Raw genomic sequence first — 144,179 nt, 5'->3', positions numbered from 1 at the left:
TGGCAGCGGTGGCCGAACGGATAGCGGCGCGGTCTAGATACCGGAAGGTTCCCAGTTCGAATCAGCCGTCCGACACGTTAAAATTACCACCGCTGAAATGCCCTTGAACAAGGCATCAACCACTACGATGAAATGTGTTCTATGAGCAGGGCCTGGCTGGAAACAAGTTCTTGAGCTTAGCCCAGATACCCTGGGTAAATATAGATTTCATTTCATGAAGCCATATGCCTCTCCCCTCCTCTCCTCTCCTCTCTTTTTGAATGAACAGACAAAACACAAAACACAACATGTTCATTAATGTTATTCTTCACAAACTAGACATTTTATTCATATTTAGAAAATGCAGAATCCAATGGCGTCGGTCTGGGCTCTCCACGCCGTTTGCAAAGGTCAATGGTCAGCAAAAAGACTGCCTCCTCTCTCCCCTCTCTCCACAGAAGTGAAAACAGACAAAACACACCTTTAAAATATGTTCCCTAACCCTATTCTTCGCAAACGAGACATTTTATTCATATTTAGAGCGTCCCAAATTCAATGGGGCCGGTCTCGACTTTCCAGGACGTTTGCAAAGGTCAATGGTCAGCAAAAAGACTGCAACGGTGACCCTTTGGGCCAAATTCTTAAAAAAACGGGGTGATATATATTTTTAAAAATATGTAAGAACCTCCAATATCCATATTCAGGACATGTCGAATCCAATGGAACCGGTCTCGAATTTCCACGACGTTTGCAAAGGTCAAAGGTCAGCCGAAAGACTGCCACGGTGACCTTTGGGCCAAATGCCTTAACAAATAAGTGATAGATATTTTTTTAAATATGTAACACCCCCGAATATCCATATTCAGGCCATGGCGAAAAAAATGGCGTTGGTCTCGATTTTGTGGGAAAAAAACTCAGACCATCACGAAGATCGGCTCGTCGCCGCGATCGCAGAGGTGTTCGGCCCATCCCGAACAGACTTACGATCGTCGTCATAGGCGCGCGTGAACGTCAAACTTTGCTTCACTGGAACGCCACGACGGTGAGGCCTTCCGGGATGATTTTCGGATATGTTATAGAGCTCCCGGAGACGCACGCATGGATCTATAGAACGTCCTCGGGCGACCTTTCTAAGAGGCACGGTCTCGTTTCACTTTTTCAGCCAGGACGCTGTTAGAGTCTATGGGTCTATGACGTGTCTGCATGCACAGAGCCAAAGTGAAGGACGTTTTGTACGACTGTCGGAGGCGTACGTCCGAGACACCTAACCGTTCGTCTCGGCTGGCTCTCCGACATATCCGAACGTCGGATCGTGATGTTTTATCGTTGGCGCGTTGTCGCGCGTCAAAGTCGGCAATTTGTAGGCGTTCGTTCAAGGCTACCGCCGCGGCCGTATGTCCGTTTGGCCCGAAACCTATACGGCTGCGATCGGGGCCGCGACCCGGCCGCGGTGATGGTCTCGGATTTGTTCTGCGACTTTCGCGTCAAAGTCGCAAATTTCGAGGCTTTCGTGCAGGGCTACTGTCGCGACCGTATGTCCGTTTGGCCCAAACCCTATACGGCTGCGATCGGGGCCGCGACCCGGTTGCAGTAATGGTCTCGGATTTGTTCTGTCGAATTTCCCGACTTTTCTCGCTAACTTACTTTGTGGGAGCAGTTTATGCTAATGAAGGGCGTGGTTCCGGCTACTTTGTGGGTGTGGGTTATGCAAATTTGATGGCCGTGGTTTCGGCTACTTTGTGGGTGTGGTATATGCAAATTAGTGGGTGTCGCTTATGTAAATTAGTGGGTGTCACCCCGCCTACTTTGTGGGAGTGGTTTATGCAAATGAAGGGGCGTGGCATGCAAATGAAGGTGCGTGGTATGCAAATGAAGGGCATGTTTCGGCTACTTTGTGGGATTTGCTTATGCAAATTAAGGTGCGTGGTATGCAAATGAAGGGGAGTGGTATGCAAATGAAGGGCATGTTTCGGCTACTTTGCGGGATTGGTTTATGCAAATGAAGGGGCGTGACATGCAAATGAAGGGGATTGGTTTATGCAAATGAAGGGACGTGGCATGCAAATGAAGGTGCGTGGTATGCAAATGAAGGGGAGTGGTATGCAAATGAAGGGGAGTGGTATGCAAATGAAGGGCATGTTTCCGCTACTTTGCGGGATTGGTTTATGCAAATGAAGGGGCGTGGCATGCAAATGAAGGGGAGTGGTATGCAAATGAGGTGCGTGGTATGCAAATGAAGGGGCGTGGCATGCAAATGAAGGGGATTGGTTTATGCAAATGAAGGGGCGTGGCATGCAAATTAAGGTGTGTGGTATGCAAATGAAGGGGAGTGGTATGCAAATGAAGGGGAGTGGTATGCAAATGAAGGGCATGTTTCCGCTACTTTGCGGGATTGGTTTATGCAAATGAAGGGACGTGGTATGCAAATGAAGGGGAGTGGTATGCAAATGAGGTGCGTGGTATGCAAATGAAGGGGAGTGGCATGCAAATGAAGGTGCGTGGTATGCAAATGAAGGGGCATGGCTCCGGCTACTTTGTGGGATTAGTTTATGCAAATTGAAGGTGCGTGGTATGCAAATGAAGGGGAGTGGTATGCAAATGAAGGGGAGTGGTATGCAAATGAAGGGCATGTTTCCGCTACTTTGCGGGATTGGTTTATGCAAATGAAGGGGCATGGCTCCGGCTACTTTGTGGGATTAGTTTATGCAAATGAAGGTGCGTGGTATGCAAATGAAGGGGAGTGGTATGCAAATGAGGTGCGTGGTATGCAAATGAAGGGGCGTGGCATGCAAATGAAGGGGATTGGTTTATGCAAATGAAGGGGCGTGGCATGCAAATGAAGGTGCGTGGTATGCAAATGAAGGGGAGTGGTATGCAAATGAAGGGCATGTTTCGGCTACTTTGTGGGATTGGTTTATGCAAATGAAGGGGCGTGGCATGCAAATGAATGGGAGTGGTATGCAAATGAAGGTGCGTGGTATGAAAATGAAGGGGAGTGGTATGCAAATGAAGGGGCGTGAATTGAACATGTACGCCATCGTGTAGGGAACATGTACGTCATCGTGGAGGGAACATGTACGTCATCGTGGAGGGAACATGCGCGTCGTCGTGAATTGAACATGTACGCCATCGTGTAGGGAACATGTACGTCATCGTGGAGGAAACATGTACGTCATCGTGGAGGGAACATGTACGTCATCGTGGAGGGAACATGTACGTCATCGTGGAGGGAACATGTACGTCATCGTGGAGGGAACATGAACGTCATCGTGGAGGGAACATGAACGTCATCGTGGAGGGAACATGTACGTCATCGTGGAGGGAACATGTACGTCATCGTGGAGGGAACATGTACGTCATCGTGGAGGGAACATGTACGTCATCGTGGAGGGAACATGTACGTCATCGTGGAGGGAACATGTACGTCATCGTGGAGGGAACATGTACGTCATCGTGGAGGGAACATGCGCGTCGTCGTGAATTGAACGTGTACGCCATCGTGTAGGGAACATGTACGTCATCGTGGAGGAAACATGTACGTCATCGTGGAGGGAACATGTACGTCATCGTGGAGGGGCCATGTACGTCATCGTGGAGGGAGCATGTACGTCATCGTGGAGGGAACATGTGCGTCATCGTGGAGGGAACATGTACGTCATCGTGGAGGGAACATGTACGTCATCGTGGAGGGAACATGTACGCCATCGTGTAGGGAACATGTACGTCATCGTGGAGGGAACATGTACGTCATCGTGGAGGGAACATGTACGCCATCGTGTAGGGAACATGTACGTCATTGTGGAGGGAACATGTATGTCATCGTGGAGGGAACATGTACGTCATCGTGTAGGGAACATGTACGCCATCGTGTAGGGAACATGTACGTCATTGTGGAGGGAACATGTATGTCATCGTGGAGGGAACATGTACGTCATCGTGAAGGGAACATGTACGTCATCGTGGAGGGAACATGTACGTCATCGTGAAGGGAACATGTACGTCATCGTGGAGGGACCATGTACGTCATCGTGGAGGGAACATGCACGTCATCGTGAAGGGAACATGCACGTCGTCGTGAAGGGAACATGCACGTCATCGTGGGGGGAACATGTACGTCATTGTGGAGGGAACATGTACGTCATCGTGGAAGGAACATGTACGTCATCGTGGAGGGAACATGTACGTCATCGTGAAGGGAACATGCACGTCATCGTGAAGGGAACATGCACGTCATCGTGAAGGGGACATGTACATCACCGTGAAGGGGACATGTACGTCATCGTGGAGGAAACATGTACGTCATCGTGGAGGGAACATGTACGTCATCGTGGAGGAAACATGTACGTCATCGTGGAGGGAACATGCACGTCGTCGTAAATTGAACATGTACGCCATCATGTAGGGAACATGTACGTCATCGTGGAGGGAACATGCGCGTCGTCGTAAATTGAACATGTACGCCATCATGTAGGGAACATGTACGTCATCGTGACGTGGACATTTACGTCATCGTGGCGTGGACATGTACGTCATCGTGAAGGGGACATGTACGTCACCGTGGAGGGAACATGTACGTCATCGTGGAGGGAACATGTACGTCATCGTGGAGGGAACATGCACGTCATCGTGGAGGGAACATGCGCGTCGTCGTAAATTGAACATGTACGCCATCATGTAGGGAACATGTACGTCATCGTGACGTAGACATGTACGTCATCGTGACGTGGACATGTACGTCGTCGTGAAGGGGACATGTACGTCATCGTGGAGGGAACATGTACGTCATCGTGGAGGGAACATGTACGTCATCGTGGAGGGAACATGCACGTCATCGTGGAGGGAACATGCACGTCATCGTGGAGGGAACATGCACGTCGTCGTAGATGGAGCATTTACGTCATCATGTAGGGAACATGTACGTCATCGTGACGGGAACATGTACGTCATCGTGGAGGGAACATGCACGTCGTCGTGAAGGGAACATGCGCGTCGTCGTGTATTGAACATGCACGCCATCGTGTAGGGAACATGTACGTCATTGTGGAGGGAACATGTATGTCATCGTGGAGGGAACATGTACGTCATCGTGTAGGGAACATGTACGCCATCGTGTAGGGAACATGTACGTCGTCGTGAAGGGAACATGCACGTCATCGTGTAGGGAACATGCACGTCATCGTGAAGGGAACATGTACGTCATCGTGGAGGGAACATGCACGTCATCGTGAAGGGAACATGCACGTCATCGTGGAGGGAACATGCACGTCATCGTGGAGGGAACATGTACGTCATCGTGGAGGAAACATGTACGTCATCGTGGAGGAAACATGTACGTCATCGTGGAGGGAACATGTACGTCATCGTGGAGGGAATATGCACGTCGTCGTAAATTGAACATGTACGCCATCATGTAGGGAACATGTACGTCATCGTGACGTGGACATGTACGTCATCGTGAAGGGGACATGTACGTCATCGTGGAGGAAACATGCACGTCATCGTTAAGGGGACATGTACGTCATCGTGAAGGGGACATGTACATCATCGTGAAGGGGACATGTACGTCATCGTGGAGGAAACATGTACGTCATCGTGGAGGGAACATGTACGTCATCGTGGAGGGAACATGTACGTCATCGTGGAGGAAACATGTACGTCATCGTGGAGGGAACATGCACGTCGTCGTAAATTGAACATGTACGCCATCATGTAGGGAACATGTACGTCATCGTGACGTGGACATGTGCGTCATCGTGAAGGGGACATGTACGTCATCGTGGAGGAAACATGTACGTCATTGTGGAGGGAACATGTACGTCATCGTGGAGGGAACATGTACGTCATCGTGGAGGGAACATGCACGTCATCGTGGAGGGAACATGCACGTCGTCGTAGATGGAGCCTTTACGTCATCATGTAGGGAACATGTACGTCATCGTGACGGGAACATGTACGTCATCGTGAAGGGGACATGTACGCCATCGTGGCGGGAACATGTACGTCATCGTGGAGGGAACATGTACGTCATCGTGGAGGGACCATGTACGTCGTCGCGAATGGAACATGTACGTCATCATGTGGGGGACATGTACGTATGTTCCCGCTACTTTGTGGGAGTGGGTTATGAAAATGTGAAGGGCGTTGTTTCGGCTACTTTGTGGGTGAGGGCTATGCAAATTAGTGGGTGTCGCGTATGCAAATTAGTGGGTGTCGCCACGCCCTTCGTTTGCATACCACTTCCTTTCATTTGCATACCACACCCCTTCATTTGCATACCACACCCCTTCATTTGCATATCCCCTTCATTTGCATACCAAGACCCTTCATTTGCATAAGCCAATCCCACAAAGTAGCAGAAACATGCCCCTTCATTTGCATACCATACCCCTTCATTTGCATATCCCCTTCATTTGCATACCAAGACCCTTCATTTGCATAAGCCAATCCCACAAAGTAGCAGAAACATGCCCCTTAATTTGCATACCACTCCCCTTCATTTGCATACCACTCCCCTTCATTTGCATACCAAGACCCTTCATTTGCATATCCCCTTCATTTGCATACCACACCCTTTCATTTGCATAAGCCAATCCCACAAAGTAGCCGAAACACGCCCTTCATTTGCATACTACTCCCCTTCATTTGCATACCACACACACCTTCATTTGCATATCCCCTTCATTTGCATACCACACCCTTTCATTTGCATAAACTAATCCCACAAAGTAGCCGAAACACGCCCTTCATTTGCATACTCCTCCCCTTCATTTGCATACCACACCTTCATTTGCATATCCCCTTAATTTGCATACCAAGACCCTTCATTTGCATATCCCCTTCATTTGCATACCACGCCCTTTCATTTGCATAAGCCAATCCCACAAAGTAGCCGAAACACGCCCTTCATTTGCATACCACGCCCTTTCATTTACATAAGATAATCCCACAAAGTAGCCGAAACACGCCCTTCATTTGCATACTACTCCCCTTAATTTGCATACCACACCCCTTCATTTGCATATCCCCTTGCATACCAAGACCCTTCATTTGCATATCCCCTTCATTTGCATACCACGCCCTTTCATTTGCATAAGCCAATCCCACAAAGTAGCCGAAACACGCCCTTCATTTGCATACTCCTCCCCTTCATTTGCATACCACACCCCTTCATTTGCATATCCCCTTCATTTGCATACCAATACCCTTCATTTGCATAAGCCAATCCCACAAAGTAGCAGAAACATGCCCCTTCATTTGCATACCATACCCCTTCATTTGCATATCCCCTTCATTTGCATACCAAGACCCTTCATTTGCATAAGCCAATCCCACAAAGTAGCAGAAACATGCCCCTTAATTTGCATACCACTCCCCTTCATTTGCATACCATGCCCCTTCATTTGCATACCATGCCCCTTCCTTTGCATACCATGCCCCTTCATTTGCATACCACGCACCTTCATTTGCATACCACGCACCTTCATTTGCATACCACTCCCCTTCATTTGCATACCACTGCCCTTCATTTGCATACCACGCACCTTCATTTGCATACCACTCCCCTTCATTTGCATACCAAGACCCTTCATTTGCATATCCCCTTCATTTGCATACCACACCCTTTCATTTGCATAAGCCAATCCCACAAAGTAGCCGAAACACGCCCTTCATTTGCATACTACTCCCCTTCATTTGCATACCACACACCTTCATTTGCATATCCCCTTCATTTGCATACCACGCCCTTTCATTTGCATAAGCTAATCCCACAAAGTAGCCGAAACACGCCCTTCATTTGCATACTCCTCCCCTTCATTTGCATACCACACCTTCATTTGCATATCCCCTTCATTTGCATACCAATACCCTTCATTTGCATATCCCCTTCATTTGCATACCACGCCCTTTCATTTGCATAAGCCAATCCCACAAAGTAGCCGAAACACGCCCTTCATTTGCATACTACTCCCCTTCATTTGCATACTACACCCCTTCATTTGCATATCCCCTTCATTTGCATACCACGCCCTTTCATTTGCATAAGCTAATCCCACAAAGTAGCCAAAACACGCCCTTCATTTGCACACTACTCCCCTTAATTTGCATACCATACCCCTTCATTTGCATATCCCCTTCATTTGCATACCAAGACCCTTCATTTGCATATCCCCTTCATTTGCATACCTTGCCCTTTCATTTGCATAAACTAATCCCACAAAGTAGCCGAAACACGCCCTTCATTTGCATACTACTCCCCTTCATTTGCATACCACACACCTTCATTTGCATATCCCCTTCATTTGCATACCACGCCCTTTCATTTGCATAAGATAATCCCACAAAGTAGCCGAAACACGCCCTTCATTTGCATACTACTCCCCTTCATTTGCATACCACACCCCTTCATTTGCATATCCCCTTCATTTGCATACCAAGACCCTTCATTTGCATATCCCCTTCATTTGCATACCACGCCCTTTCATTTGCATAAGCCAATCCCACAAAGTAGCCGAAACTACGGCCACAAAGGAGGCGGGACGACGGCCATCAATAAGGATAAACGACGCCCATGCAATTTGCATAGACCACGCCCACAAAGCAGGCGGAGTTACATAGCGAGTAGGCGTGGCCTAAGACAATGAGAGGTGTGGCCTAACATTACGAGAGGCAGAGTCATTAACGAGAGGGGGTGGAGTTTGTAAGGTGGAGTTTGTAACCAATGTGAGGTGTGTGTGTAGTAGTAGTAGTAGAAGTAGAAGTAATACATACGAGATGATGCCTGATCTTCTGACATCCATATTTGGTTGACTGGATGGCGTTGTCCTCACCTGGAGAGAAATGCCCCCGGAAATATGATTATTTATTAATGAATGAATGAATGAATGTATGTATGTATGTATGTATGTATGTATGTATGTATGTATGTATGTATGTATGTATGTATGTATGTATGTATGTATGTATTCATTCATTCATTCATTCATTCATTCATTCATTCATTCATTCATTCCCTCCCCCGGGAAATAAATAAATAAACAATGCTAATCATCCATCCATGTGTGACAATTGTTTGACACACATCATGTCATGTCATGTCATGTCATGTCATGTCTGTCTATAGACAAGAGGAGAGGTGGAGGGGGGGGGGGGGGGGGGGGGGGGCGCCAAAGCATATTTTAGACTGATTCAGTATTGACCATATTAAGCCAGGTCTCACGGCAGACAGCACTAATATAATAAACAAACGTGAACGGAGCACTGCTGCCAACATAATACACGCATAATGTGGCCATACTGGCATACTCACCATAGCCTGGTCAAGGTTTCCCCCAGGTGGACGTGTCATTTCCAACTATTGCCAGCACATGGAAACTAGGGGCTACTGATATATACTATTCTCTGCCTATCGGGACGTAACTCGGACGGCGCTGAGTCGGGTCTTAAATACATTTCAATTGTACATTTAGGTAATGTGTGATTTATTTGGATTTATCCTTATTATTGTGAAAGATGTCCCCCAAATGTAAATTATTAATGTATTATTATTATTTTAATAATTATTATAAATGTGCAAAAAATATATATATAATTTATTTTACATGATTTCCTCTGATAAGTCCTAGTAGTAAAAAGTAGTAGTAAGGTTGAAATCGTTTTTTTGCAAGTAGAAATTAATCCGGGTTTTACAGGGTTAGTCATTCATTCATTCATTCATTCCCCCCGGAAATAAATAAATAAACACGGCTAATCATCCATCCATGTGTGACAATTGTTTGACACACATCATGTCATGTCATGTCTATCTATAGCAAGAGGTGGAATTGCGTCAGATCTTCTACACAAAGCAAAACAAAAGGGAGCAGTGCACCACCCTGTGGCAACAACTGGCACTGCTGACTGTTACAAGTTGACAGAGTGGATTATCTTGGATTACGTCCGCCAACATACATTCCAATAGTACATTTACTTGACCAAAAGGTAAAGACTGATTTATTTTGATTTATTCATTCTGGATCCTTAGTCCTTGGTCCGAGGTCACGAATCTTGACTGCAGACTTGTTGACTGTCTCGAACCAGCGTCCTCTCACACCATCAGCAACTGCCAGAACCACTGAGCCATCGTGGAATACTCTTAACCATGGATTTGGGGTAATTTTTTCTTTTTTTGGAAGGGAAGACAAAAAAAGAAAAAGTCTATTTTACCAATGCAAAGGGTGAAATATTGTCATAATGTACGTTGTGTTTGTTTTGGAAAGGAAAAAGTGTTTTAATGTACTTTTTACTGACGTTAGGGTAGAGTTTGTTTTAACAGTACAGGACTCTCTCTCACACACACACCAGAGACTGGCAGCTGACTGGCTCATTCAGGGTTGCCAGGTTGGTGGCTGTCAGGTTGTCTAATGCCTGCTGCATTGTGTGTGTGTGTGTGTGTGTGTGTGTGTGTGTGTGTGTGTGTGTGTGTGTGTGTGTGTGTGTGAACCAGCTACACTGGCATTTAAACACATTCATATTGTAACTGTTGCCACTATAGGTGATATAGTTTGCTTTATTCCTAAAAGGTACAAGTTCATAATGAAGAAGTTCATAATTAAGTCACATTTAAAACATTATTTCATGTATTTGTCTCAAGTTGTTGTTGTAACTGTTGCCACTATAGGGGATATAGTTTGCTTTATTTCTCTAAGACAAAGTTCATAATAAGGTTAAAATAAGTTCATAATTGTTTATTATCTTTCTAAGTGTACAAGTGCATAATTAAGAAGTTCATAGTTAATAGTTACATTCATGTTAAAACATTATTTCATGTCAAGTTGTTTTAATGCTTTTATTTTGAAGAGTCAACGTCATATTCTGTGTCTCGTTTGGTCTGCTCTCACGTCAATTGGTACACAGGAGTTTTGTGTATGCAATCAAGCCGCAGCTAGAAGCAGCTAGAAGCAGCAGCTCTGCCAGCTCCGTTTACACTGGTCATGGTCACACAAAGACTTTAAAGTTACAAGAAGTAAAGGTCATAAGAGACTGTCTAAGAAAAGGTTATAAGAAGACTGGAGAGTATTCCCCCTTTGTTATGCACGCAGCCAACGAGGTATTTGTTGTTTGTTTTGTCTGTATTTTACTCATGTGAAATGTTTGCATCTACATGCTGTGCATGTCATTTATGTTAATTGTACGTGCTTGTTTTATTGTTTGTTTAGTTTTCACGGTGGATTGGGAGGGCAAGAAGGCACCTTCCAATAAATCAGTTTCAAGGAAACCACATTGTGTCTGTTTGTGCTCGGAGGGAGTTACAGTTGTAATGGATGGACTTTGAACATATGAAACTGTTTTGGCCAGCTGTCCCAAATGCCAAGAAACGCATGACGGAACGACGAGAACCAAAAAGTGGCTGGCGTCAGTTTCGCCTCATAAAAGAGAAGATGCGCTCAGGTTGGTAGTTGCATCTATTATGTGCACTTTGTCTTCATTAACGTGCCAACTTGTGCATATGTTATGCATTGACAACCATTGCCTTGCCTCTGTTTGATTGATAGATGACTTCCAAGCATGTGAAGATTACGATCTCACCAGTGCTGCAGAAGCTGGTGGTGAAGAACCTTCTGGAAAAAGACAGAAGAAAAAAAGGCTTTATCCAGAATATGGTATGTTCTTTAACTTGGCAGTAGTCAATCTTCTCTGAATTGTAACGCTTACATGATTGATTGTCACTCGAATAACTGAATAACAAGGTCATTGTTTTTTGGCATTGAACATTTGGAATCTAAAAGCATAATTTGTTTGGCTTTTAGGTTTTGTAAAAAAAAAGCACATGACAAAATATTAAATGAAAAACGAAACATTGCTTTAAGTTTTATATACAAAATGGCTGATCTACAAGCTCTTGATGACTGTGGGCTTGTAGAGCTGTTTTGGCAACTCTTCCTCTTTTTATTTTTTGGGAACATTTTGAATATTTTTCTTACGTGGAAGCGAGTAAGGCGTTTCACCCACAACTGCAATCAGGCAATAATTGCGACAGGGCTACTATAACGTCTGTACGCCAACACAATAATAATTCAACAAAGCTATTTGCAACTGAAGTTTTTGCCAACATTTCTGTCTCAATTAGTTGAGGATGAAGAGGAACACGGTGGGCAATCTGAAGAAGAGGAAGATCAAGGTTTGTTCCCCCCACCGCTGGACGTTGGCAGTCCCATTTGATTATGATTGAGTGTGTAGGCTACAAATGCCAGTGACGGGAGCAATATTGACGTGGAATATAGTATCTTTTCTGTTTCATATACAATACAGCTGAAGGCAGGTAATGAGTCTATACAGTAAAAAAATCCGGTTTTAATCACAGTTTTCTTTAGGTCGCTTCAGTCCAGAGCTGCCACTTGTGCCACAGAAGGTGGTGCTGCAAAGTGTTCGACCAAAAGGTTAGTATGAAGTCTGCTTTTATTAGCATTTGCCCCATACTCATAGTGGTATGCTAGTCATACACAACAATGTAATAGAGACACACACTGAATCCCAAAACTATGTCTCATCAAACAGAAAAGTCGCAAGGGACGACCTCCACTCCATCCTCTGACCAAAATGCCCAGAAACACCAAGGAAGTAATTGTGACACACACACACACACACCCCAAAACTAGGTTGTGCTTCCTTAAACATTTTTCAACTTTAGATTGTTGGTTTGTTAAAGTCATCATTGTTTGCATTTATTTCATTTTGGAGCTGCCACTCTGTCATATATGGAGGATATATTAAATGCAATGGTAGTTCATATTGAATAAAAGTAAAGTAGATCACCTTCTCATGGATGCCTGTCTCATCAAACAGAAAAAACCAAGTCGCCTGGACCCAGCTCCACTCAATTGCCTGAGCCAATGCAACCAAGTAAGCGACGCACGCACACTTAAGTTGTTGTGGTATGGTTTTGCACTCTAATTAATTGTAGTCATTTGTTTCTATGCATTAGAATTTCAGAAGGTGTTAATCACTGTTTTCTTTAGGGCACTTCAGTTCAGAGCCAGAACTGCAAGAGCCAGAACTGCAAGATTATCAGACTGATGACAGCATGGGATCTGCACAGAGTTTCCCACCAGTTACCCCTACGAAAAGTTCGTATGAAGTCAGAATTTTTTAATAAACATTTGACCTATACCGGTATATGCTAGTCTTACAATACTTACAATTGATTAATTACTGTGTGGAGAGGGGGGGCTGCTGTTCTTCATTTCGGAAGAACACTAGCTGCCACTACTAGGTTACATTTGTAGGATTTGAACTTGTACTTAATGCAATGGTTTATACTAAAGAAAAGTGGCAAATAAATAACCTTATGGATGCCTGTCTCATCAAACAGGAAAAAAGTCACGCAACCCCACCTCCACCTCCACCCCCAGACTACAACGAGCATCACCGTACCCAATGCAGCAAGCAAGTAAGCGACACACACACACACACACACACACACACACACACACACACACACACACACACACACACACACACACACACACACACACACACACACACACAGACACACACACATTGTGCTGTTGGTATGGTTGTGCTCTTTCTATTTGTGGTGATCATTCGTTTCTATGCTTTAGAATTTCAGAGGAAGGTTCTGGAGCTGCTCGTTTCTATCCGGGACGGGTTGCAGGACTTGAAGCTGTCAAGCAGTCAAGATGAGAGTGCTCCCCTTCCGGCCAAGGCGACCACAGTAGAGGGACTAACCGTCCTTGACGAGTCCCTCACCTCGGCTACTGAAAGACAGCATCTGGTAGGTTTCACAACTGTAGCATAACTGTTTCAAAACTGTAGCAATTTGACACTGTATCAAAGCATGTGTCAAAATGTAATTTAATCATTTCAAAATGGGGAAGTATACAGTTGGAGGGGTACGGCATTGTGTAAACTGTTGTATCACATTGCGTCATTATACATGCTTTACAGTATAGCCTACAGTGTATTAAAGCTTATTGAAACAAATGGCAGCAATCTTTTGCAGTCACTTTTGGACAAATGGCAGCAATTGTCCTTAAAAATATTTAAATGGTATACAATAAAAGCATCCGATTTAAAATACATAAAGGTAGCAGCTGTTTATATGTGCAGTAGGTCGAGAGGTACACTCAATGGTTAGTAGACCTTAGTTTGGTTGTATTCCATTAGCTAACCTTCTTTTATCACAACAGGTCACACATCTTGCTGCTGTGGTATGGTAGTTTTCAAACTCACATAGGGTGTATGTAATCTGTGGGAAGTATGTCTGTCTTTGTATAGTGGGCAGGTGCTTAAAAAGTATTGCTCAGTTTCCACCACATTGTGTGTGCAGTGGGTGGGTGCAATGGTGCATAGTCATCCCTTGGGAGCGGGGTCTTTCTGTGGCGGCCTTTCTCTATTGAAGGCTGTGTCCACTGACTCTGTACCTAGTAAAGACTTAAGTTTTGGGTTGTTCACGATGCTCAGGTATTCTGACATATATATTATCTGTTTAGTGCTAGGTAGCATTCCATTTTGCTTTGGTTTAGGGTTGTCTGTTTCCAGTATGTACTACACCCTCTGCGTTAAACCAATCCTGATACCATCCAAATATGAAAGACTTTGCAATGCAGGTTTTAATTCGCAAAAGACTTTCCACACAGTTGTAGCCCCTACATTGAATTTAGATATCCCCAAATGCACTCGTCTGAGACATGACTGGCTACTCAAGACTACTAGTAGTAAATATAGCTGTTTATATTTGTTGATGACATGTATTAAGGTGTAATATGTGATGCTCTGTTGACTTGAATACACAGGATCACAATGGGGAAAAAGTCCTCACGTGTAAATGGGTTGATGCTAAAAGGAAAAACAAACATCCTGAAAACAGATTCTACAAATGTCTTCTAAATCCTGACAGTTTTCTGAAAACCCCATGTTTCTATGCCAGTGGTTCTCAACCTTTTTCATGTCAAGGACCCCAGACATATCTGTATTTGGGACCCCCCCAGAAGCAAAGATTTGAGTTAAACGTTCGCTCTGAAAGAATCTGTATTCAAAGATGTGTGCCACATTTTCACGATATTTCAAAAATAGCAGCTCAAGCTACAAGCTCATAGTGTGACACTTGTGCCGCGCTATGAGCTTGAAAATGTGCTATTTTTTAATTAACTTCTACTGCATGTACCCTCAACAGGTACTCTTCTAGGGGTGCCCTCTACTAGTCTACAAGTTAATGGAATTGCATCACTTTTAAATACCTTTTGTATCCACAGGTTGATGTCAAATGACCTCATGGCAAAATTCAATATGAAGGGAAAGCTGGGAACCAAAGAAAGAAAGCTGTCTTTCATCAAGCTCCACCTCTACTCTGTGGTCATAGGTAAACGGCATATATCCAGTACCCATGTTTTGACACAGTGGCCACTTGTGAATAACCAGGCAACTACCCACAATGTTTTCAAGTGTATACATTCTGGATGGTTCTTATGTTCTTTGACACCTTTAAAACGGATATCTCTTTTTGCTTTCATTTTGTAATGATGTAGCCAGTGTCCAAACTTGAAATCCCTTTAACTTTGAGCATTAGATTAAATGTTTGACCCCTTCGAATTTCTGCCGCTTAATGGTTTTACTGCTTACTGTAGCCCATCTTGTCTGTCTTGCAGAGAGTGTCCAGAGGAGCACCAAAGAAACGGAGGCTAACATCTCTGACCAAATTGCTTACTGCTTGAAATATGCTCCAGACAGGCTGGGTGGAGGTGGCAGGACCAAGACGGACTAGGCTGGAGACAACAGTATTTTATTTTGCACAAGGTCTAGACTGGAGACAACAGTACTTTATTTTACTTTGCACAAGGAAGCTGTTTTGCACAAGGAAGCTGTTTTATGCACAAATACAAAGAAAACCTCATTGATGCACGTGTTTCGGGTCTCTGGGGCTTCGTACACACATAAAGAACTGTTCTGTGCTCTGCCTGTGTTTCATGGCCGCCTCAATGCTTTTCCAATGGAAGTCATGTGATTTGACCAAACACTTGTGTTTGATTGCCCCCCTCCCCCGCATCGAGGACACGAATCTTGACTTGTCTCGAACCAGCGTCCTCTCACACCATCGGCAACTGCCAGAACCACTGAGCCACCGTGGAATACTCTGAGCCAAGGATTGAGGGTATATTTATCGTCTTGTTTTTTTGCAGGCTAGTACATTTGTATTCGTAAGTAGTAACAAGTGTATTTTACCAATGCACACATTGAAATATTGTCATAATGTACGTCTGTATATTACTATGTGTTTGTTTTGCAAAGGTTCAAGTGTTTTAATGTACTTTTTAGTGACGTTGTGGTAGAGTTTTTTTAACAGTACTTGTGAGGACTCTGCACTCTCTCTCACACACACACACACACACACACACACACACACACACACACACACACACACACACACACACACACACACACACACACACACACACACCAGGACTGGCAGCTGATTGGCAATTTGCCACTTGTCCCTCATTCAGGGTTGCCAGGTTGTTGTGCTGTGTGTCTAATGTAGGCTTACCATACGTCCTCTTGTGGCTGTCCGGCTGGCTGTCCGGGGGGGGGTTTATAAATTCCTTCAAATGTCCGGGGTTTTACACGTATATGTACGCTCACAGACCATTCAGACCGACCAATGTGTATTACAATGCACGTTCAATGGTTCGTAGTGGAAAAACACTGTGGGAGGCGGACTTTCAGCCCGAACCCCGGAATGTGTATTATTCATAACTGCATGTGCGCTGACAGCACTGGTCCTCACAGCAGGTCAGAGAAAGGCTCGCTGCTGCTCCGCTGTCTGCAGATAGACTGTGTTGTCTGCTCTCCGTGAGGGAAAACTTGAATTGCAAAATAACTATCCTAATCCTATCAATGACATGCAGAAAAAGTAGGCTACTGTTTTCTTAGCTTTGTGACTGACCAATGAGATGCAGATTGTATTGTCTGCAAAGGAACTATGTGTCTGTCACAAATAAAAGTTCTGTCCTGCAAGTCCATGTCAACAACACAGACAAGGCAGCTGTGCGCGAGGTGAGTCCTTCTGCAAATTAAATTGACCGAATATTATTTTGTACAACCAAGCAAAGCATAGGATATGATGGTTTGGGCTGGTCTCTCTCTTTTTACAAGAGATAAGCCATTGCATACAGGTTCTCAAACGTTTTAATTTCAAGGACCCCCATAACTCTGAGAGTAAAACCAAATGGACCCATTTGGAGTCCCATTTGATTCCATCTGTACAGTATCAGAGTTAAAAGTTATAAAACGGTCCATTTGGTTCCATTTGTACACTCAGAGTTACAGACCTGTAAGGGTCCATTTGGGTCCATGTGTTACACTCTCATATAATATGACAGCATACACACCACACACACAGGCAGGCATTGCCTAAAACACATTAAAACACTCAAACATTCCAGGTGACTAAAATGTGACTAAATTAAAACTATTCAAGGGACTGAAATGAGTTTGCTGCCAAAAACACAACACTGCATGATGTCACCTCCGTTCTTTATTTCCCCAGAGAGCAGACACGGTCCCCACAGGACAGGTCAGGTCAAAGGTCATTCGGTGCCGACTGACAGACAGACAGACAGACAGACAGTCGGTCAGACACTCAGCGAGTCACTTGATTGATTCATTTACAAACACACAAGTTGTGTGTTTGTAAAAAATCAGACCCACCGTTTCATTAGAGGATGTTCAGGTGGGGGTGAAGAGGCCGGAGGTCAACACAATTATACTGTCAGTCTTTTGGGTTTTATTAACCCATTCTGGACGGGAACCCTTTTTGGTGCATTATGTTATACTTTAGAAAAATAGCAGACCCGCAAGCGGTGGCGCGCTACGAGCTTGTAGGTCTGCTATTTTTGAAAAATCGTGAAAATGCGGCGTGTGTGTGTGTGTGTGTGTGTGTGTGTGTGTGTGTGTGTGTGTGTGTGTGTGTGTGTGTGTGTGTGTGTGTGTGTGTGTGTGTGTGTGTGTGTGTGTGTGTGTGTGTGTGTGTGTGTGTGTGTGTGTGTGTGTGTGTGTGTGTGTGTGTGTGTGAGAGAGTGAGAGTGAGAGTGAGAGAGAGATCATATGTTTTTCAAAAACCTTGAACAATTTATAAACAGTGGTTCTCAAACACAAATCTTCTCTTCTGAGGATGGGTGGGGCTGCCCTGGCACACAAGGGCGGGGGGGTCAAATACAGATAGAAATTGGGTTAAAATGTGATTGTTCTTGTCACTAGGTGCTGGCGCAAGGTGTGACTGCGGTGTTGATCATTGTGTCAGTCCTGCAGCTGTGTGTCAATGTCACCTCTTCTGTGTTGGATGAGGTCAGTGTTGTGATCTTCATATATGGATATGGCCATATATGGTGGCGTGACGTGGCACGAGGCGTGATATATTGGAGATCTAAGTCTTTCCATGATGTCACGTGATGTCACGAGGCGTGACCATATATGGAGACGTGATGTCACGAGGCGTGACCATATATGGAGGCGTGGGTGACTAACGGTATGGTGTAGGCTACCAATGAAAACCTGCATCTCCCTTCCGTCCGTCTGTCCATCCGTTAGTCACCCCATGCCTCCATATATGGTCACGCCTCGTGACATCCCGCCTCCATATATGGTCACGCCTCGTGACACATCACACCATATGACCATCTCCATATATGAAGATCAAGACACTGTTCTGACATTCCAACTGTTGATCCCTCCCCACCCGTCCTTCCTGTTCTGACATTCCATATGTTGATCTGACCTCATCAAACCCTGTACACTCAAGACACGCTCCAGTACAGAATTAATTCCATATGTTGATCTGACCCTAACCTCGCGTCACCAGGCTTCCCACCTCTTAGGAAAGCCTGGTCTGTGTTACAAAAATGCCCTGTAAACCAAAAGCCAAAGCTGCTCTCCCAGCAGTCTGCCGTCAGCCAGGCGGATGCGTGCACGCGACCTCGCCCTAAAGGGCTTCTCGCCCTCAGGGCGTCTTGCTGGTAGTAAATACGGTCGCAATTATTTACTATAGTCCTACTAGACCCCAGGGAGATACATCTGGCCACAACAAATCAATCAATTCCCAACAGATATCCAAACCTGTTGTTTTGGGGAGTGCTGGTTTCAGTTCATTCAACCTCCTCTTGTGTGTTGGCTAGTGAGGGGCACCTATAGGAGCCATTTATACTTCAAAGCGCAACAGTATTGCATGCAGAGAACAGCTGATATACAAGCTCACATCGCATCGCGGATGCGACTGTTGTGAGCGTAGAGGTCTGCGTGCGCTCGCGGGATGAAGCAAAGCAAAGCAAAGTTCTTTGTTTACCCAGGGTGAATGGACTAAGCTCGAGACTTGTTTACAGCCAGACCCTGCTCATAGAACATTTCATGGTAGGGGTTCAATGCCTTGCTCAAGGGCACTTCAGCGGTGGTAATTTTAACGTGCCGGTCCGGGGATTCGAACTGGCGACCTTCCGATAACAAGACCGCTCCGCAAACCGTTCGGCCACCGCTGCCTCAAAGCATTAATTATACTTGATGGGCTGCAGCCGTGCGTGCACCCATGCACAAACAGGCTCTGCTGCCGTGATCATGAGTGCACCTCCCGTTCTTATGACAGCGAATGTAGGTGTGGTTTTGAGGACAACTGCTTTGAATTGCTATTATTGTTCACACACAACAGAAACCAATGGATTATTTCACAATAAAAATCCTAATCATTCTTCCTCCACACTGGGAGAAAACAGCATCTGGAAGTATGATGGTGCATTTTTACATGTGAGTGCAGTTAGAACTTTTCCATTGCATCTTATGAGAGTTTGTCACCTCCCCCTTCACATTCAATTGATGATCTTTTGTGGCCAGATGTAATTGACTGGGGTCAGTAGGACTATAGTAAATAATAATAAAGAAATTGCCGTAAAATTGTGTAAAAAAGACGTATAGTTTCTGACCGAGGCTAAGTCATTGATTTTTGAGGGGAGCTAGCCCCTCCTATATCCAGCTTTTGGTGTTTGTCCACACTGTGTCCTACACAAACATTAAATTCCCATTGACAATGAATGGAGAATGTTACGTCTGAGCAAATAGACAGTCAATTTTACGTCATGATGATGTACGATGATAAGAGCGCCCCTTTTTTAAATTTTCGTTTTTTCATGTCGTATGAGAGCAGGGAATCATAGCTTCAAATGGACATATTGTTTGTTCAGTTTGACCCACCAGTTTTGGAGATATGGCTTATAGTAGAGTAATGTCTTGCAGAAAACAGCAAGTTGAGAAAACAGGCATGAAAGATTCACTTCTGTGGACTCTAACATTACATCTAGCTACATGTTTAAGCATTTATTTTATATTTACAGCTCTGATATTTATTTCGGACATGCTCTAGTAGTAGGCTATGTGAAGAGTCTGCCTGTGCTATTAACTCATTTTGGATACAAAATGTATGAATTCAGTTTTCCTCCTCTGAAAAGCTGGAGGCTGCACGATAGCAGCCCCTCAGTCAAATATGGTCACATATTTAGCCACTTCAAATGCCCCCGCTATCAAAAATAGCTAAAAATCGCAAAAACGAAAGAAAGCAGCAAATTAAAAATAAATAAATAGGCCTAATAATAATAAAAAATAACACTCATCTTTTACTTTCTCTAATAACAACCTAAAACATGAACCTTGGTTTTAAAAAAACCAAACAAAGTTTTAGTTTTCCAGGGTTTAATTTGTTAAGTATGTTATTTACTTCATACAACAATAACAATAAGACGTGAGCGTTCTGGTTGCAACATGGGTTGTTTATTCACCTGGTCTGTCACATAACTGAGATGCCTTGGCTCGCATCGCCCTCTAGTGGTTATGCAGATTAGCACATGTTTAAGTGCTACCGATTTGGTAGTAATATTTTTACAATTTACAATTTACAATTTAGGCATTTAGCAGACGCTCTTAATCCAGAGCGATTTACATTAAGCAATAACAAAAGCATGGCATACATCACATAAAAAAGTAATTTATTATACATGTGTACTATAAAGTGCTATGACTACATAAAATGCAATTCTAGAGCTGTCTACGTAACAAGCTATAAGTCTGTTTAAAATACAATCTAAGTCTACATACATACAGACATCATATTCACAACTCGAAGTGGCCGCGGTCCCCTTCGTTATTCCAGCCTGACTTGACCGTTAAAAGCATCACATGTGACGCACAAAAGTTTGCACACACACACACACACACACACACACACACACACACACACACACACACACACACACACACACACACACACACACACACACAGGGTTCCTGAGGGTAAAATACACAGAGCAGAATGTTTACAACCACCTGAAGCATGTACTGTCTGTACAGTAGATCATTGACTTGAATCTAACTATTTATACAATATGTGTTTTTTGACCCTCAGGAAGATCCTGAACATGCCACGTGAATCACCATGAATCATGTGAATCATGAAACCAGACGACCCCAATGACCTGAGTGATCTCACTTCCTGTCTCAATGACATTGGATGTGTAATAACTTGTTAAAACTCAATGAAGGAAAAACTGAGATCCTTCTCACTGGTCCCCAGTCTGAGAGAGAAAAAAAAGTAGGCTACAGCTAATGCTTGGATCCCTGGCTAGACATGTCAAAACAGAGGTCACAGACCTGGGTGTGACTTTAGACTCAGACCTATTCATTCTCATTTTAGTAAGGTCACAAGAACAGCTTTTTTCCATTTAAGAAACATGGTAAATGGTGCATTTATATATATAGCGCCTTTTATCCAAGGCACTTTACATAGATTGTGCATTACATTCACCCATTCACACACACATTCATACACCGATTGCGGCGGAAGCCATGCAAGGTACCAACCAGCACATCGGGAGCAATTTGGGGTTCAGTGTCTTGCCCAAGGACACTTCGACATGTAGACAGGAGGAGCCGGGATTCGAACCGCCGACCCATGGATCATTGGACGACCTGCTCTACCTCTTGAGCCACAGTCGCCCACATGGCTAAAGTAAGACCTTTTTTTAAATCAGAGAGATGCAGAAGTACTTCTACATGCTTTTATCACAAGCCGACTAGATTATTGCATCCCTTTTTACAGGACTACCCAAAGAAATCTATAAAAGAATTACAGATAATCCAGAATGCGGCAGCTAGAATATTAACAAATACCAGAAGAAGAGATCACATTAGTCCAGTCCTGTCAACACTACATTGGTTACCAGTATTGTTTAGAATAGATTTCAAAGCGCTTTTATTTGTTTATAAAGCACTAAATAACTTGGCACCTTCATATATTAAGGATTCCATAAATTTTTATGTTCCAACTAGAACACTCAGGTCTTCATCCGCTCTCCTACTAAAATTACCCAAAGCTCAACATAAGAACACCGGTGAGGCCGCCTTCTGGGTCTATGGCCCCAAGTTGTGGAACACACTACCACTGCACCTTAAAAGGGTGACCTCCCTTGCTGGTTTTAAGAGCGAGTTGAAAACTTATTTTTTCAACTTGGCATTTGTTTAGACTGATCTTGTGTTCACACTCAATGTTCTGTTACAATTTTCCTTACCATTTCTTTTTTTATTTTTGTATTGCTATTTTTATTTTCTAATTTGTATATATTTGTATATACTTTTTTTTATCTATTGACCTGCTTTTGTCTTCTGGCATTCCGCTGCTTGTTATTTGTTATATGTGAAGCACTTTGGGTTGCATTTTATGTATGAAAGGTGCTATATAAATAAAGTGTATTATTATTATGTAATAAAACCTCGATTCACACATGCGTCTCCTGTTTCTTATGACACACACACACACACACACACACCACACACACACACACACACACACACACACACACACACACACACACACACACACACACACATTGAAGAGATTGCAAATATTGTTCGTGTTGCAACACAAGGTTTATTCAGAGCAAGAGATGCCAACACCAGCATGATTAAAAATTGTACAAACTTCACAATGGAACTGAAATATCACTTACAGCAAAAATATTCATCATCAACAAAAACAAAAAAAAAACATGCCATGTATGTAACAAAACTTGAAAATCATTTTGCAAGAAAGAGAGAGAGAGAGAGAGAGAAAAAAAGAAAAACAGGTTTAGGCCTATAATGGGGAGAATAAAATGAATGTATAAAAAGAATCAACCCCTTTATCAATGCAGTACTCCAAAAGAAACCGATATAGTTGTTTTAACTTTTTTATGGTAACAAAAGGAAATTGCTTCACATATATTCATAGGTTTCTTTTCGCATTCTAGCATGTCACATGCTAGTGCTGAGAGCTTACGTAAATACATTACAGGTTTAGTTTTTAACATCGGTACAATATGGGAGTCTATGCTGACCATTGGAAGGTGGCAGATTTGTGCTTTTAATTCCCGTTTCCTTTCGTATATTTCAGTACAAGAACAAGTGAATAAAAAGTAGAGGGTCGGTCCCAAAGGATCCTCGGGGGTTCCTTGAGGGGGTTTCCAAGTGGACGGTTACAGGTCTGTAACTCTGGGAGTGTACAGATGGAACCAAATGGACCCTAGCTTACCCTAACCTCTCAGGGTTATGGGGGCCATTGAAATTAAAAAGGTTCTACAACCAATGCTTTATCTATATATGCAGAATTCTACAGGGCATAGCAGTGTCGGACATTTTCTGTTTCCGTTCCAGACCCCATTTATTTGTATAGATACAAATTAAATATATACATTTAAGGCTATATAGATTCAAGCCACCCTGGTGAATCATGACCGTAAAACGTTTGATTTTGTTAAAGAAAGAAAAAAGAAAAATAACTGAAAATTCACAGAATCAAATGGTCAATCAAAATGGATTATGGCCGGATGGCTGGATTCTAGCCTTAGATTATATAGATTTTTTGGGAAAAAAATGTATGGGGTCTGCAACAAGCCCCCAGTAAGGCTGTCCAATGTTGAAGCTGCCACTACCTACTGGCGAAATGTGGAATTGCAGCACTTGCATGGAGGTGGACGGACGTTCATGACGTCACGTGCGTATTGAGGTCCGCTCGCTCGAGCCATTGAGTTATAATTATACTTCCGGAAGTCTTCCGCGTGCTTCAAAACGCCACGGAGCAACTTCTACTGAAATGAATAGCAGGGGGGGGGGGGGGGGGGGGGGGGGGGGGGGGGCTAACGCTCCGGTTCGGTCTCTATCCTTTTATTACTCTATGGTCTGGAACGATGGACCCAGAAAATGGCCGCCGCTGCTACGTCATATTGGCAGAAGCTACACTCTAGACAAAGTCTAGACATGAAGTCATGGAACGTGTGCCTTGAATAGATCCCGCTGGACTCATTCAACACTTAATACACCATGTGTAGGCCTACTGTGCACGCGCTGACCGGGGTCTTCCAAGGGTGTGTCTCTGGCACCCTCATTGTCTCCCTCTGTACAATCAAAATCTTTTTGTCGCAAAATAGCCGACCTACATGCCTGCTTGATTTTCGCCAAATCTTAGCCTATTTTCTGCAAATGTTTGCATCTTCCAGAATACCAGAATATGTACACTAAAGGGTTAATGCGTTTGCTTAGTAAATCAATTTAGGATGAACTTATAATTGATATTATACGATTTTTGTGTTTTCACTTTGTATTTTCTGTACAGATCCCTAGTGTCCCTATCATAGAAAGCGAACATTAAAACGGAAATAGGCAAACATTCGATGAAAAGGGCTGTTCTACAAGCTGTGGCGTGTTTTAAATTTGTAGATTGGGTATTTTTGGCCAAGAAATGTGTTAAAGGGGGAGAAAAGGAGGGGGCCGTGTACTGTATAGGTTCCTGGGGACCCCGGCCAAATAAGAATATATATAGGCCTTAAGTGATGACATTAAAATCACCAGCATACTGGGGTTGTTTGTGTGCAAAATCAGTTTCCACTCTGTACAAATCTTATATTGTTCATTGGATCGTATATATTAACTGTCTACTATGACATAATCAGCCAGATTTTTTAAATCCCTTCATTAAAAAAAAAGTTTATTATTGAAGAGGAATTGTCAACATTATATATTATTTATATAAGTTCTGAAATCACAGTTTCAATAAGTTGTAACAAGTGAAACAACAAGTGACACTTTTTAACCGAATACTTTGACATGTCGTTCCAATGAAGCACGTGCATGTTAATGATGATTTTACACCACAAGATTCTACCTGCACCGTGATTTCAGACAACCTTGTAACACATGAAAGTTGGGCCAATTTGGATCAAACCTTGCAAAAGCACGTTTAATTAATTAACGATTGTTGTGTGTGTTACGTCGAGTGGAATACATCACACTTCATTGTTAATATTCTACTCGGTGGAAGTACACTCTTTATATTTCCCCACAGTCTACAAAAAAGGCAGTCAAATATATATATATATATATATATATATATATATATATATATATATATATATATATATATATAAATCATCTCATGTCATTTCATGGTCATATTGTGGCTCAGATAATTATGCCTGCTTAATTAACACATTCTTACAGCCAGGTCGCACCACTACGATGGCGAGTTAGGCAACATCTGACCAAACGTATACGTCGGCATCAGACGTGTGACGTTGGACAAGAACAAACATGATTTAGGATTCTAACATTGGGTGGCGACATCGCACCGTTCGGCACGGGCGCCTGTTTTTAGTTATATATTTAATTTCCCCCCCCGCCACAACAAGAGTCAACCTATTAGGAGTTGGGAGGGAGGATGTCTGTATTTCGTTCTCACTAAGTATACGGCGCTGACTCTGCAGAAGTGAGTCGCGTGAATCGGGACTATACCAGGAATGTTGAAAAGGTGAAGCCCATCGTGTGTCACACGATAGTATAGATTTCCCCCAACTCGTCATCAGCATATTACGATCTGGGTAGTGAGAATGTGTTGGATTGAAACTATGTATACTGTATGACTGCAGGCTTTATTATATAGATGCATGGTTGTGGAAAGACAATTGTACTGAACAGGTTGCAATATACACGTACTACTGTTGTTGTTGTTGTGATGTAAACCCTGTATGTCCTGTGGATTCAGCAGCTGTCAAAAAGAAAGCATTTATCTACAAAAGGTCGTCTGCCCCTCTTTTTCCGGTGTCGCTTACCGCAATAGTTCACAACAAACATCATCAGAGCACGGAACCGAGTTGTTCCGATGTGCAAGATCGTCCAACACAAGAAAGACCCCCCCCCCAAAAAAACAAAAACAAAAAAACAATAAACGAGTCATTCGCCCCTCTTTCATTTTGGGAACCAATCACCCACATTGGATTCCTTGAAACATGATTGTATTAAAAGGTTTATACAAAAACGCAATACATTTATATTTAGTAAAAAGATCTATCAGCTCTTTGCTAGATCTAATTCATAAGAAATTGCATATACCCAAACATTTTTTTTATATAGATTGCATCCCATATCTAAACAAGTGATTTAATATTACCGTACCAATATTGCTGATAAGTCATCCTAGTAGCTAGTAGTGATACATTAATTCATAATGACAGATTGTCTACCTACATTTTTAATAGTCGATCTGAGCTTCATTCTCTGAATGAAAAGCAGAAATATTCTCTCGAAAGTGCAGAATAGTATGTTTTAAACTACAGGAGTCTAGATCTATTTGGGGATAAGGGGAATTTTCACCAGTTGAGTTTCCTATATGTTTGAGATTCTTTGTGTTTGTAGTAAAACATCTTGTCTCGTCATTTTTTTTAACTCAATCATAGACAGTAGTATTTAATGTCTACACTGAAGACAGAGCTGTCAAACATCGTTTCCGAAAACAAAAAAACAAAACTTTAACTTTACAATCCAATCTTTATAGTCTCTCAAGCCAGACATTCTGTTCCACAATATGCAAATTCTACCGAGACTCTGCCAGGCACAATGTAAAATCATGAAATTATAGTTACGGTAAGAATGGGAAAAATATATATTACATTTTTCTTTTCTGCTAAGCAGCTACCTAGCAATTGGCTTCGACTGAAGCCTGCAGCTCACTTCAAACAAAGTCGGATGTTTTGGGCTTCGGGCCGAAGTTCAGACCGAAACAGCTACACCAGAGTTCTGAACTTAACTCTGCTGTTTGTTTAACTCAAACTCCAACACGCTTTAACATTTTGTGTCAGATATTTCACCATTTCTGGCGACAGAGGCCGTGTGCTATCTCTGTCCATTGTTTAATTGTCATCAGGTTTGTAGTATACACTGGGAGAGGGGTTCTAGAGGTTTGACAACCTTTCTACTAATCTAAACTATGGTACGTTTTGCTGGAAGATTGTGGTTGTGGAAATAAAAGATCTCAGGACGGAGATTAATCACAGGACGGAACATTAATGATATCATAACCGAGCGCACCGCTCTACAGGCTGGGAGCGCCTGTTGGGCAACATTCGATGTCATTTCCGGTTGGGACGTCATCCAAAGTTGTCCCCCTCCATTTTAGTGGATGAGAGGAAAAGTCTTCAAACGTGAATAACTCTTGATCTAAATCAATCCGTCCAATTCTAACCAAAGATTAGGTTTTGCGGTCCCGTCGCTTGTCGCGTTAGAAGTAATCATACTTCCCGTTGTTGTCGATCGCCTCGGGGGTGTTTTGGCTACATCTAGCTACTTCAGCTACATCCAAGATGGCGCCTTGTGCACCTTGAAATGGGCCCTGAAGAAACAAATCGCTGGGCGTCCTGATTTTATGGTTACAAATACCTCCGGGCATTCTAGGTGATTCACCCGTGCTGCGGGTTAAAAATCACCCGTGGCTTCCTGTGAGGTTATAGGTTAGGGTTTGGGATAAAGTTAGTTTGGAATTATGAGAGGTCGGAATATTGTCAGAATAAGTCAGAATAATGACATGGCACCGCCATTTTGGTCCCATTGACCTTTGTTTATTTGCGTAACATTATTTTGTTGGCGCAAGGAGTTATTCATGCGCATCTATTGCGAAAGCAAACAAATAGGGAGGCCAGTTCCAAATGCATGTATATGGTTGCAGAAAGAGTGTCTAATAGGTGTCGATCTAAAATCCAAATAACATGCATAAACAATTATGAAAAAACAGTGAAGGACTTTTGAGGTTAAAAATGTGAAAGCTGGCCCAGACGGTTAGCTCAACCGTCTGGGCACCTAGGCTGCCGAGCCAGCCGGACTGTGTGCCGCGGGTTCGACTCCCGAGCCCGACGGCCTTTGCCGTGTGTCACTCCCCATCTCTCTCTCCTCCTTCCCTGTCTGTCTACTGTTCACTATCAATAAAGGCACAAAAGTGACAAAACGACAGCCTTGTTTGGAAACTGGGGCCAGCCGACGGTCTGTCTTGACTTGAGAGACTACGTGTTCTGTTCTGAATCCACGGAGAACAAAGCTGAACTCTCGGACGCATGATTGCTCTTCACATCGCCGTCCACCTCTCTGACACCACCGCGCACCCGTTTGCCTGGAAGTGTATTTTTTTTGTTGTTTTTTTTTTAAACTAAACGAATGATTCAAGCTTTACACTTCGTAAATATTACATGGTACACCAGAATGTGCTACATTAGCAGCTATATAAACAGTACGTCACATTATATTAGGTCGTTATGAAAATGTACAAAAAAATGCCGTCGAGTGTTCATTTTTAAAACCCTTTGCCCCGTTGTTGGCGATTCTTTTCTTTTTTTTCAAAGCAAGGCAAATATGTCAGCAAAGAGAGAGAGAGAGAGAGAGAGAGAGAGAGAGAGAGAGAGAGAGAGAGAGAGAGAGAGAGAGAGAGAGAGAGAGAGAGAGAGAGAGAGCTACACATGGAGTTGAGTGTTCAGCATTGATAGACTTGATAAATAAATAAATAAATAAATAAATAAATTACAGCAGCAAAAAAGTAATAATTAAATCCACTCCCTCTATTAGACCCCCCCCCCCCCCCCCCTCCTTATAAAGGAGCATGAAGCCCTATATAGGCTGAGTTTGGAGTTTAAACCACAACAGATTAAAAACATGGCCGGCTGATTTAAATGGAGTCCCCCAGAATAATCACATTGTAACTAGGGGCCCCCCAGAATAATCAAATTTGAACTGGGGACCCCCATAATAATCAACTTTGAACTGGGACCCCTCAGAATAATCAAATTTGAACTGGGGACCCCTATAATAATCAAATTTGAACTGCGAACCTCCAGAATAATCAAATTTGAACTGGGGACCCTAATCAAATTTGAACTGGGACCCCCCAGAACAATCATATTTGAACTGGGAACCCCCATCCTGACAAGCACTTGGAATTGCAGGAGGCATTACATTTTTTGGTTCCATAAATATTGTGAAAGTAGCAGATCTACAGTTGTATAGAGCTTCTATATATTTTCACAAATTTTGCCTCTTCCTTGACCTTAGCCTATATGTTTTGCCTATTTGGCCAATGTTTGACCAGCTTTTATAGTTTAGTTTGTTCATTACTTTTATACCGTAAATTGAGGTATTTAAAAGCTCTGAAAAAAATCCTTAAATTGTCGCTTCGCTGGTCCATGCCTCATTGCCTGCACCTGGGGAGCACCCATGGTTCTGGAGACATTCCAAAATCTAAACACACCCATCATTAATTTCATTAGCTGCAGCTGTGTTGCTTAGCCTGCCATTGTTATTTTACCTGCTGGGGGTGGGAAAAAAACAAAGAAACTATAAAATCAACCTACAGTATAGGGTATCACTCCCTTTCAAGCATATGGCATCCCCTATTTAAAAATAAAGAAGAAATAGCGAACTTTCGGATGCCATTTCCACCGCTTAACACCGTCGTGCGACAAAGTATAAAAAAGAGGGCTTACGTTGGTTAATGCAAATGTGATTGATTCTGGGTTTTTTTCCTTTTTTTTGCATCATCTACACCTGGATGCCCTGAACCGCCTGCTTGATGTTCTCCAGCAGAGCCTTGTTCTCCGGGCTCTGGTAGTGGTCCTGGTGGGTGTACATGTCCGTCAACGTGCTCACGTACGAGTCAAAGTTCTGCTCATTCATTGGTTCCTGAGGAGGAGGAGGGGGAGGGGGAAAATCAAAGTTCTGCTCATTCATTGGTTCCAGAGGAGGAGGGGGAGGGGGAAAATCAAAGTTCTGCTCATTCATTGGTTCCTGAGGAGGAGGGGGGAAATCAAAGTTCTGCTCATTCATTGGTTCCTGAGGAGGAGGAGGAGGAGGGGGGGGGGGCATGGCCACCAATTAGACCAGTGGTTTTCAAACCTTTTCATAAGAACACGGACCATTTTTGCATTCAGCATTTGAGACACGGAACCACCGTTTGATGACATTTAGCCTCTCACACCCAAAACGAACGAATATTTTTTTTATCGTTGGATACGATTTTGTCTACAATTCCATGCGGCGTCAATGCGGCGCCATATGAGATAACAGGCAAACGCAGATCAAAAATAACAATTCTTCCACATTCTCTAATTGTGTAGAACGATTTAACTCTTGAGAGCGTAAAATGAAACCATTTGGACCCGTAATTGCAAAGAAGAAAAACACCAAAGAAAAAGTGCCTGTTTTCTTGATTTGTTCGGCCCGAAAAATTGTGTTGTCATGATTTGTCACAACTCTAGTTGGCTTTGTATGAGGCTTAAAAGGTCTTTAAATAAATACTTTTTGAAATGTCTATGAGGAAAATGAACGGGGAATCATTTCCTGGGCCCTGGTAGGAGGCGGGACTGCGGCGCTCTATAAGGGTCCATTTGGTTAACAACTCTCCATCATTTAGCTGATGGGGACCACCTGGAATCCCTTCAAGGGCCACTGGTGGTCCCCGGACCACTGGCTGAAAACCTCTGAATTAAACGACCAAACGCCAAAGCGACCTATCCATTGTTGATTGGTTGTTCACATGCACAGCACACCAATCACGCCGACAGTCACATCGCATGAACTGATTGATTAATTAAAGGAGAATTTCGGACTATAGTCGTGTTCTAATTGCCTTTAATCTAGTCTCACGTTACCAGACTGTTGCCTCCGTGATTTCCAAACGCTTCATCATACAGTCTGGATCATACAACGGAAGAGCTATCATGCGTAAGCGATAAAGCGGAAGTGGAGCCTCGACCTCGCCACTTCTGTTTCGTCTTTACAGTCGCGCACATTTATCCTAATATAAATAGAAAACAGCTAAGCATATATAGCTTGTTGCTTAGCAGAAAAGGAAATTAAAAAAATAAGCCCTAAAGATATTTTAAAATATATTTCCGTGAACGGAAATGGCAGCTTCCTTACTCAGCTCATGCGGGGCTATAGTTCCAGACTCTATATAGCATTCCGTTACTCAGCTCATGGGGCTATAGTTCCAGACTCTATATAGCATTCCGTTACTCAGCTCATGGGGCTATAGTTCCAGACTCTATATAGCATTCCGTTACTCAGCTCATGGGGCTATAGTTCCAGACTCTATATAGCATTCCTTACTCAGCTCATGCGGGGCTATAGTTCCAGACTCTATATAGCATTCCGTTACTCAGCTCATGGGGCTATAGTTCCAGACTCTATATAGCATTCCGTTACTCAGCTCATGGGGCTATAGTTCCAGACTCTATATAGCATTCCGTTACTCAGCTCATGGGGCTATAGTTCCAGACTCTATATAGCATTCCGTTACTCAGCTCATGGGGCTATAGTTCCAGACTCTATATAGCATTCCTTACTCAGCTCATGTGGGGGCTATAGTTCCAGACTCTATATAGCATTCCGTTACTCAGCTCATGGGGCTATAATTCCAGACTCTATATAGCATTCCGTTACTCAGCTCATGGGGCTATAGTTCCAGACTCTATATAGCATTCCGTTACTCAGCTCATGGGGCTATAATTCCAGACTCTATATAGCATTCCGTTACTCAGCTCATGGGGCTATAGTTCCAGACTCTATAGCATTCCGTTACTCAGCTCATGCGGGGGCTATAGTTCCAGACTCTATATAGCATTTGGAGATTGTGGAATAGTTGTCTGGCTACCACAGAACCTTTCTCACTGGCCGAAGTTCAGGCGTACGGATCATACCGGTGCACGCAACAGGATAAGAAGCCGATCAGTGGATGGAAGCCCAGTGGATGGAAATAAAACAACTCACTTATTAACTCGTATACCAAAATCCGTTGTAATAGAAACAAATAATCCTTCTCAGGTCAAATATTAAAATGCTATTAATTTTAATTACTTCATTACAATGCCTCAAATGAATTAGATCAATGTTTTTATTAATCAAGTCCCAGCCCTATAGTCTAGTAGCCAGAATGTGAACCCGGACATGGTGAGTACACCAACGTTTTATGTTAGAAATGTTTAGTATGGGTCCCCAGCATGTAGAAACTGCTGGATGCTAACTTGCATATGTTGAGCAATTTTCATATTGGCATAATATCTGACCATACCATTAACAACCTATGAGGAAAAAAATAAATAAAAAAAATACATAAAGCATGATGAAATTTGGATTATTTTTTTGCCTTCTATAGGTTGTTAATGGTATGGTCACATATTATGCCAATTATGAAAATTGCTCAACATATGCAAGTTAGCATCAGGCAGTTTCTACATGCTGGGGACCCATACTCAACATTTCTAACATAAAACTTTGGTGTACTCAACATGTCTGGGTTCACAATGGGGCTCTATGGGCTGGCTACTAGACTACTAGTTCATATAGCTCCATCCCGAGCCCCCCGCAGCTCCGAGTGTGCAGGCAGGGTGGGGTTTTGCGGTAAATCTCTTATTCTAATCGCTGGGAAATTCATTTGTATTTATTTATTTTCTTAGATAGCCGTAGTGGGTTAGGACAGCCCAAAGGAGACTTTGGATGACATCACAGGAGAAATCTTGTTTTCCAAGACTCGCGGAGGTACAAACTCTGTGGACAGAATCTATATAGTCATAAAATAAAGGGTGTTCAATAGCACTGATTTATGCAAAGAAAAATCACACCCGTGTGAACTGAGTCGTGTAAAGTATTATATAGCCTGATCAGCTGTGGTCTGACGTAATGTCTGATGTAATGAAATCAGCATCAACCGTGCTCATTTTTTGAGCACAGACAGACAGACTAACAAAGCCAGTTGTAGGAGTGGTTTACACCACTCAAAAAATAATAATAATCAAAAACCTCAAAAAATGGAGTTAGGAGGTTTCCTCCCGACATCAACGAGATAATATACCATCTGATTATGGTAAGAATTAAAGGAATTCTCCTTTAACCCATTTAGGCCTGACTTTGAAAAAAAGAAATGTCTTCTAAATCCTGACAGTTTTCTGAAATACCTACAGTATGTTTCTATATTAGTGGTGCTCAATATTTCATGTCAAGGACCCAAAAATGATATGTAATTGGGCCACCGACCCCCATCTGAAAATGTGCTGTTCCAGGAACCCCACAGAAGCAAAGATTTGAGTTAAAAACGTTCGCTCTGAAAGAATATATATTCAAAGATATGTGCCGCATTTTAAATAGCAGACCTACATATATAACCTGACTCCGCCAGATGGGGCAGCAGAGAGTACACTGGGTTCCCCCCTCCTGCTCCCATCTGGGAACTCTCAGGCAGACTTGATGGCAGACTTGATGGCCAATCAGCTGCAGCTAGAGGTGGGATCAAGGCATACACAGTGCTGCCTTGATCCCGCCTCTAGCTGCCGCTGATTGGCCAGGCCGTTTTGTGGCTGGGCATCAAGTCTGCCTGAGAGTTCCCAGATGGGAGCAGGAGGGGGGAACCCAGTGTACTCTCTGCTGCCCCATCTGGCGGAGTCAGGTTACTACATATAAGCAGACCTATATACTCGTATAAGCGAGCTTATACGAGCTTGTAGATCTGTTATTTTTCAATAGCTAAAGTAGAACATAAAGGTTTGTAAAAGAGAGGAGGGTCGGAGGAAGGACACAGACAGTAAACAGACATAGGTCATAATGGGGTGAATGGATTAGCCAATGGAGACAGAGGCAGAGCATGGATGAACCAATGGAAAGGAGAAGGAACAATTAAATAAAAAATACTCTATGAATAAAACAAAACATAAATAGCATGATGTGTTGTGAGCTGGTACATTAGCTTTTCTTCTTAAAAAAATAAAATAAAATAAGAAACTATCCGTGGCTATTTGGTCGACCTTTTCCATCGATATGTGAACGTGGCTGTTATATGATTTGCTGATTGAATTTCAATTTCATTTGAGCTTTTGAATTATTCTTCTCTAATTACACTATTGTGTTTTATAAATGGTCCCTGTTATGATTGGTGTCTGCTTGGTGTCTGCTGAACAATACACACTTAACATTATTGATTTCAGTGTTTTGCATCGTATTCTTTTTTCATCTTGTGAGGTTCTGCCGCTATTCATTTCAACGGTGTGACATGACACCACGTTACCTTTCTGGATAGAATAATCGTCAATTGAATGTGAAAGTCGGAAGTGGCTTGTAGTCGGTATCAGCCTGTAACACGCGGGAGTCTAGACGGATGCCACGCCTAGTATCAGCTCCCAGAACTTTCCGCACAACTTGCCGCACCCAAGCCGCGCTATACTCATACGCTGAGTTGGCGGTGGCCCGGGATCGAACCCATGACCTTGTGGTCCAAAGGCGAGAGCTCTACCGACTAAGCTACCCCGGATACAATGTATCGCTCCGTGATTTAACGTGTATAGTTGTGATGTCATGACAGCATATAGTGGGAGGAGGGAAAGGAGGAGGGGGGGGTGCAGAAAAGAAGGGTAATTGAGATAAAAGGACAAAAGGGATAATAAAGGATTGAGGCTTGTTTCTTACTCTGTGGGTCATCTGTACACCACGGCCGATATATGCTTTACAGGGGGCGCGTTTCTGAGCCGGGGGTCTCTATACAGAGAGAGAGGGGTGTACAGAGGATCTATTAGTCTGATATACTACACACACACACACACTGACACAGGAGTCTAGTGTTAGTGCGTGCGTGCGTGCGTGCGTGCGTGCGTGCGTGCATGCGTGCGTGCGTGCGTGCGTGCGTGCGTGTGTGGCAAACTAATTATACATTCTCTCCAGTGTCACTAGACCACTGGGCCCTTTTTTAACCTATAGCTCCTCGCCACTCGCCCTACACACTTCCACTTGGTTTGAGCATAGATATATAAATAATAGAGACAGCCCCGGGATTCCCCTCCCATCCAGTGCCGTCTCTATTGTTCATATATATATATCTATGCTCAAAACAAGTGGAAGTGTGTGTAGGGCGAGTGGCGAGGAGCTATAGGTTCAAAAAGGGGTCTGGAGAATCTATTAAGTCTGTTACACACACACCCACACACACACATAAGGCCTCATTCACACATAAAGAACATATGTTCTGCATGTGCTCTGCCTGTGTTTGATGGCCGCCTCAATGCTTTTCCAAATGGGAGTCACATGGGTTTGACCAAACATTTGTGTTTGATGGAGGGGAGGCGGGGGACCAGAACACAGCCCTCAAACACAAATGTTTGGTCGAGCCATGTGACTCCCATTGGAAAAGCATTGAGGTGGCCATTAAACACAGGCAGAGCACAGAACATATGTTCTTTATGTGTGAATGAGGCCTAGATTGGGCCTGTGTTACCATGCAGGTAACAGGGCTGTTCTCACAGGCCGGGGTCACCAACATGTCCATACAAGACTTGTCTTTGTCTGTGGGCATTTATGTATTTTTTTACCATAATATTGTTGGGTTTTTATTTTGATTACGAGTCCCGAGTGCAGGTTCTCAAATGTTTTATTTTCAAGGACCCCCTATAACCCTGAGATTGTACACATGGAAGCAAATGGACCCATAGTAGCCCTGGAAACCCAGACGTTTTTTTATTTCCAGGGAGAGAAAAAAAAAAGTCTGGGACCGAGTCCACTTCAATTCGGCATAGAGTAGCGCAAACGTCGCTCACTCTCGGCTGATTTCTGATCGTCTGCACCTTTGTTAAATTGAGGCACACACGTACACACACGCGCACACACTCCTCTCTCTCTCCGTCGCTCTAATTAATTAGCCTCATGTCGTGCAGCTGCGTCTAGATTCTCCCGGCGGATCCTGCCGGGAGCTGCTTATGCCATAGAAAGTAGAGGTGGACCCCAGGCTAGACCCATAGGGACCCGTAGGGTCCATTTGGTTCCATTTGTACACACTCAGAGTTACAGAAGCTGTAATGGTTCATTTGGACCACCTTCAAAGGAACCTCGAAGGTCCCTCAACCCACTTTGAGCACACATTAATTAATGGAAAGACTGGATATTTGTAACTTATCAATGTATTGGCTAATAGATCAATGATTTATTATCCAATTTAGGCCCAGCTGTCTTCTCTCTACACAACGGAACCATATGGACACAGTCACACACACATGTAGCAGCAGCATGTTTGTCAAACTGAAAAAAAAAGCCAAAGCAGTTGGTTGAGGCGTTGATGTGCATGGTTCGTGGTCAATGTGTGTGAGGCGTCAAAACACGCACGCACGCACGCACGCACACTCACACGCACACACACAGCCAACGGAGGAAACAAACAGATGAGCGTTACATTTATTACATTCACTACAATTCACTCAAAACGAGCTTGTAGCTTGAGCTTGTAGATCAGCAATTTTTGCTATTATTTTAAGTGAAATCCTGAATAATGTTTTGCTATTTTTGAATTGGAATCCATTTTTATTTCATTTCAAATGCCTTAGTCATGTTAACTTTATGAACTAAGTTGGACATTGGGCGTAAAAAAAGACAATAACTACTCGTTAAGCTACTAATTTAGACTGAAGTAATTAAAGCGGGGTCATGTTTGACCATGAACCTGAGGGCCACATTAACCCATTTAGACCTGAGGACGATTCTACAAATGTCTTCTAAACCCTGACAGTTTTCTGAAAAACCTACGTTTCTATGTCAGTGGTGCTCAAACTATTTCATGTCAAGGACCCCCAAACATTATATGTATTTGGCCTCCGACTCCCATCTCAAAATATGTTGTTCCAGGGACCCCCACCAGAAGCAAAGATTTGAGTTCAAAAAACGTTCGCTCTGAGAGAATTATATATTCAAAGATTTGCGCTACATTTTCACGTTTTTTTTCAAAAATAGCAGACCTACCAGCTCGTAGCGCGCCACTCGGTGGCGCGCTATGAGCTTGTAGATCTGCTGTTTTTCAATAGCTAAACTATAACATAATGCTTAAAGCACCAAAAGGGGTCCCCGCCCCAAATGGGTTAAGTGAAGGTGGCGGCGCCCACGTGTCCTGCAATGCCCTACCGTACCATGTGCGGGAGCTGGATGTTGGCCAGGCTGTTGATGAGCGTCTGGCTCAGGTTGGCGAGCTCGTGGAGCAGCGAGTCGTTCTGCTGCTCCATGGCCTTGTTCTCCTCCTCGATGGACTTCAGGCTGCTCTCCAATGGTGGTGATCTGACGCACACAACGCAACGCACGCACGCACGCACGCAAACACACACACAAACAGGAGGACACGGACGTAGACAGACAGACAGTCAGACAGACAGAGAGTCGTGTGACAGTTCTCCATAGCGGAGTGACACCCCCCAGGGCCACAGCAGAGTGATCGAGCACCCATGATCTGGTACCATCAAACCTCAGATCAGTGGTCCCCAAACTTTCTCACGTCAAGGACCCCCAAATTGACACTAATTAGCCCCGCGGACCCCCCATTTGAAAAAGATATGCCAGGGACTGAGTGATTCTCAACCCGTTTAATTTCAAGGACCCCCCAGTTTGACATGCATATTAGTCTACGGACCCTCATTTGATGGCATTTCTATCTCCCGGACCCCCAATTTATATTGTAAAATCAATGTTAATTTAACTCACAAACAAAGAGATCAAGGCAGGGGGGAAAAAAAGAAAGTTTGAGCGCTTTTACCACAAAAAAAGGACAGGTAAAGTGTTTCTCCTGCGTGCTAGATAATTACAAGCTTTTGCTACAAAACTGTACTAAACTAATGAATGCCACACCACAGACGAAAAACAGTCTAAGTCCACACTATTTATCCATAATGTATAAATGATAGATAAGGGGTCAGGACAACGAGGCCTTTTCGTGGAGGGGTCAGTCTGAAATTTGGACTTAGACTGTTTTTCGTCTGTGGTACTCAGTGATGTGTAAAAACTGGTTTCTTTCAAACCTGACCTGAAAAAGAAAGTATAGGAAAGGTTGAGAGACAGATCGACAGTATAGGAGTGATAGACGGTAGATAAGCTGAGAGAGAGAGAGACAGCGTATAGGAGAGACAGGAAGGACAGTTGAGACGGAGACAGCGTAGGAGAGACCAGAGCCATCTAATAGAAAAGTTACGATATTGAGGGGGCAGAAACCGAGCGCTCGAGCGCTGTTCATGGAGCCTGGAGAGGGACAAGTTGGAGTTTGAAATACATTGTTTTCGACGAGGGCGGCGCAAATAAGAGCAATTTTAGGCATGTGTGCCAACATGCCAACTGTTTTAAAGTATTGTACAGTAACAACTAAAGTCTCTGTAATGTTTATGTTGTACGATTACTACAAAACAATCTAAAATAAAGGGATTTAAGATCATTAAAGCTGGGCTGTTGCCCTGAGTCCAATGCATTTCTGCCTTCTTCCGGTCCAGGACTTGTCCCAGTTGGTTGTCCCCATTCTCAATAGAAATCTATGTACGTAGGAGAGCCGCCATTGGACTGAAGCCCCATGAAGTGAACGGAGTTTGCGTAACTCTGTCTCACTCTATGGCTCTGGGAGAGACTTACTTGAGTCCTAAGCTTGATCATGTCCGATTCCACTTGATTGTTCGACTCGTTTAAATCTTTGATTTCTTCATCCAGCTGTTTGATTTCCTCGTCGTTTTCTATGCCTGGAAGGAGAGTTTAATTGAACAGTGCATGAACAGTGCATGTCGTTTTATAATACTACGAGAGGGACAGATTGGAACACGTCCGTCCATTGAGGTCAGAGTGTTGATTTCGTCGACTAAAACTAAGACGAAAAATGTTCGTCGACTACCTTTTTCCACTGACGAAATGGAAACTAAATTGAAACTAAGCTACAGTTGGAGGCCATCGATATTGTCCTTTTCTTTTTGCTGACCGAGTGGTCACCGAGTGGCGCGCTACGAGTGGCGCGCTACGAGCTTGTAGGTCTGCTATTTTTGAAAAATCGTGAAAATATTTATTTCAGAAAACTGGAGGATTTTTTTAAATGTTGAGGTCAGGCCTAAATGGGTCAAATGATAAGGGACAATATCGGTGGCACCCAACTGTATGATGACTAAAACTAAGACTAAACAATTTCGTCAATAAATTAAAACTAGACTAGTTAGGAAGGGACTAGTGGACAAGAGATCCAGTATAAGTCATTTTACAATTAGTTGCATGCTGAAAATAGCAGATCTACAAGCTCACAAGCTTGTAGATCTGCTACTTAAAACCTTTGCTTCTGTAGAACGCCACAACGGTAAGGCCTTCCGGTCTGATTTAGGGATATGTTATAGAGCTCCACGAGACGCACGCGTGGAACTGTAGTACGTCCTCGGGCGACCTTTCTAGTCGACATGGCGCGCGCGAACGTTCCACTACACCGAGTGGCGCGCTACGAGCTTGTAGATCTGCTACTTAAAACCTTTGCTTCTGTAGAACGCCACAACGGTAAGGCCTTCCGGTCTGATTTAGGGATATGTTATAGAGCTCCACGAGACGCACGCGTGGAACTGTAGTACGTCCTCGGGCGACCTTTCTAGTCGACATGGCGCGCGCGAACGTTCCACTACACCGAGTGGCGCGCTACGAGCTTGTAGATCTGCTACTTAAAACCTTTGCTTCTGTAGAACGCCACAACGGTAAGGCCTTCCGGTCTGATTTAGGGATATGTTATAGAGCTCCACGAGACGCACGCGTGGAACTGTAGTACGTCCTCGGGCGACCTTTCTAGTCGACATGGCGCGCGCGAACGTTCCACTACACCGAGTGGCGCGCTACGAGCTTGTAGATCTGCTACTTAAAACCTTTGCTTCTGTAGAACGCCACAACGGTAAGGCCTTCCGGTCTGATTTACGGATATGTTATAGAGCTCCACGAGACGAACGCGTGGAACTGTAGTACGTCCTCGGGCGACCTTTCTAGTCGACATGGCGCGCGCGAACGTTCCACTACACCGAGTGGCGCGCTACGAGCTTGTAGATCTGCTACTTAAAACCTTTGCTTCTGTAGAACGCCACAACGGTAAGGCCTTCCGGTCTGATTTAGGGATATGTTATAGAGCTCCACGAGACGCACGCGTGGAACGGTAGTACGTCCTCGGGCGACCTTTCTAGTCGACATGGCGCGCGCGAACGTTCCACTACACCGAGTGGCGCGCTACGAGCTTGTAGATCTGCTACTTAAAACCTTTGCTTCTGTAGAACGCCACAACGGTAAGGCCTTCCGGTCTGATTTAGGGATATGTTATAGAGCTCCACGAGACGCACGCGTGGAACTGTAGTACGTCCTCGGGCGACCTTTCTAGTCGACATGGCGCGCGCGAACGTTCCACTACACCGAGTGGCGCGCTACGAGCTTGTAGATCTGCTACTTAAAACCTTTGCTTCTGTAGAACGCCACAACGGTAAGGCCTTCCGGTCTGATTTACGGATATGTTATAGAGCTCCACGAGACGCACGCGTGGAACTGTAGTACGTCCTCGGGCGACCTTTCTAGTCGACATGGCGCGCGCGAACGTTCCACTACACCGAGTGGCGCGCTACGAGCTTGTAGATCTGCTACTTAAAACCTTTGCTTCTGTAGAACGCCACAACGGTAAGGCCTTCCGGTCTGATTTAGGGATATGTTATAGAGCTCCATGAGACGCACGCGTGGAACTGTAGTACGTCCTCGGGCGACCTTTCTAGTCGACATGGCGCGCGCGAACGTTCCACTACACCGAGTGGCGCGCTACGAGCTTGTAGATCTGCTACTTAAAACCTTTGCTTCTGTAGAACGCCACAACGGTAAGGCCTTCCGGTCTGATTTACGGATATGTTATAGAGCTCCACGAGACGCACGCGTGGAACTGTAGTACGTCCTCGGGCGACCTTTCTAGTCGACATGGCGCGCGCGAACGTTCCACTACACCGAGTGGCGCGCTACGAGCTTGTAGATCTGCTACTTAAAACCTTTGCTTCTGTAGAACGCCACAACGGTAAGGCCTTCCGGTCTGATTTAGGGATATGTTATAGAGCTCCATGAGACGCACGCGTGGAACTGTAGTACGTCCTCGGGCGACCTTTCTAGTCGACATGGCGCGCGCGAACGTTCCACTACACCGAGTGGCGCGCTACGAGCTTGTAGATCTGCTACTTAAAACCTTTGCTTCTGTAGAACGCCACAACGGTAAGGCCTTCCGGTCTGATTTACGGATATGTTATAGAGCTCCACGAGACGCACGCGTGGAACTGTAGTACGTCCTCGGGCGACCTTTCTAGTCGACATGGCGCGCGCGAACGTTCCACTACACCGAGTGGCGCGCTACGAGCTTGTAGATCTGCTACTTAAAACCTTTGCTTCTGTAGAACGCCACAACGGTAAGGCCTTCCGGTCTGATTTAGGGATATGTTATAGAGCTCCACGAGACGCACGCGTGGAACTGTAGTACGTCCTCGGGCGACCTTTCTAGTCGACATGGCGCGCGCGAACGTTCCACTACACCGAGTGGCGCGCTACGAGCTTGTAGATCTGCTACTTAAAACCTTTGCTTCTGTAGAACGCCACAACGGTAAGGCCTTCCGGTCTGATTTAGGGATATGTTATAGAGCTCCATGAGACGCACGCGTGGAACTGTAGTACGTCCTCGGGCGACCTTTCTAGTCGACATGGCGCGCGCGAACGTTCCACTACACCGAGTGGCGCGCTACGAGCTTGTAGATCTGCTACTTAAAACCTTTGCTTCTGTAGAACGCCACAACGGTAAGGCCTTCCGGTCTGATTTACGGATATGTTATAGAGCTCCACGAGACGCACGCGTGGAACTGTAGTACGTCCTCGGGCGACCTTTCTAGTCGACATGGCGCGCGCGAACGTTCCACTACACCGAGTGGCGCGCTACGAGCTTGTAGATCTGCTACTTAAAACCTTTGCTTCTGTAGAACGCCACAACGGTAAGGCCTTCCGGTCTGATTTAGGGATATGTTATAGAGCTCCACGAGACGCACGCGTGGAACTGTAGTACGTCCTCGGGCGACCTTTCTAGTCGACATGGCGCGCGCGAACGTTCCACTACACCGAGTGGCGCGCTACGAGCTTGTAGATCTGCTACTTAAAACCTTTGCTTCTGTAGAACGCCACAACGGTAAGGCCTTCCGGTCTGATTTAGGGATATGTTATAGAGCTCCATGAGACGCACGCGTGGAACTGTAGTACGTCCTCGGGCGACCTTTCTAGTCGACATGGCGCGCGCGAACGTTCCACTACACCGAGTGGCGCGCTACGAGCTTGTAGATCTGCTACTTAAAACCTTTGCTTCTGTAGAACGCCACAACGGTAAGGCCTTCCGGTCTGATTTACGGATATGTTATAGAGCTCCACGAGACGCACGCGTGGAACTGTAGTACGTCCTCGGGCGACCTTTCTAGTCGACATGGCGCGCGCGAACGTTCCACTACACCGAGTGGCGCGCTACGAGCTTGTAGATCTGCTACTTAAAACCTTTGCTTCTGTAGAACGCCACAACGGTAAGGCCTTCCGGTCTGATTTAGGGATATGTTATAGAGCTCCACGAGACGCACGCGTGGAACTGTAGTACGTCCTCGGGCGACCTTTCTAGTCGACATGGCGCGCGCGAACGTTCCACTACACCGAGTGGCGCGCTACGAGCTTGTAGATCTGCTACTTAAAACCTTTGCTTCTGTAGAACGCCACAACGGTAAGGCCTTCCGGTCTGATTTAGGGATATGTTATAGAGCTCCATGAGACGCACGCGTGGAACTGTAGTACGTCCTCGGGCGACCTTTCTAGTCGACATGGCGCGCGCGAACGTTCCACTACACCGAGTGGCGCGCTACGAGCTTGTAGATCTGCTACTTAAAACCTTTGCTTCTGTAGAACGCCACAACGGTAAGGCCTTCCGGTCTGATTTACGGATATGTTATAGAGCTCCACGAGACGCACGCGTGGAACTGTAGTACGTCCTCGGGCGACCTTTCTAGTCGACATGGCGCGCGCGAACGTTCCACTACACCGAGTGGCGCGCTACGAGCTTGTAGATCTGCTACTTAAAACCTTTGCTTCTGTAGAACGCCACAACGGTAAGGCCTTCCGGTCTGATTTAGGGATATGTTATAGAGCTCCACGAGACGCACGCGTGGAACTGTAGTACGTCCTCGGGCGACCTTTCTAGTCGACATGGCGCGCGCGAACGTTCCACTACACCGAGTGGCGCGCTACGAGCTTGTAGATCTGCTACTTAAAACCTTTGCTTCTGTAGAACGCCACAACGGTAAGGCCTTCCGGTCTGATTTAGGGATATGTTATAGAGCTCCATGAGACGCACGCGTGGAACTGTAGTACGTCCTCGGGCGACCTTTCTAGTCGACATGGCGCGCGCGAACGTTCCACTACACCGAGTGGCGCGCTACGAGCTTGTAGATCTGCTACTTAAAACCTTTGCTTCTGTAGAACGCCACAACGGTAAGGCCTTCCGGTCTGATTTACGGATATGTTATAGAGCTCCACGAGACGCACGCGTGGAACTGTAGTACGTCCTCGGGCGACCTTTCTAGTCGACATGGCGCGCGCGAACGTTCCACTACACCGAGTGGCGCGCTACGAGCTTGTAGATCTGCTACTTAAAACCTTTGCTTCTGTAGAACGCCACAACGGTAAGGCCTTCCGGTCTGATTTAGGGATATGTTATAGAGCTCCACGAGACGCACGCGTGGAACTGTAGTACGTCCTCGGGCGACCTTTCTAGTCGACATGGCGCGCGCGAACGTTCCACTACACCGAGTGGCGCGCTACGAGCTTGTAGATCTGCTACTTAAAACCTTTGCTTCTGTAGAACGCCACAACGGTAAGGCCTTCCGGTCTGATTTAGGGATATGTTATAGAGCTCCACGAGACGCACGCGTGGAACTGTAGTACGTCCTCGGGCGACCTTTCTAGTCGACATGGCGCGCGCGAACGTTCCACTACACCGAGTGGCGCGCTACGAGCTTGTAGATCTGCTACTTAAAACCTTTGCTTCTGTAGAACGCCACAACGGTAAGGCCTTCCGGTCTGATTTAGGGATATGTTATAGAGCTCCATGAGACGCACGCGTGGAACTGTAGTACGTCCTCGGGCGACCTTTCTAGTCGACATGGCGCGCGCGAACGTTCCACTACACCGAGTGGCGCGCTACGAGCTTGTAGATCTGCTACTTAAAACCTTTGCTTCTGTAGAACGCCACAACGGTAAGGCCTTCCGGTCTGATTTACGGATATGTTATAGAGCTCCACGAGACGCACGCGTGGAACTGTAGTACGTCCTCGGGCGACCTTTCTAGTCGACATGGCGCGCGCGAACGTTCCACTACACCGAGTGGCGCGCTACGAGCTTGTAGATCTGCTACTTAAAACCTTTGCTTCTGTAGAACGCCACAACGGTAAGGCCTTCCGGTCTGATTTAGGGATATGTTATAGAGCTCCATGAGACGCACGCGTGGAACTGTAGTACGTCCTCGGGCGACCTTTCTAGTCGACATGGCGCGCGCGAACGTTCCACTACACCGAGTGGCGCGCTACGAGCTTGTAGATCTGCTACTTAAAACCTTTGCTTCTGTAGAACGCCACAACGGTAAGGCCTTCCGGTCTGATTTACGGATATGTTATAGAGCTCCACGAGACGCACGCGTGGAACTGTAGTACGTCCTCGGGCGACCTTTCTAGTCGACATGGCGCGCGCGAACGTTCCACTACACCGAGTGGCGCGCTACGAGCTTGTAGATCTGCTACTTAAAACCTTTGCTTCTGTAGAACGCCACAACGGTAAGGCCTTCCGGTCTGATTTAGGGATATGTTATAGAGCTCCACGAGACGCACGCGTGGAACTGTAGTACGTCCTCGGGCGACCTTTCTAGTCGACATGGCGCGCGCGAACGTTCCACTACACCGAGTGGCGCGCTACGAGCTTGTAGATCTGCTACTTAAAACCTTTGCTTCTGTAGAACGCCACAACGGTAAGGCCTTCCGGTCTGATTTAGGGATATGTTATAGAGCTCCATGAGACGCACGCGTGGAACTGTAGTACGTCCTCGGGCGACCTTTCTAGTCGACATGGCGCGCGCGAACGTTCCACTACACCGAGTGGCGCGCTACGAGCTTGTAGATCTGCTACTTAAAACCTTTGCTTCTGTAGAACGCCACAACGGTAAGGCCTTCCGGTCTGATTTACGGATATGTTATAGAGCTCCACGAGACGCACGCGTGGAACTGTAGTACGTCCTCGGGCGACCTTTCTAGTCGACATGGCGCGCGCGAACGTTCCACTACACCGAGTGGCGCGCTACGAGCTTGTAGATCTGCTACTTAAAACCTTTGCTTCTGTAGAACGCCACAACGGTAAGGCCTTCCGGTCTGATTTAGGGATATGTTATAGAGCTCCACGAGACGCACGCGTGGAACTGTAGTACGTCCTCGGGCGACCTTTCTAGTCGACATGGCGCGCGCGAACGTTCCACTACACCGAGTGGCGCGCTACGAGCTTGTAGATCTGCTACTTAAAACCTTTGCTTCTGTAGAACGCCACAACGGTAAGGCCTTCCGGTCTGATTTAGGGATATGTTATAGAGCTCCATGAGACGCACGCGTGGAACTGTAGTACGTCCTCGGGCGACCTTTCTAGTCGACATGGCGCGCGCGAACGTTCCACTACACCGAGTGGCGCGCTACGAGCTTGTAGATCTGCTACTTAAAACCTTTGCTTCTGTAGAACGCCACAACGGTAAGGCCTTCCGGTCTGATTTACGGATATGTTATAGAGCTCCACGAGACGCACGCGTGGAACTGTAGTACGTCCTCGGGCGACCTTTCTAGTCGACATGGCGCGCGCGAACGTTCCACTACACCGAGTGGCGCGCTACGAGCTTGTAGATCTGCTACTTAAAACCTTTGCTTCTGTAGAACGCCACAACGGTAAGGCCTTCCGGTCTGATTTAGGGATATGTTATAGAGCTCCACGAGACGCACGCGTGGAACTGTAGTACGTCCTCGGGCGACCTTTCTAGTCGACATGGCGCGCGCGAACGTTCCACTACACCGAGTGGCGCGCTACGAGCTTGTAGATCTGCTACTTAAAACCTTTGCTTCTGTAGAACGCCACAACGGTAAGGCCTTCCGGTCTGATTTAGGGATATGTTATAGAGCTCCATGAGACGCACGCGTGGAACTGTAGTACGTCCTCGGGCGACCTTTCTAGTCGACATGGCGCGCGCGAACGTTCCACTACACCGAGTGGCGCGCTACGAGCTTGTAGATCTGCTACTTAAAACCTTTGCTTCTGTAGAACGCCACAACGGTAAGGCCTTCCGGTCTGATTTACGGATATGTTATAGAGCTCCACGAGACGCACGCGTGGAACTGTAGTACGTCCTCGGGCGACCTTTCTAGTCGACATGGCGCGCGCGAACGTTCCACTACACCGAGTGGCGCGCTACGAGCTTGTAGATCTGCTACTTAAAACCTTTGCTTCTGTAGAACGCCACAACGGTAAGGCCTTCCGGTCTGATTTAGGGATATGTTATAGAGCTCCACGAGACGCACGCGTGGAACTGTAGTACGTCCTCGGGCGACCTTTCTAGTCGACATGGCGCGCGCGAACGTAAAAACCTTTGCTTCTTTAGAACGCCACAACGGTAAGGCCCTCCGGTCTGCTTTTCGGATAGGTTATAGAGCTCCCAGATACGCACACGTAGAACTGTAGTACGTCCTCGGGCGACCTTTCTAGTCGACATGGCGCGCGCGAACGTTCCACTACACCGAGTGGCGCGCTACGAGCTTGTAGATCTGCTATTTAAAACCTTTGCTTCTGTAGAACGCCACAACGGTAAGGCCTTCCGGTCTGATTTTCATATGTTATAGAGCCCAGCAACACCGGCCGACACCTCCAAGGCTTCCTGGGTGATGGCGAGGAGGAGGAGGAGGGCTGCCACGTCACCTCACAGTCCAACTGTCTGTGTACGCCTCTTCTGTGCCTGAGGGAGGCACGCGCGCACACACACACGCACGCGCACACACTCACCTGCCCAGGCCATTGATGCCAGACGACCCTCGGGCCAGGCACTGCAGCCTCAGCCTCTCCACGGGATCTGAACTCACACACAGACGTCTCTTGGCGTCCAGCGCCATCTCTCGGTCGTGCCTCGACGTCCTGGCCATGGCTGAACACACAGAGCACATTAATATAATGTGTAACATTATAGTGGATGCAGTTAGCTTAATGCTAATTCCGATTAGCATAGTTAGCTTCTTATCCATGCTACTGGTGACTGGTTTAGCACAATACAAACTCGGACTCATTACATAACATGCAAATCACACCACCACTCAATATAAAAATAAAACGTTGTCTTATAAAGCAGCATATACTTTGTTTACATTCAGACCCATGGCTTTGTACAACTACTGGCCAAAGTTGAAGTTCATATAGTTGTAAAACATTCACCATAAAAGCCACAATCGCGACAGAGTCAGCTATTCATTCATTACTAACTATTTCACAGACCTTGATGTGACTGTTAGCTGTGATAAAGTAAAGTAAACAAAGTGATGATGAATGACACGACACGAAACACACACACACGTAGGATGTAGCTCTTCTCACAACATTGACGACACAGGTCGGTTCTTTATAAACGGGCATTTATTGGGCATTCTTCTCATCCCTCTGCTGTTCCATGCCGTGAGAACTATGTTCACACAAAATAATAAACACATAAACAATCAACAAATTACGTCGCAATACATAATATTGATCAAACAAAGAAATACAAAACATGTAGAAATGCGCGATGCGCAGGTGAACGTGTCCGTCAAAACACCACAATACAACACAACAAAGATAACTCTCAAATAATAATACCTCGTTGGCCGCTTGTTGTGTAAAGAGGTTCTTGATGCTTCTTGAGTTTCATACAGTCCTTTGAATGTCCTTTTGACCGTGTTTAATAACTTTAAACAGTTCAAACACACTACTCTGCTGCGAGTGTGCTTCCTTGTGCAGACCAGAGTCTGAATGAGTGAGAGAAATGTGTGTACCACCTGTGTGCAATGCCAGGCAATCATGCATCAATCAGTCAATCAATCATGGTCCAGTGTTGCTACTGACAGACAGGGAACTTGGTTCTGCCTCAGAAAGTTATCATCACATCATGTTTACATTTTTAACCTCATATGAAATCAATTATGAACCACATATTTATTATTGTATCATGACATTATTATGAATTATGCTTTATGAACTTATGACCATGAATTGTTGTATTTTAGCTATTTTAGTCTTTTTAAAGTAAGCATTTTAATAGCAGCACTTACATAGGAAGTCAGAGAAACGAATCAAAGAAAAGACCGTTATCTGCCAGTGGAATTCAGAACAGCGCCACAGCCCATCCACATGTATGTGGCAGCGGTGGCCGAACGGATAGCGGCGCGGTCTAGATACCGGAAGGTTCCCAGTTCGAATCAGCCGTCCGACACGTTAAAATTACCACCGCTGAAATGCCCTTGAACAAGGCATCAACCACTACGATGAAATGTGTTCTATGAGCAGGGCCTGGCTGGAAACAAGTTCTTGAGCTTAGCCCAGATACCCTGGGTAAATATAGATTTCATTTCATGAAGCCATATGCCTCTCCCCTCCTCTCCTCTCCTCTCTTTTTGAATGAACAGACAAAACACAAAACACAACATGTTCATTAATGTTATTCTTCACAAACTAGACATTTTATTCATATTTAGAAAATGCAGAATCCAATGGCGTCGGTCTGGGCTCTCCACGCCGTTTGCAAAGGTCAATGGTCAGCAAAAAGACTGCCTCCTCTCTCCCCTCTCTCCACAGAAGTGAAAACAGACAAAACACACCTTTAAAATATGTTCCCTAACCCTATTCTTCGCAAACGAGACATTTTATTCATATTTAGAGCGTCCCAAATTCAATGGGGCCGGTCTCGACTTTCCAGGACGTTTGCAAAGGTCAATGGTCAGCAAAAAGACTGCAACGGTGACCCTTTGGGCCAAATTCTTAAAAAAACGGGGTGATATATATTTTAAAAAATATGTAAGAACCTCCAATATCCATATTCAGGACATGTCGAATCCAATGGAACCGGTCTCGAATTTCCACGACGTTTGCAAAGGTCAAAGGTCAGCCGAAAGACTGCCACGGTGACCTTTGGGCCAAATGCCTTAACAAATAAGTGATAGATATTTTTTTAAATATGTAACACCCCCGAATATCCATATTCAGGCCATGGCGAAAAAAATGGCGTTGGTCTCGATTTTGTGGGACTCTTACAAGCGTCCGATAAAGGGAACTACACTGCAATGCTAGGCCTCGGGTCAGATTTGAGGTTCCCGAGGTCGCAGAAAAAAACTCAGACCATCACGAAGATCGGCTCGTCGCCGCGATCGCAGAGGTGTTCGGCCCATCCCGAACAGACTTACGATCGTCGTCATAGGCGCGCGTGAACGTCAAACTTTGCTTCACTGGAACGCCACGACGGTGAGGCCTTCCGGGATGATTTTCGGATATGTTATAGAGCTCCCGGAGACGCACGCATGGATCTATAGAACGTCCTCGGGCGACCTTTCTAAGAGGCACGGTCTCGTTTCACTTTTTCAGCCAGGACGCTGTTAGAGTCTATGGGTCTATGACGTGTCTGCATGCACAGAGCCAAAGTGAAGGACGTTTTGTACGACTGTCGGAGGCGTACGTCCGAGACACCTAACCGTTCGTCTCGGCTGGCTCTCCGACATATCCGAACGTCGGATCGTGATGTTTTATCGTTGGCGCGTTGTCGCGCGTCAAAGTCGGCAATTTGTAGGCGTTCGTTCAAGGCTACCGCCGCGGCCGTATGTCCGTTTGGCCCGAAACCTATACGGCTGCGATCGGGGCCGCGACCCGGCCGCGGTGATGGTCTCGGATTTGTTCTGCGACTTTCGCGTCAAAGTCGCAAATTTCGAGGCTTTCGTGCAGGGCTACTGTCGCGACCGTATGTCCGTTTGGCCCAAACCCTATACGGCTGCGATCGGGGCCGCGACCCGGTTGCAGTAATGGTCTCGGATTTGTTCTGTCGAATTTCCCGACTTTTCTCGCTAACTTACTTTGTGGGAGCAGTTTATGCTAATGAAGGGCGTGGTTCCGGCTACTTTGTGGGTGTGGGTTATGCAAATTTGATGGCCGTGGTTTCGGCTACTTTGTGGGTGTGGTATATGCAAATTAGTGGGTGTCGCTTATGTAAATTAGTGGGTGTCACCCCGCCTACTTTGTGGGAGTGGTTTATGCAAATGAAGGGGCGTGGCATGCAAATGAAGGTGCGTGGTATGCAAATGAAGGGCATGTTTCGGCTACTTTGTGGGATTTGCTTATGCAAATTAAGGTGCGTGGTATGCAAATGAAGGGGAGTGGTATGCAAATGAAGGGCATGTTTCGGCTACTTTGCGGGATTGGTTTATGCAAATGAAGGGGCGTGACATGCAAATGAAGGGGATTGGTTTATGCAAATGAAGGGACGTGGCATGCAAATGAAGGTGCGTGGTATGCAAATGAAGGGGAGTGGTATGCAAATGAAGGGGAGTGGTATGCAAATGAAGGGCATGTTTCCGCTACTTTGCGGGATTGGTTTATGCAAATGAAGGGGCGTGGCATGCAAATGAAGGGGAGTGGTATGCAAATGAGGTGCGTGGTATGCAAATGAAGGGGCGTGGCATGCAAATGAAGGGGATTGGTTTATGCAAATGAAGGGGCGTGGCATGCAAATTAAGGTGTGTGGTATGCAAATGAAGGGGAGTGGTATGCAAATGAAGGGGAGTGGTATGCAAATGAAGGGCATGTTTCCGCTACTTTGCGGGATTGGTTTATGCAAATGAAGGGACGTGGTATGCAAATGAAGGGGAGTGGTATGCAAATGAGGTGCGTGGTATGCAAATGAAGGGGAGTGGCATGCAAATGAAGGTGCGTGGTATGCAAATGAAGGGGCATGGCTCCGGCTACTTTGTGGGATTAGTTTATGCAAATTGAAGGTGCGTGGTATGCAAATGAAGGGGAGTGGTATGCAAATGAAGGGGAGTGGTATGCAAATGAAGGGCATGTTTCCGCTACTTTGCGGGATTGGTTTATGCAAATGAAGGGGCATGGCTCCGGCTACTTTGTGGGATTAGTTTATGCAAATGAAGGTGCGTGGTATGCAAATGAAGGGGAGTGGTATGCAAATGAGGTGCGTGGTATGCAAATGAAGGGGCGTGGCATGCAAATGAAGGGGATTGGTTTATGCAAATGAAGGGGCGTGGCATGCAAATGAAGGTGCGTGGTATGCAAATGAAGGGGAGTGGTATGCAAATGAAGGGCATGTTTCGGCTACTTTGTGGGATTGGTTTATGCAAATGAAGGGGCGTGGCATGCAAATGAATGGGAGTGGTATGCAAATGAAGGTGCGTGGTATGAAAATGAAGGGGAGTGGTATGCAAATGAAGGGGCGTGAATTGAACATGTACGCCATCGTGTAGGGAACATGTACGTCATCGTGGAGGGAACATGTACGTCATCGTGGAGGGAACATGCGCGTCGTCGTGAATTGAACATGTACGCCATCGTGTAGGGAACATGTACGTCATCGTGGAGGAAACATGTACGTCATCGTGGAGGGAACATGTACGTCATCGTGGAGGGAACATGTACGTCATCGTGGAGGGAACATGTACGTCATCGTGGAGGGAACATGAACGTCATCGTGGAGGGAACATGAACGTCATCGTGGAGGGAACATGTACGTCATCGTGGAGGGAACATGTACGTCATCGTGGAGGGAACATGTACGTCATCGTGGAGGGAACATGTACGTCATCGTGGAGGGAACATGTACGTCATCGTGGAGGGAACATGTACGTCATCGTGGAGGGAACATGTACGTCATCGTGGAGGGAACATGCGCGTCGTCGTGAATTGAACGTGTACGCCATCGTGTAGGGAACATGTACGTCATCGTGGAGGAAACATGTACGTCATCGTGGAGGGAACATGTACGTCATCGTGGAGGGGCCATGTACGTCATCGTGGAGGGAGCATGTACGTCATCGTGGAGGGAACATGTGCGTCATCGTGGAGGGAACATGTACGTCATCGTGGAGGGAACATGTACGTCATCGTGGAGGGAACATGTACGCCATCGTGTAGGGAACATGTACGTCATCGTGGAGGGAACATGTACGTCATCGTGGAGGGAACATGTACGCCATCGTGTAGGGAACATGTACGTCATTGTGGAGGGAACATGTATGTCATCGTGGAGGGAACATGTACGTCATCGTGTAGGGAACATGTACGCCATCGTGTAGGGAACATGTACGTCATTGTGGAGGGAACATGTATGTCATCGTGGAGGGAACATGTACGTCATCGTGAAGGGAACATGTACGTCATCGTGGAGGGAACATGTACGTCATCGTGAAGGGAACATGTACGTCATCGTGGAGGGACCATGTACGTCATCGTGGAGGGAACATGCACGTCATCGTGAAGGGAACATGCACGTCGTCGTGAAGGGAACATGCACGTCATCGTGGGGGGAACATGTACGTCATTGTGGAGGGAACATGTACGTCATCGTGGAAGGAACATGTACGTCATCGTGGAGGGAACATGTACGTCATCGTGAAGGGAACATGCACGTCATCGTGAAGGGAACATGCACGTCATCGTGAAGGGGACATGTACATCATCGTGAAGGGGACATGTACGTCATCGTGGAGGAAACATGTACGTCATCGTGGAGGGAACATGTACGTCATCGTGGAGGAAACATGTACGTCATCGTGGAGGGAACATGCACGTCGTCGTAAATTGAACATGTACGCCATCATGTAGGGAACATGTACGTCATCGTGGAGGGAACATGCGCGTCGTCGTAAATTGAACATGTACGCCATCATGTAGGGAACATGTACGTCATCGTGACGTGGACATGTACGTCATCGTGGCGTGGACATGTACGTCATCGTGAAGGGGACATGTACGTCGCCGTGGAGGGAACATGTACGTCATCGTGGAGGGAACATGTACGTCATCGTGGAGGGAACATGCACGTCATCGTGGAGGGAACATGCGCGTCGTCGTAAATTGAACATGTACGCCATCATGTAGGGAACATGTACGTCATCGTGACGTAGACATGTACGTCATCGTGACGTGGACATGTACGTCGTCGTGAAGGGGACATGTACGTCATCGTGGAGGGAACATGTACGTCATCGTGGAGGGAACATGTACGTCATCGTGGAGGGAACATGCACGTCATCGTGGAGGGAACATGCACGTCATCGTGGAGGGAACATGCACGTCGTCGTAGATGGAGCATTTACGTCATCATGTAGGGAACATGTACGTCATCGTGACGGGAACATGTACGTCATCGTGGAGGGAACATGCACGTCGTCGTGAAGGGAACATGCGCGTCGTCGTGTATTGAACATGCACGCCATCGTGTAGGGAACATGTACGTCATTGTGGAGGGAACATGTATGTCATCGTGGAGGGAACATGTACGTCATCGTGTAGGGAACATGTACGCCATCGTGTAGGGAACATGTACGTCGTCGTGAAGGGAACATGCACGTCATCGTGTAGGGAACATGCACGTCATCGTGAAGGGAACATGTACGTCATCGTGGAGGGAACATGCACGTCATCGTGAAGGGAACATGCACGTCATCGTGGAGGGAACATGCACGTCATCGTGGAGGGAACATGTACGTCATCGTGGAGGAAACATGTACGTCATCGTGGAGGAAACATGTACGTCATCGTGGAGGGAACATGTACGTCATCGTGGAGGGAATATGCACGTCGTCGTAAATTGAACATGTACGCCATCATGTAGGGAACATGTACGTCATCGTGACGTGGACATGTACGTCATTGTGAAGGGGACATGTACGTCATCGTGGAGGAAACATGCACGTCATCGTTAAGGGGACATGTACGTCATCGTGAAGGGGACATGTACATCATCGTGAAGGGGACATGTACGTCATCGTGGAGGAAACATGTACGTCATCGTGGAGGGAACATGTACGTCATCGTGGAGGGAACATGTACGTCATCGTGGAGGAAACATGTACGTCATCGTGGAGGGAACATGCACGTCGTCGTAAATTGAACATGTACGCCATCATGTAGGGAACATGTACGTCATCGTGACGTGGACATGTGCGTCATCGTGAAGGGGACATGTACGTCATCGTGGAGGAAACATGTACGTCATTGTGGAGGGAACATGTACGTCATCGTGGAGGGAACATGTACGTCATCGTGGAGGGAACATGCACGTCATCGTGGAGGGAACATGCACGTCGTCGTAGATGGAGCCTTTACGTCATCATGTAGGGAACATGTACGTCATCGTGACGGGAACATGTACGTCATCGTGAAGGGGACATGTACGCCATCGTGGCGGGAACATGTACGTCATCGTGGAGGGAACATGTACGTCATCGTGGAGGGACCATGTACGTCGTCGCGAATGGAACATGTACGTCATCATGTGGGGGACATGTACGTATGTTCCCGCTACTTTGTGGGAGTGGGTTATGAAAATGTGAAGGGCGTTGTTTCGGCTACTTTGTGGGTGAGGGCTATGCAAATTAGTGGGTGTCGCGTATGCAAATTAGTGGGTGTCGCCACGCCCTTCGTTTGCATACCACTTCCCTTCATTTGCATACCACACCCCTTCATTTGCATACCACACCCCTTCATTTGCATATCCCCTTCATTTGCATACCAAGACCCTTCATTTGCATAAGCCAATCCCACAAAGTAGCAGAAACATGCCCCTTCATTTGCATACCATACCCCTTCATTTGCATATCCCCTTCATTTGCATACCAAGACCCTTCATTTGCATAAGCCAATCCCACAAAGTAGCAGAAACATGCCCCTTAATTTGCATACCACTCCCCTTCATTTGCATACCACTCCCCTTCATTTGCATACCAAGACCCTTCATTTGCATATCCCCTTCATTTGCATACCACACCCTTTCATTTGCATAAGCCAATCCCACAAAGTAGCCGAAACACGCCCTTCATTTGCATACTACTCCCCTTCATTTGCATACCACACACACCTTCATTTGCATATCCCCTTCATTTGCATACCACACCCTTTCATTTGCATAAACTAATCCCACAAAGTAGCCGAAACACGCCCTTCATTTGCATACTCCTCCCCTTCATTTGCATACCACACCTTCATTTGCATATCCCCTTAATTTGCATACCAAGACCCTTCATTTGCATATCCCCTTCATTTGCATACCACGCCCTTTCATTTGCATAAGCCAATCCCACAAAGTAGCCGAAACACGCCCTTCATTTGCATACCACGCCCTTTCATTTACATAAGATAATCCCACAAAGTAGCCGAAACACGCCCTTCATTTGCATACTACTCCCCTTAATTTGCATACCACACCCCTTCATTTGCATATCCCCTTGCATACCAAGACCCTTCATTTGCATATCCCCTTCATTTGCATACCACGCCCTTTCATTTGCATAAGCCAATCCCACAAAGTAGCCGAAACACGCCCTTCATTTGCATACTCCTCCCCTTCATTTGCATACCACACCCCTTCATTTGCATATCCCCTTCATTTGCATACCAATACCCTTCATTTGCATAAGCCAATCCCACAAAGTAGCAGAAACATGCCCCTTCATTTGCATACCATACCCCTTCATTTGCATATCCCCTTCATTTGCATACCAAGACCCTTCATTTGCATAAGCCAATCCCACAAAGTAGCAGAAACATGCCCCTTAATTTGCATACCACTCCCCTTCATTTGCATACCATGCCCCTTCATTTGCATACCATGCCCCTTCCTTTGCATACCATGCCCCTTCATTTGCATACCACGCACCTTCATTTGCATACCACGCACCTTCATTTGCATACCACTCCCCTTCATTTGCATACCACTGCCCTTCATTTGCATACCACGCACCTTCATTTGCATACCACTCCCCTTCATTTGCATACCAAGACCCTTCATTTGCATATCCCCTTCATTTGCATACCACACCCTTTCATTTGCATAAGCCAATCCCACAAAGTAGCCGAAACACGCCCTTCATTTGCATACTACTCCCCTTCATTTGCATACCACACACCTTCATTTGCATATCCCCTTCATTTGCATACCACGCCCTTTCATTTGCATAAGCTAATCCCACAAAGTAGCCGAAACACGCCCTTCATTTGCATACTCCTCCCCTTCATTTGCATACCACACCTTCATTTGCATATCCCCTTCATTTGCATACCAATACCCTTCATTTGCATATCCCCTTCATTTGCATACCACGCCCTTTCATTTGCATAAGCCAATCCCACAAAGTAGCCGAAACACGCCCTTCATTTGCATACTACTCCCCTTCATTTGCATACTACACCCCTTCATTTGCATATCCCCTTCATTTGCATACCACGCCCTTTCATTTGCATAAGCTAATCCCACAAAGTAGCCAAAACACGCCCTTCATTTGCACACTACTCCCCTTAATTTGCATACCATACCCCTTCATTTGCATATCCCCTTCATTTGCATACCAAGACCCTTCATTTGCATATCCCCTTCATTTGCATACCTTGCCCTTTCATTTGCATAAACTAATCCCACAAAGTAGCCGAAACACGCCCTTCATTTGCATACTACTCCCCTTCATTTGCATACCACACACCTTAATTTGCATATCCCCTTCATTTGCATACCACGCCCTTTCATTTGCATAAGATAATCCCACAAAGTAGCCGAAACACGCCCTTCATTTGCATACTACTCCCCTTCATTTGCATACCACACCCCTTCATTTGCATATCCCCTTCATTTGCATACCAAGACCCTTCATTTGCATATCCCCTTCATTTGCATACCACGCCCTTTCATTTGCATAAGCCAATCCCACAAAGTAGCCGAAACTACGGCCACAAAGGAGGCGGGACGACGGCCATCAATAAGGATAAACGACGCCCATGCAATTTGCATAGACCACGCCCACAAAGCAGGCGGAGTTACATAGCGAGTAGGCGTGGCCTAAGACAATGAGAGGTGTGGCCTAACATTACGAGAGGCAGAGTCATTAACGAGAGGGGGTGGAGTTTGTAAGGTGGAGTTTGTAACCAATGTGAGGTGTGTGTGTAGTAGTAGTAGTAGAAGTAGAAGTAATACATACGAGATGATGCCTGATCTTCTGACATCCATATTTGGTTGACTGGATGGCGTTGTCCTCACCTGGAGAGAAATGCCCCCGGAAATATGATTATTTATTAATGAATGAATGAATGAATGTATGTATGTATGTATGTATGTATGTATGTATGTATGTATGTATGTATGTATGTATGTATGTATGTATGTATGTATGTATTCATTCATTCATTCATTCATTCATTCATTCATTCATTCATTCCCTCCCCCGGGAAATAAATAAATAAACAATGCTAATCATCCATCCATGTGTGACAATTGTTTGACACACATCATGTCATGTCATGTCATGTCATGTCATGTCTGTCTATAGACAAGAGGAGAGGTGGAGGGGGGGGGGGGGGGGGGCGCCAAAGCATATTTTAGACTGATTCAGTATTGACCATATTAAGCCAGGTCTCACGGCAGACAGCACTAATATAATAAACAAACGTGAACGGAGCACTGCTGCCAACATAATACACGCATAATGTGGCCATACTGGCATACTCACCATAGCCTGGTCAAGGTTTCCCCCAGGTGGACGTGTCATTTCCAACTATTGCCAGCACATGGAAACTAGGGGCTACTGATATATACTATTCTCTGCCTATCGGGACGTAACTCGGACGGCGCTGAGTCGGGTCTTAAATACATTTCAATTGTACATTTAGGTAATGTGTGATTTATTTGGATTTATCCTTATTATTGTGAAAGATGTCCCCCAAATGTAAATTATTAATGTATTATTATTATTTTAATAATTATTATAAATGTGCAAAAAATATATATATAATTTATTTTACATGATTTCCTCTGATAAGTCCTAGTAGTAAAAAGTAGTAGTAAGGTTGAAATCGTTTTTTTGCAAGTAGAAATTAATCCGGGTTTTACAGGGTTAGTCATTCATTCATTCATTCATTCCCCCCGGAAATAAATAAATAAACACGGCTAATCATCCATCCATGTGTGACAATTGTTTGACACACATCATGTCATGTCATGTCTATCTATAGCAAGAGGTGGAATTGCGTCAGATCTTCTACACAAAGCAAAACAAAAGGGAGCAGTGCACCACCCTGTGGCAACAACTGGCACTGCTGACTGTTACAAGTTGACAGAGTGGATTATCTTGGATTACGTCCGCCAACATACATTCCAATAGTACATTTACTTGACCAAAAGGTAAAGACTGATTTATTTTGATTTATTCATTCTGGATCCTTAGTCCTTGGTCCGAGGTCACGAATCTTGACTGCAGACTTGTTGACTGTCTCGAACCAGCGTCCTCTCACACCATCAGCAACTGCCAGAACCACTGAGCCATCGTGGAATACTCTTAACCATGGATTTGGGGTAATTTTTTCTTTTTTTGGAAGGGAAGACAAAAAAAGAAAAAGTCTATTTTACCAATGCAAAGGGTGAAATATTGTCATAATGTACGTTGTGTTTGTTTTGGAAAGGAAAAAGTGTTTTAATGTACTTTTTACTGACGTTAGGGTAGAGTTTGTTTTAACAGTACAGGACTCTCTCTCACACACACACCAGAGACTGGCAGCTGACTGGCTCATTCAGGGTTGCCAGGTTGGTGGCTGTCAGGTTGTCTAATGCCTGCTGCATTGTGTGTGTGTGTGTGTGTGTGTGTGTGTGTGTGTGTGTGTGTGTGTGTGTGTGTGTGTGTGTGTGTGTGTGTGTGTGTGTGTGTGTGTGTGTGTGTGTGTGTGTGTGTGTGTGTGTGTGTGTGAACCAGCTACACTGGCATTTAAACACATTCATATTGTAACTGTTGCCACTATAGGTGATATAGTTTGCTTTATTCCTAAAAGGTACAAGTTCATAATGAAGAAGTTCATAATTAAGTCACATTTAAAACATTATTTCATGTATTTGTCTCAAGTTGTTGTTGTAACTGTTGCCACTATAGGGGATATAGTTTGCTTTATTTCTCTAAGACAAAGTTCATAATAAGGTTAAAATAAGTTCATAATTGTTTATTATCTTTCTAAGTGTACAAGTGCATAATTAAGAAGTTCATAGTTAATAGTTACATTCATGTTAAAACATTATTTCATGTCAAGTTGTTTTAATGCTTTTATTTTGAAGAGTCAACGTCATATTCTGTGTCTCGTTTGGTCTGCTCTCACGTCAATTGGTACACAGGAGTTTTGTGTATGCAATCAAGCCGCAGCTAGAAGCAGCTAGAAGCAGCAGCTCTGCCAGCTCCGTTTACACTGGTCATGGTCACACAAAGACTTTAAAGTTACAAGAAGTAAAGGTCATAAGAGACTGTCTAAGAAAAGGTTATAAGAAGACTGGAGAGTATTCCCCCTTTGTTATGCACGCAGCCAACGAGGTATTTGTTGTTTGTTTTGTCTGTATTTTACTCATGTGAAATGTTTGCATCTACATGCTGTGCATGTCATTTATGTTAATTGTACGTGCTTGTTTTATTGTTTGTTTAGTTTTCACGGTGGATTGGGAGGGCAAGAAGGCACCTTCCAATAAATCAGTTTCAAGGAAACCACATTGTGTCTGTTTGTGCTCGGAGGGAGTTACAGTTGTAATGGATGGACTTTGAACATATGAAACTGTTTTGGCCAGCTGTCCCAAATGCCAAGAAACGCATGACGGAACGACGAGAACCAAAAAGTGGCTGGCGTCAGTTTCGCCTCATAAAAGAGAAGATGCGCTCAGGTTGGTAGTTGCATCTATTATGTGCACTTTGTCTTCATTAACGTGCCAACTTGTGCATATGTTATGCATTGACAACCATTGCCTTGCCTCTGTTTGATTGATAGATGACTTCCAAGCATGTGAAGATTACGATCTCACCAGTGCTGCAGAAGCTGGTGGTGAAGAACCTTCTGGAAAAAGACAGAAGAAAAAAAGGCTTTATCCAGAATATGGTATGTTCTTTAACTTGGCAGTAGTCAATCTTCTCTGAATTGTAACGCTTACATGATTGATTGTCACTCGAATAACTGAATAACAAGGTCATTGTTTTTTGGCATTGAACATTTGGAATCTAAAAGCATAATTTGTTTGGCTTTTAGGTTTTGTAAAAAAAAAGCACATGACAAAATATTAAATGAAAAACGAAACATTGCTTTAAGTTTTATATACAAAATGGCTGATCTACAAGCTCTTGATGACTGTGGGCTTGTAGAGCTGTTTTGGCAACTCTTCCTCTTTTTATTTTTTGGGAACATTTTGAATATTTTTCTTACGTGGAAGCGAGTAAGGCGTTTCACCCACAACTGCAATCAGGCAATAATTGCGACAGGGCTACTATAACGTCTGTACGCCAACACAATAATAATTCAACAAAGCTATTTGCAACTGAAGTTTTTGCCAACATTTCTGTCTCAATTAGTTGAGGATGAAGAGGAACACGGTGGGCAATCTGAAGAAGAGGAAGATCAAGGTTTGTTCCCCCCACCGCTGGACGTTGGCAGTCCCATTTGATTATGATTGAGTGTGTAGGCTACAAATGCCAGTGACGGGAGCAATATTGACGTGGAATATAGTATCTTTTCTGTTTCATATACAATACAGCTGAAGGCAGGTAATGAGTCTATACAGTAAAAAAATCCGGTTTTAATCACAGTTTTCTTTAGGTCGCTTCAGTCCAGAGCTGCCACTTGTGCCACAGAAGGTGGTGCTGCAAAGTGTTCGACCAAAAGGTTAGTATGAAGTCTGCTTTTATTAGCATTTGCCCCATACTCATAGTGGTATGCTAGTCATACACAACAATGTAATAGAGACACACACTGAATCCCAAAACTATGTCTCATCAAACAGAAAAGTCGCAAGGGACGACCTCCACTCCATCCTCTGACCAAAATGCCCAGAAACACCAAGGAAGTAATTGTGACACACACACACACACACCCCAAAACTAGGTTGTGCTTCCTTAAACATTTTTCAACTTTAGATTGTTGGTTTGTTAAAGTCATCATTGTTTGCATTTATTTCATTTTGGAGCTGCCACTCTGTCATATATGGAGGATATATTAAATGCAATGGTAGTTCATATTGAATAAAAGTAAAGTAGATCACCTTCTCATGGATGCCTGTCTCATCAAACAGAAAAAACCAAGTCGCCTGGACCCAGCTCCACTCAATTGCCTGAGCCAATGCAACCAAGTAAGCGACGCACGCACACTTAAGTTGTTGTGGTATGGTTTTGCACTCTAATTAATTGTAGTCATTTGTTTCTATGCATTAGAATTTCAGAAGGTGTTAATCACTGTTTTCTTTAGGGCACTTCAGTTCAGAGCCAGAACTGCAAGAGCCAGAACTGCAAGATTATCAGACTGATGACAGCATGGGATCTGCACAGAGTTTCCCACCAGTTACCCCTACGAAAAGTTCGTATGAAGTCAGAATTTTTTAATAAACATTTGACCTATACCGGTATATGCTAGTCTTACAATACTTACAATTGATTAATTACTGTGTGGAGAGGGGGGGCTGCTGTTCTTCATTTCGGAAGAACACTAGCTGCCACTACTAGGTTACATTTGTAGGATTTGAACTTGTACTTAATGCAATGGTTTATACTAAAGAAAAGTGGCAAATAAATAACCTTATGGATGCCTGTCTCATCAAACAGGAAAAAAGTCACGCAACCCCACCTCCACCTCCACCCCCAGACTACAACGAGCATCGTACCCAATGCAGCAAGCAAGTAAGCGACACACACACACACACACACACACACACACACACACACACACACACACACACACACACACACACACACACACACACACACACACAGACACACACACATTGTGCTGTTGGTATGGTTGTGCTCTTTCTATTTGTGGTGATCATTCGTTTCTATGCTTTAGAATTTCAGAGGAAGGTTCTGGAGCTGCTCGTTTCTATCCGGGACGGGTTGCAGGACTTGAAGCTGTCAAGCAGTCAAGATGAGAGTGCTCCCCTTCCGGCCAAGGCGACCACAGTAGAGGGACTAACCGTCCTTGACGAGTCCCTCACCTCGGCTACTGAAAGACAGCATCTGGTAGGTTTCACAACTGTAGCATAACTGTTTCAAAACTGTAGCAATTTGACACTGTATCAAAGCATGTGTCAAAATGTAATTTAATCATTTCAAAATGGGGAAGTATACAGTTGGAGGGGTACGGCATTGTGTAAACTGTTGTATCACATTGCGTCATTATACATGCTTTACAGTATAGCCTACAGTGTATTAAAGCTTATTGAAACAAATGGCAGCAATCTTTTGCAGTCACTTTTGGACAAATGGCAGCAATTGTCCTTAAAAATATTTAAATGGTATACAATAAAAGCATCCGATTTAAAATACATAAAGGTAGCAGCTGTTTATATGTGCAGTAGGTCGAGAGGTACACTCAATGGTTAGTAGACCTTAGTTTGGTTGTATTCCATTAGCTAACCTTCTTTTATCACAACAGGTCACACATCTTGCTGCTGTGGTATGGTAGTTTTCAAACTCACATAGGGTGTATGTAATCTGTGGGAAGTATGTCTGTCTTTGTATAGTGGGCAGGTGCTTAAAAAGTATTGCTCAGTTTCCACCACATTGTGTGTGCAGTGGGTGGGTGCAATGGTGCATAGTCATCCCTTGGGAGCGGGGTCTTTCTGTGGCGGCCTTTCTCTATTGAAGGCTGTGTCCACTGACTCTGTACCTAGTAAAGACTTAAGTTTTGGGTTGTTCACGATGCTCAGGTATTCTGACATATATATTATCTGTTTAGTGCTAGGTAGCATTCCATTTTGCTTTGGTTTAGGGTTGTCTGTTTCCAGTATGTACTACACCCTCTGCGTTAAACCAATCCTGATACCATCCAAATATGAAAGACTTTGCAATGCAGGTTTTAATTCGCAAAAGACTTTCCACACAGTTGTAGCCCCTACATTGAATTTAGATATCCCCAAATGCACTCGTCTGAGACATGACTGGCTACTCAAGACTACTAGTAGTAAATATAGCTGTTTATATTTGTTGATGACATGTATTAAGGTGTAATATGTGATGCTCTGTTGACTTGAATACACAGGATCACAATGGGGAAAAAGTCCTCACGTGTAAATGGGTTGATGCTAAAAGGAAAAACAAACATCCTGAAAACAGATTCTACAAATGTCTTCTAAATCCTGACAGTTTTCTGAAAACCCCATGTTTCTATGCCAGTGGTTCTCAACCTTTTTCATGTCAAGGACCCCAGACATATCTGTATTTGGGACCCCCCCAGAAGCAAAGATTTGAGTTAAACGTTCGCTCTGAAAGAATCTGTATTCAAAGATGTGTGCCACATTTTCACGATATTTCAAAAATAGCAGCTCAAGCTACAAGCTCATAGTGTGACACTTGTGCCGCGCTATGAGCTTGAAAATGTGCTATTTTTTAATTAACTTCTACTGCATGTACCCTCAACAGGTACTCTTCTAGGGGTGCCCTCTACTAGTCTACAAGTTAATGGAATTGCATCACTTTTAAATACCTTTTGTATCCACAGGTTGATGTCAAATGACCTCATGGCAAAATTCAATATGAAGGGAAAGCTGGGAACCAAAGAAAGAAAGCTGTCTTTCATCAAGCTCCACCTCTACTCTGTGGTCATAGGTAAACGGCATATATCCAGTACCCATGTTTTGACACAGTGGCCACTTGTGAATAACCAGGCAACTACCCACAATGTTTTCAAGTGTATACATTCTGGATGGTTCTTATGTTCTTTGACACCTTTAAAACGGATATCTCTTTTTGCTTTCATTTTGTAATGATGTAGCCAGTGTCCAAACTTGAAATCCCTTTAACTTTGAGCATTAGATTAAATGTTTGACCCCTTCGAATTTCTGCCGCTTAATGGTTTTACTGCTTACTGTAGCCCATCTTGTCTGTCTTGCAGAGAGTGTCCAGAGGAGCACCAAAGAAACGGAGGCTAACATCTCTGACCAAATTGCTTACTGCTTGAAATATGCTCCAGACAGGCTGGGTGGAGGTGGCAGGACCAAGACGGACTAGGCTGGAGACAACAGTATTTTATTTTGCACAAGGTCTAGACTGGAGACAACAGTACTTTATTTTACTTTGCACAAGGAAGCTGTTTTGCACAAGGAAGCTGTTTTATGCACAAATACAAAGAAAACCTCATTGATGCACGTGTTTCGGGTCTCTGGGGCTTCGTACACACATAAAGAACTGTTCTGTGCTCTGCCTGTGTTTCATGGCCGCCTCAATGCTTTTCCAATGGAAGTCATGTGATTTGACCAAACACTTGTGTTTGATTGCCCCCCTCCCCCGCATCGAGGACACGAATCTTGACTTGTCTCGAACCAGCGTCCTCTCACACCATCGGCAACTGCCAGAACCACTGAGCCACCGTGGAATACTCTGAGCCAAGGATTGAGGGTATATTTATCGTCTTGTTTTTTTGCAGGCTAGTACATTTTTATTCGTAAGTAGTAACAAGTGTATTTTACCAATGCACACAGTGAAATATTGTCATAATGTACGTCTGTATATTACTATGTGTTTGTTTTGCAAAGGTTCAAGTGTTTTAATGTACTTTTTAGTGACGTTGTGGTAGAGTTTTTTTAACAGTACTTGTGAGGACTCTGCTCTCTCTCACACACACACACACACACACACACACACACACACACACACACACACACACACACACACACACACACACACACACACACCAGGACTGGCAGCTGATTGGCAATTTGCCACTTGTCCCTCATTCAGGGTTGCCAGGTTGTTGTGCTGTGTGTCTAATGTAGGCTTACCATACGTCCTCTTGTGGCTGTCCGGCTGGCTGTCCGGGGGGGGGTTTATAAATTCCTTCAAATGTCCGGGGTTTTACACGTATATGTACGCTCACAGACCATTCAGACCGACCAATGTGTATTACAATGCACGTTCAATGGTTCGTAGTGGAAAAACACTGTGGGAGGCGGACTTTCAGCCCGAACCCCGGAATGTGTATTATTCATAACTGCATGTGCGCTGACAGCACTGGTCCTCACAGCAGGTCAGAGAAAGGCTCGCTGCTGCTCCGCTGTCTGCAGATAGACTGTGTTGTCTGCTCTCCGTGAGGGAAAACTTGAATTGCAAAATAACTATCCTAATCCTATCAATGACATGCAGAAAAAGTAGGCTACTGTTTTCTTAGCTTTGTGACTGACCAATGAGATGCAGATTGTATTGTCTGCAAAGGAACTATGTGTCTGTCACAAATAAAAGTTCTGTCCTGCAAGTCCATGTCAACAACACAGACAAGGCAGCTGTGCGCGAGGTGAGTCCTTCTGCAAATTAAATTGACCGAATATTATTTTGTACAACCAAGCAAAGCATAGGATATGATGGTTTGGGCTGGTCTCTCTCTTTTTACAAGAGATAAGCCATTGCATACAGGTTCTCAAACGTTTTAATTTCAAGGACCCCCATAACTCTGAGAGTAAAACCAAATGGACCCATTTGGAGTCCCATTTGATTCCATCTGTACAGTATCAGAGTTAAAAGTTATAAAACGGTCCATTTGGTTCCATTTGTACACTCAGAGTTACAGACCTGTAAGGGTCCATTTGGGTCCATGTGTTACACTCTCATATAATATGACAGCATACACACCACACACACAGGCAGGCATTGCCTAAAACACATTAAAACACTCAAACATTCCAGGTGACTAAAATGTGACTAAATTAAAACTATTCAAGGGACTGAAATGAGTTTGCTGCCAAAAACACAACACTGCATGATGTCACCTCCGTTCTTTATTTCCCCAGAGAGCAGACACGGTCCCCACAGGACAGGTCAGGTCAAAGGTCATTCGGTGCCGACTGACAGACAGACAGACAGACAGACAGTCGGTCAGACACTCAGCGAGTCACTTGATTGATTCATTTACAAACACACAAGTTGTGTGTTTGTAAAAAATCAGACCCACCGTTTCATTAGAGGATGTTCAGGTGGGGGTGAAGAGGCCGGAGGTCAACACAATTATACTGTCAGTCTTTTGGGTTTTATTAACCCATTCTGGACGGGAACCCTTTTTGGTGCATTATGTTATACTTTAGAAAAATAGCAGACCCGCAAGCGGTGGCGCGCTACGAGCTTGTAGGTCTGCTATTTTTGAAAAATCGTGTGTGTGTGTGTGTGTGTGTGTGTGTGTGTGTGTGTGTGTGTGTGTGTGTGTGTGTGTGTGTGTGTGTGTGTGTGTGTGTGTGTGTGTGTGTGTGTGTGTGTGTGTGTGTGTGTGTGTGTGTGTGTGTGTGTGTGTGTGTGTGTGTGTGTGTGTGTGTGTGTGTGTGTGTGTGTGTGTGTGAGAGAGTGAGAGAGAGATCATATGTTTTTCAAAAACCTTGAACAATTTATAAACAGTGGTTCTCAAACACAAATCTTCTCTTCTGAGGATGGGTGGGGCTGCCCTGGCACACAAGGGCGGGGGGGTCAAATACAGATAGAAATTGGGTTAAAATGTGATTGTTCTTGTCACTAGGTGCTGGCGCAAGGTGTGACTGCGGTGTTGATCATTGTGTCAGTCCTGCAGCTGTGTGTCAATGTCACCTCTTCTGTGTTGGATGAGGTCAGTGTTGTGATCTTCATATATGGATATGGCCATATATGGTGGCGTGACGTGGCACGAGGCGTGATATATTGGAGATCTAAGTCTTTCCATGATGTCACGTGATGTCACGAGGCGTGACCATATATGGAGACGTGATGTCACGAGGCGTGACCATATATGGAGGCGTGGGTGACTAACGGTATGGTGTAGGCTACCAATGAAAACCTGCATCTCCCTTCCGTCCGTCTGTCCATCCGTTAGTCACCCCATGCCTCCATATATGGTCACGCCTCGTGACATCCCGCCTCCATATATGGTCACGCCTCGTGACACATCACACCATATGACCATCTCCATATATGAAGATCAAGACACTGTTCTGACATTCCAACTGTTGATCCCTCCCCACCCGTCCTTCCTGTTCTGACATTCCATATGTTGATCTGACCTCATCAAACCCTGTACACTCAAGACACGCTCCAGTACAGAATTAATTCCATATGTTGATCTGACCCTAACCTCGCGTCACCAGGCTTCCCACCTCTTAGGAAAGCCTGGTCTGTGTTACAAAAATGCCCTGTAAACCAAAAGCCAAAGCTGCTCTCCCAGCAGTCTGCCGTCAGCCAGGCGGATGCGTGCACGCGACCTCGCCCTAAAGGGCTTCTCGCCCTCAGGGCGTCTTGCTGGTAGTAAATACGGTCGCAATTATTTACTATAGTCCTACTAGACCCCAGGGAGATACATCTGGCCACAACAAATCAATCAATTCCCAACAGATATCCAAACCTGTTGTTTTGGGGAGTGCTGGTTTCAGTTCATTCAACCTCCTCTTGTGTGTTGGCTAGTGAGGGGCACCTATAGGAGCCATTTATACTTCAAAGCGCAACAGTATTGCATGCAGAGAACAGCTGATATACAAGCTCACATCGCATCGCGGATGCGACTGTTGTGAGCGTAGAGGTCTGCGTGCGCTCGCGGGATGAAGCAAAGCAAAGCAAAGTTCTTTGTTTACCCAGGGTGAATGGACTAAGCTCGAGACTTGTTTACAGCCAGACCCTGCTCATAGAACATTTCATGGTAGGGGTTCAATGCCTTGCTCAAGGGCACTTCAGCGGTGGTAATTTTAACGTGCCGGTCCGGGGATTCGAACTGGCGACCTTCCGATAACAAGACCGCTCCGCAAACCGTTCGGCCACCGCTGCCTCAAAGCATTAATTATACTTGATGGGCTGCAGCCGTGCGTGCACCCATGCACAAACAGGCTCTGCTGCCGTGATCATGAGTGCACCTCCCGTTCTTATGACAGCGAATGTAGGTGTGGTTTTGAGGACAACTGCTTTGAATTGCTATTATTGTTCACACACAACAGAAACCAATGGATTATTTCACAATAAAAATCCTAATCATTCTTCCTCCACACTGGGAGAAAACAGCATCTGGAAGTATGATGGTGCATTTTTACATGTGAGTGCAGTTAGAACTTTTCCATTGCATCTTATGAGAGTTTGTCACCTCCCCCTTCACATTCAATTGATGATCTTTTGTGGCCAGATGTAATTGACTGGGGTCAGTAGGACTATAGTAAATAATAATAAAGAAATTGCCGTAAAATTGTGTAAAAAAGACGTATAGTTTCTGACCGAGGCTAAGTCATTGATTTTTGAGGGGAGCTAGCCCCTCCTATATCCAGCTTTTGGTGTTTGTCCACACTGTGTCCTACACAAACATTAAATTCCCATTGACAATGAATGGAGAATGTTACGTCTGAGCAAATAGACAGTCAATTTTACGTCATGATGATGTACGATGATAAGAGCGCCCCTTTTTTAAATTTTCGTTTTTTCATGTCGTATGAGAGCAGGGAATCATAGCTTCAAATGGACATATTGTTTGTTCAGTTTGACCCACCAGTTTTGGACATATGGCTTATAGTAGAGTAATGTCTTGCAGAAAACAGCAAGTTGAGAAAACAGGCATGAAAGATTCACTTCTGTGGACTCTAACATTACATCTAGCTACATGTTTAAGCATTTATTTTATATTTACAGCTCTGATATTTATTTCGGACATGCTCTAGTAGTAGGCTATGTGAAGAGTCTGCCTGTGCTATTAACTCATTTTGGATACAAAATGTATGAATTCAGTTTTCCTCCTCTGAAAAGCTGGAGGCTGCACGATAGCAGCCCCTCAGTCAAATATGGTCACATATTTAGCCACTTCAAATGCCCCCGCTATCAAAAATAGCTAAAAATCGCAAAAACGAAAGAAAGCAGCAAATTAAAAATAAATAAATAGGCCTAATAATAATAAAAAATAACACTCATCTTTTACTTTCTCTAATAACAACCTAAAACATGAACCTTGGTTTTAAAAAAACCAAACAAAGTTTTAGTTTTCCAGGGTTTAATTTGTTAAGTATGTTATTTACTTCATACAACAATAACAATAAGACGTGAGCGTTCTGGTTGCAACATGGGTTGTTTATTCACCTGGTCTGTCACATAACTGAGATGCCTTGGCTCGCATCGCCCTCTAGTGGTTATGCAGATTAGCACATGTTTAAGTGCTACCGATTTGGTAGTAATATTTTTACAATTTACAATTTACAATTTAGGCATTTAGCAGACGCTCTTAATCCAGAGCGATTTACATTAAGCAATAACAAAAGCATGGCATACATCACATAAAAAAGTAATTTATTATACATGTGTACTATAAAGTGCTATGACTACATAAAATGCAATTCTAGAGCTGTCTACGTAACAAGCTATAAGTCTGTTTAAAATACAATCTAAGTCTACATACATACAGACATCATATTCACAACTCGAAGTGGCCGCGGTCCCCTTCGTTATTCCAGTCTGACTTGACCGTTAAAAGCATCACATGTGACGCACAAAAGTTTGCACACACACACACACACACACACACACACACACACACACACACACACACACACACACACACACACACACACACACACACACACACACACACACAGGGTTCCTGAGGGTAAAATACACAGAGCAGAATGTTTACAACCACCTGAAGCATGTACTGTCTGTACAGTAGATCATTGACTTGAATCTAACTATTTATACAATATGTGTTTTTTGACCCTCAGGAAGATCCTGAACATGCCACGTGAATCACCATGAATCATGTGAATCATGAAACCAGACGACCCCAATGACCTGAGTGATCTCACTTCCTGTCTCAATGACATTGGATGTGTAATAACTTGTTAAAACTCAATGAAGGAAAAACTGAGATCCTTCTCACTGGTCCCCAGTCTGAGAGAGAAAAAAAAGTAGGCTACAGCTAATGCTTGGATCCCTGGCTAGACATGTCAAAACAGAGGTCACAGACCTGGGTGTGACTTTAGACTCAGACCTATTCATTCTCATTTTAGTAAGGTCACAAGAACAGCTTTTTTCCATTTAAGAAACATGGTAAATGGTGCATTTATATATATAGCGCCTTTTATCCAAGGCACTTTACATAGATTGTGCATTACATTCACCCATTCACACACACATTCATACACCGATTGCGGCGGAAGCCATGCAAGGTACCAACCAGCACATCGGGAGCAATTTGGGGTTCAGTGTCTTGCCCAAGGACACTTCGACATGTAGACAGGAGGAGCCGGGATTCGAACCGCCGACCCATGGATCATTGGACGACCTGCTCTACCTCTTGAGCCACAGTCGCCCACATGGCTAAAGTAAGACCTTTTTTTAAATCAGAGAGATGCAGAAGTACTTCTACATGCTTTTATCACAAGCCGACTAGATTATTGCATCCCTTTTTACAGGACTACCCAAAGAAATCTATAAAAGAATTACAGATAATCCAGAATGCGGCAGCTAGAATATTAACAAATACCAGAAGAAGAGATCACATTAGTCCAGTCCTGTCAACACTACATTGGTTACCAGTATTGTTTAGAATAGATTTCAAAGCGCTTTTATTTGTTTATAAAGCACTAAATAACTTGGCACCTTCATATATTAAGGATTCCATAAATTTTTATGTTCCAACTAGAACACTCAGGTCTTCATCCGCTCTCCTACTAAAATTACCCAAAGCTCAACATAAGAACACCGGTGAGGCCGCCTTCTGGGTCTATGGCCCCAAGTTGTGGAACACACTACCACTGCACCTTAAAAGGGTGACCTCCCTTGCTGGTTTTAAGAGCGAGTTGAAAACTTATTTTTTCAACTTGGCATTTGTTTAGACTGATCTTGTGTTCACACTCAATGTTCTGTTACAATTTTCCTTACCATTTCTTTTTTTATTTTTGTATTGCTATTTTTATTTTCTAATTTGTATATATTTGTATATACTTTTTTTTATCTATTGACCTGCTTTTGTCTTCTGGCATTCCGCTGCTTGTTATTTGTTATATGTGAAGCACTTTGGGTTGCATTTTATGTATGAAAGGTGCTATATAAATAAAGTGTATTATTATTATGTAATAAAACCTCGATTCACACATGCGTCTCCTGTTTCTTATGACACACACACACACACACACACACACACACACACACACACACACACACACACACACACACACACACACACACACACACACACACACACACACACACACACACACATTGAAGAGATTGCAAATATTGTTCGTGTTGCAACACAAGGTTTATTCAGAGCAAGAGATGCCAACACCAGCATGATTAAAAATTGTACAAACTTCACAATGGAACTGAAATATCACTTACAGCAAAAATATTCATCATCAACAAAAACAAAAAAAAAACATGCCATGTATGTAACAAAACTTGAAAATCATTTTGCAAGAAAGAGAGAGAGAGAGAGAGAGAAAAAAACAAAACAGGTTTAGGCCTATAATGGGGAGAATTAAATGAATGTATAAAAAGAATCAACCCCTTTATCAATGCAGTACTCCAAAAGAAACCGATATAGTTGTTTTAACTTTTTTATGGTAACAAAAGGAAATTGCTTCACATATATTCATAGGTTTCTTTTCGCATTCTAGCATGTCACATGCTAGTGCTGAGAGCTTACGTAAATACATTACAGGTTTAGTTTTTAACATCGGTACAATATGGGAGTCTATGCTGACCATTGGAAGGTGGCAGATTTGTGCTTTTAATTCCCGTTTCCTTTCGTATATTTCAGTACAAGAACAAGTGAATAAAAAGTAGAGGGTCGGTCCCAAAGGATCCTCGGGGGTTCCTTGAGGGGGTTTCCAAGTGGACGGTTACAGGTCTGTAACTCTGGGAGTGTACAGATGGAACCAAATGGACCCTAGCTTACCCTAACCTCTCAGGGTTATGGGGGCCATTGAAATTAAAAAGGTTCTACAACCAATGCTTTATCTATATATGCAGAATTCTACAGGGCATAGCAGTGTCGGACATTTTCTGTTTCCGTTCCAGACCCCATTTATTTGTATAGATACAAATTAAATATATACATTTAAGGCTATATAGATTCAAGCCACCCTGGTGAATCATGACCGTAAAACGTTTGATTTTGTTAAAGAAAGAAAAAAGAAAAATAACTGAAAATTCACAGAATCAAATGGTCAATCAAAATGGTTTATGGCCGGATGGCTGGATTCTAGCCTTAGATTATATAGATTTTTTGGAAAAAAAATGTATGGGGTCTGCAACAAGCCCCCAGTAAGGCTGTCCAATGTTGAAGCTGCCACTACCTACTGGCGAAATGTGGAATTGCAGCACTTGCATGGAGGTGGACGGACGTTCATGACGTCACGTGCGTATTGAGGTCCGCTCGCTCGAGCCATTGAGTTATAATTATACTTCCGGAAGTCTTCCGCGTGCTTCAAAACGCCACGGAGCAACTTCTACTGAAATGAATAGTGGGGGGGGGGGGGGGGCTAACGCTCCGGTTCGGTCTCTATCCTTTTATTACTCTATGGTCTGGAACGATGGACCCAGAAAATGGCCGCCGCTGCTACGTCATATTGGCAGAAGCTACACTCTAGACAAAGTCTAGACATGAAGTCATGGAACGTGTGCCTTGAATAGATCCCGCTGGACTCATTCAACACTTAATACAACATGTGTAGGCCTACTGTGCACGCGCTGACCGGGGTCTTCCAAGGGTGTGTCTCTGGCACCCTCATTGTCTCCCTCTGTACAATCAAAATCTCTTTGTCGCAAAATAGCCGACCTACATGCCTGCTTGATTTTCGCCAAATCTTAGCCTATTTTCTGCAAATGTTTGCATCTTCCAGAATATGTACACTAAAGGGTTAATGCGTTTGCTTAGTAAATCAATTTAGGATGAACTTATAATTGATATTATACGATGCCAACATTTTTGTGTTTTCACTTTGTATTTTCTGTACAGATCCCTAGTGTCCCTATCATAGAAAGCGAACATTAAAACGGAAATAGGCAAACATTCGATGAAAAGGGCTGTTCTACAAGCTGTGGCGTGTTTTAAATTTGTAGATTGGGTATTTTTGGCCAAGAAATGTGTTAAAGGTGGAGAAAAGGAGGGGGCCGTGTACTGTATAGGTTCCTGGGGACCCCGGCCAAATAAGAATATATATAGGCCTTAAGTGATGACATTAAAATCACCAGCATACTGGGGTTTTTTGTGTGCAAAATCAGTTTCCACTCTGTACAAATCTTATATTGTTCATTGGATCGTATATATTAACTGTCTACTATGACATAATCAGCCAGACTTTTTAAATCCCTTCATTAAAAAAAAGTTTATTATTGAAGAGGAATTGTCAACATTATATATTATTTATATAAGTTCTGAAATCACAGTTTCAATAAGTTGTAACAAGTGAAACAACAAGTGACACTTTTTAACCGAATACTTTGACATGTCGTTCCAATGAAGCACGTGCATGTTAATGATGATTTTACACCACAAGATTCTACCTGCACCGTGATTTCAGACAACCTTGTAACACATGAAAGTTGGGCCAATTTGGATCAAACCTTGCAAAAGCACGTTTAATTAATTAACGATTGTTGTGTGTGTTACGTCGAGTGGAATACATCACACTTCATTGTTAATATTCTACTCGGTGGAAGTACACTCTTTATATTTCCCCACAGTCTACAAAAAAGGCAGTCAAATATATATATATATATATATATATATATATATATATATATATATATAAATCATCTCATGTCATTTCATGGTCATATTGTGGCTCAGATAATTATGCCTGCTTAATTAACACATTCTTACAGCCAGGTCGCACCACTACGATGGCGAGTTAGGCAACATCTGACCAAACGTATACGTCGGCATCAGACGTGTGACGTTGGACAAGAACAAACATGATTTAGGATTCTAACATTGGGTGGCGACATCGCACCGTTCGGCACGGGCGCCTGTTTTTAGTTATATATTTAATTACCCCCCCCCCCCCCCCCCCCGCCACAACAAGAGTCAACCTATTAGGAGTTGGGAGGGAGGATGTCTGTATTTCGTTCTCACTAAGTATACGGCGCTGACTCTGCAGAAGTGAGTCGCGTGAATCGGGACTATACCAGGAATGTTGAAAAGGTGAAGCCCGTCGTGTGTCACACGATAGTATAGATTTCCCCCAACTCGTCATCAGCATATTACGATCTGGGTAGTGAGAATGTGTTGGATTGAAACTATGTATACTGTATGACTGCAGGCTTTATTATATAGATGCATGGTTGTGGAAAGACAATTGTACTGAACAGGTTGCAATATACACGTACTACTGTTGTTGTTGTTGTGATGTAAACCCTGTATGTCCTGTGGATTCAGCAGCTGTCAAAAAGAAAGCATTTATCTACAAAAGGTCGTCTGCCCCTCTGCTCAGAGCTTTTTCCGGTGTTGCTTACCGCAATAGTTCACAACAAACATCATCAGAGCACGGAACCGAGTTGTTCCGATGTGCAAGATCGTCCAACACAAGAAAGACCCCCCCCCCCCCCCCCCCAAAAAAAAAACAAAAACAAAAAAACAATAAACGAGTCATTCGCCCCTCTTTCATTTTGGGAACCAATCACCCACATTGGATTCCTTGAAACATGATTGTATTAAAAGGTTTATACAAAAACGCAATACATTTATATTTAGTAAAAAGATCTATCAGCTCTTTGCTAGATCTAATTCATAAGAAATTGCATATACCCAAACATTTTTTTTATATAGATTGCATCCCATATCTAAACAAGTGATTTAATATTACCGTACCAATATTGCTGATAAGTCATCCTAGTAGCTAGTAGTGATACATTAATTCATAATGACAGATTGTCTACCTACATTTTTAATAGTCGATCTGAGCTTCATTCTCTGAATGAAAAGCAGAAATATTCTCTCGAAAGTGCAGAATAGTATGTTTTAAACTACAGGAGTCTAGATCTATTTGGGGATAAGGGGAATTTTCACCAGTTGAGTTTCCTATATGTTTGAGATTCTTTGTGTTTGTAGTAAAACATCTTGTCTCGTCATTTTTTTTAACTCAATCATAGACAGTAGTATTTAATGTCTACACTGAAGACAGAGCTGTCAAACATCGTTTCCGAAAACAAAAAAACAAAACTTTAACTTTACAATCCAATCTTTATAGTCTCTCAAGCCAGACATTCTGTTCCACAATATGCAAATTCTACCGAGACTCTGCCAGGCACAATGTAAAATCATGAAATTATAGTTACGGTAAGAATGGGAAAAATATATATTACATTTTTCTTTTCTGCTAAGCAGCTACCTAGCAATTGGCTTCGACTGAAGCCTGCAGCTCACTTCAAACAAAGTCGGATGTTTTGGGCTTCGGGCCGAAGTTCAGACCGAAACAGCTACACCAGAGTTCTGAACTTAACTCTGCTGTTTGTTTAACTCAAACTCCAACACGCTTTAACATTTTGTGTCAGATATTTCACCATTTCTGGCGACAGAGGCCGTGTGCTATCTCTGTCCATTGTTTAATTGTCATCAGGTTTGTAGACACTGGGAGAGGGGTTCTAGAGGTTTGACAACCTTTCTACTAATCTAAACTATGGTACGTTTTGCTGGAAGATTGTGGTTGTGGAAATAAAAGATCTCAGGACGGAGATTAATCACAGGACGGAACATTAATGAGGCTGGGAGCGCCTGTTGGGCAACATTCGATGTCATTTCCGGTTGGGACGTCATCCAAAGTTGTCCCCCTCCATTTTAGTGGATGAGAGGAAAAGTCTTCAAACGTGAATAACTCTTGATCTAAATCAATCCGTCCAATTCTAACCAAAGATTAGGTTTTGCGGTCCCGTCGCTTGTCGCGTTAGAAGTAATCATACCTCCCGTTGTTGTCGATCGCCTCGGGGGTGTTTTGGCTACATCTAGCTACTTCAGCTACATCCAAGATGGCGCCTTGTGCACCTTGAAATGGGCCCTGAAGAAACAAATCGCTGGTCGTCCTGATTTTATGGTTACAAATACCTCCGGGCATTCTAGGTGATTCACCCGTGCTGCGGGTTAAAAATCACCCGTGGCTTCCTGTGAGGTTATAGGTTAGGGTTTGGGATAAAGTTAGTTTGGAATTATGAGAGGTCGGAATATTGTCATAGCTGGGTCTGAATTCGTTATAATCGTGCACTTGGTGACAAGTCTTTGATTTTTGGTATGGTGGTAGGTATGGTTATAAGGTTTTCAAAAACCATCGCAAACAAGTTGGGAGCGCCCCCTAGTGGTCTGTTTGCAATGAATCTAATATTAAATGGGTCAGTCTATGGTTAAAAACCATAATAATTGATAAAAGAGATTTTTCAATGGATTCTATTAGTATTGGGTGTGCTAAATAACATACTAAAACATTTGGAAAAAATAACTTCTGGAAAGGCATCATTTTCAAGATGGCGTCCACGATGGCTGCCGGGAGCTTAAAATGCCTATAAACTGGGATTTAATACATACAAAATCATAACAATTATGCACTTGGTGACAAGTTCTTGATTTTTGGTATGGTGTTAGGGATGGGCATAAGGTTTTCAAAAACCATCGCAAACGAGTTGGGCTCGCCCCCTAGTGGTCCGTTTGCAATGACTCTAATATTAAATGGGCCAGTATATGGTTAAAAACCATAATAATGGATAAAAGAAAAAAATCAATGGATTCTATTAGTATTGGGTGTGCTAAATAACATACTAAAAATGTAGGAAAAAATAACTTCTGGAAAGGCATAATTTTCAAGATTGCGTCCACAATAGCTGCAAAATGCCTATAAAGCTTGGATTTAATATGTAAAAAATAATAATAATAATTGATAAAATAGATTTTCCAATGGATTCTATTAGTATTGGGTATGCTAAATAACATATAAACATTTTGGGTGAAAATAACTTCTGGAAAGGCATAATTTTCAAGATGGCGTCCACAGTGGCCTCAGTAAGCTTAAAATGCCTATAAACTGGGATTTAATAGATAAAAAATCATAACAATTATGCACATGGTGACAAGTTTTAGATTTTTGGCATGGTGTTAGGTATGGGCATGAGGTTTTCAAAAACCATCGCAAACGAGTTGGGCTCGCCCCCTAGTGGTCTGTTTGCAATGAATCCAATGTTAAATAGGCCAGCATTGGATTCATTGCAAACAGACCACTAGGGGGCGAGCCCAACTTGTTTGCGATGGTTTTTGAAAACATTATGCCCATACCTAACATCATGCCAAATATCTAAAACTTGTCACCAAGTGCATAATTGTTATGATTTTGTATGTATTAATCCCAATTTATAGGCATTTTAAGCTTACTGAGGCCACCGTGGACGCCATCTTGAAAATTATGCCTTTTCAGAAGTTATTTTCACCCAAAATTTTAATATGTTATTTAGCATACCCAATACTAATAGAATCAATTGGAAAATATATTTTATCAATTATTATTATTTTTTTTTACATATTAAATCCCAGCTTTATAGGCATTTTGCAGCTATTGTGGACGCAATCTTGAAAATGATGCCTTTCCAGACGTTATTTTTTCCTAATTCTTTAGTATGTTATTTAGCACACCCAATACTAATAGAATCCATTGAAAAATCTCTTTTATCAATTATTATGGTTTTTAACCATAGACTGGCCCATTTGATATTAGATTCATTGCAAACCGACCACTAGGGGGCGAGCCCGACTTGTTTGCGATGGTTTTTGAAAACCTTATACCCATACCTAACATCATGCCAAAAATCAAAAACTTGTCACCAAGAGTATAATTGTTATGATTTTTTATGTATTAAATCCCAGTTTATAGGCATTTTAAGCTCCCGGCAGCCATCGTGGACGCCATCTTGAAAATGATGCCTTTCCAGAAGTTATTTTTTCCTAATTTTTTAGTATGTTATTTAGCACACCCAATACTAATAGAATCCATTGAAAAATCTCTTTTATCAATTATTATGGTTTTTAACCATAGACTGACCCATTTAATATTAGATTCATTGCAAACAGACCACTAGGGGGCGCTCCCAACTCGTTTGCGATGGTTTTTGAAAACCTTATAACCATACCTACCACCATACCAAAAATCAAAGACTTGTCACCAAGTGCACGATTTTGTTGATTTTGAACGAATTCAGACCCAGCTATCAGAATAAGTCAGAATAATGACATGGCACCGCCATTTTGTTCCCATTGACCTTTGTTTATTTGCGTAACATTATTTTGTTGGCGCAAGGAGTTATTCATGCGCATCTATTGCGAAAGCAAACAAATAGGGAGGCCAGTTCCAAATGCATGTATATGGTTGCAGAAAGAGTGTCTAATAGGTGTCGATCTAAAATCCAAATAACATGCATAAACAATTATGAAAAAACAGTGCAGGACTTTTGAGGTTAAAAATGTGAAAGCTGGCCCAGACGGTTAGCTCAACCGTCTGGGCACCTAGGCTGCCGAGCCAGCCGGACTGTGTGCCGCGGGTTCGACTCCCGAGCCCGACGGCCTTTGCCGTGTGTCACTCCCCATCTCTCTCTCCTCCTTCCCTGTCTGTCTACTGTTCACTATCAATAAAGGCACAAAAAAGCCCCCCCCCCCCCAAAAAAAAAAGTGACAAAACGACAGCCTTGTTTGGAAACTGGGGCCAGCCGACGGTCTGTCTTGACTTGAGAGACTACGTGTTCTGTTCTGAATCCACGGAGAACAAAGCTGAACTCTCGGACGCATGATTGCTCTTCACATCGCCGTCCACCTCTCTGACACCCCCACCACCGCGCACACCGTTTGCCTGGAAGTGTATTTTTTTTGTTGTTGTTTTTTTTTTAAACTAAACGAATGATTCAAGCTTTACACTTCGTAAATATTACATGGTACACCAGAATGTGCTACATTAGCAGCTATATAAACAGTACGTCACATTATATTAGGTCGTTATGAAAATGTACAAAAAAATGCCGTCGAGTGTTCATTTTTAAAACGCTTTGCCCCATTGTTGGCGATTCTTTTCTTTTTTTTCAAAGCAAGGCAAATATGTCAGCAGAGAGAGAGAGAGAGAGAGAGAGAGAGAGAGAGAGAGAGAGAGAGAGAGCTACACATGGAGTTGAGTGTTCAGCATTGATAGACTTGATAAATAAATAAATAAATAAATAAATAAATTACAGCAGCAAAAAAGTAATAATTAAATCCACTCCCTCTATTAGACCCCCCCCCCCCCCCCCCCCCCCTCCTTATAAAGGAGCATGAAGCCCTATATAGGCTGAGTTTGGAGTTTAAACCACAACAGATTAAAAACATGGCCGGCTGATTTAAATGGAGTCCCCCAGAATAATCACATTGTAACTAGGGGCCCCCCAGAATAATCAAATTTGAACTGGGGACCCCCATAATAATCAACTTTGAACTGGGACCCCTCAGAATAATCAAATTTGAACTGGGGACCCCTATAATAATCAAATTTGAACTGCGAACCTCCAGAATAATCAAATTTGAACTGGGGACCCTAATCAAATTTGAACTGGGACCCCCCAGAACAATCATATTTGAACTGGGAACCCCCATCCTGACAAGCACTTGGAATTGCAGGAGGCATTACATTTTTTGGTTCCATAAATATTGTGAAAGTAGCAGATCTACAGTTGTATAGAGCTTCTATATATTTTCACAAATTTTGCCTCTTCCTTGACCTTAGCCTATATGTTTTGCCTATTTGGCCAATGTTTGACCAGCTTTTATAGTTTAGTTTGTTCATTACTTTTATACCGTAAATTGAGGTATTTAAAAGCTCTGAAAAAAATCCTTAAATTGTCGCTTCGCTGGTCCATGCCTCATTGCCTGCACCTGGGGAGCACCCATGGTTCTGGAGACATTCCAAAATCTAAACACACCCATCATTAATTTCATTAGCTGCAGCTGTGTTGCTTAGCCTGCCATTGTTATTTTACCTGCTGGGGGTGGGAAAAAAACAAAGAAACTATAAAATCAACCTACAGTATAGGGTATCACTCCCTTTCAAGCATATGGCATCCCCTATTTAAAAATAAAGAAGAAATAGCGAACTTTCGGATGCCATTTCCACCGCTTAACACCGTCGTGCGACAAAGTATAAAAAAGAGGGCTTACGTTGGTTAATGCAAATGTGATTGATTCTGGGTTTTTTTCCTTTTTTTTGCATCATCTACACCTGGATGCCCTGAACCGCCTGCTTGATGTTCTCCAGCAGAGCCTTGTTCTCCGGGCTCTGGTAGTGGTCCTGGTGGGTGTACATGTCCGTCAACGTGCTCACGTACGAGTCAAAGTTCTGCTCATTCATTGGTTCCTGAGGAGGAGGAGGGGGAGGGGGAAAATCAAAGTTCTGCTCATTCATTGGTTCCAGAGGAGGAGGGGGAGGGGGAAAATCAAAGTTCTGCTCATTCATTGGTTCCTGAGGAGGAGGGGGGAAATCAAAGTTCTGCTCATTCATTGGTTCCTGAGGAGGAGGAGGAGGAGGGGGGGGGGGCATGGCCACCAATTAGACCAGTGGTTTTCAAACCTTTTCATAAGAACACGGACCATTTTTGCATTCAGCATTTGAGACACGGAACCACCGTTTGATGACATTTAGCCTCTCACACCCAAAACGAACGAATATTTTTTTTATCGTTGGATACGATTTTGTCTACAATTCCATGCGGCGTCAATGCGGCGCCATATGAGATAACAGGCAAACGCAGATCAAAAATAACAATTCTTCCACATTCTCTAATTGTGTAGAACGATTTAACTCTTGAGAGCGTAAAATGAAACCATTTGGACCCGTAATTGCAAAGAAGAAAAACACCAAAGAAAAAGTGCCTGTTTTCTTGATTTGTTCGGCCCGAAAAATTGTGTTGTCATGATTTGTCACAACTCTAGTAGGCTTTGTATGAGGCTTAAAAGGTCTTTAAATAAATACTTTTTGAAATGTCTATGAGGAAAATGAACGGGGAATCATTTCCTGGGCCCTGGTAGGAGGCGGGACTGCGGCGCTCTATAAGGGTCCATTTGGTTAACAACTCTCCATCATTTAGCTGATGGGGACCACCTGGAATCCCTTCAAGGGCCACTGGTGGTCCCCGGACCACTGGCTGAAAACCTCTGAATTAAACGACCAAACGCCAAAGCGACCTATCCATTGTTGATTGGTTGTTCACATGCACAGCACACCAATCACGCCGACAGTCACATCGCATGAACTGATTGATTAATTAAAGGAGAATTTCGGACTATAGTCGTGTTCTAATTGCCTTTAATCTAGTCTCACGTTACCAGACTGTTGCCTCCGTGATTTCCAAACGCTTCATCATACAGTCTGGATCATACAACGGAAGAGCTATCATGCGTAAGCGATAAAGCGGAAGTGGAGCCTCGACCTCGCCACTTCTGTTTCGTCTTTACAGTCGCGCACATTTATCCTAATATAAATAGAAAACAGCTAAGCATATATAGCTTGTTGCTTAGCAGAAAAGGAAATTAAAAAAATAAGCCCTAAAGATATTTTAAAATATATTTCCGTGAACGGAAATGGCAGCTTCCTTACTCAGCTCATGTGGGGGCTATAGTTCCAGACTCTATATAGCATTCCGTTACTCAGCTCATGGGGCTATAGTTCCAGACTCTATATAGCATTCCGTTACTCAGCTCATGGGGCTATAGTTCCAGACTCTATATAGCATTCCTTACTCAGCTCATGGGGGCTATAGTTCCAGACTCTATATAGCATTCCTTACTCAGCTCATGCGGGGCTATAGTTCCAGACTCTATATAGCATTCCGTTACTCAGCTCATGGGGCTATAGTTCCAGACTCTATATAGCATTCCGTTACTCAGCTCATGGGGCTATAGTTCCAGACTCTATATAGCATTCCTTACTCAGCTCATGTGGGGGCTATAGTTCCAGACTCTATATAGCATTCCGTTACTCAGCTCATGGGGCTATAATTCCAGACTCTATATAGCATTCCGTTACTCAGCTCATGGGGCTATAGTTCCAGACTCTATATAGCATTCCGTTACTCAGCTCATGTGGGGGCTATAGTTCCAGACTCTATATAGCATTCCGTTACTCAGCTCATGTGGGGGCTATAGTTCCAGACTCTATATAGCATTCCGTTACTCAGCTCATGGGGCTATAATTCCAGACTCTATATAGCATTCCGTTACTCAGCTCATGGGGCTATAGTTCCAGACTCTATATAGCATTCCGTTACTCAGCTCATGGGGCTATAGTTCCAGACTCTATATAGCATTCCGTTACTCAGCTCATGGGGCTATAGTTCCAGACTCTATATAGCATTCCGTTACTCAGCTCATGGGGCTATAATTCCAGACTCTATATAGCATTCCGTTACTCAGCTCATGGGGCTATAGTTCCAGACTCTATAGCATTCCGTTACTCAGCTCATGGGGCTATAATTCCAGACTCTATATAGCATTCCGTTACTCAGCTCATGGGGCTATAATTCCAGACTCTATATAGCATTCCGTTACTCAGCTCATGCGGGGGCTATAGTTCCAGACTCTATATAGCATTCCGTTACTCAGCTCATGGGGCTATAGTTCCAGACTCTATATAGCATTTGGAGATTGTGGAATAGTTGTCTGGCTACCTTTTAATCTGATATTGTTATTATGACCTATAGAATGAGAACAAGAGAATGTTCATAGTAGGGCTGGGACTTTAACTGATTTAGAATAGATGAATAAAGTACAGATAACAATAACGCGATTAAAAAATGTAACATATTTGAATAATCGCTATAGCTTAGTTTTTGCACCACAGAACCTTTCTCACTGGCCGAAGTTCAGGCGTACGGATCATACCGGTGCACGCAACAGGATAAGAAGCCGATCAGTGGATGGAAGCCCAGTGGATGGAAATAAAACAACTCACTTATTAACTCGTATACCAAAATCCGTTGTAATAGAAACAAATAATCCTTCTCAGGTCAAATATTAAAATGCTATTAATTTTAATTACTTCATTACAATGCCTCAAATGAATTAGATCAATGTTTTTATTAATCAAGTCCCAGCCCTATAGTCTAGTAGCCAGAATGTGAACCCGGACATGGTGAGTACACCAACGTTTTATGTTAGAAATGTTTAGTATGGGTCCCCAGCATGTAGAAACTGCTGGATGCTAACTTGCATATGTTGAGCAATTTTCATATTGGCATAATATCTGACCATACCATTAACAACCTATGAGGAAAAAAATAAATAAAAAAAATACATAAAGCATGATGAAATTTGGATTATTTTTTTGCCTTCTATAGGTTGTTAATGGTATGGTCACATATTATGCCAATTATGAAAATTGCTCAACATATGCAAGTTAGCATCAGGCAGTTTCTACATGCTGGGGACCCATACTCAACATTTCTAACATAAAACTTTGGTGTACTCAACATGTCTGGGTTCACAATGGGGCTCTATGGGCTGGCTACTAGACTACTAGTTCATATAGCTCCATCCCGAGCCCCCCGCAGCTCCGAGTGTGCAGGCAGGGTGGGGTTTTGCGGTAAATCTCTTATTCTAATCGCTGGGAAATTCATTTGTATTTATTTATTTTCTTAGATAGCCGTAGTGGGTTAGGACAGCCCAAAGGAGACTTTGGATGACATCACAGGAGAAATCTTGTTTTCCAAGACTCGCGGAGGTACAAACTCTGTGGACAGAATCTATATAGTCATAAAATAAAGGGTGTTCAATAGCACTGATTTATGCAAAGAAAAATCACACCCGTGTGAACTGAGTCGTGTAAAGTATTATATAGCCTGATCAGCTGTGGTCTGACGTAATGTCTGATGTAATGAAATCAGCATCAACCGTGCTCATTTTTTGAGCACAGACAGACAGACTAACAAAGCCAGTTGTAGGAGTGGTTTACACCACTCAAAAAATAATAATAATCAAAAACCTAAAAAAATGGAGTTAGGAGGTTTCCTCCCGACATCAACGAGATAATATACCATCTGATTATGGTAAGAATTAAAGGAATTCTCCTTTAACCCATTTAGGCCTGACTTTGAAAAAAAGAAATGTCTTCTAAATCCTGACAGTTTTCTGAAATACCTACAGTATGTTTCTATATTAGTGGTGCTCAATATTTCATGTCAAGGACCCAAAAATGATATGTAATTGGGCCACCGACCCCCATCTGAAAATGTGCTGTTCCAGGAACCCCACAGAAGCAAAGATTTGAGTTAAAAACGTTCGCTCTGAAAGAATATATATTCAAAGATATGTGCCGCATTTTAAATAGCAGACCTACATATATAACCTGACTCCGCCAGATGGGGCAGCAGAGAGTACACTGGGTTCCCCCCTCCTGCTCCCATCTGGGAACTCTCAGGCAGACTTGATGGCAGACTTGATGGCCAATCAGCTGCAGCTAGAGGTGGGATCAAGGCATACACAGTGCTGCCTTGATCCCGCCTCTAGCTGCCGCTGATTGGCCAGGCCGTTTTGTGGCCGGGCATCAAGTCTGCCTGAGAGTTCCCAGATGGGAGCAGGAGGGGGGAACCCAGTGTACTCTCTGCTGCCCCATCTGGCGGAGTCAGGTTACTACATATAAGCAGACCTATATACTCAGATCTGTTATTTTTCAATAGCTAAAGTAGAACATAAGGTTTGTAAAAGAGAGGAGGGTCGGAGGAAGGACACAGACAGTAAACAGACATAGGTCATAATGGGGTGAATGGATTAGCCAATGGAGACAGAGGCAGAGCATGGATGAACCAATGGAAAGGAGAAGGAACAATTAAATAAAAAATACTATATGAATAAAACAAAAAAAATAAATAGCATGATGTGTTGTGAGCTGGTACATTAGCTTTTCTTCTTAAAAAAATAAAATAAAATAAGAAACTATCCGTGGCTATTTGGTCGACCTTTTCCATCGATATGTGAACGTGGCTGTTATATGATTTGCTGATTGAATTTCAATTTCATTTGAGCTTTTGAATTATTCTTCTCTAATTACACTATTGTGTTTTATAAATGGTCCCTGTTATGATTGGTGTCTGCTTGGTGTCTGCTGAACAATACAAACTTAACATTATTGATTTCAGTGTTTTGCATCGTATTCTTTTTTCATCTTGTGAGGTTCTGCCGCTATTCATTTCAACGGTGTGACATGACACCACGTTACCTTTCTGGATAGAATAATCGTCAATTTAATGTGAAAGTCGGAAGTGGCTTGTAGTCGGTATCAGCCTGTAACACGCAGGAGTCTAGACGGATGCCACGCCTAGTATCAGCTCCCAGAACTTTCCGCACAACTTGCCGCACCCAAGCCGCGCTATACTCATACGCTGAGTTGGCGGTGGCCCGGGATCGAACCCATGACCTTGTGGTCCAAAGGCGAGAGCTCTACCGACTAAGCTACCCCGGATACAATGTATCGCTCCGTGATTTAACGTGTATAGTTGTGATGTCATGACAGCATATAGTGGGAGGAGGGAAAGGAGGAGGGGGGGGTGCAGAAAAGAAGGGTAATTGAGATAAAAGGACAAAAGGGATAATAAAGGATTGAGGCTTGTTTCTTACTCTGTGGGTCATCTGTACACCACGGCCGATATATGCTTTACAGGGGGCGCGTTTCTGAGCCGGGGGTCTCTATACAGAGAGAGAGGGGTGTACAGAGGATCTATTAGTCTGATATACTACACACACACACACTGACACAGGAGTCTAGTGTTAGTGCGTGCGTGCGTGCGTGCGTGCGTGCGTGCGTGCGTGCATGCATGCGTGCGTGCGTGCGTGCGTGCGTGTGTGGCAAACTAATTATACATTCTCTCCAGTGTCACTAGACCACTGGGCCCTTTTTTAACCTATAGCTCCTCGCCACTCGCCCTACACACTTCCACTTGGTTTGAGCATAGATATATAAATAATAGAGACAGCCCCGGGATTCCCCTCCCATCCAGTGCCGTCTCTATTGTTCATATATATATATCTATGCTCAAAACAAGTGGAAGTGTGTGTAGGGCGAGTGGCGAGGAGCTATAGGTTCAAAAAGGGGTCTGGAGAATCTATTAAGTCTGTTACACACACACCCACACACACACATAAGGCCTCATTCACACATAAAGAACATATGTTCTGCATGTGCTCTGCCTGTGTTTGATGGCCGCCTCAATGCTTTTCCAAATGGGAGTCACATGGGTTTGACCAAACATTTGTGTTTGATGGAGGGGAGGCGGGGGACCAGAACACAGCCCTCAAACACAAATGTTTGGTCGAGCCATGTGACTCCCATTGGAAAAGCATTGAGGTGGCCATTAAACACAGGCAGAGCACAGAACATATGTTCTTTATGTGTGAATGAGGCCTAGATTGGGCCTGTGTTACCATGCAGGTAACAGGGCTGTTCTCACAGGCCGGGGTCACCAACATGTCCATACAAGACTTGTCTTTGTCTGTGGGCATTTATGTATTTTTTTACCATAATATTGTTGGGTTTTTATTTTGATTACGAGTCCCGAGTGCAGGTTCTCAAATGTTTTATTTTCAAGGACCCCCTATAACCCTGAGATTGTACACATGGAAGCAAATGGACCCATAGTAGCCCTGGAAACCCAGACGTTTTTTTATTTCCAGGGAGAGAAAAAAAAAAGTCTGGGACCGAGTCCACTTCAATTCGGCATAGAGTAGCGCAAACGTCGCTCACTCTCGGCTGATTTCTGATCGTCTGCACCTTTGTTAAATTGAGGCACACACGTACACACACGCGCACACACTCCTCTCTCTCTCCGTCGCTCTAATTAATTAGCCTCATGTCGTGCAGCTGCGTCTAGATTCTCCCGGCGGATCCTGCCGGGAGCTGCTTATGCCATAGAAAGTAGAGGTGGACCCCAGGCTAGACCCATAGGGACCCGTAGGGTCCATTTGGTTCCATTTGTACACACTCAGAGTTACAGAAGCTGTAATGGTTCATTTGGACCACCTTCAAAGGAACCTCGAAGGTCCCTCAACCCACTTTGAGCACACATTAATTAATGGAAAGACTGGATATTTGTAACTTATCAATGTATTGGCTAATAGATCAATGATTTATTATCCAATTTAGGCCCAGCTGTCTTCTCTCTACACAACGGAACCATATGGACACAGTCACACACACATGTAGCAGCAGCATGTTTGTCAAACTGAAAAAAAAAGCCAAAGCAGTTGGTTGAGGCGTTGATGTGCATGGTTCGTGGTCAATGTGTGTGAGGCGTCAAAACACGCACGCACGCACGCACGCACACTCACACGCACACACACAGCCAACGGAGGAAACAAACAGATGAGCGTTACATTTATTACATTCACTACAATTCACTCAAAACGAGCTTGTAGCTTGAGCTTGTAGATCAGCAATTTTTGCTATTATTTTAAGTGAAATCCTGAATAATGTTTTGCTATTTTTGAATTGGAATCCATTTTTATTTCATTTCAAATGCCTTAGTCATGTTAACTTTATGAACTAAGTTGGACATTGGGCGTAAAAAAAGACAATAACTACTCGTTAAGCTACTAATTTAGACTGAAGTAATTAAAGCGGGGTCATGTTTGACCATGAACCTGAGGGCCACATTAACCCATTTAGACCTGAGGACGATTCTACAAATGTCTTCTAAACCCTGACAGTTTTCTGAAAAACCTACGTTTCTATGTCAGTGGTGCTCAAACTATTTCATGTCAAGGACCCCCAAACATTATGTATTTGGCCTCCGACTCCCATCTCAAAATATGTTGTTCCAGGGACCCCCACCAGAAGCAAAGATTTGAGTTCAAAAAACGTTCGCTCTGAGAGAATTATATATTCAAAGATTTGCGCTACATTTTCACGTTTTTTTTCAAAAATAGCAGACCTACCAGCTCGTAGCGCGCCACTCGGTGGCGCGCTATGAGCTTGTAGATCTGCTGTTTTTCAATAGCTAAACTATAACATAATGCTTAAAGCACCAAAAGGGGTCCCCGCCCCAAATGGGTTAAGTGAAGGTGGCGGCGCCCACGTGTCCTGCAATGCCCTACCGTACCATGTGCGGGAGCTGGATGTTGGCCAGGCTGTTGATGAGCGTCTGGCTCAGGTTGGCGAGCTCGTGGAGCAGCGAGTCGTTCTGCTGCTCCATGGCCTTGTTCTCCTCCTCGATGGACTTCAGGCTGCTCTCCAATGGTGGTGATCTGACGCACACAACGCAACGCACGCACGCACGCACGCAAACACACACACAAACAGGAGGACACGGACGTAGACAGACAGACAGTCAGACAGACAGAGAGTCGTGTGACAGTTCTCCATAGCGGAGTGACACCCCCCAGGGCCACAGCAGAGTGATCGAGCACCCATGATCTGGTACCATCAAACCTCAGATCAGTGGTCCCCAAACTTTCTCACGTCAAGGACCCCCAAATTGACACTAATTAGCCCCGCGGACCCCCCATTTGAAAAAGATATGCCAGGGACTGAGTGATTCTCAACCCGTTTAATTTCAAGGACCCCCCAGTTTGACATGCATATTAGTCTACGGACCCTCATTTGATGGCATTTCTATCTCCCGGACCCCCAATTTATATTGTAAAATCAATGTTAATTTAACTCACAAACAAAGAGATCAAGGCAGGGGGGAAAAAAAGAAAGTTTGAGCGCTTTTACCACAAAAAAAGGACAGGTAAAGTGTTTCTCCTGCGTGCTAGATAATTACAAGCTTTTGCTACAAAACTGTACTAAACTAATGAATGCCACACCACAGACGAAAAACAGTCTAAGTCCACACTATTTATCCATAATGTATAAATGATAGATAAGGGGTCAGGACAACGAGGCCTTTTCGTGGAGGGGTCAGTCTGAAATTTGGACTTAGACTGTTTTTCGTCTGTGGTACTCAGTGATGTGTAAAAACTGGTTTCTTTCAAACCTGACCTGAAAAAGAAAGTATAGGAAAGGTTGAGAGACAGATCGACAGTATAGGAGTGATAGACGGTAGATAAGCTGAGAGAGAGAGAGACAGCGTATAGGAGAGACAGGAAGGACAGTTGAGACGGAGACAGCGTAGGAGAGACCAGAGCCATCTAATAGAAAAGTTACGATATTGAGGGGGCAGAAACCGAGCGCTCGAGCGCTGTTCATGGAGCCTGGAGAGGGACAAGTTGGAGTTTGAAATACATTGTTTTCGACGAGGGCGGCGCAAATAAGAGCAATTTTAGGCATGTGTGCCAACATGCCAACTGTTTTAAAGTATTGTACAGTAACAACTAAAGTCTCTGTAATGTTTATGTTGTACGATTACTACAAAACAATCTAAAATAAAGGGATTTAAGATCATTAAAGCTGGGCTGTTGCCCTGAGTCCAATGCATTTCTGCCTTCTTCCGGTCCAGGACTTGTCCCAGTTGGTTGTCCCCATTCTCAATAGAAATCTATGTACGTAGGAGAGCCGCCATTGGACTGAAGCCCCATGAAGTGAACGGAGTTTGCGTAACTCTGTCTCACTCTATGGCTCTGGGAGAGACTTACTTGAGTCCTAAGCTTGATCATGTCCGATTCCACTTGATTGTTCGACTCGTTTAAATCTTTGATTTCTTCATCCAGCTGTTTGATTTCCTCGTCGTTTTCTATGCCTGGAAGGAGAGTTTAATTGAACAGTGCATGAACAGTGCATGTCGTTTTATAATACTACGAGAGGGACAGATTGGAACACGTCCGTCCATTGAGGTCAGAGTGTTGATTTCGTCGACTAAAACTAAGACGAAAAATGTTCGTCGACTACCTTTTTCCACTGACGAAATGGAAACTAAATTGAAACTAAGCTACAGTTGGAGGCCATCGATATTGTCCTTTTCTTTTTGCTGACCGAGTGGTCACCGAGTGGCGCGCTACGAGCTTGTAGGTCTGCTATTTTTGAAAAATCGTGAAAATATTTATTTCAGAAAACTGGAGGATTTTTTTAAATGTTGAGGTCAGGCCTAAATGGGTCAAATGATAAGGGACAATATCGGTGGCACCCAACTGTATGATGACTAAAACTAAGACTAAACAATTTCGTCAATAAATTAAAACTAGACCAGTTAGGAAGGGACTAGTGGACAAGAGATCCAGTATAAGTCATTTTACAATTAGTTGCATGCTGAAAATAGCAGATCTACAAGCTCACAAGCTTGTAGATCTGCTACTTAAAACCTTTGCTTCTGTAGAACGCCACAACGGTAAGGCCTTCCGGTCTGATTTAGGGATATGTTATAGAGCTCCACGAGACGCACGCGTGGAACTGTAGTACGTCCTCGGGCGACCTTTCTAGTCGACATGGCGCGCGCGAACGTTCCACTACACCGAGTGGCGCGCTACGAGCTTGTAGATCTGCTACTTAAAACCTTTGCTTCTGTAGAACGCCACAACGGTAAGGCCTTCCGGTCTGATTTAGGGATATGTTATAGAGCTCCACGAGACGCACGCGTGGAACTGTAGTACGTCCTCGGGCGACCTTTCTAGTCGACATGGCGCGCGCGAACGTTCCACTACACCGAGTGGCGCGCTACGAGCTTGTAGATCTGCTACTTAAAACCTTTGCTTCTGTAGAACGCCACAACGGTAAGGCCTTCCGGTCTGATTTAGGGATATGTTATAGAGCTCCACGAGACGCACGCGTGGAACTGTAGTACGTCCTCGGGCGACCTTTCTAGTCGACATGGCGCGCGCGAACGTTCCACTACACCGAGTGGCGCGCTACGAGCTTGTAGATCTGCTACTTAAAACCTTTGCTTCTGTAGAACGCCACAACGGTAAGGCCTTCCGGTCTGATTTACGGATATGTTATAGAGCTCCACGAGACGAACGCGTGGAACTGTAGTACGTCCTCGGGCGACCTTTCTAGTCGACATGGCGCGCGCGAACGTTCCACTACACCGAGTGGCGCGCTACGAGCTTGTAGATCTGCTACTTAAAACCTTTGCTTCTGTAGAACGCCACAACGGTAAGGCCTTCCGGTCTGATTTAGGGATATGTTATAGAGCTCCACGAGACGCACGCGTGGAACTGTAGTACGTCCTCGGGCGACCTTTCTAGTCGACATGGCGCGCGCGAACGTTCCACTACACCGAGTGGCGCGCTACGAGCTTGTAGATCTGCTACTTAAAACCTTTGCTTCTGTAGAACGCCACAACGGTAAGGCCTTCCGGTCTGATTTAGGGATATGTTATAGAGCTCCACGAGACGCACGCGTGGAACTGTAGTACGTCCTCGGGCGACCTTTCTAGTCGACATGGCGCGCGCGAACGTTCCACTACACCGAGTGGCGCGCTACGAGCTTGTAGATCTGCTACTTAAAACCTTTGCTTCTGTAGAACGCCACAACGGTAAGGCCTTCCGGTCTGATTTAGGGATATGTTATAGAGCTCCACGAGACGCACGCGTGGAACTGTAGTACGTCCTCGGGCGACCTTTCTAGTCGACATGGCGCGCGCGAACGTTCCACTACACCGAGTGGCGCGCTACGAGCTTGTAGATCTGCTACTTAAAACCTTTGCTTCTGTAGAACGCCACAACGGTAAGGCCTTCCGGTCTGATTTACGGATATGTTATAGAGCTCCACGAGACGAACGCGTGGAACTGTAGTACGTCCTCGGGCGACCTTTCTAGTCGACATGGCGCGCGCGAACGTTCCACTACACCGAGTGGCGCGCTACGAGCTTGTAGATCTGCTACTTAAAACCTTTGCTTCTGTAGAACGCCACAACGGTAAGGCCTTCCGGTCTGATTTAGGGATATGTTATAGAGCTCCACGAGACGCACGCGTGGAACTGTAGTACGTCCTCGGGCGACCTTTCTAGTCGACATGGCGCGCGCGAACGTTCCACTACACCGAGTGGCGCGCTACGAGCTTGTAGATCTGCTACTTAAAACCTTTGCTTCTGTAGAACGCCACAACGGTAAGGCCTTCCGGTCTGATTTAGGGATATGTTATAGAGCTCCACGAGACGCACGCGTGGAACTGTAGTACGTCCTCGGGCGACCTTTCTAGTCGACATGGCGCGCGCGAACGTTCCACTACACCGAGTGGCGCGCTACGAGCTTGTAGATCTGCTACTTAAAACCTTTGCTTCTGTAGAACGCCACAACGGTAAGGCCTTCCGGTCTGATTTACGGATATGTTATAGAGCTCCACGAGACGCACGCGTGGAACTGTAGTACGTCCTCGGGCGACCTTTCTAGTCGACATGGCGCGCGCGAACGTTCCACTACACCGAGTGGCGCGCTACGAGCTTGTAGATCTGCTACTTAAAACCTTTGCTTCTGTAGAACGCCACAACGGTAAGGCCTTCCGGTCTGATTTAGGGATATGTTATAGAGCTCCACGAGACGCACGCGTGGAACTGTAGTACGTCCTCGGGCGACCTTTCTAGTCGACATGGCGCGCGCGAACGTAAAAACCTTTGCTTCTTTAGAACGCCACAACGGTAAGGCCCTCCGGTCTGCTTTTCGGATAGGTTATAGAGCTCCCAGATACGCACGCGTAGAACTGTAGTACGTCCTCGGGCGACCTTTCTAGTCGACATGGCGCGCGCGAACGTTCCACTACACCGAGTGGCGCGCTACGAGCTTGTAGATCTGCTATTTAAAACCTTTGCTTCTGTAGAACGCCACAACGGTAAGGCCTTCCGGTCTGATTTTCATATGTTATAGAGCCCAGCAACACCGGCCGACACCTCCAAGGCTTCCTGGGTGATGGCGAGGAGGAGGAGGAGGGCTGCCACGTCACCTCACAGTCCAACTGTCTGTGTACGCCTCTTCTGTGCCTGAGGGAGGCACGCGCGCACACACACACGCACGCGCACACACTCACCTGCCCAGGCCATTGATGCCAGACGACCCTCGGGCCAGGCACTGCAGCCTCAGCCTCTCCACGGGATCTGAACTCACACACAGACGTCTCTTGGCGTCCAGCGCCATCTCTCGGTCGTGCCTCGACGTCCTGGCCATGGCTGAACACACAGAGCACATTAATATAATGTGTAACATTATAGTGGATGCAGTTAGCTTAATGCTAATTCCGATTAGCATAGTTAGCTTCTTATCCATGCTACTGGTGACTGGTTTAGCACAATACAAACTCGGACTCATTACATAACATGCAAATCACACCACCACTCAATATAAAAATAAAACGTTGTCTTATAAAGCAGCATATACTTTGTTTACATTCAGACCCATGGCTTTGTACAACTACTGGCCAAAGTTGAAGTTCATATAGTTGTAAAACATTCACCATAAAAGCCACAATCGCGACAGAGTCAGCTATTCATTCATTACTAACTATTTCACAGACCTTGATGTGACTGTTAGCTGTGATAAAGTAAAGTAAACAAAGTGATGATGAATGACACGACACGAAACACACACACACGTAGGATGTAGCTCTTCTCACAACATTGACGACACAGGTCGGTTCTTTATAAACGGGCATTTATTGGGCATTCTTCTCATCCCTCTGCTGTTCCATGCCGTGAGAACTATGTTCACACAAAATAATAAACACATAAACAATCAACAAATTACGTCGCAATACATAATATTGATCAAACAAAGAAATACAAAACATGTAGAAATGCGCGATGCGCAGGTGAACGTGTCCGTCAAAACACCACAATACAACACAACAAAGATAACTCTCAAATAATAATACCTCGTTGGCCGCTTGTTGTGTAAAGAGGTTCTTGATGCTTCTTGAGTTTCATACAGTCCTTTGAATGTCCTTTTGACCGTGTTTAATAACTTTAAACAGTTCAAACACACTACTCTGCTGCGAGTGTGCTTCCTTGTGCAGACCAGAGTCTGAATGAGTGAGAGAAATGTTTGTACCACCTGTGTGCAATGCCAGGCAATCATGCATCAATCAGTCAATCAATCATGGTCCAGTGTTGCTACTGACAGACAGGGAACTTGGTTCTGCCTCAGAAAGTTATCATCACATCATGTTTACATTTTTAACCTCATATGAAATCAATTATGAACCACATATTTATTATTGTATCATGACATTATTATGAATTATGCTTTATGAACTTATGACCATGAATTGTTGTATTTTAGCTATTTTAGTCTTTTTAAAGTAAGCATTTTAATAGCAGCACTTACATAGGAAGTCAGAGAAACGAATCAAAGAAAAGACCGTTATCTGCCAGTGGAATTCAGAACAGCGCCACAGCCCATCCACATGTATGTGGCAGCGGTGGCCGAACGGATAGCGGCGCGGTCTAGATACCGGAAGGTTCCCAGTTCGAATCAGCCGTCCGACACGTTAAAATTACCACCGCTGAAATGCCCTTGAACAAGGCATCAACCACTACGATGAAATGTGTTCTATGAGCAGGGCCTGGCTGGAAACAAGTTCTTGAGCTTAGCCCAGATACCCTGGGTAAATATAGATTTCATTTCATGAAGCCATATGCCTCTCCCCTCCTCTCCTCTCCTCTCTTTTTGAATGAACAGACAAAACACAAAACACAACATGTTCATTAATGTTATTCTTCACAAACTAGACATTTTATTCATATTTAGAAAATGCAGAATCCAATGGCGTCGGTCTGGGCTCTCCACGCCGTTTGCAAAGGTCAATGGTCAGCAAAAAGACTGCCTCCTCTCTCCCCTCTCTCCACAGAAGTGAAAACAGACAAAACACACCTTTAAAATATGTTCCCTAACCCTATTCTTCGCAAACGAGACATTTTATTCATATTTAGAGCGTCCCAAATTCAATGGGGCCGGTCTCGACTTTCCAGGACGTTTGCAAAGGTCAATGGTCAGCAAAAAGACTGCAACGGTGACCCTTTGGGCCAAATTCTTAAAAAAACGGGGTGATATATATTTTTAAAAATATGTAAGAACCTCCAATATCCATATTCAGGACATGTCGAATCCAATGGAACCGGTCTCGAATTTCCACGACGTTTGCAAAGGTCAAAGGTCAGCCGAAAGACTGCCACGGTGACCTTTGGGCCAAATGCCTTAACAAATAAGTGATAGATATTTTTTTAAATATGTAACACCCCCGAATATCCATATTCAGGCCATGGCGAAAAAAATGGCGTTGGTCTCGATTTTGTGGGACTCTTACAAGCGTCCGATAAAGGGAACTACACTGCAATGCTAGGCCTCGGGTCAGATTTGAGGTTCCCGAGGTCGCAGAAAAAAACTCAGACCATCACGAAGATCGGCTCGTCGCCGCGATCGCAGAGGTGTTCGGCCCATCCCGAACAGACTTACGATCGTCGTCATAGGCGCGCGTGAACGTCAAACTTTGCTTCACTGGAACGCCACGACGGTGAGGCCTTCCGGGATGATTTTCGGATATGTTATAGAGCTCCCGGAGACGCACGCATGGATCTATAGAACGTCCTCGGGCGACCTTTCTAAGAGGCACGGTCTCGTTTCACTTTTTCAGCCAGGACGCTGTTAGAGTCTATGGGTCTATGACGTGTCTGCATGCACAGAGCCAAAGTGAAGGACGTTTTGTACGACTGTCGGAGGCGTACGTCCGAGACACCTAACCGTTCGTCTCGGCTGGCTCTCCGACATATCCGAACGTCGGATCGTGATGTTTTATCGTTGGCGCGTTGTCGCGCGTCAAAGTCGGCAATTTGTAGGCGTTCGTTCAAGGCTACCGCCGCGGCCGTATGTCCGTTTGGCCCGAAACCTATACGGCTGCGATCGGGGCCGCGACCCGGCCGCGGTGATGGTCTCGGATTTGTTCTGCGACTTTCGCGTCAAAGTCGCAAATTTCGAGGCTTTCGTGCAGGGCTACTGTCGCGACCGTATGTCCGTTTGGCCCAAACCCTATACGGCTGCGATCGGGGCCGCGACCCGGTTGCAGTAATGGTCTCGGATTTGTTCTGTCGAATTTCGCGACTTTTCTCGCTAACTTACTTTGTGGGAGCAGTTTATGCTAATGAAGGGCGTGGTTCCGGCTACTTTGTGGGTGTGGGTTATGCAAATTTGATGGCCGTGGTTTCGGCTACTTTGTGGGTGTGGTATATGCAAATTAGTGGGTGTCGCTTATGTAAATTAGTGGGTGTCACCCCGCCTACTTTGTGGGAGTGGTTTATGCAAATGAAGGGGCGTGGCATGCAAATGAAGGTGCGTGGTATGCAAATGAAGGGCATGTTTCGGCTACTTTGTGGGATTTGCTTATGCAAATTAAGGTGCGTGGTATGCAAATGAAGGGGAGTGGTATGCAAATGAAGGGCATGTTTCGGCTACTTTGCGGGATTGGTTTATGCAAATGAAGGGGCGTGACATGCAAATGAAGGGGATTGGTTTATGCAAATGAAGGGACGTGGCATGCAAATGAAGGTGCGTGGTATGCAAATGAAGGGGAGTGGTATGCAAATGAAGGGGAGTGGTATGCAAATGAAGGGCATGTTTCCGCTACTTTGCGGGATTGGTATATGCAAATGAAGGGGCGTGGCATGCAAATGAAGGGGAGTGGTATGCAAATGAGGTGCGTGGTATGCAAATGAAGGGGCGTGGCATGCAAATGAAGGGGATTGGTTTATACAAATGAAGGGGCGTGGCATGCAAATTAAGGTGTGTGGTATGCAAATGAAGGGGAGTGGTATGCAAATGAAGGGGAGTGGTATGCAAATGAAGGGCATGTTTCCGCTACTTTGCGGGATTGGTTTATGCAAATGAAGGGACGTGGTATGCAAATGAAGGGGAGTGGTATGCAAATGAGGTGCGTGGTATGCAAATGAAGGGGAGTGGCATGCAAATGAAGGTGCGTGGTATGCAAATGAAGGGGCATGGCTCCGGCTACTTTGTGGGATTAGTTTATGCAAATTGAAGGTGCGTGGTATGCAAATGAAGGGGAGTGGTATGCAAATGAAGGGGAGTGGTATGCAAATGAAGGGCATGTTTCCGCTACTTTGCGGGATTGGTTTATGCAAATGAAGGGGCATGGCTCCGGCTACTTTGTGGGATTAGTTTATGCAAATGAAGGTGCGTGGTATGCAAATGAAGGGGAGTGGTATGCAAATGAGGTGCGTGGTATGCAAATGAAGGGGCGTGGCATGCAAATGAAGGGGATTGGTTTATGCAAATGAAGGGGCGTGGCATGCAAATGAAGGTGCGTGGTATGCAAATGAAGGGGAGTGGTATGCAAATGAAGGGCATGTTTCGGCTACTTTGTGGGATTGGTTTATGCAAATGAAGGGGCGTGGCACGCAAATGAATGGGAGTGGTATGCAAATGAAGGTGCGTGGTATGAAAATGAAGGGGAGTGGTATGCAAATGAAGGGGCATGGTTCCGGCTACTTTGTGGGATTGGTTTATGCAAATGAAGGGGCGTGGCATGCAAATTAAGGTGCGTGGTATGCAAATGAAGGTGCGTGGTATGCAAATGAAGGGGAGTGGTATGCAAATGGGGTGCGTGGTATGCAAATGAAGGGGCGTGGCATGCAAATGAAGGGGATTGGTTTATGCAAATGAAGGGGCGTGGCATGCAAATGAAGGTGCGTGGTATGCAAATGAAGGGGCCACTCCCCTTCATTTGCATACCACGCACATGAAGGGCATGTTTCGGCTACTTTGTGGGATTGGTTTATGCAAATGAAGGGGCGTGGTATGCAAATGAAGGGGAGTGGTATGCAAATGGGGTGCGTGGTATGCAAATGAAGGGGCGTGGCATGCAAATGAAGTGGATTGGTTTATGCAAATGAAGGGGCGTGGTATGCAAATGAAGGTGCGTGGTATGCAAATGAAGGGGCCACTCCCCTTCATTTGCATACCACGCACATGAAGGGCATGTTTCGGCTACTTTGTGGGATTGGTTTATGCAAATGAAGGGGCGTGGCATGCAAATGAAGGGGAGTGGTATGCAAATTAAGGTGCGTGGTATGCAAATGAAGGGGAGTGGTATGCAAATGAAGGGCATGTTTTGGCTACTTTGCGGGATTGGTTTATGCAAATGAAGGGGCGTGACATGCAAATGAAGGGGATTGGTATGCAAATGAGGTGCGTGGTATGCAAATGAAGGGGCGTGGTATGCAAATGAAGGGGAGTGGTATGTACGTCGTCGTGTAGGGAACATGTACGTCGTCGTGTAGGGAACATGTACGTCGTCGTGTAGGGAACATGTACGTCGTCGTGTAGGGAACATGCACGTCATCGTGGAGGGAACATGTACGTCATCGTGAAGGGAACATGCACGTCATCGTGAAGGGAACATGCGCGTCGTCGTGAATTGAACATGTACGCCATCGTGTAGGGAACATGTACGTCATCGTGGAGGAAACATGTACGTCATCGTGGAGGGAACATGTACGTCATCGTGGAGGGAACATGCGCGTCGTCGTGAATTGAACATGTACGCCATCGTGTAGGGAACATGTACGTCATCGTGGAGGGAACATGTACGTCATCGTGGAGGGAACATGCGCGTCGTCGTGAATTGAACATGTACGCCATCGTGTAGGGAACATGTACGTCATCGTGGAGGAAACATGTACGTCATCGTGGAGGGAACATGTACGTCATCGTGGAGGGAACATGTACGTCATCGTGGAGGGAACATGTACGTCATCGTGGAGGGAACATGTACGTCATCGTGGAGGGAACATGAACGTCATCGTGGAGGGAACATGTACGTCATCGTGGAGGGAACATGTACGTCATCGTGGAGGGAACATGTACGTCATCGTGGAGGGAACATGTACGTCATCGTGGAGGGAACATGTACGTCATCGTGGAGGGAACATGCGCGTCGTCGTGAATTGAACGTGTACGCCATCGTGTAGGGAACATGTACGTCATCGTGGAGGAAACATGTACGTCATCGTGGAGGGAACATGTACGTCATCGTGGAGGGGCCATGTACGTCATCGTGGAGGGAGCATGTACGTCATCGTGGAGGGAACATGTGCGTCATCGTGGAGGGAACATGTACGTCATCGTGGAGGGAACATGTACGTCATCGTGGAGGGAACATGTACGCCATCGTGGAGGGAACATGTACGTCATCGTGGAGGGAACATGTACGTCATCGTGGAGGGAACATGTACGCCATCGTGTAGGGAACATGTACGTCATTGTGGAGGGAACATGTATGTCATCGTGGAGGGAACATGTACGTCATCGTGTAGGGAACATGTACGCCATCGTGTAGGGAACATGTACGTCATTGTGGAGGGAACATGTATGTCATCGTGGAGGGAACATGTACGTCATCGTGAAGGGAACATGTACGTCATCGTGAAGGGAACATGTACGTCATCGTGAAGGGAACATGTACGTCATCGTGGAGGGACCATGTACGTCATCGTGGAGGGAACATGCACGTCATCGTGAAGGGAACATGCACGTCGTCGTGAAGGGAACATGCACGTCATCGTGGGGGGAACATGTACGTCATCGTGGAGGGAACATGTACGTCATCGTGGAAGGAACATGTACGTCATCGTGGAGGGAACATGTACGTCATCGTGAAGGGAACATGCACGTCATCGTGAAGGGAACATGCACGTCATCGTGAAGGGGACATGTACATCATCGTGAAGGGGACATGTACGTCATCGTGGAGGAAACATGTACGTCATCGTGGAGGGAACATGTACGTCATCGTGGAGGAAACATGTACGTCATCGTGGAGGGAACATGCACGTCGTCGTAAATTGAACATGTACGCCATCATGTAGGGAACATGTACGTCATCGTGGAGGGAACATGCGCGTCGTCGTAAATTGAACATGTACGCCATCATGTAGGGAACATGTACGTCATCGTGACGTGGACATGTACGTCATCGTGGCGTGGACATGTACGTCATCGTGAAGGGGACATGTACGTCACCGTGGAGGGAGCATGTACGTCATCGTGGAGGGAACATGTACGTCATCGTGGAGGGAACATGCACGTCATCGTGGAGGGAACATGCGCGTCGTCGTAAATTGAACATGTACGCCATCATGTAGGGAACATGTACGTCATCGTGACGTAGACATGTACGTCATCGTGACGTGGACATGTACGTCGCCGTGAAGGGGACATGTACGTCATCGTGGAGGGAACATGTACGTCATCGTGGAGGGAACATGTACGTCATCGTGGAGGGAACATGCACGTCATCGTGGAGGGAACATGCACGTCATCGTGGAGGGAACATGCACGTCGTCGTAGATGGAGCATTTACGTCATCATGTAGGGAACATGTACGTCATCGTGACGGGAACATGTACGTCATCGTGGAGGGAACATGCACGTCGTCGTGAAGGGAACATGCGCGTCGTCGTGTATTGAACATGCACGCCATCGTGTAGGGAACATGTACGTCATTGTGGAGGGAACATGTATGTCATCGTGGAGGGAACATGTACGTCATCGTGTAGGGAACATGTACGCCATCGTGTAGGGAACATGTACGTCGTCGTGAAGGGAACATGCACGTCATCGTGTAGGGAACATGCACGTCATCGTGAAGGGAACATGTACGTCATCGTGGAGGGAACATGCACGTCATCGTGAAGGGAACATGCACGTCATCGTGGAGGGAACATGCACGTCATCGTGGAGGGAACATGTACGTCATCGTGGAGGAAACATGTACGTCATCGTGGAGGAAACATGTACGTCATCGTGGAGGGAACATGTACGTCATCGTGGAGGGAATATGCACGTCGTCGTAAATTGAACATGTACGCCATCATGTAGGGACCATGTACGTCATCGTGACGTGGACATGTACGTCATCGTGAAGGGGACATGTACGTCATCGTGGAGGAAACATGCACGTCATCGTTAAGGGGACATGTACGTCATCGTGAAGGGGACATGTACATCATCGTGAAGGGGACATGTACGTCATCGTGGAGGAAACATGTACGTCATCGTGGAGGGAACATGTACGTCATCGTGGAGGGAACATGTACGTCATCGTGGAGGAAACATGTACGTCATCGTGGAGGGAACATGCACGTCGTCGTAAATTGAACATGTACGCCATCATGTAGGGAACATGTACGTCATCGTGACGTGGACATGTGCGTCATCGTGAAGGGGACATGTACGTCATCGTGGAGGAAACATGTACGTCATTGTGGAGGGAACATGTACGTCATCGTGGAGGGAACATGTACGTCATCGTGGAGGGAACATGCACGTCATCGTGGAGGGAACATGCACGTCGTCGTAGATGGAGCCTTTACGTCATCATGTAGGGAACATGTACGTCATCGTGACGGGAACATGTACGTCATCGTGAAGGGGACATGTACGCCATCGTGGCGGGAACATGTACGTCATCGTGGAGGGAACATGTACGTCATCGTGGAGGGACCATGTACGTCGTCGCGAATGGAACATGTACGTCATCATGTGGGGGACATGTACGTATGTTCCCGCTACTTTGTGGGAGTGGGTTATGAAAATGTGAAGGGCGTTGTTTCGGCTACTTTGTGGGTGAGGGCTATGCAAATTAGTGGGTGTCGCGTATGCAAATTAGTGGGTGTCGCCACGCCCTTCGTTTGCATACCACTCCCCTTCATTTGCATACCACACCCCTTCATTTGCATACCACACCCCTTCATTTGCATATCCCCTTCATTTGCATACCAAGACCCTTCATTTGCATAAGCCAATCCCACAAAGTAGCAGAAACATGCCCCTTCATTTGCATACCATACCCCTTCATTTGCATATCCCCTTCATTTGCATACCAAGACCCTTCATTTGCATAAGCCAATCCCACAAAGTAGCAGAAACATGCCCCTTAATTTGCATACCACTCCCCTTCATTTGCATACCACTCCCCTTCATTTGCATACCAAGACCCTTCATTTGCATATCCCCTTCATTTGCATACCACACCCTTTCATTTGCATAAGCCAATCCCACAAAGTAGCCGAAACACGCCCTTCATTTGCATACTACTCCCCTTCATTTGCATACCACACACACCTTCATTTGCATATCCCCTTCATTTGCATACCACGCCCTTTCATTTGCATAAACTAATCCCACAAAGTAGCCGAAACACGCCCTTCATTTGCATACTCCTCCCCTTCATTTGCATACCACACCTTCATTTGCATATCCCCTTCATTTGCATACCAAGACCCTTCATTTGCATATCCCCTTCATTTGCATACCACGCCCTTTCATTTGCATAAGCCAATCCCACAAAGTAGCCGAAACACGCCCTTCATTTGCATACCACGCCCTTTCATTTACATAAGATAATCCCACAAAGTAGCCGAAACACGCCCTTCATTTGCATACTACTCCCCTTAATTTGCATACCACACCCCTTCATTTGCATATCCCCTTGCATACCAAGACCCTTCATTTGCATATCCCCTTCATTTGCATACCACGCCCTTTCATTTGCATAAGCCTTTCAAATGAAGTAGCCGAAACACGCCCTTCATTTGCATACTCCTCCCCTTCATTTGCATACCACACCCCTTCATTTGCATATCCCCTTCATTTGCATACCAATACCCTTCATTTGCATAAGCCAATCCCACAAAGTAGCAGAAACATGCCCCTTCATTTGCATACCATACCCCTTCATTTGCATATCCCCTTCATTTGCATACCAAGACCCTTCATTTGCATAAGCCAATCCCACAAAGTAGCAGAAACATGCCCCTTAATTTGCATACCACTCCCCTTCATTTGCATACCATGCCCCTTCATTTGCATACCATGCCCCTTCCTTTGCATACCATGCCCCTTCATTTGCATACCACGCACCTTCATTTGCATACCACGCACCTTCATTTGCATACCACTCCCCTTCATTTGCATACCACTGCCCTTCATTTGCATACCACTGCCCTTCATTTGCATACCACTCCCCTTCATTTGCATACCAAGACCCTTCATTTGCATATCCCCTTCATTTGCATACCACGCCCTTTCATTTGCATAAGCCAATCCCACAAAGTAGCCGAAACACGCCCTTCATTTGCATACTACTCCCCTTCATTTGCATACCACACACCTTCATTTGCATATCCCCTTCATTTGCATACCACGCCCTTTCATTTGCATAAGCTAATCCCACAAAGTAGCCGAAACACGCCCTTCATTTGCATACTCCTCCCCTTAATTTGCATACCACACCTTCATTTGCATATCCCCTTCATTTGCATACCAATACCCTTCATTTGCATATCCCCTTCATTTGCATACCACGCCCTTTCATTTGCATAAGCCAATCCCACAAAGTAGCCGAAACACGCCCTTCATTTGCATACTACTCCCCTTCATTTGCATACTACACCCCTTCATTTGCATATCCCCTTCATTTGCATACCACGCCCTTTCATTTGCATAAGCTAATCCCACAAAGTAGCCAAAACACGCCCTTCATTTGCACACTACTCCCCTTAATTTGCATACCATACCCCTTCATTTGCATATCCCCTTCATTTGCATACCAAGACCCTTCATTTGCATATCCCCTTCATTTGCATACCTTGCCCTTTCATTTGCATAAACTAATCCCACAAAGTAGCCGAAACACGCCCTTCATTTGCATACTACTCCCCTTAATTTGCATACCACACACCTTCATTTGCATATCCCCTTCATTTGCATACCACGCCCTTTCATTTGCATAAGATAATCCCACAAAGTAGCCGAAACACGCCCTTCATTTGCATACTACTCCCCTTCATTTGCATACCACACCCCTTCATTTGCATATCCCCTTCATTTGCATACCAAGACCCTTCATTTGCATATCCCCTTCATTTGCATACCACGCCCTTTCATTTGCATAAGCCAATCCCACAAAGTAGCCGAAACTACGGCCACAAAGGAGGCGGGACGACGGCCATCAATAAGCATAAACGACGCCCATGCAATTTGCATAGACCACGCCCACAAAGCAGGCGGAGTTACATAGCGAGTAGGCGTGGCCTAAGACAATGAGAGGTGTGGCCTAACATTACGAGAGGCAGAGTCATTAACGAGAGGGGGTGGAGTTTGTAAGGTGGAGTTTGTAACCAATGTGAGGTGTGTGTGTAGTAGTAGTAGTAGAAGTAGAAGTAATACATACGAGATGATGCCTGATCTTCTGACATCCATATTTGGTTGACTGGATGGCGTTGTCCTCACCTGGAGAGAAATGCCCCCGGAAATATGATTATTTATTAATGAATGAATGAATGAATGTATGTATGTATGTATGTATGTATGTATGTATGTATGTATGTATGTATGTATGTATGTATGTATGTATGTATGTATGTATGTATGTATGTATTCATTCATTCATTCATTCATTCATTCATTCATTCATTCATTCCCTCCCCCGGGAAATAAATAAATAAACAATGCTAATCATCCATCCATGTGTGACAATTGTTTGACACACATCATGTCATGTCATGTCATGTCATGTCATGTCATGTCTGTCTATAGACAAGAGGAGAGGTGGAGGGGGGGGGGGGGGGGGGGGGGGCGCCAAAGCATATTTTAGACTGATTCAGTATTGACCATATTAAGCCAGGTCTCACGGCAGACAGCACTAATATAATAAACAAACGTGAACGGAGCACTGCTGCCAACATAATACACGCATAATGTGGCCATACTGGCATACTCACCATAGCCTGGTCAAGGTTTCCCCCAGGTGGACGTGTCATTTCCAACTATTGCCAGCACATGGAAACTAGGGGCTACTGATATATACTATTCTCTGCCTATCGGGACGTAACTCGGACGGCGCTGAGTCGGGTCTTAAATACATTTCAATTGTACATTTAGGTAATGTGTGATTTATTTGGATTTATCCTTATTATTGTGAAAGATGTCCCCCAAATGTAAATTATTAATGTATTATTATTATTTTAATAATTATTATAAATGTGCAAAAAATATATATATAATTTATTTTACATGATTTCCTCTGATAAGTCCTAGTAGTAAAAAGTAGTAGTAAGGTTGAAATCGTTTTTTTGCAAGTAGAAATTAATCCGGGTTTTACAGGGTTAGTCATTCATTCATTCATTCATTCCCCCCGGAAATAAATAAATAAACACGGCTAATCATCTATCCATGTGTGACAATTGTTTGACACACATCATGTCATGTCATGTCTATCTATAGCAAGAGGTGGAATTGCGTCAGATCTTCTACACAAAGCAAAACAAAAGGGAGCAGTGCACCACCCTGTGGCAACAACTGGCACTGCTGACTGTTACAAGTTGACAGAGTGGATTATCTTGGATTACGTCCGCCAACATACATTCCAATAGTACATTTACTTGACCAAAAGGTAAAGACTGATTTATTTTGATTTATTCATTCTGGATCCTTAGTCCTTGTTCCGAGGTCACGAATCTTGACTGCAGACTTGTTGACTGTCTCGAACCAGCGTCCTCTCACACCATCAGCAACTGCCAGAACCACTGAGCCATCGTGGAATACTCTTAACCATGGATTTGGGGTAATTTTATCTTTTTTCTTTTTTTGGAAGGGAAGACAAAAAAAGAAAAAGTCTATTTTACCAATGCAAAGGGTGAAATATTGTCATAATGTACGTTGTGTTTGTTTTGGAAAGGAAAAAGTGTTTAATGTACTTTTTACTGACGTTAGGGTAGAGTTTGTTTTAACAGTACAGGACTCTCTCTCACACACACACCAGAGACTGGCAGCTGACTGGCTCATTCAGGGTTGCCAGGTTGGTGGCTGTCAGGTTGTCTAATGCCTGCTGCATTGTGTGTGTGTGTGTGTGTGTGTGTGTGTGTGTGTGTGTGTGTGTGTGTGTGTGTGTGTGAACCAGCTACACTGGCATTTAAACACATTCATATTGTAACTGTTGCCACTATAGGTGATATAGTTTGCTTTATTCCTAAAAGGTACAAGTTCATAATGAAGAAGTTCATAATTAAGTCACATTTAAAACATTATTTCATGTATTTGTCTCAAGTTGTTGTTGTAACTGTTGCCACTATAGGGGATATAGTTTGCTTTATTTCTCTAAGACAAAGTTCATAATAAGGTTAAAATAAGTTCATAATTGTTTATTATCTTTCTAAGTGTACAAGTGCATAATTAAGAAGTTCATAGTTAATAGTTACATTCATGTTAAAACATTATTTCATGTCAAGTTGTTTTAATGCTTTTATTTTGAAGAGTCAACGTCATATTCTGTGTCTCGTTTGGTCTGCTCTCACGTCAATTGGTACACAGGAGTTTTGTGTATGCAATCAAGCCGCAGCTAGAAGCAGCTATAGTAGAGGACCTAGCTAAGATTTGTATGCACTTCATTTAGGAGAGAATATCTCAACTGTTCTTGACTAATATGACCCCTGCGAACAACGTGAGAACTGTGAACAATTCTCTATCCGGGTCGAAATACCCGAAAATGACCACACCCTTTTTAAAATGACCACAACCTGTTTGCTACGTCAAACATAGCTATATTTTCTAAACCGTTTGTGTGACAGATTTCCTGAGGTGCTCAAAATGTTCAGAATACTCATGACTAGAGATACATATAAATGTGTAACATTTCTAATTTGACATTTCATGAGAAATCAACCATAATAGCTAAAAACTGTCCATTTATTACATATAACTACCTACATACAGCAACTGCCATATAGTTATGAATTTAAACATTGCAGACTTAGAATAAATGTATTCATTTATGTCATGTACTATACATGAACTGATAATTTGGAATTTGAAACATATGGGATTTTATTAAATAAAGAAACCGAGCATTTGATCAAATTAGATTAGATTTCCTGAGGTGCTCAAAATGTTCAGAATACCCATAGAAATGTGTAAAATGTAAAATCCTTCAAATAGTAGCAGATGTCAGAGATGTCCCCAATACTCAGGGATCTGACCAATTCTCTGTGCTCTGGAGACTGGAATCTGTACCTCAGTGCTATAGAGAGGGCAACTTCGTTGTTCTTCTTTTTTGGGAGAACAAACTACAGTCGATGGACACCATTATTCCTGCAGGACTGCTATCAACTTAAGGAGAAGTTCCCACTCCTCTACGACTCCTATATGAAGGGTGGGTTTGTGATAAACACCACCAAGAAAGGGAGTGGAGTGCCCTTTGACCAGGCACTAGAGCAGTGCTACAACCGGCCTGCCAAAGTGAGTGTGGGCATAATTGGGGTCACCAGGAAGAAGGAAGCAGTAGCTCTGTGGGGAATTATCAAACATAAAAAAGACCAGTATGTTGACCTCCTGAAGAGGAAGGATGATGTTGAGGGAGAACTCTCACTTCACCATGACTTCAACCCGAGTACTGCAACGAAGATCGTTACAATGGTGAAGGATATCGAACAGTATCTCCTCAAGGTATGCAGTCCTCTACAAGACCAGGTAGCACTGAAGAATGTTCTCACTGGAGAAATAGTGACCAACGCAGAAAAGTTGTTGTGCTGTTTGAAGGAGGGCAGTGCTGCTTATTCAAAATTTATCGATGATCGACTGATAAATAGATCGACATCGATATACTCAACAATAAGCAAAATCAAGCTTACATCCCCTAAGACCACCTTAAATGTGACTTCCAAATCAGACATCAAAGATGAGACAATCAAAGCTGTCAGGTTTATTGAGTATGGCTGTCACCGGGGGTTCACTGTTGAGGAGCTACTCCAGCATGAGATCACCAACTTACCATGTTTCTTGGTTGACAAAGACGGATACTTGCAAAAGAGTGCCAAATCACAACTTGGGACTGAGCTGCTGAAGTTGTGCCCACTAATTGATCCTACAGGGCCGGAAACCTCCCCACAAACCCATGCAATGATCATAGACTTCATGGCCTTAGTGAGAAAGGTCCCCTTAAGGAAGCTCAATCCACCTGTCAAGACCTTCCATGACTTTGCTCTTGCCTTGACGTCTATGGTCACCAAAGCTGGCTCCAACTGTGATGAGATCCACATTGTGTTTGACAATTACAGAGAGGATAGCATCAAGAATGGAGAGAGGGAGAGAAGAGCAAAGTCAAAAGACATGATTGTCCTTGATGTGATAGCACCACAACAAAATGTGCCGGTGGTATTGGAGAGGTTTTGGTCGTCTTCGATCAGTAAAACCGCATTCCAGTCATTCTATGTTGAGTGGCTGACCACCAATTATCGAGACACAAAACCTCTGTACCTTGGTATATCACCACAGGCATGGATTGTGTCGGAGGGGTGTGCTTCTCCCTTCCCTCGGCTCAACTGCACACACGAGGAAGCTGATGACAGAATGATGTTCCATGTGCAGGACATTGTTAGTCACCGGAAAGGATCTACATCTCTGACACTGTCATCAGGTGACACAGATGTATTTGTTTTCCTGTTGTATCACCTCACAGTAAACTGGAGAAAACTTGGCCTCCAAGAGCTCTGGCTGATCCGCAACTCAGGGGTGAAAAGGTCAGTACTGCCACTCCATGCTATATGCAAAGAGCTGGGAGATAAGCTCACAAAGTGTCTCCCAGCACTCCATGCGCTGACTGGGTGTGATACTACAAGCAAAATATCAACCAAGCTTGCAGCCCTCAACACTGTCCGCAAAGCAGGCAATTCCACCTTGATCGAACATTTGACTGCCCACAACTAGTAGAAAGATCTATGGAGATGGCAGAAACCTTTTTGGTGAAGTGTCTCAAAAACGGAGACTTGGAGACATTTGATGACCTGCGTTTCGACGTATTTGCGAGCAGTGCCCTCAAAATGGATTTTGAGAGAACTCCTTGCACCTCCAACAATGCGAGGAAACACATCCTACGGGCATATTATCAGCAACAGCTGTGGGTCCAAGCCCCATTTAGAGATGCCACCAGCATACTTAATGCAGAGTCTTATGGTTTTGTGAGAAGGGACAGCGTATTTGTCCCCGATATGGTGACCTCAAAACCCGAAGGCCTGCCAGATCCGTGCACATGTGGCAAGTGTACACGCAAGAATGGGTGTCCGTGTCGGGTAGCTGGGATGCCCTGTTGCGTGTACTGCAAATGCAAAGCAGGTGATTGTTGCAAAAACACTAACAACAAATAGATGTGGCATAGAAGCAGCTTGGACTCATCATGCATAGAAGGAAGCATGAGGTCATGAGGCCCTACTATAGGCCCTCATCAAACCCTGTGCACTCACGACACTGCCCCTGCTGCCACCCTTCTGACATTCCATGTTGATCTGACTTCATCAAACCCTGTACACTCAAGACACGCTCCATATATGGCCAGTGCTTCTCGCCCTCAGGCGTCTTACTGTGGTTACAGTTGTATTACTATATTTGTCTGTTGTGCAATTTATCTTCCACTTTGTGTGTATTGAAAATGGAGGACCCTGAACAAACAAGTCTTAATTGCTTTTTCTGGTTTTATGCTCGTAGCAGCTTTTGTATTGACCTGTACTTTTGTTTTAACTATACTGTGAATACAATGTTCAATCAATGTATGTCTGTTTGTCTTTTTGTTTGGAGCACGGAATGGTTTGTAGCACAACCTATTGACCCCTGGAGATCATTGGGGTCATTCATTTCAAGAAACATTCAATTGATAATTGATAAAGTGTATATTAATGAAATGCTCGTTTCTTTATTAGAAACAATCCTTATGTTTCAAAATCAAAATTATCAGTTCATGTACAGTGTATGGCATGAATTAATACATTTATTCTAAGTCTGTAAGCTTTAAGTTCACAACTATATGGCAGTTGCTGTATGTAGGTATAGTTTTATGTAATAAATGGCCAGTTTTTAGCTATTTTGGCCGATTTCTCATAAAATGTCAAATTAGAAATTTTACACATGTATATGTACCTCTAGTCACGAGTATTCTGAACATTTTGAGCACCTCAGGAAATCTGTCACACAAACGGTTTAGAAAATATAGCTATGTTTGACGTAGCAAACAGGTTGTGGTCATTTTAAAAAGGGTGTGGTCATTTTCGGGTATTTCGACCCGGATAGAGAATTGTTCACAGTTCTCACGTTGTTCGCAGGGGTCACATTAGTCAAGAACAGTTGAGATATTCTCTCCTAAATGAAGCGCATACAAATCTTAGCTAGGTCCTAGACTACTAGAAGCAGCAGCTCTGCCAGCTCCGTTTACACTGGTCATGGTCACACAAAGACTTTAAAGTTACAAGAAGTAAAGGTCATAAGAGACTGTCTAAGAAAAGGTTATAAGAAGACTGGAGAGTATTCCCCCTTTGTTATGCACGCAGCCAACGAGGTATTTGTTGTTTGTTTTGTCTGTATTTTACTCATGTGAAATGTTTGCATCTACATGCTGTGCATGTCATTTATGTTAATTGTACGTGCTTGTTTTATTGTTTGTTTAGTTTTCACGGTGGATTGGGAGGGCAAGAAGGCACCTTCCAATAAATCAGTTTCAAGGAAACCACATTGTGTCTGTTTGTGCTCGGAGGGAGTTACAGTTGTAATGGATGGACTTTGAACATATGAAACTGTTTTGGCCAGCTGTCCCAAATGCCAAGAAACGCATGACGGAACGACGAGAACCAAAAAGTGGCTGGCGTCAGTTTCGCCTCATAAAAGAGAAGATGCGCTCAGGTTGGTAGTTGCATCTATTATGTGCACTTTGTCTTCATTAACGTGCCAACTTGTGCATATGTTATGCATTGACAACCATTGCCTTGCCTCTGTTTGATTGATAGATGACTTCCAAGCATGTGAAGATTACGATCTCACCAGTGCTGCAGAAGCTGGTGGTGAAGAACCTTCTGGAAAAAGACAGAAGAAAAAAAGGCTTTATCCAGAATATGGTATGTTCTTTAACTTGGCAGTAGTCAATCTTCTCTGAATTGTAACGCTTACATGATTGATTGTCACTCGAATAACTGAATAACAAGGTCATTGTTTTTTGGCATTGAACATTTGGAATCTAAAAGCATAATTTGTTTGGCTTTTAGGTTTTGTAAAAAAAAAGCACATGACAAAATATTAAATGAAAAACGAAACATTGCTTTAAGTTTTATATACAAAATGGCTGATCTACAAGCTCTTGATGACTGTGGGCTTGTAGAGCTGTTTTGGCAACTCTTCCTCTTTTTATTTTTTGGGAACATTTTGAATATTTTTCTTACGTGGAAGCGAGTAAGGCGTTTCACCCACAACTGCAATCAGGCAATAATTGCGACAGGGCTACTATAACGTCTGTACGCCAACACAATAATAATTCAACAAAGCTATTTGCAACTGAAGTTTTTGCCAACATTTCTGTCTCAATTAGTTGAGGATGAAGAGGAACACGGTGGGCAATCTGAAGAAGAGGAAGATCAAGGTTTGTTCCCCCCACCGCTGGACGTTGGCAGTCCCATTTGATTATGATTGAGTGTGTAGGCTACAAATGCCAGTGACGGGAGCAATATTGACGTGGAATATAGTATCTTTTCTGTTTCATATACAATACAGCTGAAGGCAGGTAATGAGTCTATACAGTAAAAAAATCCGGTTTTAATCACAGTTTTCTTTAGGTCGCTTCAGTCCAGAGCTGCCACTTGTGCCACAGAAGGTGGTGCTGCAAAGTGTTCGACCAAAAGGTTAGTATGAAGTCTGCTTTTATTAGCATTTGCCCCATACTCATAGTGGTATGCTAGTCATACACAACAATGTAATAGAGACACACACTGAATCCCAAAACTATGTCTCATCAAACAGAAAAGTCGCAAGGGACGACCTCCACTCCATCCTCTGACCAAAATGCCCAGAAACACCAAGGAAGTAATTGTGACACACACACACACACACCCCAAAACTAGGTTGTGCTTCCTTAAACATTTTTCAACTTTAGATTGTTGGTTTGTTAAAGTCATCATTGTTTGCATTTATTTCATTTTGGAGCTGCCACTCTGTCATATATGGAGGATATATTAAATGCAATGGTAGTTCATATTGAATAAAAGTAAAGTAGATCACCTTCTCATGGATGCCTGTCTCATCAAACAGAAAAAACCAAGTCGCCTGGACCCAGCTCCACTCAATTGCCTGAGCCAATGCAACCAAGTAAGCGACGCACGCACACTTAAGTTGTTGTGGTATGGTTTTGCACTCTAATTAATTGTAGTCATTTGTTTCTATGCATTAGAATTTCAGAAGGTGTTAATCACTGTTTTCTTTAGGGCACTTCAGTTCAGAGCCAGAACTGCAAGAGCCAGAACTGCAAGATTATCAGACTGATGACAGCATGGGATCTGCACAGAGTTTCCCACCAGTTACCCCTACGAAAAGTTCGTATGAAGTCAGAATTTTTTAATAAACATTTGACCTATACCGGTATATGCTAGTCTTACAATACTTACAATTGATTAATTACTGTGTGGAGAGGGGGGGCTGCTGTTCTTCATTTCGGAAGAACACTAGCTGCCACTACTAGGTTAAATTTGTAGGATTTGAACTTGTACTTAATGCAATGGTTTATACTAAAGAAAAGTGGCAAATAAATAACCTTATGGATGCCTGTCTCATCAAACAGGAAAAAAGTCACGCAACCCCACCTCCACCTCCACCCCCAGACTACAACGAGCATCACCGTACCCAATGCAGCAAGCAAGTAAGCCACACACACACACACACACACACACACACACACACACACACACACACACACACACACACACACACACACACACACACACACACACACACACACACACACACACACACACACACACACATTGTGCTGTTGGTATGGTTGTGTTCTTTCTATTTGTGGTGATCATTCGTTTCTATGCTTTAGAATTTCAGAGGAAGGTTCTGGAGCTGCTCGTTTCTATCCGGGACGGGTTGCAGGACTTGAAGCTGTCAAGCAGTCAAGATGAGAGTGCTCCCCTTCCGGCCAAGGCGACCACAGTAGAGGGACTAACCGTCCTTGACGAGTCCCTCACCTCGGCTACTGAAAGACAGCATCTGGTAGGTTTCACAACTGTAGCATAACTGTTTCAAAACTGTAGCAATTTGACACTGTATCAAAGCATGTGTCAAAATGTAATTTAATCATTTCAAAATGGGGAAGTATACAGTTGGAGGGGTACGGCATTGTGTAAACTGTTGTATCACATTGCGTCATTATACATGCTTTACAGTATAGCCTACAGTGTATTAAAGCTTATTGAAACAAATGGCAGCAATCTTTTGCAGTCACTTTTGGACAAATGGCAGCAATTGTCCTTAAAAATATTTAAATGGTATACAATAAAAGCATCCGATTTAAAATACATAAAGGTAGCAGCTGTTTATATGTGCAGTAGGTCGAGAGGTACACTCAATGGTTAGTAGACCTTAGTTTGGTTGTATTCCATTAGCTAACCTTCTTTTATCACAACAGGTCACACATCTTGCTGCTGTGGTATGGTAGTTTTCAAACTCACATAGGGTGTATGTAATCTGTGGGAAGTATGTCTGTCTTTGTATAGTGGGCAGGTGCTTAAAAAGTATTGCTCAGTTTCCACCACATTGTGTGTGCAGTGGGTGGGTGCAATGGTGCATAGTCATCCCTTGGGAGCGGGGTCTTTCTGTGGCGGCCTTTCTCTATTGAAGGCTGTGTCCACTGACTCTGTACCTAGTAAAGACTTAAGTTTTGGGTTGTTCACGATGCTCAGGTATTCTGACATATATATTATCTGTTTAGTGCTAGGTAGCATTCCATTTTGCTTTGGTTTAGGGTTGTCTGTTTCCAGTATGTACTACACCCTCTGCGTTAAACCAATCCTGATACCATCCAAATATGAAAGACTTTGCAATGCAGGTTTTAATTCGCAAAAGACTTTCCACACAGTTGTAGCCCCTACATTGAATTTAGATATCCCCAAATGCACTCGTCTGAGACATGACTGGCTACTCAAGACTACTAGTAGTAAATATAGCTGTTTATATTTGTTGATGACATGTATTAAGGTGTAATATGTGATGCTCTGTTGACTTGAATACACAGGATCACAATGGGGAAAAAGTCCTCACGTGTAAATGGGTTGATGCTAAAAGGAAAAACAAACATCCTGAAAACAGATTCTACAAATGTCTTCTAAATCCTGACAGTTTTCTGAAAACCCCATGTTTCTATGCCAGTGGTTCTCAACCTTTTTCATGTCAAGGACCCCAGACATATCTGTATTTGGGACCCCCCAGAAGCAAAGATTTGAGTTAAACGTTCGCTCTGAAAGAATCTGTATTCAAAGATGTGTGCCACATTTTCACGATATTTCAAAAATAGCAGCTCAAGCTACAAGCTCATAGTGTGACACTTGTGCCGCGCTATGAGCTTGAAAATGTGCTATTTTTTTAAATAACCTACTGCTTAAAACACCAAGGGGTTCCCACCAAGAATGGTTTAATGTCTTACTGTACCACGGTGCTGTTTACATTTCTGTCAAGTAGCCTATTCAATCAACAAAGTGTTCTTGAATGTGGAGTGTTACACTTCCAACAGTCGTGGTGATATTCTGAGCTGTTGTTTTTTTTTTCTCAACCCCGTTCATTTCAGATGAATTCCTTGGCGCTGATTGGAGGAACAACACTGAGGGATAACGTCAAGAGAGTCATGGAAAAGTATGTTATTTTATAGGTATTAATTGGGCATTAATATTATGGTAGACTTGCATTTAACTTTTTTCGGTGCTTTAGACTAATTGTTTGACAGGGGGTGCATACTTAGTTTAGACTAGTCATTGATTAGACATGGGTTAAGGTTAGGTTTAGGTGTGCTGCCCTGTGGGGGTGAGGGTTTGAGGGGTTGTAGGACTAATGACTGGTCTAACCAAATGACTAAACTAAGTACTGCACCCGTTTGACGGTACTCTGTTACTGTCTATTCAATCCGTTTTTAACTTTAAAAATGGAGTGATATAATTTGTGTTGGCAGTCTGAGTGTTAACTTCTACTGCATGTACCCTCAACAGGTACTCTTCTAGGGGTGCCCTCTACTAGTCTACAAGTTAATGGAATTGCATCACTTTTAAATACCTTTTGTATCCACAGGTTGATGTCAAATGACCTCATGGCAAAATTCAATATGAAGGGAAAGCTGGGAACCAAAGAAAGAAAGCTGTCTTTCATCAAGCTCCACCTCTACTCTGTGGTCATAGGTAAACGGCATATATCCAGTACCCATGTTTTGACACAGTGGCCACTTGTGAATAACCAGGCAACTACCCACAATGTTTTCAAGTGTATACATTCTGGATGGTTCTTATGTTCTTTGACACCTTTAAAACGGATATCTCTTTTTGCTTTCATTTTGTAATGATGTAGCCAGTGTCCAAACTTGAAATCCCTTTAACTTTGAGCATTAGATTAAATGTTTGACCCCTTCGAATTTCTGCCGCTTAATGGTTTTACTGCTTACTGTAGCCCATCTTGTCTGTCTTGCAGAGAGTGTCCAGAGGAGCACCAAAGAAACGGAGGCTAACATCTCTGACCAAATTGCTTACTGCTTGAAATATGCTCCAGACAGGCTGGGTGGAGGTGGCAGGACCAAGACGGACTAGGCTGGAGACAACAGTATTTTATTTTGCACAAGGTCTAGACTGGAGACAACAGTACTTTATTTTACTTTGCACAAGGAAGCTGTTTTGCACAAGGAAGCTGTTTTATGCACAAATACAAAGAAAACCTCATTGATGCACGTGTTTCGGGTCTCTGGGGCTTCGTACACACATAAAGAACTGTTCTGTGCTCTGCCTGTGTTTCATGGCCGCCTCAATGCTTTTCCAATGGAAGTCATGTGATTTGACCAAACACTTGTGTTTGATTGCCCCCCTCCCCCGCATCGAGGACACGAATCTTGACTTGTCTCGAACCAGCGTCCTCTCACACCATCGGCAACTGCCAGAACCACTGAGCCACCGTGGAATACTCTGAGCCAAGGATTGAGGGTATATTTATCGTCTTGTTTTTTTGCAGGCTAGTACATTTTTATTCGTAAGTAGTAACAAGTGTATTTTACCAATGCACTTTTTAATGTACTTTTTAGTGACGTTGTGGTAGAGTTTTTTTAACAGTACTTGTGAGGACTCTGCACTCTCTCTCTCTCACACACACACACACACACACACCAGGACTGGCAGCTGATTGGCAATTTGCCACTTGTCCCTCATTCAGGGTTGCCAGGTTGTTGTGCTGTGTGTCTAATGTAGGCTTACCATACGTCCTCTTGTGGCTGTCCGGCTGGCTGTCCGGGGGGGGTTTATAAATTCCTTCAAATGTCCGGGGTTTTACACGTATATGTACGCTCACAGACCATTCAGACCGACCAATGTGTATTACAATGCACGTTCAATGGTTCGTAGTGGAAAAACACTGTGGGAGGCGGACTTTCAGCCCGAACCCCGGAATGTGTATTATTCATAACTGCATGTGCGCTGACAGCACTGGTCCTCACAGCAGGTCAGAGAAAGGCTCGCTGCTGCTCCGCTGTCTGCAGATAGACTGTGTTGTCTGCTCTCCGTGAGGGAAAACTTGAATTGCAAAATAACTATCCTAATCCTATCAATGACATGCAGAAAAAGTAGGCTACTGTTTTCTTAGCTTTGTGACTGACCAATGAGATGCAGATTGTATTGTCTGCAAAGGAACTATGTGTCTGTCACAAATAAAAGTTCTGTCCTGCAAGTCCATGTCAACAACACAGACAAGGCAGCTGTGCGCGAGGTGAGTCCTTCTGCAAATTAAATTGACCGAATATTATTTTGTACAACCAAGCAAAGCATAGGATATGATGGTTTGGGCTGGTCTCTCTCTTTTTACAAGAGATAAGCCATTGCATACAGGTTCTCAAACGTTTTAATTTCAAGGACCCCCATAACTCTGAGAGTAAAACCAAATGGACCCATTTGGAGTCCCATTTGATTCCATCTGTACAGTATCAGAGTTAAAAGTTATAAAACGGTCCATTTGGTTCCATTTGTACACTCAGAGTTACAGACCTGTAAGGGTCCATTTGGGTCCATGTGTTACACTCTCAGTGTGTGTGTGTGTGTGTGTGTGTGTGTGTGTGTGAACCGGCTACACTGGAATTTAAACAAATTCATATAATATGACAGCATACACACCACACACACAGGCAGGCATTGCCTAAAACACATTAAAACACTCAAACATTCCAGGTGACTAAAATGTGACTAAATTAAAACTATTCAAGGGACTGAAATGAGTTTGCTGCCAAAAACACAACACTGCATGATGTCACCTCCGTTCTTTATTTCCCCAGAGAGCAGACACGGTCCCCACAGGACAGGTCAGGTCAAAGGTCATTCGGTGCCGACAGACAGACAGACAGACAGTCGGTCAGACACTCAGCGAGTCACTTGATTGATTCATTTACAAACACACAAGTTGTGTGTTTGTAAAAAATCAGACCCACCGTTTCATTAGAGGACGTTCAGGTGGGGGTGAAGAGGCCGGAGGTCAAGAGGTCAACACAATTATACTGTCAGTCTTTTGGGTTTTATTAACCCATTCTGGACGGGAACCCTTTTTGGTGCATTATGTTATACTTTAGAAAAATAGCAGACCCGCAAGCGGTGGCGCGCTACGAGCTTGTAGGTCTGCTATTTTTGAAAAATCGTGTGTGTGTGTGTGTGTGTGTGTGTGTGTGTGTGTGTGTGTGTGTGTGTGTGTGTGTGTGTGTGTGTGTGTGTGTGTGTGTGTGTGTGTGTGTGTGTGTGTGTGTGTGTGTGTGTGTGTGTGTGTGTGTGTGTGTGTGTGTGTGTGTGTGTGTGTGTGAGAGAGAGATCATATGTTTTTCAAAAACCTTGAACAATTTATAAACAGTGGTTCTCAAACACAAATCTTCTCTTCTGAGGATGGGTGGGGCTGCCCTGGCACACAAGGGCGGGGAGGTCAAATACAGATAGAAATTGGGTTAAAATGTGATTGTTCTTGTCACTAGGTGCTGGCGCAAGGTGTGACTGCGGTGTTGATCATTGTGTCAGTCCTGCAGCTGTGTGTCAATGTCACCTCTTCTGTGTTGGATGAGGTCAGTGTTGTGATCTTCATATATGGATATGGCCATATATGGTGGCGTGACGTGGCACGAGGCGTGATATATTGGAGATCTAAGTCTTTCCATGATGTCACGTGATGTCACGAGGCGTGACCATATATGGAGACGTGATGTCACGAGGCGTGACCATATATGGAGGCGTGGGTGACTAACGGTATGGTGTAGGCTACCAATGAAAACCTGCATCTCCCTTCCGTCCGTCTGTCCATCCGTTAGTCACCCCATGCCTCCATATATGGTCACGCCTCGTGACATCCCGCCTCCATATATGGTCACGCCTCGTGACACATCACACCATATGACCATCTCCATATATGAAGATCAAGACACTGTTCTGACATTCCATATGTTGATCTGACCTCATCAAACCCTGTACACTCAAGACACGCTCCAGTACAGAATTAATTCCATATGTTGATCTGACCCTAACCTCGCGTCACCAGGCTTCCCACCTCTTAGGAAAGCCTGGTCTGTGTTACAAAAATGCCCTGTAAACCAAAAGCCAAAGCTGCTCTCCCAGCAGTCTGCCGTCAGCCAGGCGGATGCGTGCACGCGACCTCGCCCTAAAGGGCTTCTCGCCCTCAGGGCGTCTTGCTGGTAGTAAATACGGTCGCAATTATTTACTATAGTCCTACTAGACCCCAGGGAGATACATCTGGCCACAACAAATCAATCAATTCCCAACAGATATCCAAACCTGTTGTTTTGGGGAGTGCTGGTTTCAGTTCATTCAACCTCCTCTTGTGTGTTGGCTAGTGAGGGGCACCTATAGGAGCCATTTATACTTCAAAGCGCAACAGTATTGCATGCAGAGAACAGCTGATATACAAGCTCACATCGCATCGCGGATGCGACTGTTGTGAGCGTAGAGGTCTGCGTGCGCTCGCGGGATGAAGCAAAGCAAAGCAAAGTTCTTTGTTTACCCAGGGTGAATGGACTAAGCTCGAGACTTGTTTACAGCCAGACCCTGCTCATAGAACATTTCATGGTAGGGGTTCAATGCCTTGCTCAAGGGCACTTCAGCGGTGGTAATTTTAACGTGCCGGTCCGGGGATTCGAACTGGCGACCTTCCGATAACAAGACCGCTCCGCAAACCGTTCGGCCACCGCTGCCTCAAAGCATTAATTATACTTGATGGGCTGCAGCCGTGCGTGCACCCATGCACAAACAGGCTCTGCTGCCGTGATCATGAGTGCACCTCCCGTTCTTATGACAGCGAATGTAGGTGTGGTTTTGAGGACAACTGCTTTGAATTGCTATTATTGTTCACACACAACAGAAACCAATGGATTATTTCACAATAAAAATCCTAATCATTTTTCCTCCACACTGGGAGAAAACAGCATCTGGAAGTATGATGGTGCATTTTTACATGTGAGTGCAGTTAGAACTTTTCCATTGCATTTTATGAGAGTTTGTCACCTCCCCCTTCACATTCAATTGATGATCTTTTGTGGCCAGATGTAATTGACTGGGGTCAGTAGGACTATAGTAAATAATAATAAAGAAATTGCCGTCAAATTGTGTAAAAAAGACGTATAGTTTCTGACCGAGGCTAAGTCATTGATTTTTGAGGGGAGCTAGCCCCTCCTATATCCAGCTTTTGGTGTTTGTCCACACTGTGTCCTACACAAACATTAAATTCCCATTGACAATGAATGGAGAATGTTACGTCTGAGCAAATAGACAGTCAATTTTACGTCATGATGATGTACGATGATAAGAGCGCCCCTTTTTTAAATTTTCGTTTTTTCATGTCGTATGAGAGCAGGGAATCATAGCTTCAAATGGACATATTGTTTGTTCAGTTTGACCCACCAGTTTTGGAGATATGGCTTATAGTAGAGTAATGTCTTGCAGAAAACAGCAAGTTGAGAAAACAGGCATGAAAGATTCACTTCTGTGGACTCTAACATTACATCTAGCTACATGTTTAAGCATTTATTTTATATTTACAGCTCTGATATTTATTTCGGACATGCTCTATAGTAGGCTATGTGAAGAGTCTGCCTGTGCTATTAACTCATTTTGGATACAAAATGTATGAATTCAGTTTTCCTCCTCTGAAAAGCTGGAGGCTGCACGATAGCAGCCCCTCAGTCAAATATGGTCACATATTTAGCCACTTCAAATGCCCCCGCTATCAAAAATAGCTAAAAATCGCAAAAACGAAAGAAAGCAGCAAATTAAAAATAAATAAATAGGCCTAATAATAATAAAAAATAACACTCATCTTTTACTTTCTCTAATAACAACCTAAAACATGAACCTTGGTTTTAAAAAAACCAAACAAAGTTTTAGTTTTCCAGGGTTTAATTGGTTAAGTATGTTATTTACTTCATACAACAATAACAATAAGACGTGAGCGTTCTGGTTGCAACATGGGTTGTTTATTCACCTGGTCTGTCACATAACTGAGATGCCTTGGCTCGCATCGCCCTCTAGTGGTTATGCAGATTAGCACATGTTTAAGTGCTACCGATTTGGTAGTAATATTTTTACAATTTACAATTTAGGCATTTAGCAGACGCTCTTAATCCAGAGCGATTTACATTAAGCAATAACAAAAGCATGGCATACATCACATAAAAAAGTAATTTATTATACATGTGTACTATAAAGTGCTATGACTACATAAAATGCAATTCTAGAGCTGTCTACGTAACAAGCTATAAGTCTGTTTAAAATACAATCTAAGTCTACATACATACAGACATCATATTCACAACTCGAAGTGGCCGCGGTCCCCTTCGTTATTCCAGCCTGACTTGACCGTTAAAAGCATCACATGTGACGCACAAAAGTTTGCACACACACACACACACACACACACACACACACACACACACACACACACACACACACACACACACACACACACACAGAGGGTTCCTGAGGGTAAAATACACAGAGCAGAATGTTTACAACCACCTGAAGCATGTACTGTCTGTACAGTAGATCATTGACTTGAATCTAACTATTTATACAATATGTGTTTTTTGACCCTCAGGAAGATCCTGAACATGCCACGTGAATCACCATGAATCATGTGAATCATGAAACCAGACGACCCCAATGACCTGAGTGATCTCACTTCCTGTCTCAATGACATTGGATGTGTAATAACTTGTTAAAACTCAATGAAGGAAAAACTGAGATCCTTCTCACTGGTCCCCAGTCTGAGAGAGAAAAAAAAGTAGGCTACAGCTAATGCTTGGATCCCTGGCTAGACATGTCAAAACAGAGGTCACAGACCTGGGTGTGACTTTAGACTCAGACCTATTCATTCTCATTTTAGTAAGGTCACAAGAACAGCTTTTTTCCATTTAAGAAACATGGCTAAAGTAAGACCTTTTTTTAAATCAGAGAGATGCAGAAGTACTTCTACATGCTTTTATCACAAGCCGACTAGATTATTGCATCCCTTTTTACAGGACTACCCAAAGAAATCTATAAAAGAATTACAGATAATCCAGAATGCGGCAGCTAGAATATTAACAAATACCAGAAGAAGAGATCACATTAGTCCAGTCCTGTCAACACTACATTGGTTACCAGTATCGTTTAGAATAGATTTCAAAGCGCTTTTATTTGTTTATAAAGCACTAAATAACTTGGCACCTTCATATATTAAGGATTCCATACATTTTTATGTTCCAACTAGAACACTCAGGTCTTCATCCGCTCTCCTACTAAAATTACCCAAAGCTCAACATAAGAACACCGGTGAGGCCGCCTTCTGGGTCTATGGCCCCAAGTTGTGGAACACACTACCACTGCACCTTAAAAGGGTGACCTCCCTTGCTGGTTTTAAGAGCGAGTTGAAAACTTATTTTTTCAACTTGGCATTTGTTTAGACTGATCTTGTGTTCACACTCAATGTTCTGTTACAATTTTCCTTACCATTTCTTTTTTTATTTTTGTATTGCTATTTTTATTTTCTAATTTGTATATATTTGTATATACTTTTTTTTATCTATTGACCTGCTTTTGTCTTCTGGCATTCCGCTGCTTGTTATTTGTTATATGTGAAGCACTTTGGGTTGCATTTTATGTATGAAAGGTGCTATATAAATAAAGTGTATTATTATTATGTAATAAAACCTCGATTCACACATGCGTCTCCTGTTTCTTATGACACACACACACACACACACACACACACACACACACACACACACACACACACACACACACACACACACACACACATTGAAGAGATTGCAAATATTGTTCGTGTTGCAACACAAGGTTTATTCAGAGCAAGAGATGCCAACACCAGCATGATTAAAAATTGTACAAACTTCACAATGGAACTGAAATATCACTTACAGCAAAAATATTCATCATCAACAAAAACAAAAAAAAAACATGCCATGTATGTAACAAAACTTGAAAATCATTTTGCAAGAAAGAGAGAGAGAGAGAGAGAGAGAGAGAAAAAAAGAAAAACAGGTTTAGGCCTATAATGGGGAGAATAAAATGAATGTATAAAAAGAATCAACCCCTTTATCAATGCAGTACTCCAAAAGAAACCGATATAGTTGTTTTAACTTTTTTATGGTAACAAAAGGAAATTGCTTCACATATATTCATAGGTTTCTTTTCGCATTCTAGCATGTCACATGCTAGTGCTGAGAGCTTACGTAAATACATTACAGGTTTAGTTTTTAACATCGGTACAATATGGGAGTCTATGCTGACCATTGGAAGGTGGCAGATTTGTGCTTTTAATTCCCGTTTCCTTTCGTATATTTCAGTACAAGAACAAGTGAATAAAAAGTAGAGGGTCGGTCCCAAAGGATCCTCGGGGGTTCCTTGAGGGGGTTTCCAAGTGGACGGTTACAGGTCTGTAACTCTGGGAGTGTACAGATGGAACCAAATGGACCCTAGCTTACCCTAACCTCTCAGGGTTATGGGGGCCATTGAAATTAAAAAGGTTCTACAACCAATGCTTTATCTATATATGCAGAATTCTACAGGGCATAGCAGTGTCGGACATTTTCTGTTTCCGTTCCAGACCCCATTTATTTGTATAGATACAAATTAAATATATACATTTAAGGCTATATAGATTCAAGCCACCCTGGTGAATCATGACCGTAAAACGTTTGATTTTGTTAAAGAAAGAAAAAAGAAAAATAACTGAAAATTCACAGAATCAAATGGTCAATCAAAATGGTTTATGGCCGGATGGCTGGATTCTAGCCTTAGATTATATAGATTTTTTGGAAAAAAAATGTATGGGGTCTGCAACAAGCCCCCAGTAAGGCTGTCCAATGTTGAAGCTGCCACTACCTACTGGCGAAATGTGGAATTGCAGCACTTGCATGGAGGTGGACGGACGTTCATGACGTCACGTGCGTATTGAGGTCCGCTCGCTCGAGCCATTGAGTTATAATTATACTTCCGGAAGTCTTCCGCGTGCTTCAAAACGCCACGGAGCAACTTCTACTGAAATGAATAGTGGGGGGGGGGGGGGGCTAACGCTCCGGTTCGGTCTCTATCCTTTTATTACTCTATGGTCTGGAACGATGGACCCAGAAAATGGCCGCCGCTGCTACGTCATATTGGCAGAAGCTACACTCTAGACAAAGTCTAGACATGAAGTCATGGAACGTGTGCCTTGAATAGATCCCGCTGGACTCATTCAACACTTAATACACCATGTGTAGGCCTACTGTGCACGCGCTGACCGGGGTCTTCCAAGGGTGTGTCTCTGGCACCCTCATTGTCTCCCTCTGTACAATCAAAATCTCTTTGTCGCAAAATAGCCGACCTACATGCCTGCTTGATTTTCGCCAAATCTTAGCCTATTTTCTGCAAATGTTTGCATCTTCCAGAATATGTACACTAAAGGGTTAATGCGTTTGCTTAGTAAATCAATTTAGGATGAACTTATAATTGATATTATACGATTTTTGTGTTTTCACTTTGTATTTTCTGTACAGATCCCTAGTGTCCCTATCATAGAAAGCGAACATTAAAACGGAAATAGGCAAACATTCGATGAAAAGGGCTGTTCTACAAGCTGTGGCGTGTTTTAAATTTGTAGATTGGGTATTTTTGGCCAAGAAATGTGTTAAAGGGGGAGAAAAGGAGGGGGCCGTGTACTGTATAGGTTCCTGGGGACCCCGGCCAAATAAGAATATATATAGGCCTTAAGTGATGACATTAAAATCACCAGCATACTGGGGTTGTTTGTGTGCAAAATCAGTTTCCACTCTGTACAAATCTTATATTGTTCATTGGATCGTATATATTAACTGTCTACTATGACATAATCAGCCAGATTTTTTAAATCCCTTCATTAAAAAAAAAGTTTATTATTGAAGAGGAATTGTCAACATTATATATTATTTATATAAGTTCTGAAATCACAGTTTCAATAAGTTGTAACAAGTGAAACAACAAGTGACACTTTTTAACCGAATACTTTGACATGTCGTTCCAATGAAGCACGTGCATGTTAATGATGATTTTACACCACAAGATTCTACCTGCACCGTGATTTCAGACAACCTTGTAACACATGAAAGTTGGGCCAATTTGGATCAAACCTTGCAAAAGCACGTTTAATTAATTAACGATTGTTGTGTGTGTTACGTCGAGTGGAATACATCACACTTCATTGTTAATATTCTACTCGGTGGAAGTACACTCTTTATATTTCCCCACAGTCTACAAAAAAGGCAGTCAAATATATATATATATATATATATATATATATATATATATATATATATATATAAATCATCTCATGTCATTTCATGGTCATATTGTGGCTCAGATAATTATGCCTGCTTAATTAACACATTCTTACAGCCAGGTCGCACCACTACGATGGCGAGTTAGGCAACATCTGACCAAACGTATACGTCGGCATCAGACGTGTGACGTTGGACAAGAACAAACATGATTTAGGATTCTAACATTGGGTGGCGACATCGCACCGTTCGGCACGGGCGCCTGTTTTTAGTTATATATTTAATTACCCCCCCCCCCCCCCCCCCGCCACAACAAGAGTCAACCTATTAGGAGTTGGGAGGGAGGATGTCTGTATTTCGTTCTCACTAAGTATACGGCGCTGACTCTGCAGAAGTGAGTCGCGTGAATCGGGACTATACCAGGAATGTTGAAAAGGTGAAGCCCGTCGTGTGTCACACGATAGTATAGATTTCCCCCAACTCGTCATCAGCATATTACGATCTGGGTAGTGAGAATGTGTTGGATTGAAACTATGTATACTGTATGACTGCAGGCTTTATTATATAGATGCATGGTTGTGGAAAGACAATTGTACTGAACAGGTTGCAATATACACGTACTACTGTTGTTGTTGTTGTGATGTAAACCCTGTATGTCCTGTGGATTCAGCAGCTGTCAAAAAGAAAGCATTTATCTACAAAAGGTCGTCTGCCCCTCTGCTCAGAGCTTTTTCCGGTGTCGCTTACCGCAATAGTTCACAACAAACATCATCAGAGCACGGAACCGAGTTGTTCCGATGTGCAAGATCGTCCAACACAAGAAAGACCCCCCCCCCCAAAAAACAAAAACAAAAAAACAATAAACGAGTCATTCGCCCCTCTTTCATTTTGGGAACCAATCACCCACATTGGATTCCTTGAAACATGATTGTATTAAAAGGTTTATACAAAAACGCAATACATTTATATTTAGTAAAAAGATCTATCAGCTCTTTGCTAGATCTAATTCATAAGAAATTGCATATACCCAAACATTTTTTTTATATAGATTGCATCCCATATCTAAACAAGTGATTTAATATTACCGTACCAATATTGCTGATAAGTCATCCTAGTAGCTAGTAGTGATACATTAATTCATAATGACAGATTGTCTACCTACATTTTTAATAGTCGATCTGAGCTTCATTCTCTGAATGAAAAGCAGAAATATTCTCTCGAAAGTGCAGAATAGTATGTTTTAAACTACAGGAGTCTAGATCTATTTGGGGATAAGGGGAATTTTCACCAGTTGAGTTTCCTATATGTTTGAGATTCTTTGTGTTTGTAGTAAAACATCTTGTCTCGTCATTTTTTTTAACTCAATCATAGACAGTAGTATTTAATGTCTACACTGAAGACAGAGCTGTCAAACATCGTTTCCGAAAACAAAAAAACAAAACTTTAACTTTACAATCCAATCTTTATAGTCTCTCAAGCCAGACATTCTGTTCCACAATATGCAAATTCTACCGAGACTCTGCCAGGCACAATGTAAAATCATGAAATTATAGTTACGGTAAGAATGGGAAAAATATATATTACATTTTTCTTTTCTGCTAAGCAGCTACCTAGCAATTGGCTTCGACTGAAGCCTGCAGCTCACTTCAAACAAAGTCGGATGTTTTGGGCTTCGGGCCGAAGTTCAGACCGAAACAGCTACACCAGAGTTCTGAACTTAACTCTGCTGTTTGTTTAACTCAAACTCCAACACGCTTTAACATTTTGTGTCAGATATTTCACCATTTCTGGCGACAGAGGCCGTGTGCTATCTCTGTCCATTGTTTAATTGTCATCAGGTTTGTAGACACTGGGAGAGGGGTTCTAGAGGTTTGACAACCTTTCTACTAATCTAAACTATGGTACGTTTTGCTGGAAGATTGTGGTTGTGGAAATAAAAGATCTCAGGACGGAGATTAATCACAGGACGGAACATTAATGAGGCTGGGAGCGCCTGTTGGGCAACATTCGATGTCATTTCCGGTTGGGACGTCATCCAAAGTTGTCCCCCTCCATTTTAGTGGATGAGAGGAAAAGTCTTCAAACGTGAATAACTCTTGATCTAAATCAATCCGTCCAATTCTAACCAAAGATTAGGTTTTGCGGTCCCGTCGCTTGTCGCGTTAGAAGTAATCATACCTCCCGTTGTTGTCGATCGCCTCGGGGGTGTTTTGGCTACATCTAGCTACTTCAGCTACATCCAAGATGGCGCCTTGTGCACCTTGAAATGGGCCCTGAAGAAACAAATCGCTGGTCGTCCTGATTTTATGGTTACAAATACCTCCGGGCATTCTAGGTGATTCACCCGTGCTGCGGGTTAAAAATCACCCGTGGCTTCCTGTGAGGTTATAGGTTAGGGTTTGGGATAAAGTTAGTTTGGAATTATGAGAGGTCGGAATATTGTCATAGCTGGGTCTGAATTCGTTATAATCGTGCACTTGGTGACAAGTCTTTGATTTTTGGTATGGTGGTAGGTATGGTTATAAGGTTTTCAAAAACCATCGCAAACAAGTTGGGAGCGCCCCCTAGTGGTCTGTTTGCAATGAATCTAATATTAAATGGGTCAGTCTATGGTTAAAAACCATAATAATTGATAAAAGAGATTTTTCAATGGATTCTATTAGTATTGGGTGTGCTAAATAACATACTAAAACATTTGGAAAAAATAACTTCTGGAAAGGCATCATTTTCAAGATGGCGTCCACGATGGCTGCCGGGAGCTTAAAATGCCTATAAACTGGGATTTAATACATACAAAATCATAACAATTATGCACTTGGTGACAAGTTCTTGATTTTTGGTATGGTGTTAGGGATGGGCATAAGGTTTTCAAAAACCATCGCAAACGAGTTGGGCTCGCCCCCTAGTGGTCCGTTTGCAATGACTCTAATATTAAATGGGCCAGTATATGGTTAAAAACCATAATAATGGATAAAAGAAAAAAATCAATGGATTCTATTAGTATTGGGTGTGCTAAATAACATACTAAAAATGTAGGAAAAAATAACTTCTGGAAAGGCATCATTTTCAAGATTGCGTCCACAATAGCTGCAAAATGCCTATAAAGCTTGGATTTAATATGTAAAAAATAATAATAATAATTGATAAAATAGATTTTCCAATGGATTCTATTAGTATTGGGTATGCTAAATAACATATAAACATTTTGGGTGAAAATAACTTCTGGAAAGGCATAATTTTCAAGATGGCGTCCACAGTGGCCTCAGTAAGCTTAAAATGCCTATAAACTGGGATTTAATAGATAAAAAATCATAACAATTATGCACATGGTGACAAGTTTTAGATTTTTGGCATGGTGTTAGGTATGGGCATGAGGTTTTCAAAAACCATCGCAAACGAGTTGGGCTCGCCCCCTAGTGGTCTGTTTGCAATGAATCCAATGTTAAATAGGCCAGCATTGGATTCATTGCAAACAGACCACTAGGGGGCGAGCCCAACTTGTTTGCGATGGTTTTTGAAAACATTATGCCCATACCTAACATCATGCCAAATATCTAAAACTTGTCACCAAGTGCATAATTGTTATGATTTTGTATGTATTAATCCCAATTTATAGGCATTTTAAGCTTACTGAGGCCACCGTGGACGCCATCTTGAAAATTATGCCTTTTCAGAAGTTATTTTCACCCAAAATTTTAATATGTTATTTAGCATACCCAATACTAATAGAATCAATTGGAAAATATATTTTATCAATTATTATTATTTTTTTTTACATATTAAATCCCAGCTTTATAGGCATTTTGCAGCTATTGTGGACGCAATCTTGAAAATGATGCCTTTCCAGACGTTATTTTTTCCTAATTCTTTAGTATGTTATTTAGCACACCCAATACTAATAGAATCCATTGAAAAATCTCTTTTATCAATTATTATGGTTTTTAACCATAGACTGGCCCATTTGATATTAGATTCATTGCAAACCGACCACTAGGGGGCGAGCCCGACTTGTTTGCGATGGTTTTTGAAAACCTTATACCCATACCTAACATCATGCCAAAAATCAAAAACTTGTCACCAAGAGTATAATTGTTATGATTTTTTATGTATTAAATCCCAGTTTATAGGCATTTTAAGCTCCCGGCAGCCATCGTGGACGCCATCTTGAAAATGATGCCTTTCCAGAAGTTATTTTTTCCTAATTTTTTAGTATGTTATTTAGCACACCCAATACTAATAGAATCCATTGAAAAATCTCTTTTATCAATTATTATGGTTTTTAACCATAGACTGACCCATTTAATATTAGATTCATTGCAAACAGACCACTAGGGGGCGCTCCCAACTCGTTTGCGATGGTTTTTGAAAACCTTATAACCATACCTACCACCATACCAAAAATCAAAGACTTGTCACCAAGTGCACGATTTTGTTGATTTTGAACGAATTCAGACCCAGCTATCAGAATAAGTCAGAATAATGACATGGCACCGCCATTTTGTTCCCATTGACCTTTGTTTATTTGCGTAACATTATTTTGTTGGCGCAAGGAGTTATTCATGCGCATCTATTGCGAAAGCAAACAAATAGGGAGGCCAGTTCCAAATGCATGTATATGGTTGCAGAAAGAGTGTCTAATAGGTGTCGATCTAAAATCCAAATAACATGCATAAACAATTATGAAAAAACAGTGAAGGACTTTTGAGGTTAAAAATGTGAAAGCTGGCCCAGACGGTTAGCTCAACCGTCTGGGCACCTAGGCTGCCGAGCCAGCCGGACTGTGTGCCGCGGGTTCGACTCCCGAGCCCGACGGCCTTTGCCGTGTGTCACTCCCCATCTCTCTCTCCTCCTTCCCTGTCTGTCTACTGTTCACTATCAATAAAGGCACAAAAAAGCCCCCCCCCCCCCCCCCCAAAAAAAGTGACAAAACGACAGCCTTGTTTGGAAACTGGGGCCAGCCGACGGTCTGTCTTGACTTGAGAGACTACGTGTTCTGTTCTGAATCCACGGAGAACAAAGCTGAACTCTCGGACGCATGATTGCTCTTCACATCGCCGTCCACCTCTCTGACACCACCGCGCACCCGTTTGCCTGGAAGTGTATTTTTTTTGTTGTTGTTTTTTTTTAAACTAAACGAATGATTCAAGCTTTACACTTCGTAAATATTACATGGTACACCAGAATGTGCTACATTAGCAGCTATATAAACAGTACGTCACATTATATTAGGTCGTTGTGAAAATGTACAAAAAAATGCCGTCGAGTGTTCATTTTTAAAACCCTTTGCCCCGTTGTTGGCGATTCTTTTCTTTTTTTTCAAGGCAAGGCAAATATGTCAGCAAAGAGAGAGAGAGAGAGAGAGAGAGAGAGAGAGAGAGAGAGAGAGAGAGAGAGAGAGAGAGAGCTACACATGGAGTTGAGTGTTCAGCATTGATAGACTTGATAAATAAATAAATAAATAAATAAATAAATTACAGCAGCAAAAAAGTAATAATTAAATCCACTCCCTCTATTAGACCCCCCCCCCCCCCCCCCCCCCTCCTTATAAAGGAGCATGAAGCCCTATATAGGCTGAGTTTGGAGTTTAAACCACAACAGATTAAAAACATGGCTGGCTGATTTAAATGGAGTCCCCCAGAATAATCACATTGTAACTAGGGGCCCCCCAGAATAATCAAATTTGAACTGGGGACCCCCATAATAATCAACTTTGAACTGGGACCCCTCAGAATAATCAAATTTGAACTGGGGACCCCTATAATAATCAAATTTGAACTGCGAACCTCCAGAATAATCAAATTTGAACTGGGGACCCTAATCAAATTTGAACTGGGACCCCCCAGAACAATCATATTTGAACTGGGAACCCCCATCCTGACAAGCACTTGGAATTGCAGGAGGCATTACATTTTTTGGTTCCATAAATATTGTGAAAGTAGCAGATCTACAGTTGTATAGAGCTTCTATATATTTTCACAAATTTTGCCTCTTCCTTGACCTTAGCCTATATGTTTTGCCTATTTGGCCAATGTTTGACCAGCTTTTATAGTTTAGTTTGTTCATTACTTTTATACCGTAAATTGAGGTATTTAAAAGCTCTGAAAAAAATCCTTAAATTGTCGCTTCGCTGGTCCATGCCTCATTGCCTGCACCTGGGGAGCACCCATGGTTCTGGAGACATTCCAAAATCTAAACACACCCATCATTAATTTCATTAGCTGCAGCTGTGTTGCTTAGCCTGCCATTGTTATTTTACCTGCTGGGGGTGGGAAAAAAACAAAGAAACTATAAAATCAACCTACAGTATAGGGTATCACTCCCTTTCAAGCATATGGCATCCCCTATTTAAAAATAAAGAAGAAATAGCGAACTTTCGGATGCCATTTCCACCGCTTAACACCGTCGTGCGACAAAGTATAAAAAAGAGGGCTTACGTTGGTTAATGCAAATGTGATTGATTCTGGGTTTTTTTCCTTTTTTTTGCATCATCTACACCTGGATGCCCTGAACCGCCTGCTTGATGTTCTCCAGCAGAGCCTTGTTCTCCGGGCTCTGGTAGTGGTCCTGGTGGGTGTACATGTCCGTCAACGTGCTCACGTACGAGTCAAAGTTCTGCTCATTCATTGGTTCCTGAGGAGGAGGAGGGGGAGGGGGAAAATCAAAGTTCTGCTCATTCATTGGTTCCAGAGGAGGAGGGGGAGGGGGAAAATCAAAGTTCTGCTCATTCATTGGTTCCTGAGGAGGAGGGGGGAAATCAAAGTTCTGCTCATTCATTGGTTCCTGAGGAGGAGGAGGAGGAGGGGGGGGGGGCATGGCCACCAATTAGACCAGTGGTTTTCAAACCTTTTCATAAGAACACGGACCATTTTTGCATTCAGCATTTGAGACACGGAACCACCGTTTGATGACATTTAGCCTCTCACACCCAAAACGAACGAATATTTTTTTTATCGTTGGATACGATTTTGTCTACAATTCCATGCGGCGTCAATGCGGCGCCATATGAGATAACAGGCAAACGCAGATCAAAAATAACAATTCTTCCACATTCTCTAATTGTGTAGAACGATTTAACTCTTGAGAGCGTAAAATGAAACCATTTGGACCCGTAATTGCAAAGAAGAAAAACACCAAAGAAAAAGTGCCTGTTTTCTTGATTTGTTCGGCCCCTGAAAAATTGTGTTGTCATGATTTGTCACAACTCTAGTTGGCTTTGTATGAGGCTTAAAAGGTCTTTAAATAAATACTTTTTGAAATGTCTATGAGGAAAATGAACGGGGAATCATTTCCTGAGCCCTGGTAGGAGGCGGGACTGCGGCGCTCTATAAGGGTCCATTTGGTTAACAACTCTCCATCATTTAGCTGATGGGGACCACCTGGAATCCCTTCAAGGGCCACTGGTGGTCCCCGGACCACTGGCTGAAAACCTCTGAATTAAACGACCAAACGCCAAAGCGACCTATCCATTGTTGATTGGTTGTTCACATGCACAGCACACCAATCACGCCGACAGTCACATCGCATGAACTGATTGATTAATTAAAGGAGAATTTCGGACTATAGTCGTGTTCTAATTGCCTTTAATCTAGTCTCACGTTACCAGACTGTTGCCTCCGTGATTTCCAAACGCTTCATCATACAGTCTGGATCATACAACGGAAGAGCTATCATGCGTAAGCGATAAAGCGGAAGTGGAGCCTCGACCTCGCCACTTCTGTTTCGTCTTTACAGTCGCGCACATTTATCCTAATTTAAATAGAAAACAGCTAAGCATATATAGCTTGTTGCTTAGCAGAAAAGGAAATTAAAAAAATAAGCCCTAAAGATATTTTAAAATATATTTCCGTGAACGGAAATGGCAGCTTCCTTACTCAGCTCATGTGGGGGCTATAGTTCCAGACTCTATATAGCATTCCGTTACTCAGCTCATGGGGCTATAGTTCCAGACTCTATATAGCATTCCGTTACTCAGCTCATGGGGCTATAGTTCCAGACTCTATATAGCATTCCGTTACTCAGCTCATGGGGCTATAGTTCCAGACTCTATATAGCATTCCGTTACTCAGCTCATGCGGGGGCTATAGTTCCAGACTCTATATAGCATTCCGTTACTCAGCTCATGGGAGCTATAATTCCAGACTCTATATAGCATTCCGTTACTCAGCTCATGGGAGCTATAATTCCAGACTCTATATAGCATTCCGTTACTCAGCTCATGCGGGGGCTATAGTTCCAGACTCTATATAGCATTCCGTTACTCAGCTCATGGGGCTATAATTCCAGACTCTATATAGCATTCCGTTACTCAGCTCATGCGGGGGCTATAGTTCCAGACTCTATAGCATTCCGTTACTCAGCTCATGGGGCTATAGTTCCAGACTCTATATAGCATTTGGAGATTGTGGAATAGTTGTCTGAATACCTTTTAATCTGATATTGTTATTATGACCTATAGAATGAGAACAAGAGAATGTTCATAGTAGGGCTGGGACTTTAACTGATTTAGAATAGATGAATAAAGTACAGATAACAATAACGCGATTAAAAAATGTAACATATTTGAATAATCGCTATAGTTTAGTTTTTGCACCACAGAACCTTTCTCACTGGCCGAAGTTCAGGCGTACCGATCATACCGGTGCACGCAACAGGAGAAGAAGCCGATCAGTGGATGGAAGCCCAGTGGATGGAAATAAAACAACTCACTTATTAACTCGTATACCAAAATCCGTTGTAATAGAAACAAATAATCCTTCTCAGGTCAAATATTAAAATGCTATTAATTTTAATTACTTCATTACAACGCCTCAAATTAATTAGATCAATGTTTTTATTAATCAAGTCCCAGCCCTATAGTCTAGTAGCCAGAATGTGAACCCAGACATGGTGAGTACACCAACGTTTTATGTTAGAAATGTTTAGTATGGGTCCCCAGCATGTAGAAACTGCTGGATGCTAACTTGCATATGTTGAGCAATTTTCATATTGGTATAATATCTGACCATACCATTAACAACCTATGAGGAGAAAAAAAATAAAAAAAATACATAAAGCATGATGAAATTTGGATTTATTTTTGCCTTCTATAGGTTGTTAATGGTATGGTCACATATTATGCCAATTATGAAAATTGCTCCACATATGCAAGTTAGCATCCGGCAGTTTCTACATGCTGGGGACCCATACTCAACATTTCTAACATAAAACTTTGGTGTACTCAACATGTCTGGGTTCACAATGGGGCTCTATGGGCTGGCTACTAGACTACTAGTTCATATAGCTCCATCCCGAGCCTCCCGCAGCTCCGAGTGTGCAGGCAGGGTGGGGTTTTGCGGTAAATCTCTTATTCTGATCGCTGGGAAATTCATTTGTATTTATTTATTTTCTTCGATAGCCGTAGTGGGTTAGGACAGCCCAAAGGAGACTTTGGATGACATCACAGGAGAAATCTTGTTTTGCAAGACTCCCGGAGGTACAAACTCTGTGGACAGAATCTATATAGTCATACAATAAAGGGTGTTCAATAGCACTGATTTATGCAAAGAAAAATCACACCCGTGTGAACTGAGTGGTGTAAGGTATTATATAGCCTGATCAGCTGTGGTCTGACGTAATGTCTGATGTAATGAAATCAGCATCAACCAATCAGCATCAACCGTGCTCATTTTTTGAGCACAGACAGACAGACTAACAAAGCCAGTTGTAGGAGTGGTTTACACCACTCAAAAAATAATAATAATCAAAAACCTCAAAAATGGAGTTAGGAGGTTTCCTCCCGACATCAACGAGATAATACCATCTGATTATGGTAAGAATTAAAGGAATTCTCCTTTAACCCTTTTAGGCCTGACTTTGAAAAGAAGAAATGTCTTCTAAATCCTGACAGTTTTCTGAAATACCTACAGTATGTTTCTATATTAGTGGTGCTCAATATTTCATGTCAAGGACCCAACAATTATATGTAATTGGGCCACCGACCCCCATCTGAAAATGTGTTGTTCCAGGAACCCCACAGAAGCAAAGATTTGAGTTAAAAACGTTCGCTCTGAAAGAATATATATTCAAAGATATGTGCCGCATTTTAAATAGCAGACCTACATATATAACCTGACTCCGCCAGATGGGGCAGCAGAGAGTACACTGGGTTCCCCCCTCCTGCTCCCATCTGGGAACTCTCAGGCAGACTTGATGGCAGACTTGATGGCCAATCAGCTGCAGCTAGAGGTGGGATCAAGGCATACACAGTGCTGCCTTGATCCCGCCTCTAGCTGCCGCTGATTGGCCAGGCCGTTTTGTGGCCGGGCATCAAGTCTGCCTGAGAGTTCCCAGATGGGAGCAGGAGGGGGGAACCCAGTGTACTCTCTGCTGCCCCATCTGGCGGAGTCAGGTTACTACATATAAGCAGACCTATATACTCAGATCTGTTATTTTTCAATAGCTAAAGTAGAACATAAGGTTTGTAAAAGAGAGGAGGGTCGGAGGAAGGACACAGACAGTAAACAGACATAGGTCATAATGGGGTGAATGGATTAGCCAATGGAGACAGAGGCAGAGCATGGATGAACCAATGGAAAGGAGAAGGAACAATTAAATAAAAAATACTATATGAATAAAACAAAAAAAATAAATAGCATGATGTGTTGTGAGCTGGTACATTAGCTTTTCTTCTTAAAAAAATAAAATAAAATAAGAAACTATCCGTGGCTATTTGGTCGACCTTTTCCATCGATATGTGAACGTGGCTGTTATATGATTTGCTGATTGAATTTCAATTTCATTTGAGCTTTTGAATTATTCTTCTCTAATTACACTATTGTGTTTTATAAATGGTCCCTGTTATGATTGGTGTCTGCTTGGTGTCTGCTGAACAATACAAACTTAACATTATTGATTTCAGTGTTTTGCATCGTATTCTTTTTTCATCTTGTGAGGTTCTGCCGCTATTCATTTCAACGGTGTGACATGACACCACGTTACCTTTCTGGATAGAATAATCGTCAATTGAATGTGAAAGTCGGAAGTGGCTTGTAGTCGGTATCAGCCTGTAACACGCAGGAGTCTAGACGGATGCCACGCCTAGTATCAGCTCCCAGAACTTTCCGCACAACTTGCCGCACCCAAGCCGCGCTATACTCATACGCTGAGTTGGCGGTGGCCCGGGATCGAACCCATGACCTTGTGGTCCAAAGGCGAGAGCTCTACCGACTAAGCTACCCCGGATACAATGTATCGCTCCGTGATTTAACGTGTATAGTTGTGATGTCATGACAGCATATAGTGGGAGGAGGGAAAGGAGGAGGGGGGGGTGCAGAAAAGAAGGGTAATTGAGATAAAAGGACAAAAGGGATAATAAAGGATTGAGGCTTGTTTCTTACTCTGTGGGTCATCTGTACACCACGGCCGATATATGCTTTACAGGGGGCGCGTTTCTGAGCCGGGGGTCTCTATACAGAGAGAGAGGGGTGTACAGAGGATCTATTAGTCTGATATACTACACACACACACACACTGACACAGGAGTCTAGTGTTAGTGCGTGCGTGCGTGCGTGCGTGCGTGCGTGCGTGCGTGCGTGCGTGCGTGCATGCGTGCGTGCGTGCGTGTGTGGCAAACTAATTATACATTCTCTCCAGTGTCACTAGACCACTGGGCCCTTTTTTAACCTATAGCTCCTCGCCACTCGCCCTACACACTTCCACTTGGTTTGAGCATAGATATATAAATAATAGAGACAGCCCCGGGATTCCCCTCCCATCCAGTGCCGTCTCTATTGTTCATATATATATATATCTATGCTCAAAACAAGTGGAAGTGTGTGTAGGGCGAGTGGCGAGGAGCTATAGGTTCAAAAAGGGGTCTGGAGAATCTATTAAGTCTGTTACACACACACCCACACACACACATAAGGCCTCATTCACACATAAAGAACATATGTTCTGCATGTGCTCTGCCTGTGTTTGATGGCCGCCTCAATGCTTTTCCAAATGGGAGTCACATGGGTTTGACCAAACATTTGTGTTTGATGGAGGGGAGGCGGGGGACCAGAACACAGCCCTCAAACACAAATGTTTGGTCGAGCCATGTGACTCCCATTGGAAAAGCATTGAGGTGGCCATTAAACACAGGCAGAGCACAGAACATATGTTCTTTATGTGTGAATGAGGCCTAGATTGGGCCTGTGTTACCATGCAGGTAACAGGGCTGTTCTCACAGGCCGGGGTCACCAACATGTCCATACAAGACTTGTCTTTGTCTGTGGGCATTTATGTATTTTTTTACCATAATATTGTTGGGTTTTTATTTTGATTACGAGTCCCGAGTGCAGGTTCTCAAATGTTTTATTTTCAAGGACCCCCTATAACCCTGAGATTGTACACATGGAAGCAAATGGACCCATAGTAGCCCTGCAAACCCAGACGTTTTTTTATTTCCAGGGAGAGAAAAAAAAAAGTCTGGGACCGAGTCCACTTCAATTCGGCATAGAGTAGCGCAAACGTCGCTCACTCTCGGCTGATTTCTGATCGTCTGCACCTTTGTTAAATTGAGGCACACACGTACACACACGCGCACACACTCCTCTCTCTCTCCGTCGCTCTAATTAATTAGCCTCATGTCGTGCAGCTGCGTCTAGATTCTCCCGGCGGATCCTGCCGGGAGCTGCTTATGCCATAGAAAGTAGAGGTGGACCCCAGGCTAGACCCATAGGGACCCGTAGGGTCCATTTGGTTCCATTTGTACACACTCAGAGTTACAGAAGCTGTAATGGTTCATTTGGACCACCTTCAAAGGAACCTCGAAGGTCCCTCAACCCACTTTGAGCACACATTAATTAATGGAAAGACTGGATATTTGTAACTTATCAATGTATTGGCTAATAGATCAATGATTTATTATCCAATTTAGGCCCAGCTGTCTTCTCTCTACACAACGGAACCATATGGACACAGTCACACACACATGTAGCAGCAGCATGTTTGTCAAACTGAAAAAAAAAGCCAAAGCAGTTGGTTGAGGCGTTGATGTGCATGGTTCGTGGTCAATGTGTGTGAGGCGTCAAAACACGCACGCACGCACACTCACACGCACACACACAGCCAACGGAGGAAACAAACAGATGAGCGTTACATTTATTACATTCACTACAATTCACTCAAAACGAGCTTGTAGCTTGAGCTTGTAGATCAGCAATTTTTGCTATTATTTTAAGTGAAATCCTGAATAATGTTTTGCTATTTTTGAATTGGAATCCATTTTTATTTCATTTCAAATGCCTTAGTCATGTTAACTTTATGAACTAAGTTGGACATTGGGCGTAAAAAAAGACAATAACTACTCGTTAAGCTACTAATTTAGACTGAAGTAATTAAAGCGGGGTCATGTTTGACCATGAACCTGAGGGCCACATTAACCCATTTAGACCTGAGGACGATTCTACAAATGTCTTCTAAACCCTGACAGTTTTCTGAAAAACCTACGTTTCTATGTCAGTGGTGCTCAAACTATTTCATGTCAAGGACCCCCAAACATTATATGTATTTGGCCTCCGACTCCCATCTCAAAATATGTTGTTCCAGGGACCCCCACCAGAAGCAAAGATTTGAGTTCAAAAAACGTTCGCTCTGAGAGAATTATATATTCAAAGATTTGCGCTACATTTTCACGTTTTTTTTCAAAAATAGCAGACCTACCAGCTCGTAGCGCGCCACTCGGTGGCGCGCTATGAGCTTGTAGATCTGCTGTTTTTCAATAGCTAAACTATAACATAATGCTTAAAGCACCAAAAGGGGTCCCCGCCCCAAATGGGTTAAGTGAAGGTGGCGGCGCCCACGTGTCCTGCAATGCCCTACCGTACCATGTGCGGGAGCTGGATGTTGGCCAGGCTGTTGATGAGCGTCTGGCTCAGGTTGGCGAGCTCGTGGAGCAGCGAGTCGTTCTGCTGCTCCATGGCCTTGTTCTCCTCCTCGATGGACTTCAGGCTGCTCTCCAATGGTGGTGATCTGACGCACACAACGCAACGCACGCACGCACGCACGCAAACACACACACAAACAGGAGGACACGGACGTAGACAGACAGACAGTCAGACAGACAGAGAGTCGTGTGACAGTTCTCCATAGCGGAGTGACACCCCCCAGGGCCACAGCAGAGTGATCGAGCACCCATGATCTGGTACCATCAAACCTCAGATCAGTGGTCCCCAAACTTTCTCACGTCAAGGACCCCCAAATTGACACTAATTAGCCCCGCGGACCCCCCATTTGAAAAAGATATGCCAGGGACTGAGTGATTCTCAACCCGTTTAATTTCAAGGACCCCCCAGTTTGACATGCATATTAGTCTACGGACCCTCATTTGATGGCATTTCTATCTCCCGGACCCCCAATTTATATTGTAAAATCAATGTTAATTTAACTCACAAACAAAGAGATCAAGGCAGGGGGGAAAAAAAGAAAGTTTGAGCGCTTTTACCACAAAAAAAGGACAGGTAAAGTGTTTCTCCTGCGTGCTAGATAATTACAAGCTTTTGCTACAAAACTGTACTAAACTAATGAATGCCACACCACAGACGAAAAACAGTCTAAGTCCACACTATTTATCCATAATGTATAAATGATAGATAAGGGGTCAGGACAACGAGGCCTTTTCGTGGAGGGGTCAGTCTGAAATTTGGACTTAGACTGTTTTTCGTCTGTGGTACTCAGTGATGTGTAAAAACTGGTTTCTTTCAAACCTGACCTGAAAAAGAAAGTATAGGAAAGGTTGAGAGACAGATCGACAGTATAGGAGTGATAGACGGTAGATAAGCTGAGAGAGAGAGAGACAGCGTATAGGAGAGACAGGAAGGACAGTTGAGACGGAGACAGCGTAGGAGAGACCAGAGCCATCTAATAGAAAAGTTACGATATTGAGGGGGCAGAAACCGAGCGCTCGAGCGCTGTTCATGGAGCCTGGAGAGGGACAAGTTGGAGTTTGAAATACATTGTTTTCGACGAGGGCGGCGCAAATAAGAGCAATTTTAGGCATGTGTGCCAACATGCCAACTGTTTTAAAGTATTGTACAGTAACAACTAAAGTCTCTGTAATGTTTATGTTGTACGATTACTACAAAACAATCTAAAATAAAGGGATTTAAGATCATTAAAGCTGGGCTGTTGCCCTGAGTCCAATGCATTTCTGCCTTCTTCCGGTCCAGGACTTGTCCCAGTTGGTTGTCCCCATTCTCAATAGAAATCTATGTACGTAGGAGAGCCGCCATTGGACTGAAGCCCCATGAAGTGAACGGAGTTTGCGTAACTCTGTCTCACTCTATGGCTCTGGGAGAGACTTACTTGAGTCCTAAGCTTGATCATGTCCGATTCCACTTGATTGTTCGACTCGTTTAAATCTTTGATTTCTTCATCCAGCTGTTTGATTTCCTCGTCGTTTTCTATGCCTGGAAGGAGAGTTTAATTGAACAGTGCATGAACAGTGCATGTCGTTTTATAATACTACGAGAGGGACAGATTGGAACACGTCCGTCCATTGAGGTCAGAGTGTTGATTTCGTCGACTAAAACTAAGACGAAAAATGTTCGTCGACTACCTTTTTCCACTGACGAAATGGAAACTAAATTGAAACTAAGCTACAGTTGGAGGCCATCGATATTGTCCTTTTCTTTTTGCTGACCGAGTGGTCACCGAGTGGCGCGCTACGAGTGGCGCGCTACGAGCTTGTAGGTCTGCTATTTTTGAAAAATCGTGAAAATATTTATTTCAGAAAACTGGAGGATTTTTTTAAATGTTGAGGTCAGGCCTAAATGGGTCAAATGATAAGGGACAATATCGGTGGCACCCAACTGTATGATGACTAAAACTAAGACTAAACAATTTCGTCAATAAATTAAAACTAGACTAGTTAGGAAGGGACTAGTGGACAAGAGATCCAGTATAAGTCATTTTACAATTAGTTGCATGCTGAAAATAGCAGATCTACAAGCTCACAAGCTTGTAGATCTGCTACTTAAAACCTTTGCTTCTGTAGAACGCCACAACGGTAAGGCCTTCCGGTCTGATTTAGGGATATGTTATAGAGCTCCACGAGACGCACGCGTGGAACTGTAGTACGTCCTCGGGCGACCTTTCTAGTCGACATGGCGCGCGCGAACGTTCCACTACACCGAGTGGCGCGCTACGAGCTTGTAGATCTGCTACTTAAAACCTTTGCTTCTGTAGAACGCCACAACGGTAAGGCCTTCCGGTCTGATTTACGGATATGTTATAGAGCTCCACGAGACGAACGCGTGGAACTGTAGTACGTCCTCGGGCGACCTTTCTAGTCGACATGGCGCGCGCGAACGTTCCACTACACCGAGTGGCGCGCTACGAGCTTGTAGATCTGCTACTTAAAACCTTTGCTTCTGTAGAACGCCACAACGGTAAGGCCTTCCGGTCTGATTTAGGGATATGTTATAGAGCTCCACGAGACGCACGCGTGGAACTGTAGTACGTCCTCGGGCGACCTTTCTAGTCGACATGGCGCGCGCGAACGTTCCACTACACCGAGTGGCGCGCTACGAGCTTGTAGATCTGCTACTTAAAACCTTTGCTTCTGTAGAACGCCACAACGGTAAGGCCTTCCGGTCTGATTTAGGGATATGTTATAGAGCTCCACGAGACGCACGCGTGGAACTGTAGTACGTCCTCGGGCGACCTTTCTAGTCGACATGGCGCGCGCGAACGTTCCACTACACCGAGTGGCGCGCTACGAGCTTGTAGATCTGCTACTTAAAACCTTTGCTTCTGTAGAACGCCACAACGGTAAGGCCTTCCGGTCTGATTTAGGGATATGTTATAGAGCTCCACGAGACGCACGCGTGGAACTGTAGTACGTCCTCGGGCGACCTTTCTAGTCGACATGGCGCGCGCGAACGTTCCACTACACCGAGTGGCGCGCTACGAGCTTGTAGATCTGCTACTTAAAACCTTTGCTTCTGTAGAACGCCACAACGGTAAGGCCTTCCGGTCTGATTTAGGGATATGTTATAGAGCTCCACGAGACGCACGCGTGGAACTGTAGTACGTCCTCGGGCGACCTTTCTAGTCGACATGGCGCGCGCGAACGTTCCACTACACCGAGTGGCGCGCTACGAGCTTGTAGATCTGCTACTTAAAACCTTTGCTTCTGTAGAACGCCACAACGGTAAGGCCTTCCGGTCTGATTTACGGATATGTTATAGAGCTCCACGAGACGAACGCGTGGAACTGTAGTACGTCCTCGGGCGACCTTTCTAGTCGACATGGCGCGCGCGAACGTTCCACTACACCGAGTGGCGCGCTACGAGCTTGTAGATCTGCTACTTAAAACCTTTGCTTCTGTAGAACGCCACAACGGTAAGGCCTTCCGGTCTGATTTAGGGATATGTTATAGAGCTCCACGAGACGCACGCGTGGAACTGTAGTACGTCCTCGGGCGACCTTTCTAGTCGACATGGCGCGCGCGAACGTTCCACTACACCGAGTGGCGCGCTACGAGCTTGTAGATCTGCTACTTAAAACCTTTGCTTCTGTAGAACGCCACAACGGTAAGGCCTTCCGGTCTGATTTAGGGATATGTTATAGAGCTCCACGAGACGCACGCGTGGAACTGTAGTACGTCCTCGGGCGACCTTTCTAGTCGACATGGCGCGCGCGAACGTTCCACTACACCGAGTGGCGCGCTACGAGCTTGTAGATCTGCTACTTAAAACCTTTGCTTCTGTAGAACGCCACAACGGTAAGGCCTTCCGGTCTGATTTACGGATATGTTATAGAGCTCCACGAGACGCACGCGTGGAACTGTAGTACGTCCTCGGGCGACCTTTCTAGTCGACATGGCGCGCGCGAACGTTCCACTACACCGAGTGGCGCGCTACGAGCTTGTAGATCTGCTACTTAAAACCTTTGCTTCTGTAGAACGCCACAACGGTAAGGCCTTCCGGTCTGATTTAGGGATATGTTATAGAGCTCCACGAGACGCACGCGTGGAACTGTAGTACGTCCTCGGGCGACCTTTCTAGTCGACATGGCGCGCGCGAACGTTCCACTACACCGAGTGGCGCGCTACGAGCTTGTAGATCTGCTACTTAAAACCTTTGCTTCTGTAGAACGCCACAACGGTAAGGCCTTCCGGTCTGATTTACGGATATGTTATAGAGCTCCACGAGACGCACGCGTGGAACTGTAGTACGTCCTCGGGCGACCTTTCTAGTCGACATGGCGCGCGCGAACGTTCCACTACACCGAGTGGCGCGCTACGAGCTTGTAGATCTGCTACTTAAAACCTTTGCTTCTGTAGAACGCCACAACGGTAAGGCCTTCCGGTCTGATTTAGGGATATGTTATAGAGCTCCACGAGACGCACGCGTGGAACTGTAGTACGTCCTCGGGCGACCTTTCTAGTCGACATGGCGCGCGCGAACGTAAAAACCTTTGCTTCTTTAGAACGCCACAACGGTAAGGCCCTCCGGTCTGCTTTTCGGATAGGTTATAGAGCTCCCAGATACGCACGCGTAGAACTGTAGTACGTCCTCGGGCGACCTTTCTAGTCGACATGGCGCGCGCGAACGTTCCACTACACCGAGTGGCGCGCTACGAGCTTGTAGATCTGCTACTTAAAACCTTTGCTTCTGTAGAACGCCACAACGGTAAGGCCTTCCGGTCTGATTTAGGGATATGTTATAGAGCTCCACGAGACGCACGCGTGGAACTGTAGTACGTCCTCGGGCGACCTTTCTAGTCGACATGGCGCGCGCGAACGTTCCACTACACCGAGTGGCGCGCTACGAGCTTGTAGATCTGCTACTTAAAACCTTTGCTTCTGTAGAACGCCACAACGGTAAGGCCTTCCGGTCTGATTTACGGATATGTTATAGAGCTCCACGAGACGCACGCGTGGAACTGTAGTACGTCCTCGGGCGACCTTTCTAGTCGACATGGCGCGCGCGAACGTTCCACTACACCGAGTGGCGCGCTACGAGCTTGTAGATCT

General features: G+C 44.0%; 4 protein-coding genes across 14 annotated transcripts; 3 read left to right on the top strand and 1 right to left on the bottom strand.

The window, feature by feature from the left end:
• The first annotated feature begins 10,908 nt into the window (after positions 1-10,908).
• Positions 10,909-16,149, top strand: LOC306940905 (uncharacterized protein). Of its 4 annotated transcripts, none has more exons than XM_079526156.1 (13): positions 10,909-11,065; positions 11,314-11,406; positions 11,511-11,618; positions 12,086-12,136; positions 12,330-12,395; positions 12,514-12,576; positions 12,802-12,858; positions 12,975-13,082; positions 13,328-13,405; positions 13,578-13,750; positions 14,166-14,186; positions 15,231-15,337; positions 15,624-16,149. In XM_079526156.1, exons 2-12 carry the CDS (start codon positions 11,337-11,339, stop codon positions 15,243-15,245), a joined length of 810 nt encoding a protein of 269 aa, XP_079382282.1. In that variant the 5' UTR covers positions 10,909-11,065; positions 11,314-11,336; the 3' UTR covers positions 15,246-15,337; positions 15,624-16,149. The 4 variants fall into 4 exon arrangements, with proteins under 4 accessions (XP_079382282.1, XP_079382279.1, XP_079382281.1 ...); XM_079526153.1 differs by having other exon boundaries at positions 11,175-11,406; XM_079526155.1 differs by lacking the exon at positions 14,166-14,186 and having other exon boundaries at positions 11,175-11,406.
• Positions 16,150-29,950: 13,801 nt separating this feature from the next.
• Positions 29,951-94,297, bottom strand: LOC306940930 (uncharacterized protein). Of its 5 annotated transcripts, none has more exons than XM_079526196.1 (6): positions 94,163-94,297; positions 93,323-93,451; positions 47,251-47,389; positions 38,758-38,861; positions 37,281-37,425; positions 29,951-30,030 (listed from the first exon to the last, which is right to left on the bottom strand). In XM_079526196.1, exons 3-6 carry the CDS (start codon positions 47,261-47,263, stop codon positions 30,017-30,019), a joined length of 276 nt encoding a protein of 91 aa, XP_079382322.1. In that variant the 5' UTR covers positions 47,264-47,389; positions 93,323-93,451; positions 94,163-94,297; the 3' UTR covers positions 29,951-30,016. The 5 variants fall into 5 exon arrangements, with proteins under 5 accessions (XP_079382322.1, XP_079382321.1, XP_079382325.1 ...); XM_079526195.1 differs by having other exon boundaries at positions 93,323-93,461; positions 94,163-94,288; XM_079526199.1 differs by lacking the exons at positions 93,323-93,451; positions 94,163-94,297 and adding an exon at positions 48,091-48,225 and having other exon boundaries at positions 47,251-47,379.
• On the top strand, positions 59,666-62,304 carry LOC306940535 (uncharacterized protein; the record flags this gene model as incomplete). Its single annotated transcript, XM_079525633.1, has 10 exons — positions 59,666-59,822; positions 60,071-60,163; positions 60,268-60,375; positions 60,843-60,893; positions 61,087-61,152; positions 61,271-61,333; positions 61,559-61,615; positions 61,732-61,839; positions 62,085-62,139; positions 62,253-62,304. Exons 2-10 carry the CDS (start codon positions 60,094-60,096, stop codon positions 62,302-62,304), a joined length of 630 nt encoding a protein of 209 aa, XP_079381759.1. The 5' UTR covers positions 59,666-59,822; positions 60,071-60,093.
• Positions 94,298-110,546: 16,249 nt separating the features above from the next.
• LOC306940845 (uncharacterized protein) lies at positions 110,547-116,325 on the top strand. Of its 4 annotated transcripts, none has more exons than XM_079526071.1 (13): positions 110,547-110,680; positions 110,790-111,021; positions 111,126-111,233; positions 111,701-111,751; positions 111,945-112,010; positions 112,129-112,191; positions 112,417-112,473; positions 112,590-112,697; positions 112,943-113,020; positions 113,207-113,379; positions 113,795-113,815; positions 115,444-115,550; positions 115,837-116,325. In XM_079526071.1, the coding sequence occupies exons 2-12, from the start codon at positions 110,895-110,897 to the stop codon at positions 115,456-115,458; spliced, it is 867 nt and encodes a 288-aa protein (XP_079382197.1). In that variant the 5' UTR covers positions 110,547-110,680; positions 110,790-110,894; the 3' UTR covers positions 115,459-115,550; positions 115,837-116,325. The 4 variants fall into 4 exon arrangements, with proteins under 4 accessions (XP_079382197.1, XP_079382199.1, XP_079382198.1 ...); XM_079526074.1 differs by having other exon boundaries at positions 110,567-110,680; positions 110,929-111,021; XM_079526073.1 differs by lacking the exon at positions 113,795-113,815.
• The last annotated feature ends 27,854 nt before the right edge of the window (positions 116,326-144,179 follow it).

The sequence above is a fragment of the Electrona antarctica genome (assembly GCF_951216825.1).
Source record: "Electrona antarctica genome assembly, chromosome: 17".
Taxonomy (NCBI): Eukaryota; Metazoa; Chordata; class Actinopteri; order Myctophiformes; family Myctophidae; genus Electrona; species Electrona antarctica.
The sequence above is the reverse complement of the archived record's forward strand: the minus strand, read 5'-3'. Positions and strand labels throughout refer to the sequence as shown.

Excerpts from the sequence above, each read along its gene's own strand:
- LOC306940905 (XM_079526153.1), top strand. The coding sequence starts at position 11,280 with ATGGACTTTGAACATATGAAACTGTTTTGGCCAGCTGTCCCAAATGCC. Across the intron at positions 11,407-11,510 it reads AAAAGAGAAGATGCGCTCAG|ATGACTTCCAAGCATGTGAA; the intron begins GTTGGTAGTTGC and ends TTTGATTGATAG. Across the intron at positions 13,751-14,165 it reads CTACTGAAAGACAGCATCTG|GTCACACATCTTGCTGCTGT; the intron begins GTAGGTTTCACA and ends TTATCACAACAG.
- LOC306940930 (XM_079526195.1), bottom strand. The coding sequence starts at position 94,214 with ATGAAACTCAAGAAGCATCAAGAACCTCTTTACACAACAAGCGGCCAA. Across the intron at positions 93,462-94,162 it reads CACAACAAGCGGCCAACGAG|CCATGGCCAGGACGTCGAGG; the intron begins GTATTATTATTT and ends CTGTGTGTTCAG. Across the intron at positions 47,390-93,322 it reads GGCATCAATGGCCTGGGCAG|CCATGGCCAGGACGTCGAGG; the intron begins GTGAGTGTGTGC and ends CTGTGTGTTCAG.
- LOC306940845 (XM_079526071.1), top strand. The coding sequence starts at position 110,895 with ATGGACTTTGAACATATGAAACTGTTTTGGCCAGCTGTCCCAAATGCC. Across the intron at positions 112,011-112,128 it reads GCAAAGTGTTCGACCAAAAG|AAAAGTCGCAAGGGACGACC; the intron begins GTTAGTATGAAG and ends CTCATCAAACAG. Across the intron at positions 112,192-112,416 it reads TGCCCAGAAACACCAAGGAA|AAAAAACCAAGTCGCCTGGA; the intron begins GTAATTGTGACA and ends CTCATCAAACAG.